Source organism: Pelophylax lessonae, assembly GCF_965119305.1.
Source record: "Pelophylax lessonae genome assembly, chromosome: 7".
Classification (NCBI taxonomy): Eukaryota; Metazoa; Chordata; class Amphibia; order Anura; family Ranidae; genus Pelophylax; species Pelophylax lessonae.
Genome location: NC_138774.1, coordinates 37,006,793 through 37,150,971, shown reverse-complemented (window position 1 = coordinate 37,150,971; position 144,179 = coordinate 37,006,793). Strand labels below are relative to the sequence as shown.

Genomic DNA, 144,179 nt, shown 5'->3' with positions numbered 1-144,179 from the left:
TCATAGGATCACCAGATAAAAGCAGCCTTAGCCTATGATCCTCCAATTGACTTTCCACACCTCTCCTAAATTGACATTCCACATGGTAGTGTAAAAGTTGAGGCCTCCTCCTCTTTCGTTCGCTTGCTACTTACTAGTCTGACTACCATCTATTCACATTTCTTAAAGCGGTGCCCCCTCCAAAAAAATTTAAGTCAGCAGCTACACATACTGTAGCTGCTGACTTTTAATATTAGGACACTTACCTGTCCTGGTGTCCAGCGATGTCGGCAACGCAGCTGATGTTTCCATTGGCTGTCGGGTGCTGCCGCCACCATTGCTGGTGAGGGAACCCGGCATTGTGGCTTCACGGGCGGGTCCCTAATGCGCATGCAGAGGCTCGGCGGCAGAGGAAGGAGGAGGGGGCCAAACGTCTGAGGAATAGCGCTGCGGCGCCGTCTCACTGAAGTGGGGAAGAGTACCTGTCAAAGAGAGGTACCCGTTCCCCCCCTCCCCCCTGAAAGGTGCCAAATGTGGCACCGGAGGGGGGGAGGAAGCACATGAGCGGAAGTTCCACTTTTGGATGGAATTCCGCTTTAATGTACACCAATAGACCCAGCACTGCTAGGTCTCTCTCAGCTTATACTAACATACTGTATATTGTTTTTCTTGATTTAACTTGTCGGCCAAATGTTGCAGCCATTGTTATTAATTACATTCTCATAATGAAATGTAATAAAAGAAAAAAAGTAGCCTCAGCTTGCTCCATCCAAGCCACGCCCCCAATGTGTTTCATCCCATGAAACGCGTTGGGGGGGGCTTGGATGGAGTGAGCTGTGGCTGCTTTTATCTGGTGATCCCATAATTGGAAATGGTGTATGGCTGCCGGAATATCCTTTTATCTTTGCATGGTTTCTGCTAGCAACAGACTCTCTTCATACATCAAGCCCCCCTTTTTTTTAATCCCTGTGTGAAATATCTTGGGCAGCTTCAGACACCCCAACTACTGAAGTTTACATTACTTTACTGAACTACTAAGACTATTCAAAATATGTTTGAGATCAGTTATCTTTTGAATGAACTCTGTGCAGTTGTGCATTACTGCCTCCCAATACTAGAGTGACTCTGCTGTTTACGACTTGATTTTTTTGGGGGTTCCCGAATACTCGGCAGTTAAAGTGCTTTTCTTCTGATAATATCCAAAAGCAGCTGTACCCCTGATCCCTCTGTGTCCTTGTTGGTTTCATATTTATGAAGAAACTTTTAATTCTTTGATTCTGATACCATTTGAGAGGTTTTGGCACTTTTTAAAACTCTTTTTAGGGCTTAAAACAACCCTTATCAACATTTCAAAGTAATGAACTGTTCAGGTCTTTTAGCAGGGAACCCTGCTAGAAATTAGAATGCCAATGTCATATACACCCCCCCCCCCACACACACAGGTCACCTCCTCCTGTGTGTCATAGCCCTTCCCCCAACATGACACCCCGCTATCCCCCTCCTCCACCCTGACACCCCCCTCCCCCAACATGACACCCCACTATCCCCCTCCCCCAACCTGACACCCCACTACCTCCCTCCCCCCACTCTGACACCCCACTATCCCAACGTGACACCCCGCTACCCCCCTTCACCAACCTGACACCCCCCCTCCCCCAACCTGATATCCAAAAGCAGCTGTACCCCCGATCCCTCTGTGTCTTCTTTGGTTTAATATTTATGAAGAAACTTTAATTTATTGATTCACTATCCCAACATGACAGTTTGGCTGCTTTGAATTCTGTCATTTTTTTTAAATTTGGCGCCGAGTACACGGAAGTGATGTTATGACATCACTTCCGGGTTTTTTAGACATGGAGAGCCGAATGCGGTTTTGATTGGGTCTTCAGCGGCCGTGCAGGTAGGATGCCCGGGTCTGCCAGTGGGACGGGAGACCCCGGCAAGCCGCGGAAGGCTCCTTGTAATGACAGCCGAGTGGCTTCTCAGCCGCTTTGATTGTCATTACAAGACAGCTGACTGTGGACGCCGGTACCGGGGTGATGCCTCTAGCTGCAGTTCTCACTCCGGTACAAGCACTTTCCCGAAATATCGGTAACCTCCGGGGCCGATTCCGATATATCGGGGAAAGTGCATATCAGCCCCCAATATATCGGTGTTGCCGATAATTGATCGATCCCTAATTTGAAGTGATTCCTGTGCATTTCCCGCATCACAATCACACTCTGTTCATGAAAACCGCTGTGGGTGTCAATGTTAAAGGAGAAGTACAGCAAAATGAGCTTTGGCTGTACTTCTCCTGTGGATCACAGGAGTGCAGTTCATTCGGCACTCCTTTGACCCGTTTTCAGCAGACAGCTGAAACCACAGAGCTGATTCAGGCTCAGGCAAGATCAAAACAACGACGTCAGGATCTGCCCACATGCCTAGACCGGCACCCGGCTCAGTGAGCCACTGAGAGCCTGAGCCAGCCGCTCCTGCCCTCTCCACAGCCCAGCGCTCCAGTAAACGAGGAGGGGGCAGAGCAGAGAGCCAGTGACTGACAGTCACCGACGCTCTGCTCTAGGAGCACTGAAAACCGAGCGATCAGCGGTGTTTGGTTGCTCAGTTCTCAGTGTTAGAGCCGGTGGGAGACAGATGCAGCATCGGTCTGATGCTGCATCTAGCTAATTAAGTATGAGAGCCGGTGTTCCGTGAGAATTACCTACCCGTGAGAAAAACCTACCCTCGTCACTTCCGGTGCACCCTCATTGTCTGTAACGCGGCGGTGACATTAAAACAGCTGCCCGACAATATGAATCATCTCCGCTCCTTCCCCTGACACTTCACTGATGTCGGCTAGTAAATATAAAAGCGCCGCCGGGTGTATGAGAAGATACATAACGGACCCGCCAGCCGCTTTTATATTTACTCGCCGACATCAGTGAAGTGACAGGGGAAGGAGCGGAGTAGATTCATATTGTCGGGCAGCTGTTTTAATGTCACCGCCGCGTGGGTAGCTTTTTTTCACGGACACCCTAATACTGTCATACTACTGCGCATGCCCAGTAGTCAGCTCCTTATCTTTTTCATTCGGTTTCCGGGGCTCTGAGCATGCGCAGTGCTGCGCTGCTCAGCTGTTCCTGCCCGGAAGTGACGAAGGTAGGTTTTTCTCACGGGGTAGGTAAATCTCACGTTACACCGGTCCACACTAGCGCGACTTGTCAGCCTGACAAGTCGCGCTCCCCTCGCGGTCCATTGACCGCTACAGGACCCGTTCTAATAGGAGCGACACAAGTCGCTCCGACTTAGAAAAAGGGTCCTGTACTACTTCGGGGCGACCTCGGAGCGACTTGCATAGACTTTCATTATGTGAAGTCCCTGCAAGTCGCTCCGAAGTAGTACAGAGTCTTATCGCCCCAGTGTGAACCGACTCTTATTCTTATTTTTTATTTATTTATTTTTTTTAAGTAAACAACACCCCAAAATCGGTTCACAAAACGCAGTGTGATTGGCCAAATTGGATCACATGGGTGTGAACAGAGTAAAACATTTAGAAACCCAAACCTGAGTCGTACTGCAGCAGTGTGGAGATGCAACCTCAGCCATGGCATGAGCTTTTGAACTGCGCGGAAATATTACCCAATCCTGTTCATCACAGCCCCGACCCAGTACTGCCATTTACGGTAATTATCTCTCATTGCTATGAGACTCTCCCGTACCGCACTGAAAAAAGGTCTCCCTTTTTGTACATTCCTAGCAGGCATTGTTTCTTTGTTTTGATAATGCTGCATGGCTTCCTATAAAGGACTGAATGATAAAACAGACTGTTATATGAATATAGAACTTACACTGACAATACAGACCAGCTGCAGTAGAGGTCTGCGTCCAACAGGGCCTCCTGGAACTTGTAGTTCCACCGCAGCTGCAGTGTCAGATGGTTTTGCTCCTGCGTATCCTTTATGATTTTGCAGTAGTAATGATTTGGTCTTCCTGTATTTCTATAAAATTTTGTAAAACTTTTGTAACTGTGATGTTTGCACGTGTAACTGTGATTCTGTGACCATGTGTACAAATCTCTCATTATGTGAAAATGTTACAACAGATTATAAATGTTAAGATTTTGGATTGGGAGTGTAATCATGTAAATCCAGAGATCTCTTTGCTTGTCGGATGTTGGCCCCCCTGCAGAATACTATGTGGATGTCAATCATAACTTGGCACTGGATGGGAATATGAAGCATGGAGGAAAGTTTGTGGGTGTCTTGAGGTTTCTACAGAGGCGCCTTGGTAAAATGCCCAAAAAATGCCCCAAAATTGTATACAAGCTGTTGGGTGGATCAAACCTGCCTTTTAGGTACACAAAACCATTACAACCTTCTAGCGATCAAGAATATCATCAGTTGATAAGGAGGATGTCAGTTGCCTTCATAGCTCCCTTGTTTGACCCTTTTTGCCTCTCCATCAGCTTTGGGGTCTCATTAGCTAAGTGATGGAGAAGAGAAACATTGGAAAACTGGTCAGTACCAGTTTGCTTTGGAAGAATAAATCACCTCTAACATTGGGTGTCCCACATGTATTGTCGTTGCTGCAACTATTAGAATAGTTTTTACATTTTTAGAATGGGGTGCCTCGAGATTGTTTATAATTTTAACCACATAACGACCACCCACCGCGGTTTTACTGCGGCAGGCAGCCGCTCCTGGGCAAAGCAGGCGGCTCTTCCGTCAGTCTCTGTGACGATTGCGGGAGGCTGGCTGCAATCTACGTGATTATGCGCAGTCGAGCCGCCCTGCCGCAGTAAATCTGCATGGGGCGGTAAGCAAGTGGTTAAAGGACAAGGCATTTGTAAAAAAAACGGAATTTCCACGAATAATTTCTTACAGTGCAGCCTAACTGGTTAGCTACAGCTATTTGTTCTCTTATCCCTTGCTCTGGTAATGGCACGGCAGCTCTAAAATCTGGCTGCACACCAACACAGAGGTGGTCTTGTCTCACGCTCAAGACTAGATAATAGACCTACGATGCTGATCATACATGCATGACTGCCTTCAGGTCCTAACATGGAAAAGGTGAAAAAATATGAAATTCATATTCTTAACCACTTGCCTACTGGGCACTTAATCCCCCCTCCTGCCCAGGCCAATCCTCAGCTTTCAGCGCTGTCGCACTTTGAATGACAATTGCGCGGTCATGCAACACTGTACCCAAATGACATTTTTATAATTTTTTTCGAACAAATAGAGATTTCTTTTGGTGGTATTTAATCACTACTGGGGTTTTTATTTTTTGCTGAACAAAAAAAGACCAAAAATTTTGAAAAAAAAAAACTGTTTTTATATTATGTTATAAAATTTTGCAAACAGGTAATTTTTCTCCTTCATTCATGTGCGCTGATGAGGCTGCGCTGATGGGCCCTGGTAGGCTGCACTGGTAGTCTGCACTGATGGGCACTGATAAGGTGACACCGATGGGCGAAACTGAAGGGCACTAATAGGCGACACTCGTGGGCACTGATGGGCACTAATAGGTGGCACTGATGGGCAATGATAGGCACTGGTAGGTGACACTTATGATGGGGCAAGGATAGTTGGCACTGGTGGGGGGCACTTGTGGGCACGGGTATGTGGCACTGGGGGCATAAATAATCCCTCTCCTCTATGGGACCGATGTCCCTCTGACAGCAGCTGGCAATCGTTTTTTTTTTTTCTCCACACACTGATAGTTTGAGGAGAAAAAAAACAGCTGATTGCCGGCTGCTGTTTACTTCACATGATCAGCTGTCATTGACTGACAGCTGATCACGTGGTAAGGGGGGCGGGATCGCCCCCTTACTCTGATCTGTGATCAGGCGAGTCTCATGGACTCGCCGATCACAGAGCAATTTGGGCAAACTCTGCAGGAAGCGCACATGCCACTCGTTGCCGGGAGGACGTCAATGTACGCCCTCCCGGCAATTTAGGTCTGCGCTGTAGCCGCCATTTTTTTTTTTTTGTAAATTCTTTATTTATGTAAGGAAACATGAAGGCATACAATAAAGTAACAGAAGGTGTAGCTGCCATTTTTGATGATATAGCACTTTTCACTATATTCAATACCTTTGTAGTTTATTATGGTATTGGGCACTGTTGGCATTTTTTTGATTTTTCACATTTTTATGCCGTGTTAGCATAATTAGTGCTCGCTGCCTTTGGACCAGTCAGACCTTTACATTGATTCATGTGTTGGTTGCGCTGATCTTTTTAGTTTATATATTTTTGCCTAACATAGAACAGGACTATCAGAAAAAGACCAAGTAATCCATAGAGGCTGGAGAGGAAAAAATGCCAGAGCCAATCCTGTCAACACCATGTGCCAAGGGATAAGTCAATAAACACAAAAATAAAATCATAAAAATAGAACACAAAAAAAAAAAATTAAAGTTCAACACCTTAAAGTCCCGGTTCTCTTTTTTTATTTTTGTGTTTATTGACTAATCCATAGAGGCTGCCTTTTATTTACTTACCTTTCTGCTGACTCCCTATGAGCCCATTCACATTAGCACGACTTGTGAGGCGACTTGTGTAGACCCAGGTCGCCCCAAGCAATGTTAATCAATCAGTGCTGTCTTAATTGGCACTACTGAAGTCGCTCCGACTTCAGAAAAGGGTCCTGTACTACTTTGAGGTGACTTGTGATCCGACTGTCCCATATACTTCAATGGGAGTCGCCTCCTTATCTTAATTGAAGCGACTTGTTATCAGACTTTCCAGGAAAGAAGAAAGAGATTAGCCAGGCATTCCCCACATTGCAGCCATGCCTATATGGTATGTATATATATATATATATATGTAATGGTATATATATTCCATTATCTCTGCTTGGTCTGTGTGAGTGGCACTGGTGGACACAGATAAGTGGCACTGATACGTGGCACTGGTGGACACTGATTCGTGGCACTGATTCGTGACACTTATAAGTGGCACTGGTGGACACTGATTCGTGGCACTGATTTGTGGCACTGGTGGACACTGATTTGTGGCACTGGTGGACACTGATTTGTGGCACTGGTGGACACTGATCTGTGGCACTGGTGGACACTGATCTGTGGCACTGGTGGACACTGATTTGTGGCACTGATACGTGGCACTGGTGGACACTGATTCGTGGCACTGATATGTGGCACTGATGGACAGTGGCATTGGTGGACACATACGTGGCACTGGTGGGCAGTGCCACTGGTGGACAGTGATACGTGGCAGTGGCACTGGTGGACACATATGTGGCACTGGTGGGCAGTGGCACTGGTGGACACTGATACGTGGCACTGGTGGGCAATGAGGAAATGAGTAAAAAAAAAAAACAGAAAAGGGGAATTAGGTCACAACACATCATATTCTGATTGGCCAAACACAAAGTCGTCTGTCATATAAGTCGCGCAAAATAATTCACAAGTCGCAGTAAAAAGTCGCTCTGACATGGTCGCGGCAGTGTGAACCGGTTCTACCTCTGCTGGAAATCTGTTCCAAGATTCTACTATTGTTTTCCCCAAAATGTATTCTGCTGCATCTCTGGTAATAAAAAAAAAAAATCCCAATAAGTCTATACAGTGCCTAGAAAAACTATTCATACCCCTTAAAATTTTCCACATTTTGTCATGCTACAACCAAAAATGTAAATGTATTTTGTTGGGATTTTTTGTGATAGACCAACACAAAGTGCCTCAAACCCAAGGGTGGGGACTTTATGGGCAAGAGTAAATCAAGAAGTGATGTTGAAAATAAAACAATTTATTCAATAATAGCAAAGTACATATTTATAATGGGATAAGCCCATAACCATAGATAGTGGTGTACGGGTAAAGGCCCATAGTGTGAAGTCAGAGAAAGTATGGAAAAAATTGTGACTTGAGTACAGTGATGTAGATCAACCTTTTTGCTAGAGCTTCAATCTATTGATTGGGTAGATTTTTGTGCATCTCTCCACTACCAACAGAGGGAGCGGACAGGTCCCGGAGGTGTATGCTGCTACTGAGATTGAAAGGACGGAACTTTCCTTTCCATGACGAGCAATAACGCCTGGAACAACCAGGAAATAAACCGCTGGATGCACAAAAATCTACCCAATCAATAGATTGAAGCTCTTTGAAGACAACTAATACAAACTGTGATGAAATCCATTAGGATCACACAGTCTAATCCAAAAGAGGTTGACACCACCTGTGAGCAGCATACGGTTCCCGCTGCAGTCTGAATATCTGAGAACAGTGCAGTTACATGCAATATCTGGGCTAGAAAACATAATTGGTGATCTATCGTTGATATAAAACGTAAAAGTGAAAACGTAAAACGTAAAAGAAAAATTGATAATCATAAAAATGAAAAATGAGTGTCCAAATGAATAAATCACTAATAATCACAATAATGTGTTTAAAAATGTCCAATTGAATGAGTCCCCAACAAAAAAACTAATATGGAGAAAAAACATAAATCCGCAAGTGCAATAATCCAAGGGGGGGAGGGATTCTTCCCAGGACACCAGGGGTATGTGAAGGAAGGGAACACCTCTGTGATGGAATATGATAAGCAGCTTACCAGATTTCTATGGCTGCTCAGATTAGTGAGTCATCCTCTCCCAGCTGTTAATCCAGACCACTGAAGGTCAGAAGTTATATAGGTACTTTATCAGCTCCAAGGAACCACCACTCAAGATGCAGGAGGATCAGTATAGGATTGGCACTCATCAATACATGTCATCAATCATAAGTGAATATGTGAAGAAAAGAGAGGCAAAGCCCATAGCGTAATCCCGTTTAAAAATTGAAATCTTGTTTATTAAAGGTTATACTCACAGTGTTTCATCAAATAACAGGCATATCAATGACTATGTCAGGGATGGAGATGCGGCGTCCCGCAAGTAGTCCCAGATAGTAGATGATGAAGGCCGGCTAGTTTCAGGGGGCGTGTGGACGTTGCGTCTGGAGTCGCCAACGTTTCGTCTCAATAGACTTCGTCTGGGCGTGAGACGAAACGTTGGCGACTCCAGACGCAACGTCCACACGCCCCCTGAAACTAGCCGGCCTTCATCATCTACTATCTGGGACTACTTGTGGGACGCCGCATCTCCATCCCTGACATAGTCATTGATATGCCTGTTATTTGATGAAACACTGTGAGTATAACCTTTAATAAACAAGATTTCAATTTTTAAACGGGATTACGCTATGGGCTTTGCCTCTCTTTTCTTCACATATTCACTTATGATTGATGACATGTATTGATGAGTGCCAATCCTATACTGATCCTCCTGCATCTTGAGTGGTGGTTCCTTGGAGCTGATAAAGTACCTATATAACTTCTGACCTTCAGTGGTCTGGATTAACAGCTGGGAGAGGCTGACTCACTAATCTGAGCAGCCATAGAAATCTGGTAAGCTGCTTATCATATTCCATCACAGAGGTGTTCCCTTCCTTCACATACCCCTGGTGTCCTGGGAAGAATCCCTCCCCCCCTTGGATTATTGCACTTGCGGATTTATGTTTTTTCTCCATATTAGTTTTTTTGTTGGGGACTCATTCAATTGGACATTTTTAAACACATTATTGTGATTATTAGTGATTTATTCATTTGGACACTAATTTTTCATTTTTATGATTATCAATTTTTCTTAGCGCTACACTTTTACGTTTTATTGCATTTTGAGTCACTGTTGGTTGATTTTGTGTTGGCTGCTGTTATTTATCATTCCTTTTTAATTCATTATATTAGCGCGGAAATTCTCTATTTTTATTCTTGCATTTTGATCTATCGTTGAGAAAGGCCCTCTTTGGGCCGAAACGCGCAGGACTTACTAGGATCATATCCAGGATCCCTTCCTTTTTGCTCTGGATTTCATTCTGTTTATCCACACTCGGAAAATAGAAATAGCAAAAAGGTTGATCTACATCACCGTACTCAAGTCACAATTTTTTCCATACTTTCTCTGACTTCACACTATGGGCCTTTACCCATACACCACTATCTATGGTTATGGGCTTATCCCATTATAAATATGTACTTTGCTATTATTGACTAAATTGTTTTATTTTCAACATCACTTCTTGATTTACTCTTGCCCATAAAGTCCCCACCCTTGGGTTTGAGGCACCCATATCCATATAATTTTAGAATCTTTCTGGGACGGCGGCAAAAACCTACTGCAGGGCTCCACCCGAGACAAAAAACTCCCCCCCTTCAAGACCAACACAAAGTGGCACATAATTGTGAAGTGGGAGGAAAATGATAAATGGTTTTCAAAATGTTTTACAAATAAATATGTGAAAAGTGTGGCTGCATTTGTATTCACCCCCTTGAGTCAATACTTTGTAGAACTGCCTTTCCCTGCAATTACAGCTGCAAGTCTTTTTGGGGATGTCTCTACCAACTTTGCACATCTAGAGAGGGACGTTTTTGCCCATTCTTTGAAAAATATCTCAAGCTCTGTCAGATTGGATGGAGATCGTCTGTGAACAGCAATTTTCAAGTCTTGCCACAGAGTTTTAATTGAATTTAGGTCTGGACTTTGACTGGGCCATTCGAACACAAGAATATCCTTTGATCTAAACCATTCCATTGTAGCTCTGGCTGTATGTTTAGGGACGTTGTCCTGCTGGAAGGTGAACCTCTGCCCCAGTCAAGTCTTTTACAGACTCTAACAGGTTTTCTTCTAAGATTGCCCTGTATTTGGCTCCATCCATCTTCCCATCAACTCTGACCAGCTTCCCTGTCCCTGCTGAGGAAAAGCATCCCTAGAACATAATGCTGCCACCACCATGTTTCACAGTGGGGATGGTGTGTTCAGTGTGATGTGCAGTGTTAGTTTTCCGCCACACATAGCTCGATGGCGGGCTGGGATTCCATAAGGCCCTCTGTCCTGGAACACCAGGACGACCAGTGCGACTCCCAGCTCCGCAACGCCGTCGTCATCCGAAGAATCGACTAACTAAATGCTGAAAAAAAAGCAGTAGTAAAAAAAAAAAGAGTAGTGTAAAAAAAACACACTTGAGAAAATAAAATCATAAAATAGAAGAAAGGCTGAGACTGTAGCCCCAGCACAGGGAAGCCTATCTTACTCCTTAACTAGGCATAAGACAAACTGAGTTGGGATGGCTGATAGCAGGGGGGTATTGGACCAGTGGGACAGCCCCCATAGGTGTGTCTATGTAAATTACTTTGTTTTTAACAAGTCTTATGCCTAGCTTGCTGCTATGGATAAGAGGTCAATACCCATTGGTGAAGACTGTCAGAGGACACCTTCTTCCACATGTTTGTTGTGTCCCCCACATGGCTTCTCACAAACTGCAAACTGGACTTTTTATGGCTTTCTTTCAGCAATGGCTTTCTTCTTGCCACTCTTTCATAAAGGGCAGATTTGTGGAGCGCACAACTAATAGTTGTGCTGTGGACAGATTCTCCCACCTGAGCTGTGGATCTCTCCTCTCCTCCAGAGTTACCATGGGCCTCTTGGCTGCTTCTCTGATGAATGCTCTCCTTGCCCAGCCTGTCAGTTTAGGTGGACGGCCATGTCTTGGTAGCTTTGCAGTTGTGCCATACTCTTTCCATTTTCGGATGTTGGATTGAACAGTGCTCTGTGAGATGTTCAAAGCTTGGGATATTTTTATTTATAACCTAACCCTGCTTTAAACTTCTCCACATCTTTATCCCTGACCTGTCGGGGGTCTTCCTTGGCTTTCATGATGCTTGTTTGTTCACTAAAGCCCCGTACACACGCACAGATCGTCGTCATACAAACGTCGGCGGACGAAAGATCTGCCGATTGTACGCGTGTTAGTATGGTGCCTCCGACAGCTGTCTGCACACAATCCGCGGACAAGAGTCTTTCTTGCAAACATGAAAATTTTTGTCTGCGGACACCAGAACGGACAATTGTTCGCCTGTCAGTACAGAAATCAGCCGACAGACCGCAGATTTGCAAGACTGGGCATGCTCAGAAAATAAAAAACACAGGGAAAGTTAACCATCACATGACATCACTTCTGCAGTCAGCGGACAAAATTCTTGTGCTGTCCTTGTGCTGTCTTTGCACTTTTCAACAGACACCGACATCCCGGGGAGAAAAGACGAACATTTGTATGACGACGATCCGTACGTGTGTACGGGGCTTGAGGTTCTTAAACAAACCTCTGAGGGCTTCACAGAACAGCAGTATTTATACTGAGATTAAATTACACACAGGTGTACTCTATTTACTAATTAGGTGACTTCTGAAGGCAATTAGTTCAACTAGATTTTAGTTAGAGGTATCAGAGTAAAGGGGGTGAATACAAATGCACGCCACACTTTCCAGATATTTATTTGTAAACCATTTTGAAAACCATTTATCATTTTCCTTCCACTTCACAATTATGTGCCACTTTGTGTTGGCCTATCACATAAAATCCCAATAAAATAAATTTATGTTTTTGGTTGTAACAAGACAAAATGTGGAAAATGTTAAGGGGTATGAATACTTTTTCCAGGCACTGTATAGACTTATTGGGATTTTTTTTTTATTACCAGAGATGCAGCAGAATACATTTTGGTGAAAACAATAGTAGATTCTTGGAACAGATTTCCAGCAGAGGTAGTGAGCCAGCAGAAAGGTAAGTAAATAAAAGGCAGCCTCTCTATGGATTAGTCCAGTGGTTCTCAACTCCGGTCCTCAGGACCCACTAACAGGCCAGGTTTGCAAGATAACCGAAATACATCACAGGTGATATAATTTGCTGCTAAGTGATTGCAATACTCCAGTCTGCATCTCCCCAAGGTAATACTTAAAATCTGGCCTGTTAGTGGGTCCTGAGGACTGGATTTGAGAACCACTGGATTAGTCAATAAACACAAAAATAAAAAAGGCAACCAGGACTTTTAAGGTGTTGAACTTTAATTTTATGATTTTATTTTTGTGTTTATTGACTTATCCCTAGTAATGGGGGTGATCAGCGACTTTTACAGGGACTGCGATAGTGATGTTAGTGGCAGTCAGTTCCCCCCTCAGTGTCAGATTGCCCCCGCACTCACAGTCCCTTTAAAAGTCTCTGATAACCATTACTAGGGATAAGTCAATAAACACAAAAATAAAAAAGGGAACCGGGACATTTAAGGTGTTGAATTTTTAATTACATTTTTGTATTTATTGACCTTTCCCTAGTGATGGTGGTGATCAGCGACTTTTAAAGGGACTGTGATAGTGTTACTAAGTGGGAACTAACTGCCATTGACATCACCAGTAACACTATCACAGTCCCTTTAAAAGTCGCTGATCACCACCATTACCATCAGCGACTTTTAAAGGGACTGTGAGTGCGGTGGGCAATCTGACACTAAGTGGGAACTGACTGCCACTGACATCACCAGTGTCAGATTGCCCACCACACTATCACAGTCCCTTTAAAAGTCGCTGATCACCACCATTACTAGGGATAAGTCAATAAATACAAAAATAAAATCATAAAAATAAAATTAAAAGTTCAATACCTTAAAAGTCCCGTTTGCCTTTTTTATTTTTGTGTTTATTGACTTATCCCTAGTAATGGTGGTGATCAGCGACTTTTAAAGGGACTGTGATAGTGTTACTGGTGATGTCAGTTGCAGTCAGTTCCCACTCAGTGTCAGATTGCCCACCGCACTCACAGTCCCTTTAAAAGTCGCTGATGGTAATGGTGGTGATCAGTGACTTTTAAAGGGACTGCAAAAGTGTTACTGGTGATGTTAGTGGCGGTCAGTTTCCCCTCAGTGTCAGATTGCCCACCGCACTCACAGTCCCCTTTAAAAGTCGCTGATCACCACCATTACTAGGGAAAGGTTAATAAATACAAAAATACAATTAAAGTTCAACACCTTAAGTGCCGGTTCACACTAATACGACTTGTCAGGTGACTTGGTCAGCCTGGCAAGTCGTGCACCGTCGCGGTCATTGAGTAGTACAGGACCGGTTCTAATAGGAGCGACACAAGTCGCTCCGACTTAGAAAAAGGATCCTTCGGGGCCACCTCAGAGCGACTTGCATAGACATTCATTTTATGAAGTCCGTGCAAGTCACGCTGCACGCGACTTAACAGGTCGCCCCTTAAGTCCGAGCTACCTAGTGTGAACCGGCACTAAAAGTCCCAGTTCCCTTTTTTATTTTTGTGTTTATTGACCTTTTCCTAGTTGTGGTGGTGATCAGCAACTTTTGAAGGGACTGTAATAGTGCAGTGGGCAATCTGACACGAAGGGGGAACTGACTGCCACCAACATCACCAGTGACACTAATACAGTGATCAGTGCTAATACTATACACCAGGGATCCTCAAACTACGGCCCTCCAGCTGTTGCAGAACTACACATCCCATGAGGCATTGTAAAACTCTGACATTCACAGACATGACTAGGTATGATGGGAATTGTAGTTCCTGAACAGCTGGAGGGCCGTAGTTTGAAGACCCCTGCTATACACGGTCACTCTGCTAATGACACTGGCTGGGAAGGGGTTAACATCTCGGGTAATCAAGGGGGTTAAATGTGTGATGTGTGCTGACTTTTACTAAAGATCTCTTTGTTTTTCATGCTCCCTCCAGACCATTGGGACTGTGACAGGCATGGACTTTTTCTTCTTGTTTAGCCAATGATGCAGATGAGTTGCACATGTAATGCAAAGATAACGAGGGGCCCGATCCTGTCCTGATCCCCTATTTTGCATCCAAAATATAGGTAGTATGCCTTTTCTACCACTGCTGTCAGACTGCACTTTTGAGATGAAAATGTAACATCGCCACAAAAGTAGCAGAAGTTATCTGCGTTGCTTACACAGTTTGGAGGCTTCTGATGGAAAATATCACGCAACTCTTGCTTGGAAATATTTGGCAATGACACTTTCACAAGCCACCAGATGTAACTGTATGATGCATAGATCTGACCAAGACAAATCTCCTTTCATAATAAAAGATTCATAAATTACAGTTCGGTAATCTTTAGTCTCAAAGTGAAGATGAATTTATACACTTCCATGTGGTACCATTTTCATTGTTCTGCCGTACTTTGCCTAGAAGTTACGAGCCATCAATGATCATCAGACACCTCCTTCCTTTGCAGGCAAATATACTTGCCTGTGTATAAATCTTTACTGTGCAATATCTTAAAAACTTTAAGCAACCAGCACCTTTATCGCCTGTTTTCTAATTCAACTAATCAAAATATGTAAGAATTAGCACATTTTATCTCGGAGGTCGATAATTTCCCAAAATTTGTAGACCAGTGAAATGGACAGGACATGGATCCGTTGGAAAATGATCAGATACAGTCGTAGCTACCTGAATATAATAGCCAGCTGTGGAGATTCCTCCATTCATACTGTTAACCACTTGCCGACCAGCCGCAGCATACATACTGCGGCATAGTGACGCTATCGTGCGAAATGACGTACCTGTACATCGTTTCATTCAATAGCCACTAGATGGCACCATCACGTCGCCAGAGGTGTGATCGTGCCGTGATTAGCTAGCGGGACTGTCAATCAACGGGTCCGTTGGCCACCCGCGATCACCCCTGGGAGAGGCAGAAAGCTGATGTAAACAAGACGGATCGCCGTTCTGTAAGAGCCGGTTCACACTACTCCGACTTGGGACGTGACTTTTGTGTCCTCAAGTCGCTCCAAGTCTCTTGTCATTACAAATTCAATGTAAATGAATGAGAGCCGTCTTAATATGCACTACTGAAGTCGCTCCGACTTCAGAAAAGGTTCCTGTACTACTTCAAGGCGACCTGTGATCCGACTTGTGCTCATAGACTTCAATGGGAGTCGCCTCTAAGTCGGATCCTTATTTATTTTCAAGCGACTGTGATCAGACTTTCCAGGAAGAAGAAAAAGATTAGCCAGGCATTCCCCACAGACAAAGTCGCCTATCATTTAAGTCTCTGTACAAGTCTCTGCTAAAAAGTTGTTTCTTCATGGGGCGACTTTCTGGTCGTGGTAGTGTGAACCGGCTCTAAGGGGACAAGATAGAGATCTTGTGTTACTGCTAAGCACAGAACCAGGGTCTCCGTCTTCCCCCAATCAGTGTAACTCCCCCCACAGTTAGTAAGCATCCCCTAGGGACACACTTAACACTTTGATCATCCCTGGTGTTAACACCTTCCCTGCCAGTGTCATTAGTGCAGTGACAGTGCATTCTTTTTTGAGCACTGATCACTGTATAAGCATCACTGGTCCCTAAAAAGTGTCAGATGTCCAACTTGTCTGCTGCAATGTCACAGTCCCGCAAAAAAAAAAAAAAAAAATCACTGATAGCTGCCATTACTAGTAAAAAAAAAAATTGGATTTTTGTAATATCTTACCGTAAAATCCTTTTCTCTTAGCTCATTGACAGACGTAGTCCTCTTTGATTCACATCAATTGGGTTATGTTGCCTCCGCAGGAGTAGGACTAGGCAGAAAGAAAAAACGTTCTGGCTCCACCCTAGGGGCAGTCCCAGAGGGTATATCCTCCCTCTCTCTGCTACAGGGAATCAGTTCTGTTATAAAGCAGTAACAGAGAATTTAACCCAACCCAACTCAATGATAGAGGGGCGGGTACTACGTCTGTCAATGAGCTAAGAGAAAAGGATTTTACGGTAAGATCTTACAAAAATCCAATTTTCTCTGTCGCTCATTGACAGACGTAGTCCTCTTTGATTCACATCAATTGGGACATCCAGAAGCAGTGCCACAAATGAGGGGTGGGATTGACAGAAATCAAAATCCAATCTAGAAGGCCCAACCGGTGCCAACTAGAAGTTTTAAAGGCTCATTATAAACAAAGAATGAGACTCAAATAAAAATTCCAACGGAAAAAAACCCTCGAGGTAGACCACTGGTCTCCTCAAATTGCGGCCTGCAAAACCTTGCGGCAAAACGAGGCATCAGACGATGCCATTACATCAACTTTATAATGTTTTGTAAAGGTATGCACCGACGACCAGGTAGCCGCCTTGCACACCTGGACCACTGACGCCTGATGGCGAAAGGCCCATGACGCACTCAGTGCCCGAGTGGAATGCGCCTTAACAGGGAACGGGGGCTCCCGACCCTTAATAGAATAAGCCTGTACCACCGTCTGTCTGATCCATTTGGAAATAGTCGCGGCAGATGCAGGCAACCCCTTTTTGGGTCCATCCGGGACCACAAAAAGTGAATCCGTCTTGCGAAAAGAGTCTGTCGTTTTCAAGTATACCCTGATCGCCCGGACCACATCCAAGGAGTGTAAAGCAAACTCCCGAGGATGACTGGGCTTAGGACACAGGGAAGGTAATACAATTTCTTCATTCAGATGAAATTCTGAAACCACTTTTGGTAGGAAGGATGGATTCGGACGAAGAACCACCTTATCTCTATGAACCACCAGATATGGGGAACGACAAGATAATGCAGCCAGTTCTGACACCCTGCGTGCAGAAGTGATAGCCACCAAGAAGGCCACCTTCTGGGACAACGTAGGTAAAGGAATCTCCCTAATATCTTCAAAGGGAGGTTTCTGAAGAACCGACAATACTAAATTAAGATCCCAGGGTGGTAACGGCGCGCGCACTGGCGGAGCCAGATGTCGCACCCCCTGGATGAAATTCCGCACCAAGGAATGAGTAGCCAAAGGTTTCTGAAAGAAGATGGCTAATGCTGAGACCTGACCCTTGATAGTGCTCAAGGCCAGTTTCTGCTCAACCCCTTGTTGCAGAAAAGCTAATATTCGACTAACCGAATAAGAACGTGGGTGGAACCCCAGAGGTTCACACCATGCAATGTAGGACTTCCATGTGCGATGATAAATCTTTCTGGAAGTCGCTTTCCTTGCTTTAACTAGAGTAGGAATAACTGAAGCTGACAATCCCTTGTCCTTCAGCACCTGGGTCTCAATAGCCAGGCCGTTAAAGCCAGCGATCGTAAAGCAGGATGGAAGATCGGTCCCTGAGACAGTAGGTCCTCCCTGAGAGGAAGTCGCCACGGGACGTCCACCACCAGTCTGACCAAATCGGCGTACCAAGCTCGGCGAGGCCAGTCCGGAGCTACCAGGATTACTGGAATTCCTTCCCCCTCTATCCTGCGAAGAAGTCTTGGCAGTAACCCGAGAGGAGGGAAGGCATACATTAGCTGGTATTGCCCCCACGGGGCGACCAGTGCGTCTGCGGTCTCTGCTAGAGGATCGCGGGAGCGAGCCACAAATCTCTGTACTTTTCTGTTGAATCGTGATGCCAACAGATCCACATCCGGGGTGCCCCAACGTAGGCACAACTGGTGGAAAACTTCTGGATGGAGGGACCATTCCCCCTGATCCAGAGTGACGGCTGAGATAATCTGCCTGCCAATTCTCCACCCCCGGAATGAACACCGCAGAGATAGCTGGAACAAACCGTTCCGCCCAGCGAAGAATGCAAGCCACTTCCTTGGCCGCCCGGACACTCTTGGTGCCCCCTTGGTGATTGACATAAGCCACAGCCGTGGCGTTGTCCGACTGGATCCGAACCGGGCTGCCCTGGAGCTGCTCGGTCCAGTGAATCAGACAAAGTCTGATCGCTCTCAGTTCCAATACATTTATCGGTAACCTGGATTCTTCCGGGGACCAAAGTCCCTGGACGGATAACTGACCGAGAATTCCTCCCCATCCGGATAGACTGGCGTCCGTGGTCACTATCGTCCAATATATTGGCAGAAATGACTTTCCCTGGCTGAGCATCGGAGACCGAAGCCACCAGACCAGAGACTCTCTGGTCTGTTTGCTCAATCGGATCCGATTGTCCAGGGATTCCGATTCCATTTGAGAAGAATCTCTTCCTGAAGAATTCGGGTATGGGACTGGGCAAATGGGACTGCTTCGAAGGAAGCCACCATCAACCCCAGAACCCTCATGCAAGTCCGAAGAGAAGACCAGCTGTTGGATAGTAACAACTGGATTGCTGACTGAATCTTCCGGAGTTTCCCTACCGGAAGGAAAACTCTTGCCCTGAATGTGTCTAGAATTAGACCCAGATATTCAAGCCTCCGGGTGGGAACCAGAAATGACTTTTGCTGGTTCACCAGCCACCCGAATTCCTGTAAAGAAATCATAGTAATCTCTAGGTTTTGTAGCAGGGTCTGTGGAGACTCTGCATCAAGCAGGAGATCGTCTAGGTAACCTAGAATCGATATGCCTCTTTGGCGCAGTAGTGCCAACATTGGGGCCAACACCTTCGTGAAGACCCGAGGAGCCGTGGCGAGACCGAAAGGTAACGCCGCAAACTGATAGTGGTTCTCTTCTACGGAAAAACGTAGAAACCGCTGATGTCCTGTGTAAATGGGAATGTGAAGATAGGCGTCCTTGATGTCTATGGACGCTAGGACATCCCCTGAATGCAGGGAGGCCGCTACTGTGCGAATGGATTCCATTTTGAATTTTCTTATGTTGACAAAGGAATTGAGTGCCCTTAAGTCCAGAATTGGACGCACTTTGCCCTCTTTCCTGGGTATTGTAAATAGGTTTGAATAAAACCCCTGAAAGCGTTCTGTCCAAGGAACGTGGACTACCACTCCTTGTTGTAGTAAATCCGTGACTGCTCTCCGCAGATCTTCTAAACGATCCGGGGATAGTCGGATATTGGAAGGGAAGAATCGCGCCAGTGGGAGAGATCGAAACTCGATCTTGTACCCTGACCTTATGACTTCGCAAACCCACTTGTCCGGGATTCTGGAGAGCCATGGATCCGGGAACCGGCGAAGACGTCCCCCCACCCCAGTTATGGGTGGGGGCGCACCTTCAGGCTTTAGTAGACTTATCTTCAGGTCTGGAAGGGGCGGGCTTTTGCTTGCCCGACCAACGTCCCCTGAAGCCTCCTGAAGGAGCTTTGGAGGACTTAATTTTTTCACCCGCGGGACGAAAAAATTTTTTATGAGCGGAGAAAGAAGGCCCCCGTCCTTGACGAGGTCCTTTACCCTTAGCACTTTGCGGTAAAAAGGTGCTCTTTCCTCCCGTGAGATCCTTAATGATCTCATCTAAGTTGGCTCCAAATAAACGCTCTCCTAAAAAGGGGATATTAGCCAATGCTTTTTTGGAACCTTGGTCGGCTAACCAACCTTTTAGCCACAGTGTACGCCTGAGAACCACTGCTGAAACTGATGCTCGCGCCAATAATGGAGTGGCGTCTAACGCCGCATCACACACAAACTGTAACCCCTATATCATTTGTTCCAACAAATCTGATACCGCCTGAGGGACTTCTTCTAAGTCCCGGCGCAACCACTTGGTCCATTCAGTTACAGTCTGCGAAACCAGTCCAATAGCAATTATTGGTCTGAAAGCTGATCCAATCAAGGAAAACATGGTGCGAGACATAGCTTCTATCTTGCGATCCACCGGATCCTTAAAAGACGGAGCGTCTTCTAATGGAATAACCGTGGCTTTATTTAATCTAGAAATTGGTGAATCCACCACAGGTGGTTCTGTCCATTTCTTAATGAGGGCTTCCTCAAACGGATAACGCCTGTTAATGCGTTTGGAAATAACAGAAGTGCGTTTTGGCAGACTCCATTCTTCTTTGATCGGATTGCCAAAACATTTGGGCAATGGAAAAACCTTCGCCACTTTGATGCGTTTTTTAGTCCCAAAGGGAATTTCAGTCTCAGCTACTTCCGACGGAGTACCCTGTAATCTTAAGGTTTCTTGAACAGATACAATGAGTGCGTTTACCAACGCTTCCTCTCGGGCTATGGCTGATGCCGAAACATCCTCCTCGCTGTCTGAAGAGACAGTACCTGAGACACCAATCCCAGATGAGGTACCTGCAACTGCAGAAATAGGCTCAGATTCTGAATCCGAAGTTTCAGATAAAATGGGGTTAGGCGGGGGTCGCTTTCTTGCGCCCTGTCCGTGACAAGCCACTTCCACCCGGGACACAAAGGTCTCCATAATAGCTGACAATGATTCAATCGTAAGCGGGGTGCTGGAGGATCCTGCAGACACCTCGAGGGGATCAGGTGGAGATACATGAGTGGCAGGATCCATGTTAACCCAGGACACTTTGCCAGAAAAAAACTTTTTTTTTTTTTTTTTTTTTTATCTGTATCCCCCTAGCGCAATAGCGCCCCTCAGTGTACCTGCTTCTTGACCCCCACAGAGAGAGAGAGGGACCCCCAAGGCTCACCACCCGATGCAGAGAAGTTTCCTAACAACTGCAGTCAGCGTTTGTCTCTTACAGACTGGGAAGAACTGTGCTCGTTTTCCCGGGTAGAAGGAAGTGGCTCCGCCCCCTGTGTACGCCTTCCGGCGTTCCCAGCTCTCCTCGAGGTTAGCTGGGCTCTTCAAACATGGCCGCCCCCATACGGGAGACAATAGACTCCAAAAAAAATGGCGGCCGGCGTGACCTGCGGACGCTCGTGTACCTGGTCTACAGCAAAATGGCGGCGGATTGCCGGAATAGCGTTTTCCCAGCACATCCACCTGCATACCACGCTAATGAGCCAAAAAAAGAAAAGAGTGATACCAAGCACCCTGCTCCTGCGCTCCAAACCAGGTCCTCAAGCTGTTTCAATCTGGGAACCTACACTTGGCATCCCGTATGGCTACGCCTTGCTGCCCTTAACGACCGGGGTGGTCAAAAACACTGAAAAACAAACACAAAAAAGGCGCACCAGCCTAGCGCATTATCCTCAGCAAGCTTTTAATAATGATAGTATAAAATCAACTACTCACAAACATGCGTGGTAGGTCAGCATATAGATTCCAACAGAACGGCATCAAAATAGAAGAATCCAATATCCCATATGAACGGAAGGCTAACGCGTTTCGAGGCCCTGCCTCTTCCTCAGAGCCTGAGGGCCATGTCCAGGACCATGGCTTAAATAGTATGGCCAGGCCCCACATGGCCCTCCAAACCGTAGGAGGGGCAACGCCCTTGTGGGCGTGGTTGCATAGCTAGGCACCCAATTCAATAGTAGAAATCAATGCAGATATAAAACAGAGCAAAACCAAACAAAACCAGAAGCAATGACAGCATCTTCTGTTGATGTGTCGCTCAGCAGCTCTAAACATTGGAGCATAGTTATTAAAATGTCCATACACATATATACATAGAACATAGAAGTACATGGCACTACACAGAAAGATTAATTGGTCGAGACCCACCATCTCCATCGCACAGGAGTCACACAGCACCCGGGGGGTTAATTGAAAAGTAGCCACTAGGGATACCTGATCACCCACACCTCTGTGGGTAGATCCCATTCGTATGCTCAATCTGTAGACTGTATAGGGGGCAGGCACTTGTTCCTAGCAGGGATAGCAAATGGGGGTATACCAGCTACACCAACCCATGAGATGTATACCCTTTCATATTGGTAGGGGAACGTACCGCTGATGTGGTCGATCTTCCATAATGTGCCATTCGACCATCGCCGCTGCATACTGTAGCGGTACATTGAAGTGGTGGAACGCACGCCGACCATCCCGGAACGGCCGTGCGTGCCACCTGAAGGGCGTCACTTCCGCCAGCAAGCGCCATCAGGTGGTGAACCGCAGACGCCGGAACCGGAAGTGACGGCCTTTGGGGGGCGGGACCAGCCCTGAAGCTCCATCAAATGTCAACTCCTACCCCTGCCGTGCTGTGCGATGACCGTGCAGAAGAGGTCTGCCAAACCCCGTACCTAGAGCCACCAAATGTGCAGAATGTACACATTGTATTGGGTCCGATTTAAAAGCATACAATACAGAATTAGACTACACATATAGGTGCATATGCAGTTTGTAAAACATAATAAATAGATATAAAATTCATGTTAACCTCTTGTTAGTAGATACTAGATATTATATAAATATATATATATATATAATAATGTGTATAGAAATGATAACACATTATTAAAATCACTAAAAACACAGTAAAATACAATAAAACTACAATATAAAAAGAGGAACAATATAATACACATTCATCCCAGGACCCAATTGAAACCAAAGGAGAAGGGAGACTCGACCGATATTACACGCGGTTAAAGAATACTCTGGATCTCAAGATCTTCATTTAGCCCTCCAGGGGTCATTGACCCGAGGGTGAAGATCCAGTATGATTCTCTCCGACATACTTTTTGGAATCTGGCTCCTTCATCGGGGTCTTTGGCTATTTGTTCAATGCCAAAGACCCTCATACCCATCGGATCTCCATTGTGGTGCTGCTCAAAGTGGCGAGGTATGGAGTAGCTATTGCGATCTTTGTTTCCAGTCTTAGTTTTCCTATTAATGATACTGCATTTATGTTCTCCAAATCTGACCCTAAGGGGTCGTATAGTACGCCCTACATAAAGCAGGCCGCAAGGGCAGACTATCCCGTAGACCACATAGTTTGAACCACAATTTATAAATTGTTTGATCTTCCTACTGCGGCCATCTAAACCGGAAACTTCACTCTTCCTATGCCACATATATGAGCAAGTACCACAATTCTTCACTCCACACCTAAAACTTCCTTTTTGGTCAAAAATGGTGAACCAAGGGTTACTCAAAGGTTCACCATTGCGAGTTCTAGCCTTCCTCACCCTACTCGGGGCAATTTGACTTCTAAGGTCCCTAGGTTTCCTAAAGACAACCTCAGGAGCCGAAGGTAGAAGGGCACCCAAGACTGGATCCTGTTTCAAGATGTTCCAATTGCGTTTCAATGTGCGCTGTATATCGAAAGCCTTGTTGCTGTACATGGTACTGAATCTTGTAATTCTTGTAAAAATGGAAGGGCCGTAGACCTAGAAGAGGGTTCCCAAGTTCAGAGTATATCAGAGAGTATATCAGAGTATATCCTGTGGGGTTAAGCCTACGAAACAGCGCACTGGGTCAACTGAAAGAAGAATTACAAGATTCAGTACCATGTACAGCAACAAGGCTTTCGATATACAGCGCACATTGAAACGCAATTGGAACATCTTGAAACAGGATCCAGTCTTGGGTGCCCTTCTACCTTCGGCTCCTGAGGTTGTCTTTAGGAAACCCAGGGACCTTAGAAGTCAAATTGCCCCGAGTAGGGTGAGGAAGGCTAGAACTCGCAATGGTGAACCTTTGAGTAACCCTTGGTTCACCATTTTTGACCAAAAAGGAAGTTTTAGGTGTGGAGTGAAGAATTGTGGTACTTGCTCATATATGTGGCATAGGAAGAGTGAAGTTTCCGGTTTAGATGGCCGCAGTAGGAAGATCAAACAATTTATAAATTGTGGTTCAAACTATGTGGTCTACGGGATAGTCTGCCCTTGCGGCCTGCTTTATGTAGGGCGTACTATACGACCCCTTAGGGTCAGATTTGGAGAACATAAATGCAGTATCATTAATAGGAAAACTAAGACTGGAAACAAAGATCGCAATAGCTACTCCATACCTCGCCACTTTGAGCAGCACCACAATGGAGATCCGATGGGTATGAGGGTCTTTGGCATTGAACAAATAGCCAAAGACCCCGATGAAGGAGCCAGATTCCAAAAAGTATGTCGGAGAGAATCATACTGGATCTTCACCCTCGGGTCAATGACCCCTGGAGGGCTAAATGAAGATCTTGAGATCCAGAGTATTCTTTAACAGCGTGTAATATCGGTCGAGTCTCCCTTCGGGAAGACTCAGGTTCTGGTTCCGTCATTGGTATAATAGAATTGCTCTCCTTCAGGAGGCCTGACATTTCCTTTTAGTCCTCTGCCACTCCTTCCCTCCATCTTTTTCTCCTAGATCTGTGATATCTTTCCTTGGATATGTTTTGCATACTTTTGTAAGCTCCGTCTCTTCGCTTTGGGAGTGAACACCTCCAATGGTCCTTCCAAAGCGATTAGCTGTAGTTCCCTCTCATTAGTTTTTCTAATACGACCACCGAGTCTTTTTTATTAGACATCAGTTCTTATTAGACATTAGCTTTTAGCAGATTGTATTAGTTCTTAGCATTGGAGCAACATAGTATGCCCGACTGGGGCGCAGTAGCACTGCACTATTGGGTGTGGAACATTCCAACTAGGGGTAAAGGTTTGTACGTGTCTATGCTCTTTAGGTAGGTCCACATGTATAGGTGTAGTCCCACCCCTGCACTCCCCGACATAGAGCCATATGGAGAGTTTTATTTGTATTTTCCATTATTCTCCTTTGGTTTCAATTGGGTCCTGGGATGAATGTGTATTATATTGTTCCTCTTTTTATATTGTAGTTTTATTGTATTTTACTGTGTTTTTAGTGATTTTAATAATGTGTTATCATTTCTATACACATTATTATATATATATATATATATATATATATATATATATATATTTATATAATATCTAGTATCTACTAACAAGAGGTTAACATGAATTTTATATCTATTTTTTATATCTATTTATTATGTTTTACAAACTGCATATGCACCTATATGTGTAGTCTAATTCTGTATTGTATGCTTTTAAATCGGACCCAATACAATGTGTACATTCTGCACATTTGGTGGCTCTAGGTACGGGGTTTGGCAGACCTCTTCTGCACGGTCATCGCACAGCACGGCAGGGGTAGGAGTTGACATTTGATGGAGCTTCAGGGCTGGTCCCGCCCCCCAAAGGCCGTCACTTCCGGTTCCGGCGTCTGCGGTTCACCACCTGATGGCGCTTGCTGGCGGAAGTGACGCCCTTCAGGTGGCACGCACGGCCGTTCCGGGATGGTCGGCGTGCGTTCCACCACTTCAATGTACCGCTACAGTATGCAGCGGCGATGGTCGAATGGCACATTATGGAAGATCGACCACATCAGCGGTACGTTCCCCTACCAATATGAAAGGGTATACATCTCATGGGTTGGTGTAGCTGGTATACCCCCATTTGCTATCCCTGCTAGGAACAAGTGCCTGCCCCCTATACAGTCTACAGATTGAGCATACGAATGGGATCTACCCACGGAGGTGTGGGTGATCAGGTATCCCTAGTGGCTACTTTTCAATTAACCCCCCGGGTGCTGTGTGACTCCTGTGCGATGGAGATGGTGGGTCTCGACCAATTAATCTTTCTGTGTAGTGCCATGTACTTCTATGTTCTATGTATATATGTGTATGGACATTTTAATAACTATGCTCCAATGTTTAGAGCTGCTGAGCGACACATCAACAGAAGATGCTGTCATTGCTTCTGGTTTTGTTTGGTTTTGCTCTGTTTTATATCTGCATTGATTTCTACTATTGAATTGGGTGCCTAGCTATGCAACCACGCCCACAAGGGCGTTGCCCCTCCTACGGTTTGGAGGGCCATGTGGGGCCTGGCCATACCATTTAAGCCATGGTCCTGGACATGGCCCTCAGGCTCTGAGGAAGAGGCAGGGCCTCGAAACGCATTAGCCTTCCGTTCATATGGGATATTGGATTCTTCTATTTTGATGCCGTTCTGTTGGAATCTATATGCTGACCTACCACGCATGTTTGTGAGTAGTTGATTTTATACTATCATTATTAAAAGCTTGCTGAGGATAATGCGCTAGGCTGGTGCGCCTTTTTTGTGTTTGTTTTTATACCACGCTAATGGCGGTTTATCGACCTGCAGGAGGTCCACTACAATCAAGGTAGGATTATACCTCCTATGTCTGCTGTAATACTGCAGTCTGCTGGGTAGAGTGTTAGCTCCCAAACCAAGTCCGCTTGCCCACCGAACACATTCTGTATTACACGGGGGACTTTTAGTGTCAGAAAGACTCTGACCATGTATGGAGGGGCCCGTATTCCAAAATGCCTCATAACGAGGAAAGGGAAACATTTACTCACCATTCCGAACCGACAGGCACCCTCTCTTCACAATACCCTCTCCACCGGGGTGGGGGGTTGTTGACCACTCCGGACGCCTTGACTCTCTGGTTCCTGGCGTCCAAGTGAGACCTTTTAACTCGCAAGGTCAGTCCCTCCAATGGGATTCTGTCGCGGCCGACCCAGCGCGGAGCTCTGGTCTGCACGCGCTCGTAGGCTGAACCGGGGTGACCACTGGATCTCAACATCCAGCCCGTCGCCCGGCCCCGCATACTTACTTAAATGTGTCGCGGCCGACCAAGCGCAATGCAATGGTCTGCGCGCGCTCGTAGGCCGGCTGGGGTGACCACTGGATCTCAACATCCAGCCCGTCGCCCAGATCCGGCGTAATTTGCTTGAAGATCTCACAGGAAAAAAACTGGAGAAACTACCTAAAAAAATATTTTTTCTAAAAAAAAAATCTTGCCAGGACCAAAGATCCCAGCAAGGAACTTAGGTCCTTACTCCTGACTAGACAGAAAAAAACTGATTCCCTGTAGCAGAGAGAGAGAGGATATACCCTCTGGGACTGCCCCTAGGGTGGAGCCAGAACGTTTTTTCTTTCTGCCTAGTCCTACTCCTGCGGAGGCAACATAACCCAATTGATGTGAATCAAAGAGGACTACGTCTGTCAATGAGCGACAGAGAAATTAAAAATTCCATATAAATGTTGCATAGTTTGCGATAACGCAATAACGTTTGCACAAACCAATCAATATACACCAATTGGGATTTTTTTTTTACCAAAAATATGTAGCAGAATACATATTGGCCTAAATTGATGAAAAAATTTGATTTTTTAAATTTTTTTATTGGCTTTGTTTTATAGCAGAAAGTAAAAAAATATAGTTTTTTTTTTTAAATGGGCGCTCTTTTTTATAGCGCAAAAAATAAAACCGCAGAGATGATTAAACACCACCAATAGAAAGCTCTATTTGGGGGGGGGAGGACATCAATTTTATTTGGTTACAGCGTTGCAGGACTGTGCAATTGTCAGATAAAGTAAGTGCCGAATCGCAAAAAATGGCCTGGTTAAAAAGGGGGGTAAAACCTTCCGGTCCAGAAGTGGTTAATATACCAGACCACATAGTATGCCTGGGTGAAGAGAAAATCTAAACTGATGACAACGTGCACCATAATACCTCTGTGATAATGACTTTCAGTGATGTTTGTTGTGATTTTTCATTGATTGTTAATAAACAAACTCATTAAAGCAAATTTCGTTTTTTTTTTTTTTGTTTTTATCAATAAGGTTTCATCAGATTGCAGTTGTAAGATTAGAGAAAAAAAAACAACACACTATAAAAGGCATTTATTATGAAACATATATACAAAGAGGGGGTTGGGTGTATAGCCTAGAGCAGCTAACCTTGGCACCCCAGATGTTTTGGAACTACATTTCCCATGATGCTCATGTACTCTGCGGTGTAGTTTAGCATTATGGGAAATGTAATTCCAAAACATCTGGGGTGCCAAGGTTCCCCATCACTGGCCTAGAGGGCACTATGCTCCGCTCTGCTCAGCCACTATGCTCAGCCACATGTATTTCAGTGTTGGCACTGGTACCAGGCACCTCAGAAGCTGGTGTTCCACTCACAGACCGCTGTCCTCATCATACACTCAGCCGATCACTTTTTGAACCTGTCCAATATTGTTCGATGACTCTGATCAGCAGCTGCTGATTTGCTCTCTTTCTGCTCCTTCTCACGGGCTTTTAAGGATTTCTTGATTTCGACCTGCAGGAACAGAGTGACATAGAGCCATTATTACTGGAAAAAATGGAAGACTCACAGGACTTGTCAGGTGCGAAATAAGTAGAAAACTTCATTAAAAATTCAGTATTTATTCGAAAATTGAGTTTAAATAATGTATCCAAGATAAAACCATATACAATCATGACCCATTTCTTTTGGTCCTTAAATTCATGGCCGTATTAGGATGGTAAATCCTGACATGTTTCGCCTTCTGGGCTTCTTCAGGGGATGTATTGTCTGGTAAAAGGTCATGGAACCCACGGTTACTCCTATATACAGCAACTTGAATATATAATCTGAACTATTCAAGAGATGTTCCCAATGGTGTCAACCCAAAAAGGATTATATGTGGCCACATGGCATACAAGGACCACAAATATCTAAAAGATGACCACACAGGGACATAGGATCCTCACAGAGGGATATAATGCCAGCATGCAGAAAACCATTCAGTCTGCAGTACAATCCTGCCCATGTCGCTCCGGTAAAGAGAACAGTAAAGTGAAAAGCGCGTGCCATGTACCAGAAACTATACTTTATCATATAAAATACCGCTATAATGGAAGGGTCAAACATCAAACAAAAAATGCAATAATATTACAGCTCACCTCTCCGATTACCATTGCAGACATTCATTTGCCATCAAAGTATTCATTTCATGCACAAAATAAAAAATGGCCTCCCATTCTTGTGACCGCTTTATGGACATGAATTTGTTTCATGGGGGGGGCAATGAGGCTGCAGTGTCCATAATGGACACACGCTCCTCGGTGCCTGCTCAGCCCCAGAGCCACACAGCGTTACTGATTGTTATGGTGCCGTGCGGCCAACAGCGTGCTAGCAACCAGTGCTGGAAGGGGAAGACGGCAGAGCCCTGCTTACTCTAGAATGACATTGGTCCTATTTACCGATAGTTTCCATAGCTCACAACTGGCAGTATTTCCAAATTGTCACAGCTGTTGTGTCATATCAGAAAAGTATTGCACATAAGTACCTGAATTTGTCGCGTGCATTGGAACTCTTCACCGAATGTGTAGCAAGATTTTTATGAATTGGGTACAGTCCTTTCAAAAGCAATCATACTGCCAGAAAAGTGCTGCCGTATTAGGATGGTAAATCCTGACATGTTTCGCCTTCTGGGCTTCTTCAGGGGAAAAATCTTCTGCTAAAAATGTCATGGAACCCAAGGTAACTCTTATAACCGTGATTTGCAGCCAGCGGCTCTTTGTTGCACTGCCATACAGATCCGTTTCATCATTCTCATCCAGTATTCATCAATTGTTTTCCACTTCATCCTCTACTTACTAATTCACTCACTTCCCAGAGATTGACAAAAAAAATTGTCCAGATATCTCCCAACCTAACATGCAACATCTACCACCCCATTCAATGCTTCCTCTTTTAACCATGTTACGATGGAGGAGGTTGCTACACCATTTCCCAACACACACCTAACCGCCTTCTCCTTAGACCCCATTCATTCATGTTGTCCAGGTAGATCTACCCCTGCTTTAGGGGACCCTTGGAGAATCATCTCTTCAGGAAAGCCCATCCTGCCCTCCTCCCAAATATTGTACTATTCATTTTTTTTAAATTTGTAAAAGCACTGTGCAATCTGTTAGTGCTATAAAATCTTGTATAATCATAATAAAAAAAGCAGTCCCAATAACATTGTAATGTGTTTATATATACAGGCGCATCTCATAAAATTAGAATATCATTAAAAATTTAATTTATTTCAGTAATTCAATTAAAAAAGTGAAACTCCTATATTTTATATCTATGCGTTACACACAGAGTGATATATTTCAAGCATTTCTTTCTTTTACTTTTGATGATTATGGCTTACAGCTAATGATAACCCAAAATTCAGTATCTCCGAAAATGTGATTATTACAGAAGACCAAAAAAAAAAAAAGAAAAGGATTTTAATACAGAGATGTTGGCGCACTGAAAAGTCTGTCCATGTACAGTATAGTATGCACTCAATGATTGGTCGGGGCTCCTTTTGCATGAATTACTGCATCAATGCGGCGTGGCATGGAGGTGATCAGCCTGTGGCACTGCTGAGGTGTTATGGAAGCCCAGGTTGCTTTGATTGCGGCCTTCAGCTCTTCTGCATTGTTGGGTCTGGTGTCTCATCTTCCTCTTGACAATTCCCCACAGATTCTCTATGGGGTTTAGGTCAGGTGAGTTTGCTGGCCAATCAAGCACAGTGACCCCATGATCATGTGATCAGGTATTGGTAGTTTTGGCAGTGTGGGCGGTGCCAAGTCCTGCTGGAAAATGAAATCAGCATCTCCATAAAGCTGGTCAGCAGAGGGAAGCATGAAGTCCTCTAGAATTTCCTGCTAGAGGGCTGCACTGACTTTGGACTTGATAAAACACAGTGGACCAACACCAGCAGATGACATGGCTCCCCAAATCATCACTGTGAAAAAAATGTTGCATTTCATTTGGAAATGAAGGTCCCAGAGTCTGGAGGAAGAGTGGAGAGGCACAGAAGCCAAGTTTCATGAGGTCCAGTGTGAAGTTTCCACAGTCAGTGTTGATTTGGGGATCCCTGCCATCTGCTGGTGTTGGTCCACTGTGTTTTATCAAGTCCAAAGTCAGGGCAACCCTCTAATTTTAGCGAACTTCATGCTTCCCTCTGCTGACCGGCTTTATGGCGATGCTGATTATACTGTACATGGACATACTCTTCAGAAAGCCAACATTTCTTTTTAAAAAATCCTTTTCTTTAATCGGTCTTATGTAATATTCTAATTTTCTGGAGATACCGAATTTTGGGTTTTCTCTAGCTGGAAGCCATAATCATCAACATTAAAAGAAAGAAATTCTTGAACTATATCACTCTGTGTGTAACGCATCTATAGAAAATATATGACTTTCACTTTTTGAATTGAATTACTGAAATAAATTAATTTTTGATGATATTCTAATTATATGAGCTGCACCTGTAAATATAAATTAAGTCCCACAAGAAGAGTCTGTATGGGGCCTCTAGCAAATATTTTATCACCGCCACGCGCGTTTCAAGTTATAACAAGTTATTCCACACCCTGTGCAGACAGAGAATTCACCACAACAATGTGACCTTTTATTGCATAAAGGTCTGCAGCGATTTATATCTCTCCTTTGTCACAATCCTCATTAGTGTATAAGTATCAGTGGAGGGGCGAGGCAGACATTACATCCGATACAGAGCCGGAGGACAGTTGTTTACATATTTATGAATTTTTATACCGGTGACTATGTAGTTTCATAGTACATTAATTCAAAGCACATTTATAGAGCAACACACCAAACAAGCAGCACAACTATCTCTTCTCACATTAATCAATCCTCATTAGTAACCTTACACTCTTCCACCCCATCCCATGCCACAAATAAACTTTGACAGGGTGATACAATCTCATACACTTTAAGAACAATAGAAAAAAATGCACCAGCATGTAACTGTAATCATATTATAACCCCGCAGGGTATTATTATACTGGATTTATATAGCCCCAACAGTTTGCGCAGCGCTTAATAAAATTATATGCAAATGACCCGCTCTCAGAGTCCTAATGCTAAGAATTATTGTTTGGTTGTATTTATGCAATAGTGACACAGAGCGCGGGCGGGCCGCGGCAGATGGCCGCAGAGCGCAGATGTGTTATAGGAGTTGTTGGTGACAGCGAAATGTGCTGTAGGAAACAGTCATAGAGTGAGGACTCATTTCACTAATAGAGATTAGTTCTATTACAGACCAACAGGGAAACAGACTACTGTCTGCCGGGGTCCCTAGGGCTGCACAAAAAGTGTCACACGGCCACATGCAGCCCACCCAAACTGCAGAGTGGGCACCAAGGCATGCAAGAATTGCATAGAGATATGGTAAACAGTAGAGATATGGTCACCAGGACACAGTGAGAGGGTACAGTAAATCTAAAACTAAAAAAATGTTGCTTTAGATACACTTTCAGCAGGAACCAGAGCCTGCATATAGAACCATAACATGTAGTTGTCACCATGAAGTTCTTTAACCGCTTGCCGACCGCCGCACGACTATATACTGCGGCGGTCAGCCCCTCACAGGCAGAGTGACGTATCAGTACGTCACTAGCCTGGGAGGGTCTGGGGAGCGAGCGCGCGCCGCCGCGCTCCCGCGCGGTCACGGACCCCCCCGCGCGTGTGACCAGCGGACCCGATGTGTAAACAAGCTGCCTGTCATTCTCCTCGGTGTAAAGACACTGATCACACGGATCTACTATGTAGATCCGTTGATCAGTGTCCTTACAGCTCAAGCCACAGCCAATCACAATAGAAAGCACGCATCTAGGGACACACACAGCCCCTCCCTCCCAAATAAAGTTAACCCCTTCACTACCAGTGTATTTTTACAGTAACAGTGCATATGTATAGCACTGATTACTGTAGAAATGTCACTGGTAACCCCAAAAGTGTCAAAAATGTCAGTCAAGGGTCCGATCTGTCCGCCCCAATGTCGCAGTACCGCAAAAAAAAAAAAAAAAAAAAAAAAAAAAAATCGCAGATCGCCGCCATTACGCGTTAAAAAAAAAAAAATAACAAAAATGACAAAAATCTTTCCCTTTGTTAGTAAACGCGATAACTTTTGCGCAAACCAATCAAAATACGCTTTTTGCGATTTTTTTTACCAAACATATGTAGCATAAAACAAATTGGCCGAAAATGTTAAAACATTTTGATTTTTACATTTTTTTGGGGGGGGAATTTCATATAAAAAGATGTGAAAAATATTGCTATTTTTGCAAAATGGACGCTTTTTTTTGTTTATAGCGCATGATCAAAAAATCGCACAGGTGATCAAATACCACCAAAAGAAAGCTCTGTTTGTGGGAAAAAAAGGACGCCAAATTCGTTTAGGTACAGCGTCGCACGAACGCGCAATTGTCCGTTAAAGTCACGCAGTGCCAAATCGCAAAATACCCCCTGGTCGTTTAGCAGCCAAATCCTCCGGGGCTTAAGTGGTTAAATAACATACATTAAAACAAAAATATTACAGAATTACTTACGTTGGGATGTCCACAATGATATATACATAATAAAACTAAACTAAAAGCATACGTGGTCTATGGTGAGGCTGCCAAGGGGAATTAAATATTTCACCACTGCCAAGTATAGCGTTTCTTTCATAAAACAGAATGTATTTTCTTCAAAAAATGAAGTGGATATCTTCCAATATTTGATAATGTGTGGGGCCCACTATTCTGAAATAATTACTGAAAGTTCAGCATGTAAGGCCTTCAACAGACACCAAACACACAAAGTTCAGCTCTTCATGTTAGTGTTGGTTACAGAACGTTCCCGAGCACAAAGACACACCCTGTGACATTGTATTGTGCTGGACGTGTGTTGATTCACCCCCCCCCCCCCCCCATACCCCGGTTTCCCTTGCGGTGTTGCACTACATGCATGGAGAGAAAGTATACAAATGTCACCCCAGGGGTAAGGGCCGATGGGCAGTACATAGGTTACAGTTGTCATTCTCATTCTGGGACTCACCCTCTTCTCCTCGTGTGCGACCTTCTTCTTGCGTTTCAGGATATTCCCAGTGGAACTTCTTCCCTTCCGCTTATGTCGAGGAGCAAAGCGAGTCTTCTCGTAGGGATCAAAGCCCTGAGATGGGACAACAAATGTCAGGAACAGAAACATTTTGGCAAAAACAAGAAGCAACTCTTCCCAGATCGCCTCCTTCCTGAATCACAAGATCCAAGATTTTCCCTTTCCCCGAAACACTCAAAGGGCCCTCTGGCCTCCCCTCCCACCATTTTTTTTCAGTCCTCCCCCAGCCATTGCACTATTCCTCCCATTGACACCAACAGTGGGGAACAATTTCTCTCACTGATACCAGTGAAGGGGCACTATTCCTCCCACTGACACCAATGATGGGGCACTATTCCTCCCAATGACACCAATGATGGGGCACTATTCCTCCCAATGACACCAATGATGGGGCACCTTTCCCCGAAACACTCAAAGGGCCCTCTGGCCTCCCCTCCCACCATTTTTTTTCAGTCCTCCCCCAGCCATTGCACTATTCCTCCCATTGACACCAACAGTGGGGAACAATTTCTCTCACTGATACCAGTGAAGGGGCACTATTCCTCCCACTGACACCAATGATGGGGCACTATTCCTCCCAATGACACCAATGATGGGGCACTATTCCTCCCAATGACACCAATGATGGGGCACTATTCCTACCACTGACACCAATGATGGGACATTATTCCTCCCACTGACACCAATGATGGGTCACTATTCCTCCCACTGACACCAATGATGGGGCACTATTCCTCCCCCTGACACCAATGATAGAACACTATTCCTCCCACTGACACCAATGATGGGACATTATTCCTCCCACTGACACCAATGATAAAACACTATTCCTCTCACTGACACCAATGATGGGACACTATTCCTCCCACTTACCCCAATGATGGGGCACCATTTATCCCAATGACACCATGATGGGGCACTATTCCTCCCACTGAAATCAATGATGGGACACTATTCCTCCACTGACACCAATGATGGGGCACTATTCCTCCCACTGACACCTATAATGGGGCACTATTCCTCCCACTGACACCAATAATGGGGCACTATTCCTCCCACTGACACCAATAATGGGGCACTATTCCTCCCACTGACACCAATAATGGGGCACTATTCTTCCCACTGACACCAATAATGGGGCACGATTCCTCCCACTGACACCAATAATGGGGCACGATTCCTCCCACTGACACCAATGATGGGGCACTATTCCTTACACTGATACGGTACTATTCCACCTCCTACTGACCCCCAACCCTGAGACCATATTTATTCTCACCGAGACTGGGCCTGAAACATTTTCTACCCTCACTGGCCAAATATATATATATATTATATATAGTCGACTCTTCTGCAGGTTATTGCCATAATGTGCTAGTATGCACCGCAATCTGTCAATATGACAGACTCACCTTTTAAACAGAGCCATCTATCAGTGCTGTAACTGGTGCAGGTGCTTCCATCTTTTCCCAGTCTTCTTTCCTGGGTCCACGTGCTCTGACTATTTGAACGGCCAGGCCACTAGGACAGTACTCCCACACATGCGCACAGGAGTCACGTTCGTGGCATGGCGCTCTGCATTGACAGCACACTCCGTGTGCCCTGAATGCAGAGCGCACTGCGCATGTGCTGGTAACATTACCAGCTGCCCCCGCTGTGAATATCTCTTAAGCAGGTTAAGTTAAGAAGATATTCACTGTACATACAGGCAAGCCTTATTACAAGCTTACCTGTAGGTACAAGTGTCAATCAGATACTCAGACTTCAAGGATAATCAGACTTAAAGGATAAGTTCACCGTTAGAATATGTTACACCTGTATTCAGGGTGTATCATGTAACATATTCCAGCACCCCCCCCCCTCACCCCTTGAGAATGGCTTGTAGACCTCAATGGACTATGAGTGCACTGAACTCCAGCAGCCGGATGCCCTCTGATGTCATCCACACAGATACAGGGCCCATAGCCCTGCACTGGACACAAGGCTGCCATTGAAGATTCCACTGTTGGAGTGTAGGGGAGCACCAGCTGCCAGGGAAGCAGAAGACCCCTGCTACTTTTTCCATCCCCTAGACATACAGTAAATGAGCAGTAATCTCCTGCAGTGCAGACACTGCAATGAGGTCCACATCATATATTTTTGCAAATATCTGCAGGCCAAAAAAATCACAAGAGTCCTCCCGATTAGGAGGTGCAACAAACTGAAATATTGGTGCCAAAAATGAAAATTCAGGTGCCGAAAATGAAAATTACAGTTTTTAAAAAAATATATATAATTGTTAGATATATTGTATTAGATTTGACTTTTTAATATCATCAATTTAAATGGATATGAATTTATTGTCGGCTATTATCATCAGAAGAGAATCACAGATTATGGCAGGGAGATCTCACTATAATACATGGAACAATACAAGTGGAAACAGTAAAAGACAAAGAAAACAAAAATAATCAATAAAACAGGTTGCAATTACCAGTCTCTCCACTTGCTCCTTGCGTTTCTGATCCATGGTGATGGTGTCAACCTCTCCCAATTGAGTGGGGTCCAAAGTGATGAGCTCAGGCTGGATCTATGGGGTACAAGACAGGAAGAATTAAAATTGACACCAGTAACTGTACCAGATTTTATCCTTCTCTCAGCTTCAAGTGTGAAAGTGCCTTGTGACTTTACCTTTTATTGCACCTCCTTCAGCCCCCAGTGCCTGAAAACATGTTACACTGATAGCACTGCACAATGAAATGCAGCCCAGCAGGTTCATAGTACATGGTCCCCCAATTTAGTCTACTGTGCTGGGGATTATTGGAAAACAATATAAAGATACATTTCTGACAGTTTTACTAACAGTTTAAAGCGGAGTTCCAGTCATTTTTGTGTTTATTTTTTTTTTTCTTCCAATACATTTTTATTAAATCTTTCAAACATTTTTGTGTTTTTTAAAGAGGAAGAAAATTTCCCTGGTTTGTTTGTACTTATAATAAGGCTTACCTATAGGTACTGTAAATATCTTCTAAACTTACATCGTTTAGAACATATTTACTATATACGCCGCTGAGGACGTCATCGGCGCATGCGCTCTGAAGGAACGGTCGCCTGTGCCCTTTCTTCAGAGTTCTGTGCGGGCTGGCGGCTCCCACGAACCCGGAAGGAACACCGGGGAAGATGTCAGCCGTCTCAGTGGTGTGCGGGCCCCGCTGGAGGGCATATTTCTAAGGTGAGTATTTCATAATGAGCTAGGATGCGATGCATACTAGCTCATTATGCCTTTTAGTCTTTCAGGTTTTTATTTTTCCCCGGGGTTTATAACCCCTTTAAAAGTCAGCAGCTACAAAAAGGTGTAGCTGCTGCTTTTTAAATAAACAGCCACTCACACTCACCTGTCCCACGATCCAGCGGTGAACTCACCCCAGCCGTTTTCTCCCTCTGTCCTCCCTCGGCTTGCATATCACCCAGAATTTATATTGATATATCACCATATAATTATATATTGGATATTCAGCAATTTAATAGTTTAGCGCACCTGATACACATTTTGTTTCATTCATTCTATTTTTCTAAGGTAGCAGCTTTTCTATTTTCCAGCGCACTTTTTTCACACATCATAATATTTAACTACGTTACCTTTTCAAGCAAAGCTTTGACCTCCCATTCCTGCCTCTGCTTCTTGGATTCATATGGGTTGCATTCCAGACCATCAAAGTTGGCCTCGCCAGCCCCTGTTGGAGAAAAGGGAAGTGTGATTACAGGACATGATGGGGAGGTCTTTGAAGGGCACAGAAGGAATAAGAAGAATCAGATGGGAGAGGAGAAATAACACATTAAATATGAATTCCAGGTATGGATATTTTATACATGGTTACATTGGTTTAGATTGTGTAGGGATGCATCGGTTCATCCCTACACAGTCTACGAGGGTGCTACACATAGTTGCACTGGTCTAGGGTTGTGCCAATACCGTTTATTTTTTATCTGAGTATGAGTACCGATGCTTTCAGCCAAGCACTTGCCGATACCAAGTACCGATACTTCGCAGTGCAATTTGTGTCCATACAAAATGAATCACTGCGAATGATTGCATGTGATTTGAACAGGAATGTGGTGCCATTCGAACAGGAATGCGGTGCGATTCCTGTCCAAATGACATGAGATTTCCCCTACTGCTCCTGTATGTGTGAACACAGTAAAGAAAGGGCCATCTACCAACTCACATAAAAGTACATATCAAATCAAAATCTGCATAGCATCCTGGTCCTGCTGATGATAGAAAACCATGGCCGCTGGAGGTGCTCAAAGCTCTGGAGGAGACAGAGGCGGTCCCTCCCCAAGCTGACATCACTTCCACCCTATACCAACAGGGATCCTTCTCCTCCAGCCCTGTAAGCACTCCCAGCAGCCATGGTTTTCAATCATCGGAGGGACCGGGATACTATGCAGATTTGGATTTGACTATGTACTTTAATGTGATTTGTTAAAACATTTTTAATAAAAAATGCTCATTGCTGCACTAGATGGCCTTTCCCTTTCTTTACTAGGTTCACACACATAGGAGCTGTGGGAAAAATCGCATGCGATTTGGACAGGAATTGCAAGCGATTCTTTGCATTGCGATTTAAGCCAATTAATTTTGTATGGACACAAATCACTCTACAAAGTATCTGTACTCGGTATCGGCGAGTACTTGACTGAAAGTATGGGGGCTTGTACTCACCGATAACAAAGCCAGTATCAGTGCAACCCTAGACCAGTGTAACTATGTGTAGCACCCTCCTAGAGTACTGCAGGTTGTTAGGTAAATTTAGTTAGCTCCTCTGTAATCAATGGAGGAGGGGCTGATTGTTAATGCCTGTTCAGTGTCTCACAGAATGCTGCTCTGATTACTTATCCCTGTATTCTAGAGGATTCTACAATTATAGTGTGAGGAAGAACAGAGTGGGCAGCCTAAATATTTTTGGGACCCCAGCATATCCTTGTGGAGGCGTGCCCAGTAGGTGGTGGGGAGCCCATAAATAGCCCGACGCTTAAGGCAGGGATGGAGTGTTAATGGGTCCAGTCCTGCTGGAAGACACCCCCAGAATGAGGCAACCAATGGTCTTGTGGCTGCGTGAGTAGATGGTCTATGTCCTGGAGGGCTCTGTGTAGCTTTTGGTCTCTGGGAGAATTCATAGTCACCATTATAGATTCTGGGGGACATTTTTTTACAGTGCAGCAAAACAGGAGTCCTTCGAATGGTTATCGCTTCAGTTCTGGGGTATCCCATGCTTCCTCACCCCATGCAAGTTTTATGTTCCAATACGGAACTTGCTAAAAGGGCATGTCCAAAGTGGTAATAAATAGCGCATACTCAGACTGGTCTGAGGTAGTAAGTGGGCTTCCCCAAGGCTCAGTCCTGGGACCAACCTTGTTCAATTTATTTATAAACAGCTTTGAGGATGGGATCAGTAATTCTAGATCAGTTTTTGCAGATGACACAAAATTGGGCAGGGCAATAACTGCACAGCATGAAGCAGATATCCTACAGAATGACCTGGACAAAATAACAGAGTGGGCAATGACATGGCAAATGAGGTTTAATGTGGAGAAGTGTAAGGTTTTGCACTTGGGGACTAAAAACATAAAAGCACAATACACTTTAGGGGGGGAACCTTTGTAGGAATCAAAAATGGAGAAAGATCTGGGAGTCTTGGTTGATGATAGATTAGGCAGCAGCTTGCAATGTCAAGCAGCAGCTGCCAAAGCCGGCAGAATATTAGCATGCATAAAGAAAGGGATGTATTCCAGAGATAAGACTATAATCCTACCACTTTATAAAACTCTGGTCCGACCGCATCTGGAGTATTCTGTCCAGTTCTGGTCGCCAGTCATCAGGAGGGATGTGTTGGAGCTGGAGAGAGTTCAGAGAAGGGCAACTAAACTAATTAGGGGATTGGAGGACCTTAATTATGAAGAGCGGCTGCAATCGCTTGATTTATTCTCCCTGGAGACACCTGAGAGGGGACATGATAGCAATTTATAAATACCTCAATGGTGATCTCAGCATAGAAAAAAAGCTATTCAGTCGAAAGGATTGCATGAGGACTCGAGGGCATACAATGCGATTAGAGGAGAAGCGTTTTAACCTCGGGCAACGTGGGGGGTTCTTTACTGTTAGGGATACAAGATTGTGGAATTCTCTACCACGAGAGGTGATTTCTGCGGGAAGTATGGTGGCTTTCAAAAGACTCTTAGACATACATCTCAAGGAGAAAAACATTCAGGGGTATGAGAGATGATTACGGCCACACACACCTACACAGGTTGAACTGGATGGACCATTGTCTTTATTCAACCTCACCTACTATGTAACTATATAACCCTTAAAAGAACTACCTAGACTGTTCCTTTGAGCCAGTGAGAGAATGAAGAGAATGCTATGTGCCCGGCTGTGAGTGCCCTAACTGGGGGCATAAACCTAATGTTCACCAGAGACTTTTTTTTTGAAGTGTGCTTCATATGCATTTACCATAATTGGCCAATGCCCCTGGAAGCTGGAAATCACTGAGATAGACACCGCTACTTCAGTGATCTCCACTCGCTTCCGGGTCCAGCACTGAGTGACTGCCCTGCTGCATTCTGAACACAAAAGGTCGGTCACTCGGCACGGATGCCATTCAGAGAAATCTTTGCATTTTCACAATGAATTCAAAGCATTCTCTAATTGGACGAGATAGAGAGTGTGACATCACTACCCTGCCTCTCCACCCCATCCAATTAGAGAATGCTTTGCATTCCTTCTGAAGGGTGACCTCCTGTATTTAGAATGCAGCAGAATAGCCGCTTGGCTTGGAACCCAGAAGCAAATGGAGATCACTGGAGTAGTGGTGTCTTCTTCAGTGATTTCCAGCATCGATGGGCATTGGCCAGGTATGATATATGCATGGTAACATTGGCCCAGGCTGCAGCAATATAATTATGTATAAAATATCCATACCTGGAATTCTTATAGGAGATGTCACTGACCTGGTACAATCATACTGGTAAAGCCTCCACCATGACCGATTCCCAGGACATCTTCATAGGGACAGAACTGGAGCCCGTGGATTGGTGCTTTCACGGAAAGGCACATGTATGGAGCTTTGGGCTCAGTAATGTGGGTATCCTTATATACCTAAATAGATAGTGGGTTACATTTTTTTACTCTGGAGACACATAGTTTTTTTTCAGCAGATATTTTTCATAATTTCTTATTAAATAAGACATATTTCTTACCGCTTTCCTTTTTTAACAAAACAAAAAAAGACGGAAGAAAACACAGATAAAAAGAAGACCGCAAACAGTGCAGTCCATGCTTTACAAAGCAACACAATTAGGCTGACAGAGCCTAGAGATATCAACAAGAAATGGTCTTTAGTAATCTATACAAACACCTAGTATATGGAAATACGACATCCTATAGGAGCTTACTAGACAATGTTACCTAAATGTGTCAAATGTAAATAACTATGCATCCTGTTCACTACTATTGAGGTGGATGCAAATGTAGGATCGCAAAACTATCCATTCCATATCTTGTCAAATCTGTGGCACCACCCTCTAAGCGGAGAGGTTATTTTCTCTAGAGGTAGAATTGCATTAACCTTTTGAGGTTTTTAATTATTATTTAATTTTTTCTTCATACACTTTTTATTTTCCATCTCTGCAAGGACAGAGAATGATACAATTTATCTCTCTCATCCATTCACAGAGACAGAAAACACGGGAGTGGGCTTCACAGTGACTGATCACTGATCCTCCGATTGGCTATAACAGTGATTAGGTGACCCAGAGTGGTCTGGGTCCCGATCATGAGAACGGGGCCTGGGGGTTTTAGCGAGACCCTGGTCTCTGTGCTGGGACCACGCCATACGGCGCTCTCCCAGCACAAAAGTAGATACGCAAATATGTGGCCCCCCCCAAGGACAAAAGCCCAGTCTAATGCAGCTGCATATTTGTGTACAGTCGGCGAAAAGGGGATTAAATGCTTTTCTCTGGGTGAGTAAACTTGGAGACTGAGGGCCATGGTGGAAAAAACAAACCCATCTTTTCTAGTAAGACATAGATTTGCATTTAGTGCTCCCATGCAACCTGCAGGGACAATAGCAAAAGTACTTGTAGTGACAGTTCAGTAACGCCCTACAACCAACATCACTAAATTGCAGACCGTGGTCAGGATTTGGAAGGAGTGACAGACTGTCAGTCAGCCACGCAGATCGTCAGCCAGCCAGACTCGAGAGCAGTTTCTTCCCCAACCCCCGATCCACTGCAGTAACTGGTTGTTAGAACTGCTGGTGTCTTAACAACCAATGACGTCATGTCTGTGCCCCACCCCCAACGTGAAACGACTGAAGTGAAACTTCCTCCATTCACCCTGCTTCCCTTACTGACCCGACTTCTGCCAACTGCCTGCCGCTAAAAGGTACAGGGGCGCTTCAATTGATACACCCAATGTAAGGGGGAGCTCCGATGGGAACACCTAATCTAAGGGGGCAATCTAATAGGGACACTTGATTTAAGGGGGAGCTCTGATAGGGACACCCGATGTAAGGGGGCAATCCAAGGGCGCACACTGAAAAACTGACAATCAATTTTGCTAAAATGCTACAGAAATTGTACATGCTTCTTTTCCTATAGCCACTTACCGACCAGTCACTTTGAGTGTACTGCGACAAAGTGTCTCGTTCCCGTCCAGCGACGTAGACCTACGTCGCTGGACTCCTCCCCTTGTGGGCGGCGCGCGCGTGCCGCCGGAGGCTCGCTCCCGCTGTATTCAGTCACAGCGGGAGTCGGGCCAGGGGAGGAGCGGCGGTAATCACCGCCGCTCTTCCCCGATCGTCGGGGAATCGAGTCTGGAGATCTGCCCGCTTGTGTAAACAAAGCAGGCGGATCTCCTAAGTGACAGACAGGGTCAGATTGCAGGGTTCAGCATAGCTGAACATGCGATCTGTCCCTGTGTCACTCAGTCACCTCCCCCCACACACGTTAGTAAGCACCAGGCATACATTAACCCCTCCCTCTACAATAAAATTAATCCCTTCCCTGCCAGTGTCATTTTTACAGTAACAGTGCATATGTATAGCACTGATTACTGTAGTAATGTCACTGGTATCCCCAAAAGTGTCAAAAATGTCATTACTCGTTAAAAAAAAACAAAAAAAAAAACACCAAAAATGACAGAAATCTTTCCCGTAGTTAGTAAACGCAATAACTTTTGCACAAACCAATCAAAATACGCTTATTGTGATTTTTTATACCAAACATAGGTAGCAGAAAACAAATTGGCCAAAAATTTAAAAAAAATTTGATTTTTAAAATTTTTTGGGGGGAATTTCATATAAAAAAATGTGAAAAATATTGTTATTTTTTCAAAATTTACGCTCTTGTTTTGTTTATAGCGAAAAAAGTAAAAATCGCACAGGTGATCAAATACCACCAAAAGAAAGCTCTGTTTGTGGGAAAAAAAGGACGTAAATTTCGTTTGGGTACGGCGTTGCACGACTGCGCAATTGTCAGTTAAAGTTGCACATTGTCGAATCGCAAAAAGTGGCCTGGACGTAAGACAGCAAAATCCTCCGGTGGTAAAGTGGATAGACATAAAATAACTACAAATATACTAGGATTGAGTCATAGCACAAACATGAGATTAGTACCTATGCTGGAAGAAGACTTTACTGACCAGACCTCCCCCTTTGCTCTACAACCTCAATGACATTGCCCACGTTTCAATGCCTGTGCATATCTCTTACTTCTGTTGCATGTTTGTTTTATATGGTGTGTAGTTTTTTGCTCCACCCTTTATTTTGAACTATAACAAAGTGCAATATATTAAATAAATAGAAACCAATCTTGGTGCAGCACAATAGACAAATAGAAACCAATCATGATACAGCTCAAAAGTCCCTTGTTGAAAAAAGTCTCTCTTTAATAGATAAAGAACCAAGGGGTATCAGAAAACAGAATCCACTTCGGGTGGCAATCTCTTTACCAATAAGCACTCAAATGTGCTGACATCACTTAGAGATCCCTGTTTTACCAGTAGGTAAAACGGGCTTTAAATCATCAGAAGAGAAGACAGGGAGGCATGAGAAAATACTCCTGAGCAATCCACTTGACATCAGCCGTTGAAGGTAAACCTCTGCCGATCAAGATATAAAGCCTCCGTATCTCCGGTGAGGTTACAAAGCAGTTAGGCAAATATGTGCAAATAAGAAATAAAAAGGATCTAAGTGCATACCACTAGAAATAATAGAATTTTTGTAAGAACTTACCATAAAATTATTTTCACTGAGTCCTCTGACAGACACAGCCTCTTCCAAGTTTCATCACTATTGGGTAATGGCTCCCTCTGCAGGAGCAGGCTAGGTAGTGAAACTTCATTAAAAAAGCTTTAACTTGACACACCTTAGGGGCTGTCCCTCTCGATATTACCATCAGACACTTAGAGCTTACTAATCAGTTTCGTAGCATACTAATCAGTTTCGTAGCAAGCAACCCCAAAATAGAGGGGCAGGGGCTGCGTCTGTCAGAGGACTCAGAGAAAATAATTTTACGGTAAGTTCTTACAAAAATTCTATTTTCTCTTACGTCCTCTGACAGACGCAGCCTCTTCCAAGTTTCATCACTATTGGAATATCCCAAAGCAGTGCAGGTGTGAGGGGTGGGAAAAGACACAACCAACAGAACGGTAACGTGCCAACAAGGCCAGAACAAATTCACCCCAAGAAGAGAAGACATGTCTCTTCAACAAACCGCAGTGCTCAAAACTTTGCGGCCAAAGGAAGCATCCGAGGATGCCATCAATCTTGTAGAATTTTGTAAAAGTGTGCACAGACGACCAGGTCGCCGCTTTACACACCTGAGCCACAGAAGCCTGATGGCGAAGAGTCCAAGAGGCACTCACGGCTCAAGTAGAATGTGCCTTCACAGGGAAAGGAGGCACCTGACCCTTGAGTGAATAGGCCTGAACAATAGTCTGTCTGATCCATTTAGAAATGGTTGCAGCGGACGCAGCCGAACCCTTCCAAAGTCCCTCAGAAAGGACAAACAGGGAATCAGACTTCCTAAAGGATTCCGTGGTCGACAGGTAAACCCTGATCGCCCGAACCACATCCAACTAATGCAACCAAGACCGACAAGGCCAGTCTGGGGCCACCAGAATCACTTGTACCTGTTCCAACGCTAACCTGCGGAGGAACCTGGCCAACAGTTGAATCGGGGGAAAGGCATAAATCAGCTAATACTGGTGCCAAGGCACCACCAACGCGTCAGTGGCCTCTGCCAGAGGATCTCGAGCCCTGGCCGTGAACCTTTCTACCTTTTTCTTGAGACGAAAAGCTAACAGATCCACGTCCGGAGTCCTCCACCGGGCATACAGGAGCCGAAACACCTCCGGATGCTGGGACCATTTTCCCTGATCCAAGGACTGATGACTCAGATAGTCCACCTGCCGGTTCTCCACTCCAGGAATGTGAACAGCAGAGATAGTTGGAACGTGCGCCTCGGCCCAAGACAGAATCTCGGCTGCCCGGGCATTCCTGGTGCCCCCTTGGTGATTGATGTAAGCCACAGCCGTGGCATTGTCGGTTTGAACCCCGAACCGGGCGACCACGCAACCGAGTCGCCCAATGGAACAGGAAAAGTTTTATCGCCCTGAGCTCCAGGACATTTATCGGCAAGGAGGATTCCTCCGACGACCACGTCCCCTGGGCACAAAGGGTGTCCAGTACTCCACCCCAGCCCGTCAGGCTGGCATCCGTGATGATCACTGTCCAGAATGGGGGCAGAAAGGACTTGCCCTGGTTCAGAGTGGATGACAGAAGCCACCATGAAAGCTCCGTCCTCGTGAGACGGCTCAAACACACCATCCTGTCCAAGGACTGGCGATCCCTGTTCCATTTGGCAAGAATCTCTGCTTGCAGAGTCCTTGTGTGAAACTGGGCAAACGGGATCACCTCGAAAGCTGAAACCATCAGCCCCAGGGACCTCATGCAGGTCCGCAGGGAGGAGAGATCGTTGTCCCTGAGGGACCTGATCTCGCCCTGCAAAGTCTGAAGTTTTTACTCGGGGAGAAAAACCTTCGCTTGAGCGGAGTCCAGGACCATTCCTAGATATAGCAGACGTACTGACGGAGTCAGTGCCGGCTTCTGGAAGTTGATGGTCCACCCGAACTCCTGGAGCGTCTGAACCGTGACCGTCAGACCGCCCAACAGAGTGGCACACGAGCTCGCCCTCAACAAGAGATTGTCCAGATAATCGAGGACCGCAATCCCCTTCCTGTGCAGCAGAGTCAGCACCGGGGCCAAAACCTTGGTAAGCTAGACCGAAGCTAGACCAAAGGGTAATGCCACAAATTAAAAATGCTCCTCTGCCACTGCGAAGCGGAGATACCGCTGATGACCTTCGTAGATAGGGATGTGCAGATACGCATCCTTTAAAATCGATGGAGACCAGAAAATCCCCTCGACTTAAAGACGCCACCACCGACCAGATGGATTTCATCCGGAACTTATGCACCGCACAAAGCGGTTCAGTGACTTGAGGTCCAGAATTGGACAAACCTTGCCCTCCTTACCGGGCACCGTAAACAGGTTTGAATAAAACCCACAAAATCTCTCCCGCTGTGGAACCGGGACAATAACGACATAAGCAAGAAGATCTTGCACTGCCCCCTTGAGAGCCCACAGGCGATCGTGAGACAGAAGGAGATTTGATGGAAAGAACCTGTCTGAGGGGCGAGATCAAAATTTGATCTTGTACCCTGAACGAATCAGTTTGTGAACCCATTTGTCCTGAATTAGGGACAACCAGGGTTCCTGAAAGTAACGCAGACGTATCCCCACCCCTGAAACAGGTGAGGGCGTCCCTTCATGGAGGAAGAAGACTGGGCTGCAGCACCGGACTGACCGGCCTTGGGCTTATCAGACCAGGGCTTCTTGTTACTGCCGGAGGCCTTGAAGGATTGTCCTTTTTCCTGCGCCCCTGAGGCACGAAAGGGCCCCCGATGAGCCTTGAAGGAAGGACCCCGCCGTGTACGGGGCGATTTACCCTTCGCGGATTGGGGCAGGAGGGTACTCTTACCCCCTGTGAGACCGTTGACAATCTCATCCAAGGAGTCCCCAAAAAGGCGTTCCCCCAAATAGGGGATATTAGACAAGGTCTTTTTAGAGGCATGGTCTGCCGACCAGCTCTTCAGCCACACCATGCGGCGGAGCACAATCCCCACAGCAGACAATCTTGCGACTAGGGGAGCCTCGTCCAGGGCCGAGTCACACAGATACCTGGCCTGGGCCATTTGGTCCGTGAGCTCAATGAGATTCGGAGGAACCGACTCAGCCACCAAGTTGCGCCTAAGCACCTTAATCCATTCCGTAACCGTCTGAGAGACAAGCACGGAAGCGAACAACGGCTTGAGGAGCGAGCCCACCACCAAGTACATGTGGCGGGAAAGTGACTCCACGCGCATATCCATCGGATCTTTAAACACTGGGGAGTCCTCCACGGGAACCACCATGGATTTATTCAACCTGAAAACAGTGTGGTCCACCTTAGGTGACACCTTCCAGCAATTGGAAGCCAGGTCTGCAAAGGGGTACCGGCGTTGAAAACGCTTAGGCACCGCCAGCACATGCTTCACGCGACCCCACTGTTCATTCAAAAACCTGACCTGACTTCTAGGCTTTGCGGGACCCAAAGGAAACCTGCTTACCTGACCGGGTAGGCTCATCATCCATGTTCTCCCTAACGGAGCGAACAAGTGCTTCAACCAAAGCAAATTCCCGCGCTGCAGCGGAGGACGACTCCTTCTCCTCCCCGTCTGAGTGTGCGGACAGGGATCCCATAGGGAGGGCAGTGTCCGTGGCAGCCACATCAGGCTCTGAATCAGAAGACTGAGAGGGCATCGGCCGTTTTGGAACATTACCTTGTGACATCAATGGACGCCAAAGTTTCAATGGTTGCAGATAAGGAAGCTAGGGAAGGTGATCCGGATGTCCCGGATACACAAACAAGATCAGTGGGGAAATGTCACCCTGGGACTCCATTTTGGCAGAAAAATTTAGAAAAAGGGACACTGGCCCTTTAAAATCAGCGATTGCGGTCTGCACCGCAATTCCGAACTGCTGCTGGAGTTCCCGTTTATAGTGCCAGACCACTGAGAAAGCAATGTGTCTAAGGATAAATCCCCAAAAAGCAATAAAAAGCAATAAACACCCCTTATAGTGCCTGAGAGAGAGAAAACAAACCGCTCTCCACGCTTCCACTGCAGCAATTGAAAGATGGCTGAAGGCAGTGACCTAAATCACTAGGGGCCGAACAGCCCCCTGAGCTACACAAACATGGATGCCAATATAAAGGAAATGGGAAAAACACAGGGAAAATGGCCGCCGCCCTTACAATGTGGCTGCCCACATCCAAGATGGCGCCAAAAGCACATGTTATGCCAAAAAAATGGCTGCTGCCCTTACACTGATGCAGTAAGGCTTGCCCTCACCCAAAATGGCAGCCGAAAACGGCACTGACAGCCAGGAGCCCAGGCCACCGCGGGAATCCACTACAGGAAGCCCCCCAGGAAAAAGGTAGAAGCCTTACTACCCCCCCCCCCCACGCAGTGGACGCCGCTAGAGCGCCCCCATAAGGAGCAGGGAGGCAGGATCCGCCCAGAACGGCCAGGGGGGGGACCACACAGAGAGCACAGCTCTGACATCCCCAGGAGTGGGACCACATCACCCCCCCCCCCCCCCCCAGAATACTGTCCCAGGGACATGGGGGGTAGCATTACTCACCATACCATGGACCACGGGCACCACTCTGATACAGCGCGCCTCCCACCCTGAGTGGGGGTGCAGTTAGCCATGAAGGGACGCTGCAACTCAGGGCGTTCCAGGTTGATGTGTCCCGGCGAAGAGTTTCTCCGCTGGCTCGTCCCCATCCTTCGGGGCACCGTCGTGGCGAGGCCTGGGCGGACCACAACCTGCGCACGCTCATAGGCCAGGCTGGGGTACTATAAGGATCTAGATTATGCAGTGCGAAGCCCAGCCCGGCTGTCGCTTGTAGTTCACCAGGAGGATCCCCCTGACTAGCTAGCGTTAGCGAGTGAAGAAAATAAAATAAACATTTTTCAAAGAAAAATAAAAAACTGAGACCGGAGTCCCAGCAGGGTATCCTAGGTCCTACTCCCGAGCTAGGCAGCAAGAAACTGATTAGTAAGCTCTAAGTGTCTGAAGGTAATGTCGAGAGGGACAGCCCCTAAGGAGTGTCTAGTTAAAGCTTTTTAATGAAGTTTCACTACCTAGCCTGCTCCTACAGAGGGAGCCATTACCCAATAGTGATGAAACTTGGAAGAGGCTGCGTCTGTCAGAGGACGGAAGAGAAAAATAAATTTATTAGATCCAAATTGCACTTACAGACAGTCCGTTGAAAGCAGGCAAAACATCAATTTCATGAAGCCGATCCCGATCGGCTCTGTGAAATAGCAGCGGGGACTTTTGAGCTGTATCATGATTGGTTTCTATTTGTCTATTGCGCTGCACTAATATTGATATGTTTGCATTTGTCTAGGCTTTGGTAATGTTCCTGGATCAGTGTTGCAATTGTACTGATTAGGTTTATTGATTGTGCTGATTGTCTCTTTCTATTTTATTTATTTATAGCTTATATTACCTGTACAACATTGCCAGTTGATGCAGCCAGTAGACCCCTCTGGCTGTAGCATAGATTCCCTGCCCCCAAGGGTATTCCGCAGGATGTCAAAGGCTTGTAAGTTCGAAGGTCAAAGATGGTCAGTTTCCTGTCTAAACCAGAAGTGGCCATGTACCTGTAGAAGAATAATAAAACAGATCTTTCTATTCGTCCTGCTGACCATCGGCACCGGGACTTAAAGTGATACTAAAGTCTTGTTTTTTTTGTTTAAAAATGATAAAACAGATCACAGAGCAACCCAGATCCTCCTCTTGGCGGGTCCCCCGCCGGAGCTCCTGGCCCCTTCCTCCTGCCAACTGCCCCCACAGCAAGCAGCTTGCTATGGGGACACTCAGGCCGAGCCGCTGCTATGTGTGACCATTCTGACAAAGAGCCGCAGCCTGGCCCCGCCCCCTCTCCCCCTCATTGGATCACTGACTTTGATTGACATTAGCGGGAGTCAATGGCGCCCACTGCTCTCTCAGCCAATGAGGATGGAGAGTCTCAGACAGCCAAGGCTCTCGTGCATTATCGCTCAATTAAGATGGGGCACAGGTAAGTATTAAGAAGGACTGAGGGGGGCTGCTGCACACAGAAGGTTTTTAAGTTAATGCAAATAATACAATAAGATAAAAAAACCTTCTGCCTTTAGAACCAATTTAAACTAAGGACAGATGAGATCACTGGCACAGAAATAAACGCCAAGTCTTCCAATAAAGACACTTGTTGCTGTGACAACTAATGGGGGAATCCCTCACTTTGGAGAGATTTCCACTTACCTCTGTTGTGTCTACAGGAGAGGAAGTGAAGAGAAATGTCTCCAATGGGACAAAGAAAACTGACCCGAATTTTAGATACAGTTTAATGAGAAGGAAGCCTTTATACACCTACATTCCTGTCTTGTCCACACTCATCGATCGGATAGCTCCGCGGTGGGCCAACATCTTCACCAGGGGCTCCTTTACAGATGGGCTCCAGAGGGAGACGGTGCCTAGAAGTGGGAGACATCAACATGACATCCAAAAACAGGACAAACACAAGCAATAGATGAGCAATGCAAAACCTTAATAAGGAAACTTATTTTCATACCTATATAGTAAGCTAGAGATAAGGGGTAAAAGAAAAGCATAAGGAGTTGGAGAAAAAAAGTAAAGTAAAAAAAATAAAGATCAGCGATAACCGACTGAAACGCGTCAGTTTTGCAGCCCAGAAGGTGACATCACCAGAGTAGGGGAGTGTCTGTTTGTTGTAAGCTGCCATCTGTGTTGTATGCCAGAGCATCCACCGCCAGGATGCTCAAAGGCAACTAGAGCCCCTCCTCCCTCCATCCCGCCTAATCCACTTGTTGATATTATTATCCCACTGCCACTACTGAGAATACTTTGTGTAGAACCACTGAACCCAGCATGGAACAGCATGTTTAACACTAGGAGGTATTGCCAGTTATGATTCTTGTTATACTGTTACTGGCCTACAATCTTATTATAGTTTATTGTGCATGCTATAAAGCAGCGGTGGGTATTTTTACAGCTTATTTTGTTAATATTTAGTCTGCGGGGTAGAAATGAAAATGGAAATCGTGAAGAGGTCAAATCTGTCGTCTGTGTTTATAACTTTTTAACCACTTAAGCCCCGGAAGATTTTACCCCCTTCCTGACCAGGGGGTATTTTGTGATTCGGCACTGCGTGACTTTAACGGACAATTGCGCGGTCGTGCAACGCTGTACCTAAACTAATTTGACGTCCTTTTTTTCTCACAAACAGAGCTTTCTTTTGGTGGTATTTGATCACCTGTGCGATTTTTTGATCATGCGCTATAAACAAAAAAATAGCGTCAATTTTGCAAAAAATAACAACAACAACAATATTTTTCACATTTTTTTTATATGAAATTCCCCAAAAAAAAATGTAAAAATCTAAATTTTTTAACATTTCAGGCCAATTTGTTTTATGCTACATAATTTTGGTTAAAAAAAAAAAAAAAAAAAAAAAAAAAAAAAATCGCAAAAAGAATATTTTGATTGGTTTGCGCAAAAGTTATTTCGTTTACTAAGGGAAAGATTTTTGTCTTTTTTTTAACGCGTAATGGCGGCGATCTGCTATTTTCTTGCGGGACTGCGACATTGCGGCGGACAGATCGGACCCTTGACTGAAATTTTTAAAACTTTTGGGGTTACTAGTGACATTACTGCAGTAATCAGTGCTATACATATGCACTGTTACTGCAAAATGACACTGGCAGTGAAGGGGTTAACTTTATTTGAGAGGGAGGGGTTGTGTGTGTCCCTAGGGGCGTGATTCTAACTGGGATTGGCTGTGGCTTGAGGTGTAGGAACAGTGATCAACGGTCCTACATAGTAGAACCGTATGATCACTATTCTTACACAGGGGAGAATGACAGGTGGCTTGTTTACATCAGCCGCCTGCCTTTCTCCCGCTCTAACGGACGATCGTGAGTGCCCGGCGGCGTGCACTCGCTCCCCAGAGCCTCACAGGCTAGTGACGTACCGATACGTCACTTTGCCTGTGAGGGGCTGACCGCCGCAGTATATGTACTTGCGGCTGTCGGCAAGTGGTTAAAGGTGCAGGCATGTCTAAAAGGTAAGGAAGAGCATATTTGTGGATGGATAACTTCTTAGGGGTCATTTGGTGTCTCATGCGGGTGGTTTGTGAATTCTCTTTCTCCATTAGTGTGACGATACACAGACACAGTCACTGGGAGTGAAAGACAGATACTTAATGGTTTGGATTGCTTCAAGTGGGACAGTAATATTTGCCAGCAATATCTCTCAAGGAATATGAAGATTTAATCCCACTTTACACTGTGAGACCTATAGCCTGTTGCCATGAAGTCTGACTCCTAAATAACCATAGCAATACGTAGATGTGTATTCCAATATAGGAGATGGACAGACTGTCATCAGCAGTCTTGTCCTATTGTCAATCTATTGAGATGGAATGTGGATTGTGTTGAGTTGCCTGTCCCATTGTTAAATGTTAATGACCTCACACTGTTCTGTCCAGATGGCCAGATAATTAGTTCAGGTTAATTCTGTATACATTTTCATCTACATATGATAATGCAATCAGGCAACCCCTGACCTGTGTATGGTAATATGATCAGGAGGGGGAGGTCCATGCTGTGTATATAAATTCTGTGTGCCTGTTTAAAAAAGTGTGATTCTAGTACAAGCCAAGTGTCAGGCTACCTTTGTAATGAGGGCGGCTGGAATATCTATATATGTTCATGGCTGCAAGGAAGCTGTATACTGACCACAAGTACAGTGTGGGTCAGAGGTTCCGTTACAATTAGTGTATGAGGTTATTGTTGCATGGCATTGTATGGTTAGGTCCTAATGTCCTGCTTTGATTTGTCAATTATAAATGGCACTGTATTTTGTTTCTATGACTTTTTACTCTGTATTGCTTTGTTCTTCAAAAAAGCACTCCTGAATGTTAAAAAAAAGAAGGAACATAATTCCAAATAATAAGGGGGGCAGCCATTTATATATTGGCTGTTGGAGCCCCCACTGTATACCACGAATGGGAACTCATCGTTTTCCATACCATTGTGATGGCCCAGGTGGATGATAGCATTATGGGGGTTCTGACACATTACACCCAGTCTTCCGGACCTACAAAAAGTGGCTGCAACTTCCTTTCCAATAGAGACATCCAAGTATTGCAGGAAACTGGTGGAACTCTGGAGAGAAGAACAAGGGGGTCACAAGATACACAAAGAGCAGACGCAACATGACAAGACAAACTTTGCAATGATCGCACTTACACACGTCGCTAGCAGGAAGTGATATGGTAGGAATTCCATGCGTAAAACATCATTAAACTTCTTGATGCAGTGAAGCTCCACCCCTAGCGAGTCGTAGATGTATAACCACTTCCGCTGAGCCACTGCAAACATGGTATTTGTGTGTAGCCACCTGCAGGGGGAGGCAGACAGAAAGTGAGCTTCTAACTGGACCAAGACCAACAGTAAATGCCTAATAGCTTGTCAACCTTTAAAGCAGTCAATTATTGAATTATAGTGGGTCTCAACTGTACACGACATCACAAATGAGTTGAACATGTAGTGCTAAAGAAGAATTTTAGATGCCCTAAGCCCCGGTTCACACTACTGCGTGTGCGGGGTTCGCATGTCATGTCGGAGCGCACTGCTCCGACATGACATGCGATCAGCTGTGCGGTGCGAGTTTAGCCATACAGTTTGTATGGCTAAATTCGCATCGCACCCGCAGCAAACACGCACAGGAGGCATTTTTGCTGCCGCATCAGGATCGGATCGCACAGCGGTTCACACTTGTGCGATCCGATCCTGTGCGAACTGCACGATCGCACTGCGATATGCGATCAAACTGGGGGTGTCGTTAAGATTACATTGACACCCCCAGCGGATCGCATATGGCAGTGTGAACTGCCGGGGGTGCGTGTGCGATGCGGGAACAGGCTGCGAGTTCGCAGCCTTCCCGCATCGCATCAGTGTGAACCGAGCCTAAATGTCCTGCACCACTAGCTTTTTTGTTTCACCAGATATGAATTGTCACCTTGTAAATTGAGCCTAAATCCTAAAAGTCATATACAACCCGATAGGCTGCTTGGTTGCCCTTGCCCCCTCAGAACACTGGGTGAACTGGGAGATATAAAAAAAAAAAAAAAAAAAAAAATAGCTTGGAGGGATCCCAAAAAGAAAGTACCAGTGATCCAAATAGTATGACAAAATACAAAAATACCTTTATTGATGGACATTAGCCAAAATTACAAACAAATTATAATACCTCCACCTGACTTTAACGGACAATTGCGTGGTCCTGCGATGCTGTACCCAAACTAAATTTACGTAATTTTTTCCCAACGAATAGAGCTTTCTTTTGGTGGTATTTGATCACCTCTGTGATTTTTATTTTTAGCGCTATACACAAAAAAAAGAGCGACTATTCTGAAAAAAAAAAAAAAAACTATATTTTTTACATTCTGCTATATAACATTACCAAAAAAACAAAAAATGTAAAAATCAAAATTTTTTAACATCTTAGGGCAATTTGTTTTCTGCTACATATTTTTGGTAAAAAAAAAAAAAAAATCACAATAAGCGTATTTTGATTGGTTTGCGCAAAAGTTATTGTGTCTACTAACTACAGGAAAGATTTGTCATTTTAATTGTTGCTTTTTTTTTTTTTTACTAGTAATGGCGGCGATCTGCGATTTTTTTGCGGGACTGCGACATTGCGGCGGACAGATCGGACGCCTAACTGACATTTTTGACACTTTTGGGGGACCAGTGACATTACTACAGTAATCAGCGCTAAAAATATGCCCTGTTACTGTAATAATGCCACTGGCAGGGAAGGGATCAACAGTGTGGGTGATCAAGGGGTTGAAGGTGAGCCTAGGGGAGTGATTCTAACTGTGGGGGGCGTGGCTTCTGAAATGACCATAGAGACATGTGATCCTATATAGAAGGATCACATGAGCTCAGTGACCATTCCAGGGAGAACGGTCAGCTGTGTTTACAAAAGCTGACCGTTCTTCTCTCTCAGCGGGGAGCGATCGCGGGTGTCAGGCAGCAATCGGAGCCGCCTGCCCACTACATCGGCTTCCCCGCTGACGAGCGGCTCGCTCCCTAGCCTCCTGCTCGCAACCGACGTATTGTTACGGCGATTCGCACAGGAGCGGCTGCCTTCTGCAGTACTACTGCGACGGGCCAGTCGTAAAGAGGTTAATAAAAATGACAACTTCGCCTTCAATTAAAAGAATCAGAGTTCAGACTCAGATTAACAGCAATGCTTTAGGCAATTTTTCGGTCAAGTTTTTTCCAACTAACCGGAACCTCCCCTATCCTAAATTAGCATAACAATTACAAAAGCAACATCAATTATATCAAAAATGTGGAATAAATCCAGGTGTGGGAAAAAAATCAATGCCAATTAAACATGCTGCAGTGTGTAGGATCCTATAATGACGACCTCAATTGATAGAAATCAACAATACTAGAATATATCTAAGTTACTGTATAATATTACATGGCCTGTGGGTACCGTGTCCACTTTCTTCTAATGCTCATGTGCCCATTGTAGGCGCTTTTGGCTGTGGACATGGGTCAGCATGGGCACCCTTACTGGTCTCTGACTATGTAGCCCCATACACAACAAACTACAACGCTCTGTGTGTTCTGACCCCTTGCTATAGGAACCAATATTAGCTTTTTTAGCAATCTGATCTCCAGTAGCTATTCTATTGCATCAGGCTACCCGGGACAGCCTTCGTTGTCTATGTTCAACAATGAGCCTTGGCTGCCCAAGACCCTGTCATCAGTTCATTGGTTCTCCTTCCCCGGACCAGTTGTGGTAAGCCCTGACCATTGCAGACCAGGATCATCACACAAGATCCAGTCAACCAGCCATTACAAGTTGGCCCTTGTGAAAATTGCTCACATCCTTACACTTGCCTATTGTTTCTGCTATCAAATCATAAACTTCAAGGACAACATCCTTGGGTTCCCCAGGGCTCAGTCCTGGGACCAATTTTGTTTAATGTATCATTAATAACATAGAGGAAAGAATCAGTAGCTCAATCTCAGTTTTTGGGGATGACACAAAAGGTATGTAAGGCAATAACTTCTCAACAAGATATAGAAATCTTACAGGAAGAACTGAACAAATGAACAGAGTGGGCAACTACGTGGCAAATGAGATTTAACGTAGAGAAGTGAAAGGTATTGCACTTGGGGGCAAAAAACATCAAAGTAAATTATGTTCTGGGGGGGGGGGGGGGGACATCTGGAGGAATACAGGATGGAGAAGGATTTGGGGTTTCTAATGGAGGATAGACTAAGCAGTAGCATGCAATATCAGGCTGCGGCTGCCAAAGCCAGCAGAATATTAGCATGCATAAGGAAGGGGATATACAGTATTCCAGAGATAAAACTATAATCCTGCCACTTTATAAAACACTGGTTCGGCCACACCTGGAGTATTATGTCCAGTTCTGGCACCAATCCTGAGAAAGGATGTGCTGGAACTGGAGAGAGTCCAAAGAAGGGCAACTAAACTAATTAGGGGATTGGAGGACCTTAGTTATGAGGAGCGATTACAAGCGCTTCATTTATTCTCCTTGGAGAAGTGACGCCTGAGAGGGGACATGATAGCGATCTACAAATACATCAATGGCGATCCCAGCATAAGTAGAAAACTATTTAGTCCCAAGGAGTGCAAGAAGACACATGGTAGGGCTCGACGATATTTCGAGGACCGATATGCACTTTGCCTGATATATCGGAATCGGCCTTTTAAATTAATGATATTGCCGATATTTCGGGAAAGTGCATGTACCGGGGTGATGCCTGCAGCTAGAGGCATCACTCCGGTACCGGTGTCCATAGCCGACGGTCAACTGTCTTGTAATGACAACTGATGCGGTTAGAGAAGCCGCTCGGCTGTCATTCCAAGTAGCGGGAGGGGACGTCCCTCCACCTACCGCCGCCTTCTGCGGCTTGCCCGGGTCTCCTGTCCCACCAGGAGACCCAGGCATCCTACCTTCACAGCCACCGTCTGACCGAGTCTCCATTTCTTTGAATTCGGCGCCGCCAAGTACCCAGAAGTGATGTCATGACATGAAGTAGCAGGAGGGGACGTCCCCTCCCGCTGCCTTCCGCAGCTCGCCCGGGTCTCCTGTCCCACCGGGAGAACCAGGCATCCTACCTTCACCGCCGCCATCAGACTGAGTCTCCATTTCTTTGAATTCGGCGCCGCCGAGTACCCAGAAGTGATGTCATGACATCACTTCCGGGTACTGGCGGCGCCAAATTCAAAAAATTACAGCATTCAAAACAGCCAAACTTGGCGTTTTGAATGCTTTAAGTGCAGAGGAGCGGTTTGAGGTCTTTTAGACCCCCAGATCCCTCCACCAAAGTACCTGTAGACATTTAAAAAAAAAAAATGTTTACATCCGAAAATATCGTTAGATATCGGCCGATACCAATATCCGAAGACCAAAATATCGGTATCGGCAGTAAAAAAAACGATATCGGTCGATCACTAACACATGGCCACACAATGAGATTAGAGGAGAGGCGGTTTAACCTTATGCTGTATAAGGGGTTCTTCACTGTAAGGGCGGTGAGAATGTGGAACTCTCTTACACAAATGGTGGTAGCTGCAGGGAGTATGACTACTTTTAAGAGACTTTTGGACGTGCATGTCACAGATCATAGCATTCAGGGTTATGGCAAATGAGCAGGCCAGTGACACACACACACCTATACAGGTTGAACTGGATGGACTGATGTCTTTATTCAACCTCATCTACTATGTAACATTTTCACTTACTGCCTAATATATCCCACCCACTTCCTGATGCCATTGTAATGAGATAATCAATGTTATTCACTTTACCTATCGGTGGTTATATTATTATGGCTGATCAATGTACAGGAAGTAACTAAATGATACAAGACTCCTTTCTCAAAGTTTTAAAAGACAAACCAACCTGACGTCATTGACTGTCTCCATCACATTCATCTCACAGCCCAGCTTCTTGGTGTGCCAGTCTAGAGAGGCAATGTGACCGCGCTGACCGGCCAGGAGGAGGTGCCTGATGGAGGACAAATAATGTGCAACAGTTAGATAAAAAACATAAAAACATGATGAGATGATCCAAAAGTTCTTGCATCACTCGCTGTACAACATATTCTGGGCCAACAGCTCAAACAGTACCTAAAGCGGCAGACAGCCAGGCAACAATGGAAGCAGCCCATTGTTTTCTCAGCGAATATTTTTTTTTTAGCGAATATTTTTTTTTTTTTTTTTTAAAGTATAGCAGACACGTAAATGTGACTCTGCTGCTCATCTGAAATAATCGAAATACAGTGCCTTGAAAAAGTATTAATACCCCTTGAAATTTTCCACATTTTGTCATGTTATAACCAAAAACGTAAATGTATTTTGTTGGAATTTTATGTGATAGACCAACACAAAGTGGCACATAATTGTGAAGTGGCAGGAAAATTATAAATGGTTTTCAAAATTGTTTACAAATAAATATGTGAAAAGTGTGGCTGCATTTGTATTCACCCCCTTGAGTCAATACTTTGTAGAACCGCCTTTCACTGAAATTACAGCTGCAAGTCTTTTTGGGGATGTCTTTACCAGCTTTGCACATCTAGAGAGGGACCTTTTTGCCCATTCTTCTTTGCAAAATAGCTCAAGCTCTGTCAGATTGGATGGAGAGCGTCTGTGAACAGCAATTTTCAAGTCTTGTCACAGATTCTCAATTGGATTTAGGTCGGGACTTTGACTGGGCCATTCTAACACATGATTATGCTTTGATCTAAACCATTCCATTGTAGCTCTGGCTGTATGTTTCGGGTCGTTGTCCTGCTGGAAGGTGAACCTCCACCCCAGTCTCAAGTCTTTTGCAGACTCTTAACAGGTTTTCTTCTAAGATTGCCCTGTATTTGGCTCCATCCATCTTCCCATCAACTCTGACCAGCTTCCCTGTCCCTGCTGAAGAAAAGCATCCCCACACCATGATGCTGCCACCACGTTATACGATGGGGATGGTGTGTTCAGGGTGATGTGCAGTGTTAGTTTTCCACCACACATAGCGTTTTGCTTTTAGCCAAAAAGTTAAATTTCAGTCTCATCTGACCAGAGCACCTTCTTCCACATATTTGCTGTGTCCCCCACACAGCTTCTCGCAAACTGCAAACAGGACTTCTTATGGCTTTCCATTTTCGGATGATGGATTGAACAACGCTCCATGAGATGTTCAAAGCTTGGGATATTTTTTTATAACCTAACCCTGCTTTAAACTTCACAACTTTGTCCCTGACCTGTCTGGTGTGTTCCTTGGCCTTCATGATAATGTTTGTTCACTAAGATTCTCTAACAAACCTCTGAGGGATTTACAGTACAGCTGTATTTATACTGAGATTATATTACACACAGGTGGACTCTATTTAATAATTAGGTGACTTCTGAAGGCAACTGGTTCCACTAGATTTTAGTTAGGGGTATCAGAGTAAAGGGGGCCAAACACAAATGCACACCACACTTTCCAGATATTTGTAAAAAAATTTGAAAACCATTTATCATTTTCCTTCCACTTCACAATTATGTACCAATTTGTGTTGGCCTATCACATAATCCCCAAAAAACACATTTACGTTTTTGGTTGGGACATGACAAAATGTGGAAAGTTTCAAAGGGTATGAATACTTTTTCAAGGCCCTGTAACTTCTCCTGCAATAGAAAATTCAGAATATTTACAGTGCCTTGCAAAAGTATTCGGCCCCCTTGAACTTTTCGACCTTTTGCCACATTTAAGGCTTCAAACATAAAGATATAAAACTGTATTTTTTTGTGAAGAATCAACAAGTGGGACACAATCATGAAGTGGAATGAAATTTATTGGATATTTCAAACTTTTTTAACAAATAAAAAACTGAAAAATTGGGCGTGCAAAATTATTCAGCCCCCTTAAGTTAATACTTTGTAGCGCCACCTTTTGCTGCGATTACAGCTGTAAGTCGCTTGGGGTATGTCTCTATCAGTTTTGCACATCGAGAGACTGACATTTTTGCCCATTCCTCCTTGCAAAACAGCTCGAGCTCAGTGAGGATGGATGGAGAGCGTTTGTGAACAGCAGTTTTCAGTTCTTTCCACAGATTCTCGATTGGATTCAGGTCTGGACTTTGACTTGGCCATTCTAACACCTGGATAGGTTTATTTGTGAACCATTCCATTGTAGATTTTGTTTTATGTTTTGGATCATTGTCTTGTTGGAAGACAAATCTCCGTCCCAGTCTCAGGTCTTTTGCAGACTCCATCAGGTTTTCTTCCAGAATGGTCCTGTATTTGGCTCCATCCATCTTCCCATTAATTTTAACCATCTTCCCTGTCCCTGCTGAAGAAAAGCAGGCCCAAACCATGATGCTGCCACCACCATGTTTGACAGTGGGGATGGTGTGTTCAGGGTGATGAGCTGTGTTGCTTTTACGCCAAACATAACGTTTTGCATTGTTGCCAAAAAGTTCGATTTTGGTTTAATCTGACCAGAGCACCTTCTTCCACATGTTTGGTGTGTCTCCCAGGTGCTTGTGGCAAACTTTAAAGCGGAGTTCCACCCAAAAGTGGAAGTTCCGCTTTAGGGAGTCCTGACCCCCCGACATGCCACATTTGGCATGTCATTTTTTGGGGGGGGGGGGGGGGGGGGGGGAGCGGGTACCTAGTTTTGACAGGTACCCGCTCCCACTTCCGCTCGGAGCGCCGCGGCGCCCTGAGCGGAAGTTCTCCTCTCCCCCTCCCTCCCTGCAATCTTCTGGGACACGTCAGAGGTCCCAGAAGATTGCCGGCCAATCACGGCGCGCAGCGCGACTCGCGCATGCGCAGTGGGTACCCGGCTGTGAAGCCGCAAACTGTAACAGCCGGGTGCCCACAGCAGTGATGCCGGCGCCGAGGGAGAGGATCGAGGCTTCCGCCGGGCCGCATCGCTGGAACTCCGCTTTAAACGAGACTTTTTATGGATATCTTTAAGAAATGGCTTTCTTCTTGCCACTCTTCCATAAAGGCCAGATTTGTGCAGTATACGACTGATTGTTGTCCTATGGACAGAGTCTCCCACCTCAGCTGTAGATCTCTGCAGTTCATCCAGAGTGATCATGGGCCTCTTGGCTGCATCTCTGATCAGTCTTCTCCTTGTATGAGCTGAAAGTTTAGAGGGACGGCCAGGTCTTCGTAGATTTGCAGTGGTCTGATACTCCTCCTTCTATTTCAATATTATCGCTTGCACAGTGCTCCTTGGGATGTTTAAAGCTTGGGAAATCTTTTTGTATCCAAATCCGGCTTTAAACTTCTCCACAACAGTATCTCGGACCTGCCTGGTGTGTTCCTTGTTCTTCATGATGCTCTCTGCGCTTTAAACGGACCACTGAGACTATCACAGTGCAGGTGAATTTATACGGAGACTTGATTACACACAGGTGGATTCTATTTATCATCATTAGTCATTTAGGTCAACATTGGATCATTCAGAGATCCTCACTGAACCTCTGGAGAGAGTTTGCTGCACTGAAAGTAAAGGGGCTGAATAATTTTGCACGCCCAATTTTTCAGTTTTTTATTTGTTAAAGTTTGAAATATCCAATATATTTTGTTCCACTTTATGATTGTGTCCCACTTGTTGTTGATTCTTCACAGAAAAATTACAGTTTTATATCTTTATGTTTGAAGCCTGAAATGTGGCAAAAGGTCGCAAAGTTCAAGGGGGCCGAATACTTTCGCAAGGCACTGTATCTCTTCTGTTGGTGGCAAGTTGGTGTGCTATCTTCAAGAGCTAAAGTCTTTGGCATAACCTTAAGCATTTTTGGGAGTGCCTGTGTCCCCTGCTGAAAACTGTGGTTCCATCTGCTGGTCCCTATATCCTTACAGAATGCAGTAATGACAGGGGCTGACGGGACAAACCACTGAGAGCAGCGGGGGACCAGGTATTAGACATACCTAGAAGTGTACAGGATTGGGTCAGAGGATTTAGTGCTTGAAGACTCACCATCCACCAGAGAGGTCAGAGGCATCTACTGTATGGATGCAAAAATGCTTAAATTTGTTTTTTTTTGGAGGCACAACAGTCAATTTAGGTCCCATTCAAAATTTTGCAGTGCGCTATGATAAAGCATTACATGCGTTGGTGAACTGAAGCACTGAGGTGATGCAGCTCCAAAAACAAATGCGTCGTAGCACACAAAACATATTGTAATGCACAACACATAATGTGCGTTGTAGAGAGCTTTGTTGCAAATAAGAATGCATGTTTGTTTTTTAGGACATTACGGTGTGTTGTCGGACATTTTCGCTGCCTTAAAGTGATTTTAAAGATAAAAAAAAAAAAGAAGAGAAATGGTATGTATAGCGATTTCTTCTTTACAGAGCTAGATAGGTTAGTCTTAGATCGTAGATGTCTGTAGATGTAGAGATCTTAGTTTTAGGGTGGACTTACCCTTTAAGGTAAAATATATTCAGAAGAGTTTAGAACCACTTAAACGCAACGCTCCTTAATGGCAAAAAAAAAAAAAAAAAAGCAAATAAACATGTTATACTTACCTGCGCTATGCAGTTGGTTTTGCATAGAGCAGGGGTGTCCAAACTACGGCCCTCCAGCTGCTGCGGAACTACACGTCCAATGAGGCATTGTAAATCTCTGACATTCACAGACCTAACTAGGGATGATGGGAATTGTAGTTCCTGAACAACTGGAGGGCCATAGTTTGGACACCCCTGGCATAGAGCAACCCAGATCTTCCTCTTCTCTGGTCCCTCCCTCCTATCGAGTGCCCCCACAGCAAGCAGCTTGCTATGGGCGCAACCGAGCCGAGCTGCAGCTCCGGGTGTCCATTCAGAAACGGAGCTGCTGTTTAGCACCGCCCTCTCTCTCCTGATTGGCTAACTGACTTTGATGGACAGCAACGGGAGCCAATGGCGCTGCTGCGGTGTCACAGCTAATCAGGAGGAAGAATCCCAAAAGCCGAGAGACTTGTGGACATCGCTGGATAGAGACTGGGCTCAGATAAGTGTTAGGGGGGCTGAGGGCGGCTGCCACATACAGAAGGCTTTTTATCTTAATGCATAGAGTGCATTAAGATAAAAAAGAACCTTCTGCCTTTTACAACTCCTTTAACATTCCTATCTTGTGAGTAATTGTCAGTCTGCCAGTTCACTAGGAAGAAGGGACTGCAAAACAGCTGGAGGCGCTCCTAGTGTCATTCTCTGACATATTCATCCAGGCCATAAAACAGAAAATACATGATATCACACCTACCTTCCATTTCTGGAGTAGTTGATTCTGTACGGTCCAAACTGATTGAGGAAGAGGTTGAAATGCTGCAAAAAAATAATAAATTTAACCAGCACTTATGACCAACCCATCTCATGCGCTAAAAAGGCAATGCAAGTGCTGTCTCAAAGCCATCTTTTGTATAGGAAGATTACAAAAGAAGTGGGAAAAAGTGAGCAGTCATTATCCAGTTATTGTTTTATTATGTTACATTTTATTGCCTTTTCTTTTGTGATGCTATTGCATTTTCATTTGTACACACACCTGTACTCAGTGTCCACCATCTAGTGGATATAGTAGGAGTCCCCTGTAGTGCATTTGCACATCTTCCCCAGCAAGGAGTAATATCTCCAAGGGTTAGAAAGGCTGGATTCATCTCTTTTTCATGGATAGTGTAGGACCCACTGATAATGGGGTACTTTGACGCAGTAGTGGGCTTGAGCACGATATGGCCATATGGTGGGACCAAACCCCCATTTTTATTTATGGATTGTCTTCAGATTTGGTAGTTATTTCTTTTGCATTTGCGCGCTATTCTTTTTTAATAATTATTATATTATTACTGTATTTTTTTCAATTATATTTCCAACAAATTTTTTTTTAAGTACACACAAATACAGATCAGTTTGATGCAATCAATGTTACCAATATGTGCTAATGTTTCATTAGATACACAGGCCCTCCCTTGCAGGGAAACTCAGTGGCTGTGTTCTACTGCTCCTTCTTACAATGCAAGTCAATGCACCAAGAGCAATGCATTCTCTGTATGGCTGATGTCTTATCTCAGGGTCGTTAAAGTAGTATTAAATCCCCATTGTTGAATGTTAACATTATTAGCGTTAGGGCCCTTTCACACGGGCGCTCCATATGTCCGCAAATCATCCTATTTTTTTGCGGATGATTTACGGACATAATGTAAGTCTATGGCATTGCGGATGTCAGTGGAATACCATCCGCTGACATCCGATTTTCTTCCTTTCAGTTCTGTTCCGTTTTTTGGAACGGAACAGAACCTATTTTTGTTCCGTTCAAAAAACGGAAAGGAAGGAAAATCGGATGTCAGCGGTGTCATCCTCTGACATCCGCAATGCCCATAGACATTATGTCCGCATATCATCCGCAAACGGATGGGATGATATACGGGCATGACACAAATGTCATCCGCTCCGTGGAAAAAAAAGTCCCGCAGCGGAAAAGAACAGTGGAGCGGCCGTCTGAAAGAGCCCTTAATCAAAAATGTTTTAAAAATTCCTTTTGCAAAACCTTATTTTTACTGATTCTGAATTGCACATGCTCTCTCCTAGTCCTGTGCTCCCAGTCAGTTAGCGCTCCGATCTGTCTGCCGCAATGTCACAGTTCCGCAAAATTTTATTTGGGTACAGCGTCGCACGACTGCGCAATTGTCCGTTAAAGTAACGCAGGCCGAATCGCAAAATAGGGCCTGGTCATTAAGGGGGAAAATCCTTCCGGTATTAAATTGGTTAAAAAAATACATATATTTTTATATATAACTGCATTATATTTGACATTTTAATTATTATCATGAATTTAAATGAATATTAAATTTATTGTCGGCCATTAGAGGCACCCTTGGCGCAAGAAAAACATCATCTGTTTCGGCTGCCGAAATTTCAGTGCATTTCGAATTATAAAGTTTTTTTTATTTAAAGAAACTTGCTCTTGGATTAAGATATGGATTAGGTTGTGAGACTGGAAGAGCAAGCGTCTGAAAATGTGAAAGTTACATAAAAAAAATGACAACTGGCAACGATATCTATATAATATACTGTATGTATCTGACAAATATTCAAAGTGTTCTCTTACAAAAAAAAAAAAAGGCATGCAGACACCATAAGGGCTCTTTCACACGGGCGTTCCGATCCGATGCGCTTGTCAGTTTTTTAGGCGGATTAGATCGGATGCCCCATTCAGCCCTATGGAGCAGCAGATGTTAGCGGTGACATGTCCGCTGACACCCGCTGCCATCTGCATCCGATCCTGTCTGTGAAATCCGGACGGATGGAAACCCTATTTTCCATCCGTCCTGGGGCTCGAATCGGATGGGATCGGATGAGAGTGGACAGGCGGTCCACTCTCATCTGATTCCCCATAGAGAGCAGCGGGGGCTCTGACACCTCCCTCTCTTCGCACATAGTGCGGAGACGGAGCTGTCATCCGCCGGCTCAGCGGGGATCGGAGGATCGTGTGAAAGGGGCCTAAAGCAACTTTTATGCAACATATACATATAACAATGCATGTTTTATAATGATTGCCCCATTAAATGAGGGTAAAAGGAAATAAGGCCAACAGAGCTCCGCATGTAGAAGCAGGATTGTTTTCTGTACCTTGGAGGCGCTTGTAATATCCACTACATCCACTATGTCCTGCTGGGTTATGGTACTGGTATCCTCACCCTCGTCTCCTTCCAGGTACCTGTACAATGTAATAAATAAGACTCAGGTCTAGAGATGAGAGAACCTGACATTCTTCATTATCTGAAATTGTTCTGAATACTTGGAGATGACATTTTAACCACTTCTGGACCGGAAGGATTCGCCCCCTTAATGACCAGGCCATATTTTGCAGTTTAGGACTGCGTTACTTTAATGGGCAATTGCGTGGTCATGCGACGCTCTACCTAAATAAAATGGATATCCTTTTTTTCCTCACAAGCAGAGCTTTCTTTTGGTGGTTTTTGATCACCTGTGCGATTTTTTTTTTTTTGTGCTTTAAACTAAAAATGAGCGACAATTTAAAAAAAAAAAAAAAAAACATTTTTCACATTCTGCTATATGACATTCCCAAAAAAAAATTTTAAAATCTTAATTTTTTTTACATTTTAGGCAATTTTTTTTCTGCTACATATATTTGGTAAAAAAAAAAAAATAGCAATAAGCGTATTTTGATTGGTTAGCACAAAAGTTATTGCGTCTACAAACTACGGGAAAGATTTATGTCATTTTTATTTTTTTTACTAGTAATTTGCGGCGATCTGCGATTTTTTGCGGGACTGCGACATTGCGGCGCACAGATCGGACCGCTAACTGACATTTTTGACACTTTTGAGAGGACCAATGACATTACTACAGCAATCAGTGCTAAAAATATGCACTGTTACTGTAATAATGACACTGGCAGGGAAGGGGTTAAAACTGGGTGATCAAGGGGTTAAATGTGTACCTAGGGGAGTATTTCTAACTGTGGGGGGGCGTGACTTGTGGAATGACCATAGAGACCTGTGATCCTATATAGAAGGATCGCATGGGCTCTATGATCATTCCAGGGAGAAGAACGGTCAGCTGTGTTTACAACAGCCGACCGTTCTTCTCTGTCATCGGGGAACGATCGCGGGTGTCAGGCGCCAATCGGAGCTGCCTTCCCACTGCATTGGCTTTCCCCTAGCCTCCTGCGCACATATAGCTACGTCGGTTTGCCCAGGAGCGGCTGCCTGCCGCAGCGGTCGTAAAGTGGTTAACATAGAACTAAACTCTTTCCATCAACATTAACTATTTTAATCCTCATGCTACTAGCATTAGTAAATAGAAGGTATTTTATATTTAGTTTTCTTAAAACTTTTTTTTTTACATTTCTTTAGTTGCTTCCTGGTTTCTGACCTAGGCCAAAATGATGTCATACATCCCATGAGTCTTCATGGACCTCAATTTTTTTTTTTCTCTTTCATCTGGGAGTAGGCACTTTCTCAGCTAAGCACATCCTCATGCCTGAACCAAGGGAAGATGGAAGTAAATGCTGCATGAATCTTCAAGCTCTTATTCATGACAGCCATGGCTAGAAATGCTGGGGGGTGTTTTTAAAAATGATTTCTCAATAAAATAAAGCATGGAGACATGGATGGATGGGTGAGCTTGCTTTGAATATATAAAATTAATTAACCACTTATGGAGCGCCTGCCGCAGTTTTACTGCGGCAGGCAGCCCCTCCTGAGTGATCCGACGTAACTGTACGTCAGTCACGCGCCTGCAGGTAGGGGGCGAGCAGGGACTCCGATGCACGGGGCTGGCGGCTCCAATTGCCGCCAGCCATCCACAATCGTTCCCCACTGAGAGAGGACGACGGTCTGCTGTTGTAAACACAGCTGACCGTTCTTCTCCCTGGAATGATCACAGAGCCCCTGTGATCCTTCTATATAGGATCACAGGTCTCGATGATCATTTCAAAAGCCACACCCCCATACAGTTAGAAACACTCCCCTAGGCTCACATTTAACCCCTGATCACCCACTTTGTTAACCCCTTCCCTGACAATGGCATTATTACAGTAACAGTGCATATTTTTAGCACCGATTACTGTAGTAATGTCACTGGTACCCCCCAAAAGTGTCATAAATTTCAGTTAGGGGTCTGATCTGTCCGCCGCAATGTCGCAGTCCATGCTAAAAATCGCAGATCGCCGCCATTACTAGTAAAAAAAAAAACAATAAAAAATGACATAAATCTTTCCCTTAGTTTGTAGACACTATAAATTTTGCGCAAACCAATCAAAATACGCTTATTGCGATTTTTTTTACCATAAATATGTAGCAGAAAACAAATTGGCCTAAAATGCTAAAAAATTTAGATTTTTACATTTTTTTTTGAGAATGTCATATAGCAGAATGTGAAAAATATGGTTTTATTTTTCATAATTGTTGGTTTAATTTTTTGTTTATAGTGCAAAAAATAAAAAATCGCACAGGTGATCAAATACCACCAAAAGAAAGCTCTATTTGTGGGGAAAAAAGGACATCAATTTTATTTGTGTACAGCATCGCGCGACTGCGCAATTGTCCGTCGAAGTAATGCAGTGCCGAATCACAGAAAATGGCCTGGTCATTAAGGGGGCAAATCCTTTCCGGTCCAGAACTGGTTAAATAGCGTTTTCAGTTTGTGGTGCTCAGTTTAGATCAGTTTTAGTTGGTTTAGTTGTGGTTCTGTTTAGTTTCGCTTTATTTGATCACCTCTACCATTTTTATTTTTTGCACTACAAACAAAAAAAAGAGCGACAATTCTGAAAAAAAAAAAAAAAAAAACAATATTTTCACTTTCTGCTATAAAACATTCTCAAAAAAATAAAAAATGTAAAAATCTAAATTTTTTAACATTTTAGGCCAATTTGTTTTCTACTACAAAAAAAAAAAAAAAAAAAAAAAAAAATCGCAATAAAGCGTATTTTGATTGGTTTGCACAAAAGTTATCATGTCTACTAGCTAAGGGAAAGATTTATGTCATTTGTATAGTTTTTTTTTTTTTTTTACTAGTAATGGTGGCGATCTGCGATTTTTTAGCGGGACTGCGACATTGCGGCGGACAGATCGGACCCCTGACATTTGTGACACTTTTGGGGGGACCAGTGACATTACTACAGTAAGCAATGCTAAAAATATGCACTGTTACTGTACTGACACTGGCAAAGAAAGGGTTAATAATATAGGTGATCAAGGGGTTAAATGTGAGCCTAGGGGAGTGATTCTAACTGCGGGAGGGCGTGGCTTCTGAAATGATCACAGAGACATGTGATCCTATATAGAAGGATCACAGGCGCTCTGTGATCATTCCAGAGAGAAGAACGGTCAGCGGGCAGTCGGGAATCGGTTAAACTTCATTTGCCACGTAGTTGCCCACCCCATTATTTTCTTTGTAAGGTTTGTGGTATACAAGCCAGCTTGTGGCTACAGCTGCCTTTTAATTACACAAAGCCTCATGTTTTCATTGGACACCATTACAAACTTCTTGAGGGCACCTTACCCGAGTAATGGAGAAAAATTAAGGGAGAAGAGAAACAATGGAATACTAGTCAGAACCAGTTTTCAAAAGTGTACTTCCTATGGAAGAATTAAACACTGGGTGTCCTACTTGTGTGGATGTTGCTGTGCTATGCAAAATGAATAGAATAGTTTCTACATTTTAGAATGGGGTGGCGTCCCATCATTTCTAACCACTAACTGACGCCCGCCACCTTTTTACTGCGGCAGTGCTACCCTCCTGCGCGAACTGATGTAGACCTATGTTGGTCGCGCGCCTGCAGCTAGGGGGCAATCGCGCGCCGCCGGCGACACGCTCCCGCTCCCACTCGTCAGGGGGAAACCAATACATGGGGCAGGCGGCTCCGATTGCCGCCTGACACCCGCGATCGCTCCCCGCTGAGAGAGAAGGACGGTCAGCTGTTGTAAACACAGCTGACCGTTCTTTTCCCTGGAATGATCACAGAGCGCCTGTGATCCCTCTAAATAGGAACACAGGTCTCTTTGATCATTTCACAAGCCACGCCCCCCCCCACAGTTAGAATCACTCCCCTAGGGTCACATTTAACCCCTTGATCACCCACAATGTTAACCCCTTCCCTGCCAGTGTCATTATTACAGTAACAGTGCATATTTTTAGCACTGATTACTGTAGTAATGTCACTGGTCCCCCCAAAAGTGTCAAAAATGTCAGTCAGGGGTTCGATCTGTCCGCCGCAATGTTGCAGTCCCGCTAAAAATCGCAGATCGCCACCATTACTAGTAAAAAAAAAAAAAACAAAAAACAAAAATGAAATAAATCTTTCCTGTAGTTAGTAAACGCGATAACTTTTGCGCAAACCAATCAAAGTACGCTTATTGCGATTTTTTTTTTTTTTTTTAACCAAAAATATGTAGCAGAAAACAAATTGGCCTAAAATGTTAAACATTTTTGATTTTTACTTTTTTTTTTTTGTGGGGGAATGTTATATATAGCAGAATGTGAAAACATTTTTTTTTTCAAAATTGTCGCTCTTTTTTTGTTTATAGCGCAAAAAATAAAAATCGCAGAGGTGATCAAATACCACCAAAAGAAAGCTCTGTTTGTGGGGAAAAAAGGACATCAATTTTATTTATACGACCGTGCAATTGTCTGTTAAAAAAACGCAGTGCCGAATCGCAAAATATGGCCTGGTCATTAACCACTTAAGCCCCGGAAAATGTTACCCCCTTCCTGACCAGGGCCTATTTTGCGATTCGGCACTGCCTGACTTTAACGGACAATTGCGCGGTCGTGCGACGCTGTACCCAAATGAAAATGACATCCTTTTTTTCCCCACAAACAGAGCTTTCTTTTGGTGGTATTTGATCACCGGTGCGATTTTTTGATCATGCGCTATAAACAAAAAAAGGAGCGACAATTTTGCAAAAATAACAATATTTTTCACATTTTTTCACATGAACTTCCCCAAAAAAAAAAATTTAAAAATCAAAATTTTTTAACATTTTAGGCCAATTTTTTTTCTGCTACATATGTTTGGTAAAAAAAAAAAAAAAAAAAAATCACAATAAGCGTATTTTGATTGGTTTGCGCAAAAGTTATTGCGTTTACTAACAAAAGGGAAGGATTTTTGTCATTTTTATTTATTTTTTCAACGAGAAATGGCGGCGATCTACAATTTTTTTTGCGGGACTGCGACATTGCGGCGGACAGATCCGACCCTTGACTGACATTTTTGACACTTTTGGGGGTACCAGTGACATTACTACAGTAATCAGTGCTATACATATGCACTGTTACTGTAAAAATGACACTGGCAGTGAAGGGGTTAACTTTATTGGAGAAGGAGGGGTTAAGTGTGTCCCTAGGGGCGTGCTTCTAACTGTAAAGGGGCGTGGCTTTTCATGTAACAGCAGAGATCTACGGTCCTACATAGCAGGACCGTATGATCTCTTACACAAGGGAGAATAACAGGCGGCTTTGTTTACATTAGCCGCCTGCCTTTCTCCCTCTGTAACCGACGATCGCAAGTGACCGGCGGACATCGGGTCCGCTGCTCACACTCGCGGGGATCCCAGTAAACGAGCGGGGGCGGGAGCGCGCCTCCGGCGGCGCGCGCTCGCCCCCTATTGGCTCGCAGGCGAGTGACGTACCTGTACGTCACTTTGCCTGCACAGGGCTGACTGACGCAGTATATGTACTTGCGGTGGTCGGCAAGTGGTTAAGGGGGGAAATCTTCCAGTCCAGAAGTGGTTAAAGGGTGCCTTGACTGAAAAAAGTTTAGGAAACACTGTGAATAAATTAAACAGAATTGGTCCTAGGACAGATCCCTGGGGGACCCACTTACCACATTGGCCCATTCGCTATTACCACTCTTTTTTTCTATTTATCACCTCTTTATTAGCAGTTAAATGGTCTATTATTAGAAGTGTTGGTGAATTTCTTTCAGAATTTTTTCCGAAGCAAATTTTGCCTCAATTAGCAAAACTGAGACTTCTAAGGTTGGTGAAATGTTGCAGAGATCTCCCTGCTCTCTCCTCCTCCGGACATTATGTGAGATACCTGCAATCCCTGGCACATCGTTCTTACCCAGCCTCCTCCGGCAGTAATAGGTCATGTCTGGCGGCCTGGGACATCGCCATCTCCACCTTATTCTCTTCAAACCGCAGATGTTCCTTTAAGCGTTGTATGCTGCCCATTCTCTAATATAAAGATAGCAGACAGTCAGTGTCAAGGCTTTCACATGTATACCTTTGATGCGATAAAGTTTTAGTCTTGGTCTTTTCTTTTTAACTCCTTAAAGCGGAGTTCCTGCCACAAAATCGACATAACCGATTTTGTGGCCATCCGCTTGCTTTTCCTCACCTGCAACAGAAATGGATAGTTAGGATTTTTTTTATTTTTTACTTACCTTGTAATTGTAGAAAAAATATACTCACCTGTCTTCCACTTCCTCCCTCGGCGGAGCTGAACGTCATCGCTCCCAGGAATCAATGCGACGGCACCGGCCCCGCTCGTCACTTCCGGTGCGACGCCGCATTCCTTGCTAAACAGCTTCTGGGCATGCCCAGAAGCTGTGGAGGAATGCGGTGCCGCACCGGAAGTGACGAGCGGGGCCGGTGCCGTCGCATTGATTCCTGGGAGCGATGACGTTCAGCTCCACCGAGGGAGGAAGTGGAAGACAGGTAAGTGTATCTTCTTGCAGATAAGTGCGAACCGGGACAGATCAGGGGCTATCTATCCATTGTGGAATGTACTAGCCCTGACTGTCCCGGGGGTATGTTTATTGAAATTATTTTTTTTTGTGGCCGGAACTCCGCTTTAAGTTCCAGTTCACACTATTGCGATGCGGGAACACTGCAAATATACAGTGTGTTCCCGCATTGCATCCGCAGCACAGGCAGTTCACACTGCCATATGCGATACGCTGGGGGTGTCAATTCAAGGTTAACGACACCCCCAGCTCAGATCGCATATCGCAGTGCGATCTGACAGTTCGCACAGAATCGGATCGCACTAGTGTGAACCACCATGCAATCTGATTCTGCTGCGGACCAAAAAAAGGGTCCTGTACGAGTTCACTGCGATTGCGGTGTGAATTCAGCCATACAAACTATGATGTGAACTGTGCACCACAAACTGTGAACCACCATGCGATCTGATTCTGCTGCAGACCAAAAAAAGGGTCCTGTGTGTGTTCACTGCGATTGCGGTGCGAATTCAGCCATACAAACATGTGATTTTAGGAACAGTGCGCTCCGAATCTTATGCGATGTCTGTGATCGCATCGTTGTGAACCGGCACTAAGCCTTTTTCTGACACTTGTTACTTACAAGTAAAACCAGTATTTTTTGCTAGAAAAAAGAAAAAACTTAGAACCCCCAAATATTATTATATGGTTTTTGCAGACCCTAGAGAATAAAAAGGTGGTTGTTGCAATATTTGTTGTCGCACTGTATTTGCGCAGCACTATTTCAAATGCAATTTTTTTGGAAGAAATACACTGTCATGAATTTAAAAAAAAAAAAAAAAAAAAAAAGTTAAGTTAGCCAAATTTTTTGTATACAGGCGGTCCCCGGGTTACAAACATCCGACTTACAAACAGAGAGAGACAACAGGAAGTGAGGATCTATCCCTAGGAAGGGAAACTCACTCCTGGAAGAGTTCTCATGGGAAAAAGGTGTATCCACTGAAGCTTTATCACCAATCCTTGTTTCCACAACAACCCAAAATTTTCAAAATCCAGTTGTCATAGGGACAGAAAGTGAGGTGAAATCTTCTGAACCGGGGTACAGACAGCAAAACAAATGGTACAGGGGTGTTAACCCTTCCCTATGCTATCCAAAAAAACCTAAAATGTATTCTTTTGACTGGAGCTAAACTTAAAAAATTTACCTGTTCCGACTTACAAACAAATTCAACTTAAAGCGGAGTTCCGCCTTCCCCTCCAAAAATTAAAAGTCAGCACATACTGTAGCTGCTGACTTTTAATATTTTTTATTAGGACACTTACCCGTCCTGGAGTCCATCGGCTGTCAGGTGCTGTCGCCGCCATTACCGCTTCATGGGCGGGTCCCTACTGCACGTTTTTGACAGGTACCCTGTTTCCCACTTCCGTCGGACCTCGCCACGGTGAGGTATGTCAGCAGTCTGGCCCCCCTCCTCCTTCCTCTGCTTTCTGGCCAGTAACCCAGCACAGCGTGCTTCGCGCATGCGCAGTAAGGACCCAGCCCTAAAGTTGCAAGGCTTCACTGCCAGGTTCCCTCACCGGCAATGGCAGTGGCAGCATCCAACAGCTAATGGAAACATCAGTTGGGGTGTGGACATCGCTGGACTCCAGTACAGGTAAGTGTCCTAATATTAAAAGTCAGCAGCTACAGTATGTGTACAGTATGTGTAGCTGGAGGGGGGGCTTTGGAGGGGGGGCTGAAACACCGCTTTAAGTGGTTAAACAAGCTCTAACAGGTGTAGAGAATGTGCTAGATAGGGATAGGCTCAGGCGTGTTTGGATCGTAGTCCCAACCCTGCTGAGCGATCCCGCCAGAAAGCCGTCATTGCACACCGCCAATTATAGGCAACGTATGTATGTGCAGCTGCGGGCCCGGAAATGCCTCACTGACTATGATTGGCGGTGTGCAGTGACGGCTTTCTGGCGGGATTGCTTAGATTACACCTGAGCTCATCCCTAGCACTAGACAGATGAGTTATCTGGGAGGGAAACAGGCAGGTGGGTGGTCTGCCATAATAATGAAAAAGCTTTGAACTGAGAGATTAACCACTTAAGCCCTGGACAATTTTACCCCCTTCCTGACCTACGCCTATTTTGCGATTCGGCACTGCGTGACTTTAACGGCAATTGCACGGTCGTGCGACGCTGTACCTAAACTAATTTAACGTCCTTTTTTTCCCCCCACAAACAGAGCTTTCTTTTGGTGGTATTTGATCACCTGTGCGATTTTTTTGATCATGCGCTATAAACAAAAAAAGAGTCAATTTTGCAAAAATAACAATATTTTACACATTTTTTATATGAAATTCCCCAAAAAAAATGTAAAAATCAAAATTTTTTAACATTTTAGGGCAATTTGTTTTATGCTACATATTTTTGGTAAAAAAAAAAAATAAAAAAAAATCACAAAAAGCGTATTTTGATTGGTTTGCGCAAAAGTTATTGCGTTTACCAACTAAGGGAAAGATTTGTCATTTTTGTTGTTTTTTTTTTTTTAACGAGTAATGGCGGCGATCTGCGTTTTTTTTTGCGGGACTGCGACATTGCGGCGGACAGATCGGACCCTTGACTGACATTTTTGACACTTTTGGGGTTACCAGTGACATTTCTACAGTAATCAGTCCTATAAATATGCACTGTTACTGTAAAAATGACACTGGCAGGGAAGGGGTTAACTTTTGAGAGGGAGGGGTTGTGTGTGTCCCTAGGGGCGTGATTCTAACTGTGATTGGCTGTGGCTTGAGGTGTAGGAACAGTGATCAACGGTCCTACATAGTAGAACCGTATGATCACCATTTTTACACAGGGGAGAATGACAGGCGGCTTGTTTACATTAGCCGCCTGCCTTTCTCCCGCTCTAACGGACGATCTGGAGTGCCCGGCGGACATCGGGTCCGCCGGGCACACGCGCGGGGGGGGTCGGGGGACCGTGACCGAGCGGGAGTGCGCCTCCGGCGGCGCGTGCTCGCTCCCCAGAGCCTCACAGAGTACCCATACGTCACTTTGCCTGTGAGGGGCTGCCTGCGGCAGTATATGTACTTGCGGCGGTCGGCAAGTGGTTAAAAACAAAAAAAAAACACCAAAAGATAGCCAAAAGAAAATCCAGGCTGAGTGAATGCTTTCTCATTTACAGTCTACCAAAAAGTAACTAAAGAATACTGACCAGGAGCTTATTTTATGGCAGACTCTACTCCAGCCGGAAATTCTTTTTCCCGAACCCTCTGCATTTTTGTCCAACTGTACACTGAGCCGTTTATGTGCAGCTCACAGTAAAGTCTCAGCATACCCACGTCATCCTGGCCAATCAAAGTGGCTGTAGACTGGAGGACGGCGGAAGCACTGGGGGGTTTGCCACCAAAACAGCCCTGACCCATCGAGGCATGGACTCCACTAGACAAAACAGCACACTGCCTCCGCTGGCTTGCCTTCTTCCCATAATGCATTTGGGTGCCATCTCTTCCCCAGGTAAGTGACGCACACACACTTCCGACGGTACACATGATGTTAAAAGAAAATGTGATTCATCAGACCAGGTCACCTTCTTCCATGGCTCCATGGTCCAGTACTGACGCTCACGTACCCATTGTTGGCACTTTTGGCTGTGGACACGGGCACCCTAACCTGTATGCGGCTACCCAACCCCAAATACAACAAACTGCGATGCTCTGTGTGTTCCGACACCTTTCTATCAGAGCCAGCATTCACTTTTTCAGCAATCTGAGCTGCAGTAGCTCTTCTATTGAATCGGACTATATGGGCCAGCCTTGGCCTCCCCCGTTCATCAATGAGCCATGGCCACCCATGACCCTGTCGCTGGTTTCCCTTTCTTGGTCCATTTTTTGTAGATCTTGAACAATGCAGACCGGGAACATCCCACAAGAGTTGCAGTTTTGGAGTTGCTCTGACCTTGTCATCTAGTCATTACAATTTGGCCTTTGTCACAGTCTCCTAAATCCTTACACTTGCCCATTTTTTTCTGCTTTTAACCACTTGCCGACCTCCCACAGTATATTTACTGCAGCAGTCAGCACCTCCTGGGCAAAGCGACGTAGTACTACGTCGCTCGCCCAGGAGCCTGCAGGGGGGCGAGCGCTCCCACCTCCGCTCGTTCAGGGACATCCCAGCGCGAGTGACTGGCTGCTCCGATGTCGCGATCTCCCACAGGAGAGGGAGAAAGGCAGGCGGCTGATGTAAACAAAGCCGTCTGTCATTCTCCCTGATGTAACTGCAGAGATCATACGATCCTGCTATGTAAAAAAAATGTGAAAAATAGTTATTTTTTCAAAATTGTCGCTCTTTTTTGTTTATAGCGCAAAAAATCTAAATTGCAGAGGTGATCAAATACCACCAAAAGAAAGCTCTGTTTGTGGGAAAAAAAGGACATCAATTTAATTTGGGTACAGCGTTGCACGACCGCACAATTGTCCGTTAAAGTCACACAGTGCCGAATCGCAAAATACCCCCTGGTCATTGAGCAGGAAAATCCTCCGGGGCTTAAGTGGTTAACACAATACTTCAGGGACAACATGCTCACTTGTTGCCTAATACATCCCACCCACTTTCAGGTGCTAGTGTCACAAAATAATCAATGTTATTCACTTAACCTGTCAGTGGTCATAATCTTATGCCTCATCGGTTTAAATTTAAAAAAATAAAAAAAACACAGGGAAAGGGTGAGGACTGATTCCGGTCCATCATACTCACATGGGTCTCTTTCCTCGCCCGCTCATATTTCGCCAGCTGATCTTTAGGTACGGAGGGTAAGCCAGGAAAAGGGTCCTCTGCCTGCAAAAGGTGTTAAACGGAAAAAATAAAAAGCCTCACATTATTGCAGTTTGGCTAAAAATTTTGCTTTGCTGCCTAACTCCCAATAGAGGAAGTGTCTGCATGGAGTGTGTATATTCTCTCTGGGATTCTAATTGGATTGATTCAATAACCTCTGCTAGGTAGTATTAAGAGAGGGAGGGGGATTAATATAACCAATCAAGATCTACTGCAGAGCACATGTGCCAACAGGCTACATATTGCAATGAGTAGAGAGGGGACATCATCAGTATTCTGCTACTCCTTCACCATCCTATTAGCATTCTTGAGATTTGTTTTTCACCAAGCTGTACTGCTGCTGCATGGAGGTCTAGGACCTGACTGTGCTGCCTGGATCACAACATTGGCTGCACTGAATTACAAATCCAAAGGCAGACAAAGCAATTTCTATATCTGTATTTTAAATGTGTATAAAAAAAAAAAAAAAAAAAAAAAAATGGGGGGGGGGGAATTTTTTGGGACTTTATATGAGACTCATAGCAATAGGAGACTCCATCCCTGTATGCAACATAGCAAAAGGACGAACAAAAACTGGGACTTTATATGAGACTCATAACAATAGGAGCCTCCCTCCCTGTATGCAACAAAGCAAAAGGACGAACAAAAACTGGGACTTTAAATGAGGTGTGACCAGCTAAAATATAGTATTATGGACACGTTAATAAAAGGAAAAACAAATATTTATATATATATATATATATATATAATCATCTGTTTATTGAAACATCTAAAAACCAATACTAATAAAGCCAGTACTTCTGGTTAAAGGCATGTAACCCATGAATTTGGGATGGACATGAATGAAACACATGTAAATATGAATGGTATAATAAAACCATGACAATGGTACAAAGTAATACAGTATTATCCTGGCAATAAATATTGGTATAGTACATAATTGGAAAATCGATGAGATCATAAACAATTGAGTACACAATAAAACTTGGAATTGCCTCCTATTAGGCTCAACGCATTTCGTGAAAGATCACTTCATCAGGAGTAGGCACAATTCAAGAATAATTGGGTATCGACTGTTTCTAAGGTTGCGAGAGTATGTCCAGCCTGGGAACTGAGGGAGCGAGGCCTGCGCGCATCAAGCAGGCATGTGGAACCTACAGTGGGTACGGAAAGTATTCAGACCCCCTTAAATTTTTCACTCTTTGTTATATTGCAGCCATTTGCTAAAATCATTTAAGTTCATTCTTCTTCCTCATGAATGTACACATAGCACCCCATACTGACAGAAAAACACAGAATTGTTGACATTGTTGCAGATTTATTAAAAAAGAAAAACTGAAATATCACATGGTCCTAAGTATTCAGACCCTTTGCTCAGTATTTAGTAGAAGCCCCCTTTTGATCTAATACAGCCAGGAGTCTTTTTGGGAAAGATGCAACAAGTCTTTCACACCTGGATTTGGGGATCCTCTGCCATTCCTCCTTGCAGATCCTCTCCAGTTCTGTCAGGTTGGATGGTAAACGTTGGTGGACAGCCATTTTTAGGTCTCTCCAGAGATGCTCAATTGGGTTTAAGTCAGGGCTCTGGCTGGGCCATTCAAGAACAGTCACGGAGTTGTTGTGAAGCCACTCCTTCATTATTTTAGCTGTGTGCTTAGGGTCATTGTCTTGTTGGAAGGTAAACCTTCGGCCCAGTCTGAGGTCCAGAGCACTCTGGAGAAGGTTTTTGTCCAGGATATCCCTGTACTTGGCCACATTCATCTTTCCCTCGATTGCATCCAGTCGTCCTGTCCCTGCAGCTGAAAAACACCCCCACAGCATGATGCTGCCACCACCATGCTTCACTGTTGGGACTGTATTGGACAGGTGATGAGCAGTGCCTGGTTTTCTCCACACATACCGCTTAGAATTAAGGCCAAAAAGTTCTATTTTGGTCTCATCAGACCAGAGAATCTTACTTCTCACCATCTTGGAGTCCTTCAGGTGTTTTTTTAGCAAACTCCATGCGGGCTTTCAGGTGTCTTACACTGAGGAGAGGCTTCCGTCGGGCCACTCTGCCATAAAGCCCCGACTGGTGGAGGACTGCAGTGATGGTTGACTTTCTACAACTTTCTCCCATCTCCTGACTGCATCTCTGGAGCTCAGCCACAGTGATCTTTGGGTTCTTCTTTACCTCTCTCACCAAGGCTCTTCTCCCCCGATAGCTCAGTTTGGCTGGACGGCCAGCTCTAGGAAGGGTTCTGGTCGTCCCAAACGTCTTCCATTTGAGGATTATGGAGGCCACTGTGCTCTTAGGAACCTTAAGTGCAGCAGAAATCTTTTTGTAACCTTGGCCAGATCTGTGCCTTGCCACAATTCTGTCTCTGAGCTCTTCAGGCAGTTCCTTTGACCTCATGATTCTCATTTGCTCTGACATGCATTGTGATCTGGAAGGTCTTATACAGACAGGTGTGTGGCTTTCCTTATCAAGTCCAATCAGTATAATCAAACACAGCTGGACTCAAATGAAGGTGTAGAACCATCTCAAGGATGATCAGAAGAAATGGAAAGCACCTGAGTTAAATATATGAGTGTCACAGCAAAGGGTCTGAATACTTAGGACCATGTGATATTTCAGTTTTTCTTTTTTAATAAATCTACAACAATGTCAACAATTCTGTGTTTTTCTGTCAGTATGGGGTGCTATGTGTACATTCATGAGGAAGAAGAATGAACTTAAATGATTTTAGCAAATGGCTGCAATATAACAAAGAGTGAAAAATTTAAGGGGGTCTGAATACTTTCCGTACCCACTGTATGTGTAGAGTAAAGCCCAGTACACACGTACCGAATGTCGGCCGAACAATCGGCCGTCTTTTGTCTGGTGCTGTTTTGTAGGTTGAAAAGTGCTAAAGTCCGCACACGAATTTTGTCGGCCAACAACAACCGACTTCAGAAGTGATGTCATGTGATGGTTGACTTTCCGTGTGTTTTTTCTTTTCTGAGCATGCCCAGTCTTGCTCATCTGCTTTTTGTCGGCCGAAATCTGTACTGACTGACGAACAATCGGGCGTTCTTTGTTGGCCTACAAAAATTTTAAAGCCTGCACAGCAGATTCTGTTCGGCCGAAAAGTCGCAGTCGGAAGCATCATACTAACAAGCCGACAATCGGCCGATCGGACGTTGGCCGAATATTTACGCCCGACAATCGGTACGTGTGTACGGGGCTTAAAGGTCTCCATAGAGGGATCTCAAAAGCCTCAACTCCCCATACAAATGTAAATCTGCAGATACCAAAGCAGGGATCGCACCCAGCGTCACGCTGCTGTTCAAGCACTTGGAAAGCCGCCAGGCTGACATGAGCCGCCAAAAAACAGCCTCCCCATTTTGAATGCTAATGGACTATTTAGTTGCTTCTGTTTTAACACAAGACTCAATGGAGTTGATTTACTATAAATGGAGAGTGCAAAATCTGATGCAGCTCTGCATGGTAGCCAATCAGCTTCTAACTTCATCTTGTTTAATTAATCTTTTATAAAAAAAATAAAAACCTGGAAGCCGATTTGTCTCCCATGCATAGTTGCATCATTTTTTACACTCTCCAGTTTTAGTAAATCAACCCTACTGTGTGACTATTGGCTTTACAATGTAACAATGGCCTAGAGCAGGGATTCCCAAACTACGGCCCTCCAGTTGTTTAGAAACTACAATTCCCATCATGCCTTGTCATGTCTGTGAATGTCAGAGTTTTACAATGCCTCATGGGATGTGTAGTTCTGCAACAGCTGGAGGACCGCAGTTTGGGAATCCCTGGCCTAGAGACAACTGGAGAGATAATAGAGAACACGGCCTTGTTATTCCCTTTTTTTTATAACGAGTAGAGAGTGTTGCAATTCCAGAGCTGATTTTTAGGCCCCTTTCACACTAGCTGACCGTTCAGATCCGCCTGTCACTTTTTCAGGCGGATCTAAATGAATGCCCCATGCATATCTATGGGGCATCGGATGTCAGCGGAGACATCTCCGCTGACATCCGATCCGTCAAATCTGGACGGATGGAAACCCTATTTTCCATCTGTCCAGCGGATCAGATCGGATGAGAACGGACAGATGGTCGGTTCTCATCCGATTCCCCCATAGAGAACAGCGGGGACCTGACAGCTCCGTCTCCGCACACAGCGCAGAGACACAGCTGCCCCACTCCCCTGTGTGAAAGGGGTCTAAAAGGTCCTAACTTTCTGAAACCTAGACAAGCCCACAGACCCCCCCCCCCCCCAACCCTCCCATGTACCACAGAAGTAGTGTTGCCTTACCCCGGATATCACATCTTTCTTGCCCATCTTCCCCCGATTCCATGTTTTTCCACGTTCTTGCTTCTTCTTCCCTCCTTCCTCCTCCTGGTCATTTCTCTGTGGCAAGGGACGCTTCTCCTCCTCCTCTTCCGCCTCGTAGTACCTTTTAGCTTTCTACAGGAGAAAAGGTCATCTAGAATTAGTAATTCATCAATCTGAGAAACAAAGACCCACAGTTACCTACCACCAATAATACAGATCGGTACTGATCTCCTGAACATGTGTGGTGATAAAGAGGATTTTGCACAGGTAAGGTCCGCCTATTCATTGTAGCCCCCTTTTCCTAAATGCTGCATAAAGTACCCTTGGGGGAGGGGAACAGATAATATACTCACCTTCCCCCCCCCCCCCCCCCCCGACTTCTGCAGTACACAGTTGATGTCATCCAAAGAGCCGACAAGATCCTGGGGAACGCCAAGTAGCCAAAATCTTGTGGCATCAAAGTGCCGGATCATCTTCTCTGAGATCTAGCTATGAGGAAGATGATGTCACCATTGCCTAGGTGCCAGGGAAAGGCAAGTATAGTATCCAGCTTTAATCCCTGAACAGATTTTAATCTGTTTACGACCGCCCACCGCAGATGTCCTGCGCAAACCACCGTAACTGTACGTTGGTCGCGAGCGCGCTCCCGCCCCCACTCATCAGCGGGGAAGACGATGCACGGGGCCGGTGGCTCAGATTGGCGCCTGACACCCGCGATCTTTCCCCGCTGAGAGAGAAGGACGGTCAGCTGTTGTAAACACAGCCAACCGTTCTTCTCCCTGGAATGATCATAGAGCTCATGTGATCCTTCTATATAGGATCACAGGTCTCTATGGTCATGTCACAAGCCACGCCCCCCCACAGTTAGAATCACTCCCCTAGGCTCACATTTAATCCCTTGATCACCCACAATGTTAACCCCTTCCCTGCCAGTGTCATTATTACAGTAACAGCGCATATTTTTAGCACATAAGTGTCAAAAATGTCAGTCAGGGGTCCAATTTGTCCGCCGCAATGTCGCAGTCCCCCCAAAAAAAAAAAAAAAAAAAAAAATCGCAGATCGCTGCCATTACTAGTAAAAAAAAAACAAAAATGACAAATCTTTCCCGTAGTTTGTAGACGCGATAACTTTTGCGCAAACCAATCAAAATACGCTTATTGCGGTTTTTGTTTTACCGAAAATATGTAGGCAGAAAAGAAATTGGCCTAAAATGTTAAAAAAACTTGATTTTTACATTTTTTTTTGGGGAATGTTATATAGCAGAATGCTCTTTTTTTTTGTTTATAGCGCAAAAAATAAAAATAGCACAGGTGATCAAATGCCACCAAAATAAAGTTCTATGTATGGGGAAAAAAGGACGTCAATTTTACTTGGGTACAGCGTCGTACGACCGCCCAATTGTCAGTTAAAGTCACGCAGTGCCAAGTTGAAAAAAGCAGAGGTCCCTGAAGATTGCCGGCCAATCAACACGCGCAGCGCAAATCGCGCATGCGCAGTGCGTACCCGGCTGTGAAGCCGCAAACTGTCACAGCCGGGTGCCCACACCAGTGATGCCGGCGCCGCCGAGACCAGAGGGAGAGGATCGAGGCTTCGGGCGGGGGGAGGGGCAGCTTGAATCAGAAGACCTTGCCACTAAGGTGGAAGATCTGCTTTAACCACTTGCCGACCGCCGCAAGTACATATACTGCGGCGGTCAGCCCCGGCCAGGCAAAGTGACGTACCGGTACGTCACTAGCCTGGCACCGGCTTGTGAGCCAATAGCGGGCGAGCGAGCGCCCGCTGAGGTGCGCGCCCGCTGAGGTGCGCGCCCGCCCCGGCTCCTTCCCTAACAAGTCAGTGCGTGTGACCGGCGGACCCGATGTCCGCCGGTCACTCGCGATCGTTCGCCGGGAAGGGAGAAAGGCTGCAGCTCCTTACCAAATGATGCAGCTCCTTACCCATGTGATCAGCTCTGTCCTATAATAAGGTTTACCTGTAGGTAAAATTAATATCTCCTAAACCTGCACGGTTTAGGAGATATTCGCCCTGCATGCAGCCGCTGACACCAGTGGCGCATGCGCTCTGAAGGTCCAGCGGACCTGCAGAGCTCCTTGCAGGATCCTTCCTGAAAAGTGAATTCCCACGTGCATGCGTGGGAGTGATGTCATCGCAGCTCCGGCCACTCACAGCACCGGAGCTGCCAAACCTGGAAGAGACACTGAGCGAAGATGTCGGCTGCCTCAGCGGTGTCCGGGCGACCGTGTCAAGGCTTAGTTCTAAGGTAAGTATTTCATAATGAGCTAGTATGTGATGCACACTAGCTCATTATGCTATTGTCCTGCAGGGTTAGTTTTTTTTTTGTTTTTTTTGTTTTTGTATTTTTTCTTTTTGCATTGGCCAGGAAACGAACCCGGAGCGCCCCCAGAGGTAGCCGAATTAGCTACCACAGCACTAGCGCACCAATGCTTGTTTTTGTTTTTTTGAGGATACAACCGCTTTAATAAAAAACAAAAAAAAATTATTATTAAATACCACCAAACCCAAAGGAGCTGTATTTTAAGGTCTACATCTTACCACGGTCTGTACCAGTGAACTACGCCCAGTGTACATTTCTGGTGGACTCTTTGTTCTATTTTATGCCTGTATCAATTTTTGTGAGTATGATGTACATACGATTTTAAATAATAAAATTGTTTTCAAGGTAATGCGCCAGGCTGGTGTGCCCTCTTCATTCCTTTTTTTTTTTTTTCATTTAATCACCACTGGGTCTTTTATTGTTTGCTAAATGAAAAAAGACCGAAAATTTTGAAAAAAAAAAAAACAATTAGTTATTAAGTTTTGCAAACAAGTAATTCTCCTCCTTCACTGATGTGCGCTGATGAGGCTGCACTGGTGGGCACTGCACTGATAATCAGTAGCGATGGGCTCGGGTGTGTTCGGATCGAGTCCACCAGGAAGCCGTCACTGCACACCGCCAATCATAGGCAGCGAGGCATTTCCTGACCAGCAGCTGCACATACATACATACGCTGCCTATGACTGGCGGTGTGCAGTTCTGGCTTCTGGCGGTCTTGATCCAAACACGCCCAAGCCCATCACTAACAATCAGTGGCCTGATTATCAGTAAACATGTCCCTTTTAGGCCCAATTCACACTAGCAGCGGCGACTCGCAGCAGGGGGTCCGGTGTGTCCCTGTTTTCCATTTCAGATGGGAATCAGGTGTGAATTTGTGCCTGAATTCAGACCTGAAATATAGCCAAAGATGCAGAGGACTCTTTTCCAGTGTGGACTGCGCCCGCCCCAGAGATGTGTGAATCAGCTTAACCACTTAAGCCCCAGAAGATTTTACCCCCTTCCTGACCAGGGTTTTTTTTGCGATTTTTTACTGCGTGACTTTAACGGACAATTGCGCGGTCGTGCGACGCTGTACCTAAACGAATTTGACGTCCTTTTTTTCCCACAAACAGAGCTTTCTTTTGGTGGTATTTGATCACCTGTGCGATTTTTACTTTTTCCGCTATAAACAAAAAAAGAGCGTCAATTTTGCAAAAACAACAATATTTTTCACATTTTTTTTATATGAAATTCCCCCCCAAAAAAAATGTAAAAATCAAAATTTTTTAACATTTTGGGCCAATTTGTTTTCTGCATAAGTTTGGTTAAAAAAAAAAAAAAAAATTGCAAAAAGCGTATTTTGATTGGTTTGTGCAAAAGTTATTGCGTTTACTAATTAAGGGAAAGATTTTTGTCATTTTTGGTGTTTTTTTTAACGCGTAATGGCGGCGATCTGCGATTTTTTTGCGGTACTGCGACATTGCGGCGGACAGATCGGACCCTTGACTGACATTTTTGGGGTTACCAGTGACATTGCTGCAGTAATCAGTGCTATACATATGCACTGTTACTGCAAAATGACACTGGCAGGGAAGGGGTTAACTTTATTGGGGAAGGAGGGGTTAAGTGTGTCCCTAGTGGCGTGCTTTTTACTGTGATTGGACATGTCTACTAGTGTAGGAACAGTGATCAACGGTCCTACATAGTAGAACCGTATGATCACCATTCCTACACAGGGGAGAACTGACAGGTGGCTTGTTTACATCAGCCGCCTGCCTTTCTCCCTCTGTACCGACGATCGCCGAGTGACCGGTGGACATCGGGTCCGCCGGTCACACGCACGGACTTGCTGGGGAACGGGGCGGGGGCGCGTGCTCACCCGCTATTGGCTCCCAAGCAAGTGACGTATATATACGTCACTTTGCCTGGCCAGGGCTGACTGCCGACGTATATACTCGTGCGGCAGTCGGCAAGCAGTTAATAGATGGCTGGGCACAGTCTCTTGTCATGCGAATTGGAAACGGGGAAACCCACATCCAATTGGCATACGTGTGAACCCAGTTATCGACTCTCCTCACACTGTAAGAGTGACAATAACTGGCTTCTGTTTACATCGTGATCAGCTGTGATTGAACACAGCTGATCACGTGGTAAAGATCCGCTGATCACAGATCAAAGTAAAGAGCCAATTTCTGGACAACACTTATCACAGAGAGCGCTGCTGCGGGGGCGATCGTGGGAGGATGTCATAGGACGGCTGGCTGTGCTGTCATTCGGCAAGTGGTTAATGGGTACACTGCACTGACCACCAACATTTATTGGGGTAATTACTGTGTGCACTACATAGTAGTGATCAACCAATATCGTTTTTTTATTGCCGATATGGATATTTTGGTCATCGCACATCGGTATCAGCCGATATTTTCGTACATTTTTTTTTTACATGAACTCTTGTGGAGGGATCTGGGGGTCTAAAAGACCCCAAACCCCTCCTCTGCACTTAAAAGCATTCAAAACGGCAAGTTTGGCTGTTTTGAATGCTGTCATTTTTTTGAATTTGGTACAGAGTACCCGGAAGTGGTGTCATGACATCACTTCCGGGTTTTTTACATGAAGACCCCATCAGAGCCGAATGCAGCTTTGATCGGGTCTTCCGTTCGGCGGCCGTGCAGGCTGGTTGCCTGGGCCTCCAGGTGGGGGCGGGAGACCCAGGCAAGCCGCAGAAGGCGGCGGTGGTGGCGGGGGGGGGGGGCTTTTGGAGACATCCCCTCCCGCTCCTTGTAATAACAGCCGAGCGGCTACTCAGCCGCATCGGTTATCATTATAAGACAGCCGACCGTCGGCTATAACCACCGGTACTGGGGTGATGTCTCTAGCTGCAGGCATCACTCTGGTACTGCACTTTCCCGAAATATCGGTAACCTCAGGGGCCAGTTCTGATATATCGGGGAAAGTGCATATCGGCCCCCGATAATCGGTTGATCTCTACTATATAGTCCTGACCCCCGCACACTGACTGCTGAACTACAGACGCTATAGGCCACACTAAATTTGCAGGGCATTTTTTTAAGGGCCTCAATAAATGTCACAGCCAGTCAGAACATGAGTTTTTTTTTTTTTTTTGTCCCTATATAGTAAAAAGTAGCATTTAAATACTATCAGGAAATTGCTTAGTCTCAAAAATTGAAATAAAATGAATTAAAGAAGTTGTAACCTCCCCCAAGAAACCCTGTAGGACAAAGGCATAATGAGCTAGGATGCATCGCATACCACACACACATTATGAAATACTTACCTTAGAACGAAGCCCCCGCAGTGTCGCACGCTCAGCGGTGACACGGCCGACATGTTCGACCGTCCTGCTTCCTGGTTGGCATCCTCCGGCCATCTGATTGGCCGGAGGCGCAATGACATCACTCCCACGCATGTGCATGGGAGCCGCCGTTCACGGCACAGGTCTCTGAAGGAACTGCACAGGTGGGCGTTACTTCAGAGCGCATGCGCGATGACATCACTCCCGCACATGCGCACAGGAGCCGCCGTTCACGGCACAGGGCTCTGAAGGAACTGCACAGGTGGGCGTTACTTCAGAGCGCATGCGCGATGACATCACTCCCGCGCATGCGCACAGGAGCCGCCGTTCACGGCACAGGGCTCTGAAGGAACGGCACAGGCGGCCGTTTCTTCAGAGCGCATGCGTGATGATGTCATCAGCTGCATGCACTGTAAATATCTCCTATAAACAGTGCAAGTTTAGGAGATATTTACAGTACCTATAGGTAAAAGTTATAAGAGTGGGTTTACAACCTCTTTAATATGACAGGGTAATAGACATTCAAACGATCACAGCGCTAAAGTATTGACGAAACAGGGAGGGGACAGTACAGGCTGGGAATGAAGGGGTTACACTCTGTTACAATGTATCTGTGAGATCTATATACATCACAGGACTGGGCTCAGGGATCTCCATGAGGGATAAACAAGCAGGAAAAGGACTACAAATCCCAGCATGCCTTGTAAGCAGGAATCCTGGGACATGCTGGGCCTTGTAGTCCCTGAACAGCTGTAGAGCCCCCATTAGAACACACTGATCCCAGCATGGACACTCTGCACTCCAGCAGCTGAATGTCCTAGCATGGATCTACTGAGGGAAGGCATTCCACAATCGCTGGGACTTGTAGTCCTCCCCCAGCTGGGTCCCCCCTCGAGGCCAGGATGGGACTGTAAACCCCGGAAACCCTCTACACACGTGTGTCTTACCCGCTTCTGCGGCTTTAACGACGCCATGCTGGACTCCGCTGAGGAAACCGGAAACGAGCAATAAAGTTTCAACAAGAGCCAGCTTGGAACGCATGGAGGACTGACCGCTGGAAGTGACGAGGGTAGGCATTTCTCACGGAACATGACGCGGCCTAACCGGAAGTGACGGGTCGAGGATTTTCATGGGTCGAGGAAAACATTGGGCACACGGAGAGTGACGTCAGCGCAGGCAGAGAGCGCGGCTTGGTTTAAAGTGCTGAAGGTGGAGGAGAGGAGGATGACGGATCAGAGCAATGCTGGGAGGGGGATGAGGATAGGGATGAAGGGAGGATGGGGGGAGTATTTTCTCCTCTCCCATAGTCCCTGGTGTCAGTCCCATCCATAGATGTGTAGAGGTGAGTGTGACACATACAATGTATACAGTGAGCTGTCCCCTCCCCCATACTGCCCATACACCATGGCTGACATAAAAGAAGAATGGAGGCCAGCTTCTGGCTGCTGTGTGTCAGCGATGTGCGCAAAAGAAACACGCTTTCCCAACACGCATAGAAACGCGCTGCCCTGTAACCGACATTCCTGTTTAAACACTTCAGCCCCTGAACATTTACCCCCCCCCCCCCTTAATGACCAGGCCATTTTTTTTGCGAAATAGGGCACCGCGTTACTTTAACCACTTCAGATCGGAAGGATTTGCCCCCTTAATGCCATTTTTTACGGTTCAGTACTGCGTTACTTTAACGGAAAATTGCGCGGTTGTGCGACGCTGTACCCAAATACAATTGACGTACTTTTTCCCCCCCCACAAATAGAGCTTTTTTTTGGTGGTATTTGATCACCTCTGCGATTTGTATTTTTTGCGCTATAAATAAATGAAAAAAAAAAAAAAAAACAATATTTTTCACTTTCTGCTATATAACATCCCCCCCCCCCCCCAAAAAAAAATTAAAAATCAACATTTCTCTTACGTCCTCCGACAGTCGCCGCCCTCTTCATATTCGTCACAATGGGGTATTAGACTTTGCTCCGAAGGAGTAGCTAGGCAACAGAATATGTCAATATAAAAGTTTTAACATATCCCACCCCCAGGGGGTGGTCCCCTCAGTCAATACCCTCCTACTTCCTGTATCCATACTCCAGTTTCAATGTCTAGCTTGTCAGGAGTAGCTGGATGTTTCTATGCTGGGGCATTTGTCTCAGCCTTTTCTTTATTCTTTTTTGATTTTGTTTGAGTTTTTTCTCTCTGTTTGCTTAGCTGTTCTTTTTGTCAGCATTAGTTAGTTCTTCGGATGAAGAGGATCATGCGGGCTGGGTCTCGGGCTGATCCCCCTGGTCGCAGGTCGTGGGTCAGTGGCTTCCCAGCCTGCCATCGAGCGTTCAGCCAGGTAACGCTCCTGGCACAGTGAACGACCCATCCCTGTTCGGTGCAGGGATGCTTGGTGAGGTGGCTACCTCACTGGACGCTGTGCAGTTTCTTAACCCCGGTTTCGTGCGTCCTGGTTGCGACTCTCCCTGCCTCCTGTGCTGCGGTTTGTTCGCCTGTGCGGGTCCCCCACACCATTAGGAGGTAAGTGAACTTATGTGGGGACCTGTCTGTCGGGGGGGGGGGGGGGGGTGTCAGTCTGGGACTGTGTAACCTGCCTCTATTCACACTATTGGGCTCCCTGTCATTCTGCCTGCACGCTGTGGGCTGCAGGAGGGGGGGCTGTGTGGCACTGTGTGTCTGCCTGTTACTGTGTGAAGCACTGTGTGCTGTGGGACATGCCTGTGGTCATGTTGGGGGCACTGTACAGCGGTCGCTGCGGCGACCTGCTATGTTGATTTTTACATGGGCGATGTGTTACATCGCAGAGCGGGGGAGCGGCGCTTTCGGCGCCAAGTGCCGCCATTTTGCCTGCATCGCCCCGGCCGCATGTTTTCAATGCGGGCGGCCATTTTCTTGTAGCCTCTCATAGGCTTTACAAGAGCGCCCTGATTGCATCACTTCCTCTTTCCTGATGTGCACCGATCGCAGCAGCAGCTACTACAGGGGTCCCCTCAGGTTTTTTAACTTTCCTATCTGCCTGTATCCATTGCCAGTTTTTCTGTGCTCTCCCTGTGGGGGTCTCATTAGGCTTGTGTGTGTGGCGGTGGGCTGCGCTCGCCGCGCTTGTTAAGGGGGCAGTAACCCTTTCTTGTCAGCATAAGTTTTGTGGGGCAATGGATTCTCAGGAGGGCAAATTTCCTGCCACATTGGTGGGTAGCCAGGGGACCGCTGTTTCTCCCCCAGGGGGGGATTTGGCTGTGATTGTGGCTAATCTTGCTGCCCAGGTGCAAATGTTGGTGGCTGCTCAATCCACAAAAAGGTCCAGAGTTTCAATTTCCTCTGGTTCAGAGGGTGATGGTGCGGGGGCTGATATGGCCGGGGTCTCCTTGTCGGGGTCCCGTTCCTCCCTGGATCTAGTGGGGTCCGAGGTGGAGGCTGAGGTTGAAGGGGTGGATAATTCTCCCCCTGGCTCGTCTGAAGAGCTTGCACTCATGGATGACTTGGTTGCTTCCATCAAACAAACGCTGCGCTTGCCAGATGAACCGTGTCCGCCAGCTGCTTTGGCAGCTTATGGGACAAAGAGAAGGCGCAAAACATCGCAGGTTTTTCCCTGCACTGATGATTTTCAGAGTGCCGTTAGGGAACAATGGCGTAATATTCGCAAACCTTTTGCGGTACCCAGTAGGTTTAAACTGCGTTATCCCTTCACGCCCGCTACTGACGAGCGTTGGTGTGTACCACCTCCTGTGGATCGCGGTTCTGAATAAGTCCACTGCGATTCCTGCTGAGGGTACCCCGGTATTCCGGGATGCCACAGACAAGAGGCTGGAGTCTCTTGCCCGTCATACCTATTCTATTATGGGTTCTGTACTAAAAGCTCTGTTTGCTTCCCTTATGGCGGCCCAGGCGGTCGCGAGTTGGACGCAGGTGCTTAGACGCGTTTTGGTGGCTGACTCAGCCCCGCAGGCGACATTGGACATGGTGGATCAAATCCATCAGGGTGTCATGTATTTGTGCGATGCGGACTTGGATATGGTCCCGTTGGCCGCACGTGTACACGGTGTGGCGGTGCTGTCTCGCCGTTTGGTTTGGTTGAAGTGTTGGTCGGTGGACCAATCTTCTCGCAAGACTTTAGCCAATCTCCCTTATGACGGTTCTCGTCTGTTTGGCGAATCCTTGGATACTCTGATTAAGGGGATCACTGGGGGTAAGAGCACGCTCTTACCTCAATCCCAGAAGGCTAAGTCGGCTCCTGGTAAGAAGCATGCTTCCTTTCGGTCCTCTCAGGGGTCCTTTCGTGCCTTTCGGCCGCATTTTAAGGGCAAACCGTTCAAAGGTCAGGGCTCTCAAAAGAAGCCGTGGACCGGTAAGCAGAAGTCCGGCCAATCCGGATCCGCTGCCCACAACAGTGCGGCCTGAAGGGGCGCCCTCACCCGGTTCTGGGGTGGGGGGACGCTTGCTCGGTTTTCTACAACCTTGGCTGGCCCGTGTTCGGGACAGGTGGGTTCAGGAAATCGTTCGATCTGGTTACAAGATCGAGTTTCTCTCTCGGCCGGAGAGCAGATTTTTTCCCTCAAATCTTCAACTGTCTCTGGAGCATTTGCGGGATCTGCACCTGGCGGTGCGGGACCTGAGAGCTCAGGGAGTGGTGGTCCAGGTGCCTCATCGGGACAGATTTCGGGGGTTCTATTCAAATCTGTTCACTGTACCCAGGAAGGAGGGCAAGGTTCGTCCTATTCTGGACTTGAAGGCTCTAAACCGCTTTGTGCGGGTTCGCAAGTTCCGCATGGAATCTCTGCGGTCGGTGGTGGCTGCCCTGGTTTCGGGGGAATTCATGGCCTCCATCGATCTGAAGGATGCGTACCTACACATCCCCATTTTCGAGGGTCACCAGAGGTACCTTCGATTCGCCATTGCGGAGGATCACTACCAATTCGTGGCGTTGCCTTTTGGCCTCGCTTCGGCTCCGCGGGTTTTCACCAAGGTGCTTGCACCACTGCTGGCCTTGTTAAGGGCCCAGGGCATCTCTGTCCTGGGGTATCTGGACGACATTCTGGTTCGATCTGCGACCAGCCAGGGTCTGGAGAAGGATCTGTCCGTCACGGTGCAGACTCTGCAGGAGTTTGGTTGGACGATAAATTATCCAAAATCGACACTGTGCCCGGCGGTTCGTCTTCCCTATTTGGGAATGATTCTGGACTCGGTCCAAGCGAAGGTCTTCCTACTGGAGGACAAACTCAAGGTTCTTCAGGGAGAAGTCCAGTCCCTCAGGGACGTTCCGTGCTCATCCCTGCGGAAGTGCATGCGGTGTCTGGGTCTGATGGTCTCGGCTTTCGAGGCGATTCCCTTTGCCCAGTTTCACACGAGGGGTCTCCAAGCGGAGATTCTGTCCAAGTGGGACAGGCGACCGCTGTCTCTGGATGTCCAGATTTCGTTGAGCCGTCGCACCAGAAGGGATCTTCTGTGGTGGCTCCAGTCCCCGGCGGTGTCGGGGGGGAAAGTCTTTTCGTCCTCTTTCATGGACGGTGATCACCACGGATGCCAGCCTGTCGGGCTGGGGTGGTGTTCTGGGCGTTCTGTCCGCCCTGGGGACTTGGTCGAAGGAGAAATCCTCCCTTCCGATCAACATTCTGGAGTTGCGTGCGATAACTCTCTGCCTTCACCGTTGGACGGACAGGCTGCACGGCTGTCCGGTTCGGGTGCAGACGGACAATGCCACGGCGGTGGCTTACGTCAATCACCAAGGGGGCACCAGGAGTGCCCGAGCGGCTCGGGAAGTGGCCGACATTCTTTCTTGGGCCGAGACTCATGTCCCGGCGATATCGGCTGTACACATTCCGGGGGTGGAGAACTGGCAGGCGGATTATCTGAGTCGCCAGACCCTGGATCAGGGGGAATGGTCTCTCCACCCGGCTGTCTTCCAGATGTTGTGCGCGAAGTGGGGTCTTCCGGAAGTGGACCTGTTCGCGTCTCGTCTGAACAACAAGGTAAAAAGGTTCGTGGCAAGGACGCGCGATCCTCGGGCAGACGCGTCCGCGTTGGTGGCCCCGTGGCACCAGTATCGGTTGCTGTATGCGTTCCCGCCGATTCAACTGCTGCCCAGTTTCCTTCGCAGGTTGAACTCGGAACCACACGCAGTGATTCTTGTGGCACCGGACTGGCCTCGCCGGTCCTGGTACGCGGATCTCGTGAACCTGGCGGTCGACGCTCCTTGGCGTCTGCCTCTTCGAGAAGATCTCTTGTCTCAAGGGCCGATATTCCATCCTGCTTTACAGTCGCTGGCTTTGACGGCCTGGCTGTTGAAACCGAGGTCCTGAAGGATAGGGGTCTCTCTCCGGAGGTCATTCACACTTTGATTAACGCGAGGAAGTCTTCCTCGGGGAAGGTCTATCGCCGTACTTGGAAGGCCTATTTTGCCTGGTGTGAGTCCAGGGGGTTTTCACCTCGCACATACTCTGTGTCTAGGGTGTTGTCCTTCCTTCAGACGGGTGTCGACCAGCGTATGGCGTTGGCTACGGTCAAGGGTCAGGTGTCTGCGCTGGCCGTTCTTTTTCAACGTCCTATAGCATCTAACTCTTTGGTTAGTACCTTTTATTCAAGGGGTGCGACATCTGGTCCCTCCTAGGAGGGCGCCATTGCCTCCTTGGGACTTGAACCTTGTGCTGTCCGTGTTGCAACACGCTCCTTTTGAACAGATCAGGAAGATCTCGTTGTCCATGTTGTCCAAAAAAGTCGCTTTTTTGGTGGCGATAACTTCGGCTTGTAGGGTTTCGGAGCTGGCGGCTTTGTCCTGCAAGCCTCCGTACTTGGTCCTTCATTTGGATAAGGTGGTCTTGCGACCCAACCCTTCTTTTCTTCCGAAGAGAGTTTCGGATTTTCACATCAATGTGGACATTGTCCTGCCTTCGCTCTGCGCGAAGCCCAAACATCCGAAGGAGGTGGAGCTGCATTCCTTGGATGTTGTTCGGGCGATTAGGGTTTACCTGAAATCGACTGAATCTTTCCGCAAGTCGGTTTCCTTGTTTGTCCTTCCTGAGGGGCCTCGGAAGGGCTTGGCTGCGTCGGCCTCTACCATTGCCAAATGGATCAGACAGACTGTGGAACAGACCTATACTTTGAAGGGGAAAGTTCCCCCTGTGCCTGTGAAGGCGCACTCTACTAGATCTCTGAGTACGTCTTGGGCCTGTCGTCATGGGGCTTCTGTAGCCCAGGTGTGTAAGGCGGCGACTTGGTCGTCCGTTCACACCTTCACGAAATTCTACAGAGTGGATGTTCAGGCATTGGCTGATGCTTCCTTTGGCCTCAAGGTTCTTAGTGCGGCAGTTCCTTAGAGCCTCTTGTATGGGCTTCTTGGCTGTTTGGGATACATGTCGTTATCCCTAGGTTATTTGTTTTCCTGGGAATTTTTGCTTCTGTTGAGCAAGTTTTTTCTTCTGTTGCCCAGGTGGTTTCCTTCCTTTGGTAAGGTTCCTTTCTCTGCTGTGGAGACGGCGTTGCCTTGGGCGCGGATGCGTTTCCCACCCCTCATGTTTGCACTGCTTTGGGACGTCCCCATTGTGACGAATATGAAGAGGGCGGCGACTGTCGGAGGACGTAAGAGAAAACGGAATTTTTGTAAAATCTTACCTGTAAAATTCCTTTCTCTGAGTCCTCCGACAGTCGCCGCCCCCGCCCCTCTTTTGGGGTTGTTTGTACTCTCTACTGCTATTCCACTGAAACTGGAGTATGGATACAGGAAGTGGGAGGGTATTGACTGAGGGGACCACCCCCTGGGGGTGGGATGTGTTAAAACTTTTATATTGACATATTCTGTTGCCTAGCTACTCCTTCGGAGCAAAGTCTAATACCCCGTTGTGACGAATATGAAGAGGGCAGCGACTGTCGGAGGACTCAGAGAAAGGAATTTTACAGGTAAGATTTTACAAAATTCCGTTTTTTTTCCATCATTTTGGGCCGGTTTGTATTCTGCTACATATTTTTGGTAAAAAGATTAGCAATAAGCGTATATTGATTGGTTTACGTAAAAGGTTATCGGGCTTACAAACTAGGGGAAAGATTTATGTTGTTTTTTTTATTTTTTACTTGTAATGATTTTTAGGGGGACTGCGGCGGACAGATCGGACCCCTAACTGACATTTATAACACTTTTGGGGGGACCAGTGACGTTACTACAGTAATCAGTAGGGATGCACCAAAATGAAAATTTTGGGCCGAAACCGAAAATGCAGGATGCCCTTGGCCGAAAACCGAAAATGACTTTTTCCCCCAAAAAAATGTATAATGGATAGAACAGGGGCATACACCAAAAACAGGCAGCAACGTACACCTGTCACTGCCACCCTGTCACAGTATATGTACTGTGATGGGTTGGCAAGAGGTTAATTTAATTACCAATGGTATTTGTATTATGCAGCATGAGGGGTTAATGTATTGTCACTGCTGGTCACTCATCTATTAGTGACCGACCAGTGGCAGGTAATTAACCCCTTTGTGCTGCGTTTATGAAACCAGTGTTAATTAACACTGATACTGGTTGCACTAATGCAGCACAAAGGGGTTAATTAACTGCCACTGGTCGGTCACTAATAGATGAGTGACCAGCAGTGACAATACATTAACCCCCTCATGCTTCATAATACAATTACCATTGGTAAGCTGCCCCATCTCCCCCCCCCCCCCCCCCACTGCCTCAGCGTCCCCCTCCTCGGGTGTCCTTCATTCAAAAGTCCCGCCTCTGGCCGGAGGCCCGCCTCCCGGTGATGTCACTACTACTACGATCTGTGTTGAATGAAGTGACATACTGGGCGGGAGGGGTGGGCGAGCGGCCGCTATAGATAGAACTATGTGATCCATCCCTGTCAGCTCAGCGGGACTGTGTGTGAATGAGTAGTGACCTGACACCGGGCGGGGGGGGGGGGCGGGGGGAGCAGCCGCTAATAACTATAACTATGTGAGCGTCACTTCACTGTCAGCGGAGATACATGCCTGACAGTAAAGTGAAGCTCACATAGTTACAGCTATTAGCGTCCGCTCCCCCCGCCCCCCCCCCGCCCGGTGTCAGGTCACTACTCATTCACACACAGTCCCGCTGAGCTGACAGGGATGGATCACATAGTTCTATCTATAGCGGCCGCTCGCCCCGCCCCCCCCCCCCCCCCGCCTGGTATGTCCATCCATGCACACATCTAGTAGTAGGGACGTCATTGAGAGGCGGGACTTTTAAAACCTGCCCTGCGCCCTCCTCCTTCCTCACAGCGGCCATTATTTTCGGCAATGTTAACCCATTATCGGCCGAAATGGGATAGGCCCATTTTCGGCCGATAATTTCGGTGCATCCCTAGTAATCAGTGCTAAAAATATGCACTGTTACTGTAATATTGACACTGGCAGGGAAGGGGATAACCTAGTGGGTGAGAAAACGGTTAAGTGTGAGCCTAGGGGAGTTTTACTAACTGTGGGGGGCGTGGCTTGTGAACTGATCATAGAGACCTGTGATCCTATATAGAAGGGTCACATGGGCTCTGTGATCATTCCAGGGAGAAGAACAGTTAGATGTGTTTACAACAGCAGACCGTCTTCTCTCAGCGGGGAACAATCGCAGGTGGCCGGCGGTAATCGCGGCCACCGACCCCCCCCCCCCCCGGTGCATCGGCTTCCCCGCTGCCTAGTGGGGGCGGGAGAGCGCACTGTTGGCAGCGCACACTCGCCCCCCCCCCCCAGCACCACACGCGCGACTGATGTTGAGCTACGTCGCTTCGTGCAGGAGGGGCTGCCTGCCGCTGTAAATCTGCAGCGGGCGGTCTTAATGAGGTTAACTGACAATTGCACGGTCGTGCAACGCTGTATCCAAAAAAAAAAAAATGAATGTCCTTTTCTTTCCCACAAATAGAGATTTCTTTTGGTGGTATTTGATCCCCTCTGCGGATTTAAGATTTTGTGCTATAAACAAAAAAAGAGCGACAATTTAAAAAAAAAAAAACATAGTTTTTGCGTCTGCTGTAACAGATTCCCAATAAAAAATAAAATCTAGATTATTCTCGGGCGGTGGTGTCCAGATGGAGATTTGCCAACATCCCTAATATGAATATAAAATGAAAAGGAAAGTTCCCCTGGGTTCCGGAATTTTTAGGCAAAAGGGTAGTAAAAGTAAATGCACAAATGTAAAAAAGTAAATGTATAAATTTATTCAAGACATAGAAATTTGTTATTCCAAATAACATAGAGTGTGAGATAAAAACAATGCAATATACATGCGGTACGGATACATCATGGCAGAAAACTGAGGAACGAGAAACGTGAGTGATCTCCCAAGGTAAGAACTGACGCGTTTCGGGTAACAACCCTTTGTCCAAAAGGTTGGTTGGGGTACACTTCTAATTATAGATGGAAACAGTACAAATTAGTTTGAGTTCATAGTATAGTAGTTCTATACAATACAAAAACAAAATATATGTGTATGTATAAAAAAAAAAAAATGTAAAAAAAACAATTTTATTTTTCATTATTTTAGGCCAATATGTATTCTGCTACGTTTTTGTGAAAAAAAAAAAAATTCCAGATAAGTGTTGTGACAGGTCAAGGCTGTCACGGTGAAATCGGTAACTTAACCAATTAATCCCCGGAAGATTTTACCCCCTTCCTGACCAGGGGGTATTTTGCGATTCGGCACTGTGTGACTGTAACGGACAATTGCGCGGTCGTACGACGCTGTACCTAAACGAATTTGACGTCCTTTTTTTCCCACAAACCGAGCTTTCTTTTGGTGGTATTTGATCACCTGTGCGATTTTATTTATTTATTTTTTTGATCATGCGCTATAAACAAAAAAGAGCGACAATTTTGCAAAAGTAGCAATATTTTTCACATTTTTTTTATATGAAATTCCCCCCAAAAAAATGTAAAAATCTAAATTTTTTTAACATTTTCGGCCAATTTGTTTTATGCTACCTATGTTTGGTAAAAAAAAACGGCGCAAAAAGCGTATTTTGATTGGTTTGCGCAAAAGTTATTGCGTTTACTAACAAAGGGAAAGATTTTTGTCATTTTTGTTGTTTTTTTAACGCGTAATAACGGCGATCTTTTTTTTTATTTTGTTTTTGCGGTACTGTGACATTGCGGCAGACACATCGGACCCCTAACTGACATTTTTGACACTTTTGGGGTTACCAGTGACATTACTACAGTAATCAGTGCTATACATATGCACTGTTACTGTAAAATTACACTGGTAGTGAAGGGGTTAACTTTATTTGAGAGGGAGGGGTTATGTGTGTGTCCCTAGGGGCGTGATTCTAACTGTGATTGGCCGTGGCTTGAGCTGTAGGAACAATGATCAACGGTCCTACATAGTAGAACCGTATGATCATTGTTCCTACACAGGGGAGAATGACAGGCGGCTTGTTTACACTAGCCGCCTGACTTTCTCCCTCTCCCCCGACGATCGCTGAGTGACCGGCGGACATCGGGTCCGCCGGTCACACGTGCGGGGGGGGGGTCCGTGCCTCTGGCAGTGCGCGCGCTCGCTCCCCAGAGCCTCACAGGCTAGCGGGGGGGGGGGGGGGGTCCGTGCCTCTGGCAGTGCGCGCGCTCGCTCCCCAGAGCCTCACAGGCTAGCGACGTAGCCCTACGTCGCTCTGCCTGTGAGGGGCTGACCGCCATAGTGAATCTACTGTGAGCAGTCGGCAAGTGGTTAAAGGACACAGAGTGTGCACATTGGCTCTGTGCAGGACTACAGCGCATAGATGTGCAGTGGAGAAAACTGCTTTTACAGCTTTCTCCAGGTTTTGGTTCACCTGGATGGGGCTCTGTAGTTTGGAGATTTCATATTGTCTTGGGAGGGATGGAATCTCCAACTCTGTGTCCATGTTTTGTTGATTACAAGCAGGGTGTGTGCTCAGAGTCAGGTGCACACAGCCCTTATAATGAAGGTTTAGGAAAACCTCAGGGCTCCCAGCCAGCAGACAGGAGGATTGTTCGTGGGGAGTCAGGAGGACTCTGAGGGCTCTTTCACACGGGCGATCTGATCAGATCCGCCTGTCAGTTTTTTAGGCGGATCTGATCGGATCCTCCATGCAGCTCTATGGGGCAGCTGGTGTCAGCGGAGACACCTCCGCTGACACCCGCTGCCATCCGCATCCGATCCTGTACTGAAATCTGGACGGATGGAAACCCTATTTTTCCATCCGTTCAGTAATCGGATCGGATCGGGTGAGAGCGGACAGGCGGTCCGCTCTCATCCGATCCCCCATAGAGGGCAGCGGGGGCTGAGACACCTCCCTCTCCGCTCTGCAAGCGGAGACAGAGCTGTCATCTGCCACTGAGCAACACGGATCAGCCTACGGAGGCGGACCGTGTGAAAGAGCCCTGATACTCTCCGGGAGTCAGTGGCTGCAGGTGGCAGCCGGAGCACATGTGTGTGTCTGAAGAGACAGGAGACGGCCTGAGGACCAAGGCCACAGTGAAGCTGTCAGCTTTAGACAGTCCATGGTGTGGGGACCAGCATAAAGTGCAGAGGTACTGCTATTGGAAAACTGCACGAGAGTGTGAGAGCCAGGTAGGCTGGTATTTTCAGTTTTTGTATCGACTGGAAAAGAACCCCTGCGTGGGAAAACCTATGTTGCAGACTGTTTATGTTTGCCTTTTAACCACTTTACCATCGGAGGATTTTGCTGTCTTACGTCTGGGCCACTTTTTGCGACTCGGCGCTGTGCGACTTTAACTGACAATTGCGCGGTCGTGCGACGCTGTACCCAAACAAAATTTACGTCCTTTTTTCCCCACAAACAGAGCTTTCTTTTGGTGGTATTTGATCACCTGTGCGATTTTTACTTTTTGCGCTATAAACAAAAAAAGGGCAATAATTTTGGAAAAATAACAATATTTTTCACATTTTTTTTTTTATATATAATTCCCCCCCCCCCCCCCCCCCAAAAAAATGTAAAAATCTAAATTTTTTTTACATTTTTGGCCAATTTGTTTTCTGCTACATATTTTTGGTAAAAAAAAAAATCACAATAAGCGTATTTTGATTGGTTTGCGCAAAAGTTATTGCGTTTACTAACAAAGGGAAAGATTTCTGTCATTTTTGGTTTTTTTTTTTTATTTATTTATTTTTTTTTTTAACGCGTAATGGCGGCGATCTGCGATTTTTTTTTTTTTTTTTTTTTTTTTTTTGCGGGACTGCGACATTGCGGCGGACAGATCGGACCCTTGACTGACATTTTTGACACTTTTGGGGGTACCAGTGAAATTACTACAGTAATCAGTGCTATATATATGCACTGTTACTGTAAAAATGACACAGGCAGGGAAGGGGTTAATTTTATTGGAGAGGGAGGGGTTAATGTATGCCTGGTGCTTACTGACGTGTGGGGGGAGGGGACTGAGTGACACAAGGACAGATCGCATGTTCAGCTATGCTGAACCCTGCAATCTGACCCTGCCTGTCACTTAGGAGATCCGCCCGCTTTGTTTACACAAGCGGGCGGATCTCCACACTAGATCCCCGATGATCAGGGAAGAGCAGCGGCAATCGCTGCCGCTCCTTCCCTGGCCCGACTCCCGCTGTGACTGAATACAGCGGGAGCGAGCCTCCCGCGCCGCCGAAAAGGGGAAATGTCTGCCCACGTAGTACTACGTCGTCAGGCATTATCGAGCCACACTGCCGCAGTAGTGTCCATGTAAGCAGACGTAAAGTGGTTAATAAAAGTGGGCTGCCATGCCCTTAGAATAATGTATACCTGACTGCAGTGAATCCCTGGAGAAATGCATCGATCACTGAGCTGATTGTCCCCCATATTACAATGTATATTGATTGGTTTGCGCAAAAGTTATCGCGTCTACAAACTATTAGATACATTTATGGACTTTTTCTATTGTTTTTACTAATAATGGCGGCGATCAACGATTTTTAGTGGGACTGCGACATTGCGGGGGGACAAATCTGACACTTAAGTGACACTTTTTGGAGTCCAGTGACACCAATACAATGATCAGTGCTAAAAATAATATGCACTGTTACTGTATAAATGACACTGGCAGGAAAGGGGTTAACACTAAGGAGCGATCAAACGGTTAAGTGTGCACTTATGCCTCGTTTCCACTGAGTGGTTTGGTACGGTTCGGTACGGTACACATTGCGTTTCCACTGCCAATAGTACCCTTTTCATGATAGGCGTGGTGTAGCTGGTCACAGCAGGAAAGCTGTGATAGACGATTCTCTGTCAACCAATCAAAGTTCTGCAGAGTGTAGCTCCACCCAGTTGGTACGAGTCTAATGTGCTTGGTACCCCAACGAAAGGGTACCAAAAAGTGGTACGGTTCGGAATTAGGGTACCATTCATAATGGAAACGGCATAAATAGCGTACCGTACCGAACCTTACTAGAAAGCTCAGTGGAAATGCGCCAATAGGGAGTGCTTTCTAACTGTGGGGGGGAGTGGATGCACTAGACGCAGGGGTGTCAAACTCAATTTCATCACGGGCCGCATCAGCAATATGGTTGCCCTTAAAGGGCCGGTTAGATCTGTAGGAATAGATGTCCAGAGCACCCCACGCCCCATTACACCCTTACATGAGATGTCAAGAGCCCCCCACCTTCATAAGCCAAGAGTCACCCACCCTTCCTTTACATCACAATGCACCCCCTTACCTTGTGCTACTGCCAGGAAGAGGAAGTGGGTGGATCTGGGAAGAAGAAAGTGCAAGGTCTGGAGGAGGACCAAAGGAGGGCTGGAATCAGCTTACAGAGTCTGCTAAATTCTGAGACCAGGAGAGGCAGAGACAAGGTGGTGTTGTGGCTGCACAGAGAGCTGCAGGATCTGTAGGAGGATTTCTGTCCTTCTCTCTGCTGCAGACTCCTAAGGGGGGGGGGGGTGGGCAAAGACAAACCTTTCTGCAGCAGCACTGAGAAGCACAGGATCTGGCAAAGGAGTTCTGTTCTCTCTGCTGCCGACGACTGAGACAAGCTGGGGGCAGAGAAAAGGGGGGTGCCGCAGCTGCAGGAGAGGTGCGAGGGCCACATGAAATGGCCTGGGGGGCCGCATTCGGCCCCCGGGCCTTGTGTTTGACACCTGTGCATTAGAGAAAAACAAAGATCTGTGTTTCTGCTTAGCTGAAAGATAAGAGGTCTCTCTTCCTCCCTGACAGAACAGCGGCCTGCCTTGTTTACATAGGATGACTGCCGTTCTGTCATTCCACCGAACGATTAGGGGGGTCCCAGAGGCCGTCACGGCTGCCGGGCTCACTGATTGGCTGGCGTCGGGGCCCCTTACTTCTCCTACACAAAATCACATACATGTACGTTATTTTGCGCAGCAGGGCCACCTGCGGCAGGCGGTCCGGAAGTGGTTAATGGCACCCCAGAGCATCTGCGACCGCGCGTGCGTCATTTTTAGACTTCTCTGCGTTTCTTATACATAGGGCAGCCCATTGAGATGAACAGGCTGCCCTACAGGCAACGCTTTGGAACACGCATGTGCGGTTGCTCCTGTAGGTGTGATCTAGGAATGCGGCGATATCGGTGCCGATACCGAGCAATTTCACAAGTATCCGCACTCCTGAAAATGCTCCTCATACTAAAACCTATACTTTGCGGTGCGATTTGCGGTAATACAAATTGAGTGCAAATCGCACTGCAAAGAACAGCATGCAATTTGAACAAGAATGTGGTGCGATTCCTGTCCAAGTCGCATGCGATTTCCCCCACCGTTCCTGTGTGTGTGTGTAGAAAAGGGAAAAGTGCCATCTAGTGGGCAGTTTATTAACCCCTTGGCGCCGAGAGGTTGCGTATTTGCGGGAATTCTGGTAAACAGCTGTGCCGAGAGCGCGGCCGTTACCAGCGCCTAACCGAACGCTTCTGAACGCTGCTTGTGATTGGGCAGTTTCGGATCACGTGACAGCCAATCGCGGCAGTCACATGATCTTAAGTCCCGGCAACCAGGGTGGATTTGATTTAAAGCGGAGTTCGGCCCCCCCCCTCCAAAAATGAAAAGTCAGCAGCTACCCATACTGTACACATACTGTAGCTGCTGACTTTTATTATTAGGACACTTACCTGTCCTGGAGTCCAGTGATGCCGGCACCGCAGCCGATGCTTCCATTGGCTGTCGGGTGCTGCCGCCGCCATTGCTGGTAAGGGAACCCGGCAGTGGAGCCTTTCGGCTTCATGGGCCTGTCCCTACTGCGCATGCGCGAAGCACGCTGCGCATTTGGATTGGCTTGGTGGCGGAGGTTAGGAGGAGGGGAATTAACTTTGCCGCACCGCCGTTCCCGGAAGTGAGGAAGTGTACCTGTCAAAAACAGGTACCCACTCCCCTCTGAAAGGTGCCAAATGTGGCACCAGAGGGGGGGAGAAAGCAAATGAGCGGAAGTTCCAAATTTGGGTGGAACTCCGCTTTTAAATCAAGTCAATTTAAATCATAATTTTTAAAGAGCAACTGTCATCTCTGTCCTGCAACGGCTCCTCCTCTGTCCCCGCTTTTCACTCAACCGACAGTCCTATTCACTTTAACCACTTCTGGACCGGAAGGATTTGCCCCCCTTAATGACCAGGCCATTTTTTGCGATTCGACACTGCGTTATTTTAACTGATAACTGCGCGGTTGTGCAACGCTGTACCCAGTGGTGTATTTAGGTTTTGTGCTGCCCTAGGCCTGACTAAACTTGGGCTTCCCCTTATTTAAATATGACCCACCCCATCCTGTAAAGGCCACACCCTTTCCTGTTTATGACCCGCCCTGCCACCTGTAAAACACAGACAACAACCACAGTCTATTAGGGCCCATCAGTGCAGCCTCCTCAGTTTCCATAGGTTCAGCTTCATTAGTGCCCATCAGTGCAGCCTTATCAATGCTCATCAGTGCAGCCTCCTCAATGCGCCCCATTAGGGGCCATCAGTACCGCCCTGTCAGTGGCCACCAGTGCAGCCTATCAGTGCCCTCTAGTGCACCCTATCAGTGCATCATATCAGTGCCCATCAGGGTGGCCTTATCAGTGCAGCTTATCAGTACCGCCTCATCAGTGGCCATCAGTGCAGCCTATTAGTGCCCCTCAGTGCTCAATTCACACCATAAGACTGGCACTATACTAAAAGTGTAGCGCAAGCCAGTAGGGACTTTTTGTGCAGGAGGAGGCTGTTTATTTTTCATACGGGGTGCAGCTTTTTTGCCGCCCTAGGCCTGAGCCTTGTTGGCCTAGGCCAAGATGCAGCACTGGCTGTACCCAAATAAAATTGACGTCCCCCCCCACAAACAGGGCTTTCTTTTGGTGGTATTTGATCACCCCTGCATTTTTTTGATTATGGGCTATAAACAAAAAAAGAGCGAAAATTTAGAGAAAAGAGCAGTATTTCTCACTTTCTGCTAAATCACATTACCAATTAAAAAAAATTCAAAATTTTTTTTCATCATGTTAGGCCTATTTGTATTCTGCTACATATTTTTTCTACAAAAAAAAAATCCCAATAAGCGTATTTTGATTGGTTTGCGCAAAAGTTATCGCGTCTACAAACTAGGGGAAAGATTTGGCATTTTTATTTAATTTTTTTTACTAGCAGTGGCGGCGATCAGCGATTTTTACCAGGACTGCGACATTGCGGCGGACAGATTGGATCCCTAACTGACACTTTTGGGGGGACCAGTGACATTACTATAGTAATCAGTGCTAAAAATATGCACTGTTACTGTAATAATGACACTGGCAGGGAAGGGGTTAACACCAGGGACTATCAAAGGATTAAATGTGTACCTAGGGGGTGATTCTAACTGTGTGAAGGCCAGACTTGGTGGATGGAAACAGAGCTCCGGTGGTCCGAGATGACAAACACAGGCGCCCTGTTTCAATCAGTGACAGATGAGCGGTGTGCTGTGTTTCTTACGATCACAACTGAAAAACTGATCGAGGAAGAATTAGAACATCTGTCTGGTTTGCATTGCTGCTTGTGTCCCTGCTGACTAGATAAAAGGAGATCTCTGCATTCACTTTCATGGTATAACATCTGCATTTTAAAGTGCCCTGTGAGACGCACATCCGGCCGGTGAAACGCACGGCGTCCCGGAAACACCGCTACACGAGGGGTTTGCGGTCCCTACACGCTTACGGATGCTGCACTTTGATTTTAAATGTGAGTACTACCTGTAATTTTTACAATAAATGGAATCTTTAAACGGTACATCACTATATTAGTGTTTTTTATCTATACATCCTGGATACCGTCTTCAACATTTTGGAGAACTGCCTTATCGATACCCTATATAGCAACCGCTTGCTTTAACCATTGAGGGAGGAAGTGAGATTTACCCAGGAGGATTGGAGGGACCTTATCGAGAGCCACCAAGGGTTTTACCCCATACACTCAACGCTGGTTACCCCTGTAGGGGTGCCGCTCTCTGGTGAGTGCGGGCTATATAGAGAGGGAGCACGGATTGTCCTCACCTGGCACCCACATCCCGAATCCATCACTGGGACTCACTCCTTCCATATGAAAATGTATTTTGGCACCTTAATATTCACTATTATTGCACCTTCTGGAAGATCAACCTATTGATCATATTTTGTGGACTTTCTATCACCAGATGTTTACTACGGACTATATTAACCCTCTGGCATAATTCTAATACTATATTTATTTATATATTTATTTCACTAATTATTTACACCTTGGAATTTTATGAGATTTTTTACTCATGTGGCACTATTCACCATAGTTATCTATATTTTCATATTTTCTCCAGATTATATATCTTTGTCACCTGGATATCCACATTTGCAGTATATTGGGGTCATTTTCTAAAATATTACCTCTAGTGATTAATATATACCACTCAGCACAAATCTTTTTCACCTACACACTTGTATATTGAGAAGCATCACTTGGATATCCTTTTATTATTTAATTTCAACACTGGCACTGCCACCTTGTGGCTATATTATTTATTGCACGAGTCACTTTATTTGATTTTTTATCTCTGCAATATTCACTTGTTAGTATACGTATTGTTTGCACTGTTTTTTAAGTTATTATATTTATCTATATTTATTAGTGTCAAGTGTTTACCAATAATTATCTGTGACACATTTGAAACTTAAGGTTGGACACATTTGGTGTTTATAAGGACCAACATTTTTTCGTATTTATACCATTTATTGGCCCATTATATATTTTAATTATACTTAGATCTTTCTCCCACATATTTATTACCATAAACGGCAGCGCCTATATACCCTATCCTATCTCTACAATGGCACTCCGCCTTCTGTCAGTCCCTGCAGCGATCGCTGGGTTCCCGGTGGTCATCGCAGCCGCCGGACCCGTTTCTTAGCTGCAGCGCTAGAGAGCGGGCGCTGCGATCGGTACCCCTACTTTGGTTTGCGCAGGAGAGCCAGCCTGACGCAGTGTATCTCTGGCGGTTGGTCTTAAAGGGGTTAATGGGATGGCTGGTGATGTGGCAGCAGGTGAGCGGATGCCCGCTAATAGGCGCTGCCATGATGGATCTGAAATGATAGGTGCTTTAAATGTAAGGACTTATTCTTGTTGGTAGTAATCTTTACCCACTTCAATACCGGGCACTTTCACCCCCTTCCTGCCCAGGCCAATTTTCAGCTTTTAGCGCTGTTGCATTTTGAATGACAACTGCGCGGTCATGCAACACTGTACCTAAACCAAATTTATGTCATTTTCCCCCCACAAATAGAGCTTTCTTTTGGTGGTATTTGATTACCACAAGGTTTTTTCTTTTTTGCTAAACAAATAAAAAAAAGACCAGAAAGTTTGAAAACATTTTTTTTTTGTTTATGCTATACAATTTTGTAAATAAGTTTTTTCCTGCACTGATGAGGAGGCACTGATGGGGTGGCACTGATATGTGGCACTGATAGGTAGCACTGATATGCAGCATTGGTGGGCACTGATAGACGCCACTGCTGGGCATGGATAGGCGGCACTGACGGGCTTCACTGACGGGCGGCACTGGTGGGCAATAATGGGCACTGGTGGGCGGCACTGATAGATGGCAATGATTGGCACTGACGGGCAGCACTGATGGGGAGGGCACTGGCGGGCTCCCTGAGCCCTGATTGCCATCTCTGGTGGCCATAGTGGGCATCCCTGGGGTCATGAGTGGGCATCCCTGGTGGTTCTAGGGGCACCCCCCCCCAAGGGTCTGCACTGGTAATCAATGATCTGATTACCAGTGCAGCCCCCCCCTGTTAGGAGAGCCGCAGATTGGCTCTCCTTTACTCATGCCTGTCTGAGGAAGCCGATCAACGGCTCTTCCTGTGTACTATGTGACCAGCCGTGATTGGACACCGCTGGACACATGGTAAAGAGCCTACGTCAGTAGGTTCTTTACCCGAGATCGGAGATGCATTGTGTCAGAGTGACACGCCGCACCACCGATCGCCGCTCTGCCCCCCCCCCCCCCGGGGGCGCGCAGAGCGCATTATCCTGCCGCCGTCATATGACGTCCTGTCAGGATAATGCAACCACAATCCCGCCGTCAATTGCCTATAGGGTGGGCGGGAAGTGGTTAATATTTGCAAACAAAATGAAGGTTTCCTATTTAGAATAATAATCTGTCAGGTTAGTAATACAGAGATAGAACCGTGTCAAACCTACAGTGTGAGATTGTGTGAATGCAGCAATGCTGTGCAGTGAATGTTATCTCAGCTTGCAGAGCTCGGATTCATTGAATGAGTTCACCAAAACCTCGTGCTACATAACTAAGCTCCATTTCATGCTGAAACAACTAAATCTGTTATGTATCCTAAATAGAAATCTATCTTTAGATTTTTACTCCAAAAGCATTTTATTAAAATTAATTTGATAAAAATGTAAAAAATCAGATTTAAAAAAAATATATATAATATCATTGATTTTTATCCACCCTACCGGCAACAGTGGCGGCCCGTGCATAGGGGGCGTCAGGGCGCCGCCCCCCTTTAAAAGAAGGAGAAAAAAAAAAGAACAATAAAGTTCTAAAAAAAAAAAAAAAAATCGGTTTGCCGGTGTTCCGTGAGAATTACCTACCCGTGAGAAAAACCTACCCCCGTCACTTCCGGTTCACGGCAGTGTGTGTAACGCGAGCAGTTACATTAAAACAGATGTGCTGCACTAGGAGTCATCTCCGCTCCTGTCCCGGTCACTTCCCTGATCTCGGCTACTAAATATAAAAGCGGCGGCGGCTGTATGAAACGATAAATCACGGAGCCGCCAGCCGCTTTTATATTTACTAGCCAAGATCAGGGAAGTGACCGGGACAGGAGCGGAGATGACTCATAGTGCAGCACAGCTATTTTATGTCACTGCCGCGTCGGTAGGTTTTTTTAACGGACACCGAGATCGTTTCAGACTAGTGCGCATGCGCACTAGTCTGATCCTCAGCTCTTCCATTAGGTATCCGGGGCTGTGAGCATGCGCACTGCTGCGCTGCTCAGCTGTTCCTGGCCGGAAGTGACGAGGGGTAGGTTTTTCCCACGGGGTAGGTAATTCTCACGTTACACCGGCCTATGTGGTGGCTAAAGGGGGGGTGGGGTTTACGACCCAGAAAGGCTCCGATTGGCTGCCTTCTGGGGGCGTAACCTGGGCGCAGGAAAGAGCGCTTGGCCACCCCCACCTTCGTGATATCCTGGCTGTGATTGGTCCAGTCTCCAGCCTGGACCAATCATCATCCAGGACATTCAATCGTGACGTCACAATGGGGGCGGTGCCGGTGCGTGCGTCCGTCACTCACCGTCACCACCGCTCGGAGGACCACCGCCGCAGAAGAGGACGAACTGGATCGAGGAGGGGAGAACCCGCCGCCGCCAGGTAAGTGTAAATCGAAGGGAGCACCCACGCTGGTCTCTGCATTGATTGGGGGGACAATGCTGTGGGCACTCTGCAATCATTGGGGTACGATGCTGTGGCACTTTGCAATCATTGGGGTACAATGCTGTGGCACTGCAATCATTGGGGTACAATGCTGTGGGCACTCTGCAATCATTGGGGTACAATTCTGTGGGCACTCTGCAATCATTGGGGTACAATTCTGTGGCACTCTGCAATCATTGGGGTACAATTCTGTGGCACTCTGCAATCATTGGGGTACAATGCTGTGGGCACTCTGCAATCATTGGGGACAATGCTGTGGGCACTCTGCAATCATTGGGGACAATGCTGTGGCGCTCTGCATTGAAGGGGGCATGCACGCTGAACTCTGCATTGATGGGGGCACAGCACATTGTTCATTGCATTGAAGGGGGCACAGCACAGTTGCATTGAAGGGGGCACAGCACATTGTTCATTGCATTGAAGGGGGCACAGCACAGTTACATTGAAGGGGGCACGCACGCTGAACTCTGCATTGTGGGGGCACAGCACAGTGTTCATTGCATTGAAGGGGTCACAGCACATTGTTCATTGCATTGAAGGGGTCACAGCACAGTGTTTATTGCATTGAAGGGGGCACAGCACAGTGTTTATTGCATTGAAGGGGGCACAGCACAGTGTTTATTGCATTGAAGGGGGCACAGCACATTGTTTATTGCATTGAAGGGGTCACAGCACATTGTTCATTGCATTGAAGGGGTCACAGCACAGTGTTTATTGCATTGAAGGGGGGCACAGCACAGTGTTTATTGCATTGAAGGGGGCACAGCACATTGTTCATTGCATTGAAGGGGGCACAGCACAGTGTTTATTGCATTGAAGGGGGGCACAGCACAGTGTTTATTGCATTGAAGGGGGGCACAGCACAGTGTTTATTGCATTGAAGGGGGCACGCACGCTGATCTCTGCATTGAAAGGGGGCATATACCATCTCCTGTACCATGACCTGTGCCATGCCTATACCATATCTGTGCCATGCCTATACCATCTCCTGTACCATCACCTATGCCATGCCTATACCATCACCTGTGCCATGCCTGTACCATGACTTTAAAGTCACGCAATTTTTTACTGCGTTTTTTGGCGCGAAGCAATACCTATTACATTTTTCTTTTTGCGCCCCCCCAAAAATTTTGAGCACCAGCCGCCACTGACCGGCAACCCAAACCACTTAGAGGGTTGGGAGACGCCGGCATGAAGAGGTTAAAACTGCTAGAACAGTACAGTTCAAATGCGAATTCTGCATAGTGTCCCGGTCCCGCCGATGATAGAAAATCACAGCTGCTGAAGGAGAAGTTCTGGGACCCCGTGGGTAAAGGGAGAAAGTGATGTCAGCTTAGGGGCAGACCGACCGCCTCTACATCACTTCCTCTCTTTACCCACGGGGTCCCTGAACTTCTCCAGCGGCCCCGATTTTCTATCATTGGCAGGACGGGGACACTATGCAGATTATTTGAGCCGTACTCTGAGTTTTAATATTTGTAATAAGATGGCGCACACACACACCTCCTCCACACTCCTGTACAAATCACGTGATTCTTTCGCGATTTGTGTCCATTTATTTTGTATTGATGCAAATCGCACCACAAAGTATTGGTACTCAGTATCAGCGAGTACTGGACAAAGTATTGGTACTCCGTACTCGCCAATAAAAATAAAACGGTATCGGTGCAACCTCGGTGTGAACCCGGGCTTGTTTGTACCATGTTTTTGTGGTAAATGTGTGTTACAATCATGCATGTTAAGGAGGGCCTCCACCCTTCACTTTCTTGTATTCTGCTCCTACCCCCATCCTCCCCACCGCTTCCCAAAATTGGAATTTTTATTTTTTATTTTTTTTTATTTCCTTTTGATCAGGAACACATCCTTACTCTGGATTCTTGCCAGGGAGGGGGGGGGCATACTGTATTAGCCTCCCATATGCACTGCAGAGTACTTTGAGGTCTCCTGGGATGCATGGTCTAAATATCTCTGGAGGTCCGGGGGTTCTCCACATTAGTGATGAGTTTTGTTCGGTCTGAACTTTAAATAATCTGTTGGTGAGGGCCAATCTGATTCTGGTAGAAGATTCCACCATCTTGCTGCTGCATGTACCCAAAGGCGTGGGGATGTACATGACATCATTGACCTAATATGGCCATCATTGATGAGCTTAGGTAGGTCCAAACCCACCAGAGCTATCCTACCAGTAAGCTGTCAAAGCAGATAGCCAGTCAAGGAGCGGTGGAGGTATTCCTCGCCCCACAGCTGCACAAATTCATGCTCCTTGTTTATGGGTGGAGTATGTCACCGGCGCACCATGTATCTTTGGTGTGCTGGTGACATACTTTCACTCTGAGGTCTTTGAATTCCAGCTGGTGGTCACCACATCTCCCATCTACACATACAGCCATTTTGCAGGAACGTGTGCATTAGGAATAACGTATTTGTGTATGGGTGGGGTACACCTCCACCACCTATGATTGGCTGTTTATTTTGACAACTTCCTGGTTGAATAGCTCAGGTGGGTGTGGACTCCATGCCTGAGCTCATTCCTAGGGACCATATTAAAGATCTACCATTGCATTTGTTTACGTCGTTCTGCTCCCGAAGCCCAGTACATGTAGTACTTTTACCCCATCTTGCTAGGGGCTTCCCAAGTGTAGTTATGAGTTTGTACTTGTCCCCATTCCCTCCCTCCAATAACAGCTAGGAAGGAGACGGACCAATCACAACGGCAGATTCTCGGCTCTGAGCACTTTACTGGGACAAGCTGTGGCAGGAGGAAAGCAAAGAGGCATGGTATTTTGCAACACTCGTCTAGATGAGTATAATGTCTTTGCATCACCGCCTCACCCTCCTGCAGCCTTGGACACCCCACATGTACCAGGAAACTGCAGGACCACTCATAAAACGCTGTGAGAGCTTCCGCATGCACAGTGGGGGTCAGTTCCTGAAGAAACCACAGCCAGCCCATGTTGCTAGGGGCTTCCCAAGTGTAGTTATGAATTCCAACCTGTTTCCATCCTCTCCCTCTGCGGCCAGTCCAACAACAGCTAGGAAGGAGACGGATCCATCACAATGGGTTTTTTTCAAGGGGTCCTCTGTGTTGAGAGAGGCTGCCCTAAAGTAAAACCATTCCTTTTTGTTTGTTTTTTTTTTGTTTTTTTTACCCTAATTTGGGTGTAACCTAAACCTTGGTATGGTGGAATTGGTCTTTAAAGACATGTCCTGTCTGATGCTTCTTAGACATTCAATGGCTTATCTGCTATGATAGGATTTGGATATCCTAAGTATGTTGCATTGATTGGTGGAGTAGATATGTCATATAGCTTTATCTCATGCAGGTTACTCTGGAAGATTCCTACACAACTAATTGGTCTTGATTCAGCGCTCCTCCAGTCGTTTTTCTGCCATCATTGGGTATTCAGGGTCTTCTACAGTTCCTCAAAGAGGCATCAGAACCCATCCATGTGAATCAGTACAAGGGACAGACTGTGGCGGTGGACACCTACTGCTGGCTTCATAAAGGAGCTTTCGCCTGTGCGGAGAAGCTGGCTAAAGGAGAGCCGACTGACCAGTAAGTTCATGCTGTGCTTTTGGTTAAAAGTTAAAACTGCACTCCAGACGGATATAAAAGACACCAAAATAATGCAACTCTTTATTAATACTTTGTTAAATGTATTTTCAATGCAAATACCTGAATTTAACCAGGCCATTTTTTGCGATTCGGCACTGCGTTACTTTAACGGAAAATTGCGCAGTCGTGTGACGCTGTACCAAAATAACATTGATTTCCTTCTTTTTCCCCACAAATAGAGCTTTCTTTTGGTGCAATTTTTTTTTTTTTTCTTGCGCTATAAGCAAAAAGAGCGACATTTTTAAAAAACAAGGAATATTTTTCACATTCTGCTATATAACATTCCCCAAAAAATTTAAAAAATTAAGGATTTTAATCCTTTTAGGCCGATTTGTATTCTGCTACATATGTTTGGTAAAAAAAAACGCAAAAGCGTATTTTGATTGGTTTGCGCAAAAGTTATCGCTTGTAAAAACTAGGGGAAAGATATTTGTCATTTTTATTTATTTTTTTACTAGTAATGGCAGTGATTGTCGATTTATTTTTAGCGGGACTGCGACATTGCCGCGGACAGATCGGACCCCTAACTGACGTTTTTGACACTTGTGGGGGGGACCAGTGACATTACTACAGTAATCAGTGCTAAAAATATGCACTGTTACTGTAATAAGGACACTGGCAGGAAAGGGGTTAACCCTATGGGTGATCAAAGGGTTAAGTGTGAGCCTAGGGGTGTGTTTACTAACTGTATGGGGGTGTGGCTTGTGAAATAACCACAGAGACCTGTGCTCCTATATAGAAGGATCACAGGAGCTCTGTGATCATTCCAGAGAGAAGAACGGTCAGCCGTGTTTACTTTCTCTCAGCGAGGAGCGATCGCGGGTGCCCGGTCCAGAACCATGTGCACCACAGACGTAGGGCTATGTCGGTTTGCGCAGCCTGCTGCAGTAAATGTGCGGCTGGCGGTCTTAAAGGTGTTAGGAGGGTGGAGGAGACATTTTTTTTTTTTAAGACTACTCAGGTTGAGGCTTGAATTCTACCTAACACTTATGCTAAGTAATGTAAAAAGATATTCTGTATCTAATGAACTAATCTCAGCCCGCTCTGGTCATGTAATCCCCTGTATCAGTCAAAGGCTGCTGCAGGGGAGAGTAGAGAGTGCTTGATGACTGGGGATGCCTGTAAACAGTGACGTCACCCCTAGGCTCCCATGCCCGTCATTCACTTGAATAGGTTCTGCTTGGTGTACGCTGCAAAACGCCACAAGGGATATAATTCCTGCCACAAAGTACAGTGCCACGGCATGCGTACACTCCCAGCTGCTACCTAAGCAGGGCATTAAAAACGTGGCTTAACTGCAGCCTTTACCCCCCCCCATTTGCAAGTGTAAACAAGCCCTTATGTGTTAAATTGCTATCTCTGTTTTGGCATCCAAATATCCTATTCTTGCAATACGATGCGGAAACTGCAATTTCAATGTGTGCAAAACAGTTTAAAAAAAAAGAAAAAAACACATTTTTTCCTGGGGTTGGCTTGAATTTGTCGGGGTACTCAGGCAGCACCTGGAGTGTCTGCAGTTGAGAGTTTTGATTGGCACACACCCCAAATCTGCTGCTGTTGCAATTCATTTGCAATCATTGGAAACTGCTTGCTGTTGATTTTCCTTTCCTAGGTTGTTTTTTTTTTTGCCTGCAGTGTTTTTGATCTATTCTGCATCCAATCTTCCAATCAGTGATGCCGCTTTCATTCCAGGTATGTGACCTATTGCATCAAGTGCACATGCTTTTGTCTAGTGATCGACCGATATCTATTTTTGTTGCTGATACCGATATTTTGGCCATTGAATATCTGTATCGGTCGATATTGGCCGATATTTTTGTACATTTAAATGTTTTTTTTTTTTATTACTTGACAGTAGGGCTGAATGATAAAAATGAAAAAATAGTAGCGCAAGAGTCAATGTAAATTGGCTCACCAAGACCACATGAACCACATAGGAAATGTGCACTCAGCAACAATAACACTCAATTTCCACTATAGGTATCACAGAGTCCCTTTAAAATATGTATAAAATGTCCATTAAAACATCCGTCAACTCGTGAAGTTTTAGCAGGTTCACCTCTTTACCACCACCAAGTGCCAAATGAGGGGTCAGGAGAAGTGGAAACTCACCAGATGTTGTTGCTCAAATGTTCTCACAGATGAGTAAAAATACAGGGTTAAAAACTGGGTCAGCAGGAAACATATTATGGTCCACACAGCTGTCAAATCGCTATCCTCTCCTTCCAAAGCAATCCTCATAAGCCAAGTGACAGGTAGGAAGAAATGGCTCCAATAGTGTAATATGTATATAACACACTTTTTATTGGTATATAAAATTGCACTAACATTTGGTAGTGTAAAAGCAGGCACTTCATAAATTCATTGATAACAGGCAAGGCAGGGAAACAGCAACCGCTACACACGCTGAGCCAGCTCCACGCTAGCCCAGTTAGTTCCGGGTCGTTCCTCCGCCGTACCACGTGATGCCGGATATGTCGTCTGGTCACGCCCCGACGCGTTTTGTCATTTCCGACTTCAACTGGGGGCGTGACCTAGACGACGCACCGCGGAATCTAAATACCCCGCTGGAGCGCAACTCCAGCCAATCAGCATCCCTGCAAGCTGACCGGAAGAGAACCAGCGACAAACTCAGCGGAAGTAAAGGCCCGTACACACGTACCGATCGTCGGCATACAAACGTCGGCGGATGAAAGATCTGCCGATTGTACGCTTGTTAGTATGGTGCCTCCGACAGCCGTCAGCGCACATTCTGCCGACAAGAATCTGTCATGCAAGCATTAAAATTTCTGTATGCCGACACCAGAGCGTCCGATTGTTCGCCAGTCAGTACAGAATTCGGCCGACAGACCGCAGATTTGCAAGACTGGGCATGCTCAAAAAAGAAAAAACACAGGGAAAGTTAACCATTACATGACATCACTTCTGCAGTCTGCTGTAGTCGGCGGACAAAATTCTTGTGCTGTCTTTGCACTTTTCAACAGACACCGACAGCCCGGGGACAAAAGACGGCCGATCGTTCGCCGACGATCGGTACGTGTGTACGGGGCTTAAAGCTTCATATCCTTAAAGGCTCAGTCCGTTCTCATGTATCTAATACCGTGACCCCTTTATTACTTATGTGGATAACGGAAGTGCGGCCCAATGGGCAAAATGGCCACAAGGAAAGAGAAACAAACTTTAAACTATAAAAAATATATTTCTCTTACGTCCTCCGACAGTCGCCGCCACTTGATAATCTTCACTAATGGGGTAATTGACCTTTGCTCCGCAGGAGTAGCTAGGCAACAAGATTTGTTAATATCAAAGCTTTTAGCATATCCCACCCCTAGGGGGTGGTCCCCTCAGTCAATACCTTCCAGCATTCTCAACTCAGTTTTCAATTGCCTAGCTTAGGAGTAGCTGGCTGATCCTGTGCTGGGGCTTTCATTCTCAGCCTTCTATTCTCTTTTTGATTTTATTTTGATTATTCATCTCTTTCTTTCTTTTACTTAGCTGTTCTTTTCTCAGCATTAGTTTAGTTTCTTCGGATGAAGATGATCATGCAGAGCTGGGTCTCGGACTGGCCACCCTGGATCCCAGGGCTCAGGGCCAGGGGTTCCCAGCCTGCCGTTGAGCGTTTAGCTCAGGTTTCCCTGGCATATTGAACGACCCATCCCTGTTCGCTGCAGGGATGCTGCCTGTGAGGTGGCTACCTCACCGGACGCCATTTGCGGTTTCGCACCGCAGTTCCACTGCGTCCTGGCTGCGACACTCCCTGTCCTCCGTACAGCGGTTTGGTCGCTGGAGAAGGCTCCCCACGCCATCTGGAATGGTAAGTGCACTTCTATGTGGGGACCTGTCTGTTTTGGGTGTCAGTCTGTGACTGTGTGACCCGCATGTCTGTGTAAGTGTTGAGCTCCCTGTCAGATTCCTGTGTGGAATAGCTGCCTTTCTGTGGGCTGCGGGGGGGGGGGGGGGGGGGGCTCTCCCGCTCTGCTATGTGTACTGTATGGGCTGACTGGGCTCAGACATGCTGTGCGGCGACCGCTAATGCGGCCCGCCATTTTTTTCGGCAAACTGTGGTGACCGGCCCTGTGTGGCACAGCGCGGTGTTTTGGCGCCAAACGCTGCCATTTTGGCGGCGATCGCTCATGCAGCCACATGTCGGCGCCATTTTCTCATTGCCTATAAATGCCTCACCCGAGCGGCCATGTTTGTGAAGCCTGCATAGGCTTTATAGGGCGGTCAGTCATTGCATCACTTCCTTTTGCTCTGGAACAGCGATCGGTGGAAGCAGCCTGTGTGGTCTCTCCAGGTTTTTTTATCTTCCTTATCCTGTATTTCCTTGCTCAGTGTCCCTTATCCCTGTGGGGGTCGGTACATAAAGTAGTGTGCGGTGGGCTGCGCTCACCGCGGTCTTAAAGGGGCAGTCCTTTTCAATATTACTGGGGCATGGATTCTCAGGATTGCAAATTTCCCCCCACCTTGGTGGGGGGCCAAGGAGCTGCTGCATCCCCAGAGGGGGCTGATCTGGCTGCTATTGTGGCGAATTTGGCTTCTCAGGTGCAGATGCTTATGGCTGATCGATCCGCAAAGCGGCCCAGATTGTCTATTTCCTCCGATTCAGAGGGCGATGGGGCTGCTATGGCTGGAGTGCCCTTCTCAGGGTCTCGTTCATCTCTGGACCTTGTGGGGTCTGAGGGGGAGGCTGAAGTAGGAGTTGATACTTTTCCCCCTGGCTCGCCTGAAGAGCTTGCACCCATGGATGAGTTGATTACTTCTATTAAGGAAACTCTGCATATGCAGGATGAACCATGTCCTCCTGCTTTGATGTCCTCTTATGGGACAAAAAGGAAACGCAAATCAGGGCAGGTTTTTCCCTGCCCTGTGGAATTTCAGCGCGCTGTTGATGAGCAATGGCGCAATTTAAAAAAGCCCTTTACTGTGCCAAGTAGGTTCAAGCTGCGTTATCCATTTACACCCACCACTGATGAGCGTTGGTGTGTGCCGCCTCAGGTGGATCACGCGGTGGCAGTTTTGAATAAATCTACTGCGATTCCTGCTGAGGATACCCCGGTGTTCCGGGACCCTACGGACAGGAGATTGGAGTCTCTGGCCCGTCATACTTATACGGTTGCTGGTTCTATGCTGAAGCCTATTTTTGCTTCGATTATGGCAGCCCAAGCTATTGCGGATTGGACGCAGGTGCTCAGGCGCACCCTGGCAGCTGACTCTGCTCCGCTGACAACGTTGGCTATGGTAGATCAAATTCATCAGGGTGTCATGTATTTGGGCGATGCGGACTTGGATTTAGTCCCTTTGGCTGCACGTCTCTCCAGTGTAGCGGTGTTGAACCGTCGCCTGATATGGCTGAAATGTTGGTCGGTTGACCAATCCTCTCGCAAGACTCTAGCTAATCTTCCCTACGCGGGATCTCGCCTTTTTGGCGAGTCTTTGGATACTCTGATAAAGGGAATTTCCGGGGGTATGAGCCCCCTCCACCCCAAACTCAGAGGAATAAGTTCCTTCGCGGTAAGAAGACTACTTCGTTTAGGTCCTCTCAGGGGTCCTTTCGTGCCTTTCGGTCACAATACAAGGGCAAGCCCTTCAAGGGTCAAGGCTCCCAGAAGAAGCCGTGGGCAGGTAAGCAGAAGTCCGGCCCGTCTGGGTCCGCTGCCCATGCCAATTCGGCCTGAAGGGGCGCCCTCACCCGGTTCTGGGGTGGGGGGACGTTTGCTCGGTTTTCTTCAACCCTGGCTGGCCCGCATTCGGGACAGGTGGGTTCAGGAAATCGTTCGATCTGGATACAAGATCGAGTTTCTCTCTCGGCCGGCGAGCAGGTTTTTTCCCTCAAATCTTCGGCTGTCTCCGGAGCGTTTGCAGGATCTGCACCTGGCGGTGCGTGACCTGCGGGCCCAGGGAGTGGTGGTTCCGGTGCCTCATCGGGACAGATTTCGGGGGTTCTACTCCAATCTGTTCACTGTGCCCAGAAAGGAGGGCAAGGTACGTCCGATTCTGGATTTGAAAGCTCTGAACCGCTTTGTGCGGGTTCGCAAGTTCCGCATGGAATCCCTGCGCTCAGTGGTGGCTGCCCTGAGTCAGGGGGAATTCATGGCCTCCATCGATCTGAAGGATGCGTACCTTCACATCCCCATTTTCGAGGGTCACCAGCGGTACCTTCGATTCGCCATTGCGGAGGATCATTACCAATTCCTGGCGTTACCCTTCGGTCTCGCTTCGGCTCCACGGGTTTTCACCAAGGTGCTTGCGCCGGTCCTGGCCTTATTGAGAGCCCAGGGCGTCTCTGTCTTGGGATATCTGGACAATATCTTGCTTCGATCTGCGACCAGTCAGGGTCTGGTGAACGACCTGTCCACCACGATGCAGACTCTGCAGGAGTTTGGTTGGACGATAAATTTTCCAAAATCAACGTTGTGTCCGTCGGTTCGTCTTTCCTACCTGGGGACGATCCTGGACTCTGCTCAAGTGAAGGTCTTCCTACCGGAAGACAAGCTCCGGACACTTCAGGGCGAGGTCAAGTCACTCAGTGCTCGTCCCTCCGGACATGTATGAGATGTCTAGGTCTGATGGTCTCGGTTTTCGAGGCGATTCCCTTCGCCCAGTTTCACACGCGGGGTCTTCAGGCGGAGATCCTGGCCAAGTGGGACGGGCGTCCGCAATCTCTGAATCTGCGAATTTCGTTGAGCCGCCACACCCGAAGGGGTCTTTTGTGGTGGCTCCAGTCCCCGGCGGTGTCGGGGGGCAAGTCTTTTCGTCCCTTGTCGTGGACGGTGATCACCACGGATGCCAGCCTATCGGGCTGGGGTGGTGTTCTGGGCGTTCTGTCCGCCCAGGGAACTTGGTCGGAGGAGGAATCCTCCCTTCCGATCAACATTCTGGAATTGCGAGCGACTAAAACTTTGCCTTCTGCATTGGTCGGAACGGCTTCAGGGCCGTCCGGTTCGGGTTCAGAAGGACAATGCCACAGCGGTGGCCTACATCAACCATCAAGGGGGCACCAGGAGTGCCCGTGCTGCTCGGGAAGTAAACGGCATTTTGTCGTGGGCCGAGACGCACGTCCCAGCGATAACGGCTGTGCACATTCCGGGGGTGGAGAACTGGCAGGCGGACTATCTGAGTCGCCAGACCTTGGACCAGGGAGAATGGTCCCTTCACCCGGATGTCTTCCAGATGTTGTGCGCAAGTGGGGTCTTCCGGATGTGGACCTGTTCGCGTCTCGTCTGAACAACAAGGTGGAAAGGTTCGTGGCAAGGACGCGCGATCCTCAGGCAGACGCCTCAGACGCGTTAGTGGCGCCCTGGCATCAGTATCGTCTGATGTATGCCTTTCCACCGCTTCAGCTGCTGTCCAGGCTGCTTCGCAGATTGGCCTCGGAACCGCACGCGGTGATTCTGGTGGCACCGGACTGGCCTCGCCGGTCTTGGTACGCAGACCTCGTAAATCTGGCAGTCGACGCTCCGTGGCGCCTGCCACTTCGGGAAGACCTTCTGTCTCGAGGGCCGATCTTCCATCCTGCTTTACAGTCGCTGGCTTTAACGGCCTGGCTGTTGAAAGCCAGGTCCTGAAGGATAGGGGTCTCTCCCCTGAGGTCATTCCCACTTTGATCAAGGCTAGAAAAGCCTCTTCAGGAAAAATTTACTACCGTACTTGGAAAGCGTACTTTGCCTGGTGTGAGTCCAGGGGGTATTCCCCTCCCTCATACTCGGTGTCGAGGGTGTTGGCTTTCCTCCAAACTGGAGTGGACCAGCGTTTTGCGCTGGCCACAATTAAGGGTCAGATTTCTGCGCTGGCCTTTCTTTTTCAACGCCCTGTGGCGTCTAATTCATTGGTTAGCACCTTTGTTCAGGGGGTGCGACATCTGGCCCCTCCTAGGAGGGATCCTTTGCCTCCATGGGACTTGAACTTGGTTCTGTCCGTGTTACAACAGGCTCCCTTTGAAAAGATCAGGGAGATCTCGCTGTCTCTGTTGTCCAAGAAGGTTGCCTTTTTGGTGGCGATCACTTCGGCTCGCAGGGTGTTGGAGCTGGCAGCTTTGTCCTGCCGCTCTCCCTACTTGGTGATTTACTTGGATAAGGTTGTCTTGCGACCTAACCCTTCCTTTCTTCCGAAGAGGATTTTCGGAATTTCACCTGAATGAGGACATTGTCTTGCCTTCGCTTTGCGCGGAGCCTAAGCATCCGAAGGAGGTGGCTTTGCATGCCTTGGATGTTGTTCGGGCGATCAGGGTTTACCTGTCATTGACGAAGTCTTTTCGCAAGTCGGATTCCCTATTCGTCCTTCCAGAGGGACCTCGGAAGGGCATGGCGGCGTCGGCTGCTACCATCGCCAAATGGATCAGACAGACAATTGTGCAAGCCTATGCTTTGAGGGGGAAGGTTCCTCCTTTCCCTGTGAAGGCGCACTCTACCAGATCTCTGAGTACGTCTTGGGCCTATCGTCATCAGGCTTCTGGGGCCCAGGTGTGTAAGGCGGCGACTTGGTCGTCCGTTCACACCTTCTCCAAATTTTACAAAGTGGATGTTCAGGCATCGGCAGATGCTTCCTTTGGCCGTAAAGTTCTTAGTGCGGCAGTGCCTTAGGGTCCCTTGTTTGGGCCCTTGGCTGTTGGGGTGTTTTTACCCCTGGGTTACTTGTTCTTCCTGGATTGTTGCTTCTGTTGAGCACGTTTTCCTGTTGCCCGGTTGGTTCTCTTACCTTGGTAAGGTTCCTTTCTCTGATGTGGGTACTGCGTTGCTTTAGGCGCGGCTGCGTTTTTTTCCCACCCCTCATCTCTACACTGCTCTGGGATGTCCCCATTAGTGAAGATTATGAAGTGGCGGCGACTGTCGGAGGACGTAAGAGAAAACTGAATTTTTGTAAAATCTTACCGTAAAATTCCTTTCTCTGAGTCCTCCGACAGTCGCCGCCCCCGCCCCTCTTTTGGGGTTGGTTTTTATGTACTCTACTGCTATGCTACTGAAACTGAGTTGAGAATGCTGGAAGCAGGGAGGTATTGACTGAGGGGACCACCCCCTAGGGGTGGGATATGCTAAAAGCTTTGATATTAACAAATCTTGTTGCCTAGCTACTCCTGCGGAGCAAAGGTCAATTACCCCATTAGTGAAGATTATGAAGTGGCGGCGACTGTCGGAGGACTCAGAGAAAGGAATTTTACGGTAAGATTTTACAAAAATTCCGTTATATATATATATGTCCGTTATATATATATATATGTCCTCTAGACTTAAAACATTAAGCATCAAACGGGCAGCTTACAGTATGCTAGTGTAAAATATGTACATAATAGAACTCATAGACCTACAGTATAGCACCGCATTCAACATATAGCACAAAAATCAGTATAAAACGAACAATAAACAAAATTTATATGTTAGCAGTCATAAGCAAATCTAAATGATTAAAACATTTTTTCTTTAAAATCATTCCAACAAACATTAGTTTAAAACATTAATAAAATATAAAAGGACCTAGAATCTCATGTTATAAAATTCAAAATATACAGAAATACCTGTGTAAAGTCCTTACGAGGTACTAGGGGGAATGGTGTCTTAGTACCCATCTTAGTAAAAACAGCAGCACATAACTAATAATTCGCAACCAGAACTAAAACCACACCAGTGGGACAACGGGAACAATTAATTCACGAATCACTAATGAAACAATTCAAATCCAGTTCTATGTTTAACCCCATCGGGGCGAGGGATTGGGCGAGGAAAATCCACTTGGTCTCACACTTGGAGAGTTCCCTCACCCAATTAGCCCCACGCCACGATGGGGTGACCCATTCAACCCCCCAAAAAGGGAGACTTCTCGGGTCTCGCTGGTGGAACTGGCGAAAGTGAGCTGACACATTGTGTTCACGCTTCCCTTTTATTATGTTTGTGATATGTTCCCCTACCCTAATTTTGAGGGTACGCTTCGTGCGACCTATATAGATCAAGTTGCACGGGCACATAAGTGCATAAACCACATGGGTGGTGTCACACGTGATTAGACTCTTAATTTTGAAGGTTTTGTTAATCGCCGGGACTAAAAAGGAATCTCTTCTTCTAAAATTGGTAGGTGTAAATGAGCAAGCCCTGCACCTCCCACAAGTGAAGGAGCCCTTCATGTCCGGAAAGAAGGAAATGTTTGGGGGATCCAATACCTTTTTTACAATCTGGTGCCCGAAATTCAGAGCCCGTCTGTAAATGAACAGAGGTCTCTCAGGCAGCACTGGACCTAATATTCTGTCCATCTGAAGAATTGGCCAGTGTTGTCTGAAAATCTCCTCTACCTTCCTGTAGTCATTCGAAAAATCCGACAGGAAGTTCCATTGTTTTGGATCGCCATCATTCATAGGAGATTTAGTCGGAGGCCTCAAAGGTCTTGGAGCATCTTTAATCTTAATTATTTCTCTATCCAGGCAAGATTCCTCATATCCCTTGGCAACAAATCTCTCTCTCAGGATATCAGCCTGTTCCATATAGTCCTCAACCGACGTACAATTGCGTCTTACACGCACAAATTGACCTCTAGGTATATTCCTAAGCCAATTAGGATGGTGACCACTCTGGATCGCCAGATAGCTGTTACGGTCTGTCGTCTTAAAGAACACCTTAGTGGTCAATCCATTTCCATCCCTTTTAATTGTAACGTCCAAAAAATTTATTTCACTCGGACTATAATGGAAGTCCAATTTAATGTTATTTTGATTGGAATTAAGATGTTGCATAAAGGCTGATAGACGATTCTCCGAGCCTTCCCAAATGAAGACTATGTCGTCTATGAAACGCCTGTAGAATTTTAATTCTGGCCTCTCCTGGTTGAAAACAAACTTGTCCTCCCACTCTGACATGAATAAATTTGCCAGACTGGGGGCAAATTTGGCGCCCATTGCCACACCCGTCTTATGGCTGAAAAAACTACTTTGATACCAAAAGTAGTTGTGGCTAAGGCAAAAATCAAGGGCCCTTCCTATGAAAACCTTCTGTTCACGTGGTAGATCATCCCTCTTGCTTAATGCCCAATTTAAGGCTAGAAGGGCATCATCATGTTGAATGATGGTGTAAAGGGACGACACGTTGGCAGTAACCAAGAAGGCCGACAAGTCGTCCCTCAACACCACATCATCCAGCGACAAGAGATCAGCAGTGTCCTTTAAGAAGGCTCTCGTGCATGTGACGCTCGACTGTAGATATTGGCCCAGTCGAGCATTCACAGACCCAATCCCATTGACTATCGGGCGCGGGGGTGGATTGCTTGAATGCCTGTGGATTTTAGGGAGCGTATATAGAATTGGAATACGACATGAACTCGGAGTTAAATAGTTCTGTTCTTTTTTTGTCAGAACTCCATCTCTAAATCCAGATTCAACCAATCGTTTTAGATCATTCACAAAACCTTCGGTTGGATCTCTGGTCAGCTTGGTATATGTTGAATCATCATTCAACATTTCCCTAATCTGATCATGATAGAACGACTTATCCATCACAACCACTCCGCCACCCTTGTCAGCGGGGCGAATAATGATCTCCTTTCGGGATTCCAGAGATTCCAGTCCTTCATGTATGTGTCTGTACTTTCTGTTGACCTCATATCCTGGTTCCAATGACCTGGAGATCCCGTAGTACCAAACTCTTGAAAACTTCAACACACTGGTTATTACTAACCGGTGGGTTGAAGATAGATTTGTTTCGCAGCCCGCTATTCACCATCCCCCCTCTGCTTCTATTACTTATAGACGAGATGGGGTTATTTATGAAATGTTTTTTGAGGTTCAGTTTCCTGATATATTTATGTATATCGATATATACATTGAATTTATTGATGGGTCTTTTGGGTGCACACTTGAGCCCCTAATCTAGAATGTGAAGTTCACTCTTAGTTAAATTCACATTACTTATATTAAAAATTCCTTCGTTCACCAATCTCTCCTTCTTTTTCTTGTACTGTACCCTTCTTCCGGCCCTTACTCCTCTTCGGGGCGCATGTTCTCTCTGTACAGTTGCCTGTCTGGTTGCGAATTCTTGTTGTTGTAGGGCTGGTGCCGGCCCCTGCCCCTGCCTCGTCCTAAAAAAGGCTGCCTTGGGGGATTAAGGGGGGTTTTTGGTCCAGTGTCATCCATCTCACCATTAGACCTGCTAGCAAGGACCTGATATTGATTGTGAGTAGGAATACCTGTTCCTTGGAGGTTCCCTCTCGAGGTACCTCTTTTGGGTTTATTGCCCCTATTCACACCTTTAATAGGTGGTCCCGTCCATTCTAAGGCGGGTCTCACAGGTATATGTGAAGCACCTATTTTTGGGCGTACAACCGGAGTCTGGATTTGGGGTCCAGATGTTGTACCTCCTATGGCTCCACTCATAGTGGCCTCCATAGGCACCTCTATTTCCGGGGTATCTGCATGGGATGTTACTGGTAAATTTGCTTGCCAGCAAAATACCTGACCGTTTTTAAAATCCTGTAAATCCCTATTACATTTTTTTACTTTTTGAGGTGAGTCTCTTTGTCCACCTTTATCCAGTTTGATCTTAGTACTGGTGTTAAATTCTCTAACCTCAGGGGAATCATTTTTGGTCTCTATCTTGGTCTGTAGATCATGGATCTTTTTATTAAGAATATCCATTTTCCGTTTTTTCCTTTTTAAGTACCAAAGATTGTAGGTCCAGCCCCACCTGGTGGAAGAATTTATACCACTCTGATGTAGAGAGGTCATCATTCAATCCATCCTGTGGAGCCACATCCCACCGGAGACCCCTACTAATGATCCCCTCGGATATATAAGCCTCCAGGGTGGTGATATCCCACCACGCCCTTACTTGTTTCTCCAAGGTGAGGGAAAGGGTTTTAAGTGTAATACTGATATCCTCATCAACTGGAGGTGCACTATTAACTGAAAAGATACTTTTAATATCCAGTGATCTAGTGCTTGGGAATTTAATTGCCTCCATAGCAGCAGAGAGCATTTTTAATCATTTAGATTTGCTTATGACTGCTAACATATACATTTTGTTTATTGTTGGTTTTATACCGATTTTTGTGCTATATGTTGAATGCGGTGCTATACTGTAGGTCTATGAGTACTATTATGTACATATTTTACACTAGCATACTGTAAACTGCCCGTTTGATGCTTAATGTTTTAAGTCTAGAGGACGTGTGTGTGTGTGTGTGTGTGTGTGTGTGTGTGTGTGTATATATATATATATATATATATATATATATATATATATATATATATATATATATATATATATATATACACAGGCATACCCCGCTTTAAGTACACTCACTTTAAGTACACTCACTTTAAGTACACTCACTTTAAGTACACTCGCAAGTAAGGACACAGCTTGTTCAGCTTGGCATGACACTACTCCTGGTTTTTAACATTGCCGTCTATAGGAAATCTTGGTCAGCTTGACATGGCAATGCTCCCAAACGATAAGTGACAGGGATACCAAACTTAGGGAGCACCAAGAGGGGACCCAGGACTACAACATATCCGGTTTGTGGCTGGCCGGCTTGCCTAGGTAATCTATTATGTCATAGTCCTGGATCCTCTTAACATGCTCCCCAAGCTTAGTGTCCTTGTCACATGGTTTGGGAGCAATGCCATGTCAAGCTGACCAAGATTTCCCATAGAGTTAGTGTATTTACATGCATTGAGAAGTGAAAAAGGTATTGCTTCACTTTAAGTACATTTTCGTTTTACATACATGCTCTGGTCCCATTGTGTACTTAAAAGTGGGGTATGCCTGTGTGTATATATATATATATATATATATATATATATATATATATATATATATATATATATATATATATATATATATATATATATTTTATAGTTTAAGTTTGTTTCTCTTTCCTTGTGGCCATTTTACCCATTGGGCGGCACTTCCGTTATCCACATAAGTAATAAAGGGGTCACGGTATTAGATACATGAGAACGGACTGAGCCTTTAAGGATATGAAGCTTTACTTCCGCTGAGTTTGTCGCTGGTTCTCTTCCGGTCAGCTTGCAGGGATGCTGATTGGCTGGAGTTGCGCTCCAGCGGGGTATTTAGATTCCGCGGTGCGTCGTCTAGGTCACGTCCCCAGTTGAAGTCGGAAATGACGAAACGCGTTGGGGCGTGACCAAACGACGTATCCGGCATCATGTGGTACAGCGGAGGAACGACCCGGAACTAACTGGGTTAGCGTGGAGCTGGCTCAGCGTGTGTAGCGGTTGCTGTTTCCCTGCCTTGCCTGTTATCAATGAATTTATGAAGTGCCTGCTTTTACACTACCAAATGTAAGTTCAATTTTATATACCAATAAAGTGTTTTATATACATATTACACTATTGGAGCCATTTCTTCCTACATGTCACTTGGCTTATGAGGATTGCTTTGGAAGGAGAGGATAGCGATTTCACAGCTGTGTGGACCATAATATGTTTCCTGCTGACCCAGTTTTTAACCCTGTATTTTTGCTCATCTGTGAGAACATTTGAGCAACAACATCTGGTGAGTTTCCACTTCTCCTGACCCCTCATTTGGCACTTGGTGGTGGTAAAGAGGTGAACCTGCTAAAACTTCACGAGTTGACGGATGTTTTAATGGACATTTTATACATATTTTAAAGGGACTCTGTGATACCTATAGTGGAAATTGAGTGTTATTGTTGCTGAGTGCACGTTTCCTATGTGGTTCATGTGGTCTTGGTGAGCCAATTTACATTGACTCTTGCGCTACTATTTTTTCATTTTTATTATATACAAATATTTTCGTTATTTGGTTAAGTAGCAGCAATCTGTATTATCAATTTCGCAGTTATTAACTGACTCCTCCTGAAGCGCAGAGATATCTTTTGAGTCAGTAGGTGACCAGGTATTCTTTTATAGGGCTGAATGATAGTCGATTTGATATCGACTATCGTTCTGCGGGCGTGGGCGATATTCATATCGCTGAAGACACGATATTGTGCAGGCAGCCGACACAAACGAGTTTCCCCTTGCTTTCGGCTGTAATCGGAACTCCGCCCCTCCACCCCGATGCAATCCAGCCCTCCCAGCTCTGCCTCTAGTCTCCAGACGACCATTACTCCGCCCTGCTCCGCCCATTGTCTCTCCTGGCTGCATCGGGGGCGCGCACGGGGGCGGGATCAGGCTGTAATGTGTTGTAAATAGTCAATGGGCGGAGCAGGGCGGAGTAATGGTCGGCTGGAGACTAGAGGCAGAGCTGGGATCACAGCCGAAAGCAAGGGGAAACTCGTCTCCGGTGAGGGAGGGGGGAGCGCTGTGTCAGGTGTAGTACCGGTGATGAGAGGACGGTGACGGGGATCCTCCGGTATCCGCTATGGGGTTCACAGAGCTGATCAAAACCCCCCCGGGTGGACAAGGTGGTCCTGTACCGACCCTTCCACCCGCCAGTGGGCGGGACCCTGTGCCTGATGGGTCACCATCTGATCCTGAGCTCCAGACAGGACAACAGTGAGGAACTGTGGCTGCTCCACTCATGTCGGGCTGTGTTCTAACTTCTTCTTCTACCTCCTATCACCACTGTGAGTCCCGACTCTGCCTAATCCACACTGTCAGTGTCTTCTGCATTCTACCCAGAGAAATATTTCGATATATATCGTTAAAAACCAAATATTGCAATGTACTTTTTTCCCCAATATCGTGCAGCCCTACATGACAGGTACTGTTGTGGAGGGATCTGGGGGTCTAAAAGACCACAAACCCCTCCTCTGCACTTAAAAGCATTCAAAACGCCAAGTTTGTCTGTTTTGAATCTGGCGCCGAGTACCTGGAAGTGATTTCATGACATCACTTCCGAGTTTTTAAATGGAGACCCAATCCGAGCCGAATGCGGCCGTGCAGGCTAGTTGCCCGGGTCTCCCGGTGGGACGGGAGACCCGGGCGAGCCGCGGAAGGTGGTGGTGGGGGGGGAGACGTCCCCTCCCGCTCCTTCTAATGACAGCCGAGTGGCTTCTCAGCCACATCGGTTGTCATTACAAGACAGCCGACTGCCGGCTATGAACGCCGGTACTGGGGTGATGCTTCTAACTGCAGGCATCACTCCGGTACAGCACTTTCCTGAAATATCAGCAATATCGGTAATCTTGGTGGCCGATTCCGATATATCAGGCAAAGTGCAGATCGGCCCCCACTATATCGGCTTTGCAGATCCCTACTTTTCACACAGTTTCAAGCCAATACTGGTGTTTGATGGATGCACTTTACCTTCAAAGAAAGATGTTGAAAAAGCAAGACGAGAGTGAGTCACCTAAGGGATGGAATTGTCAGCACACAATATTCACATTTGTTACTATTCCTTATAAAGCGCTCCTCTTATTTAGTTATTTACCATGTGACTATTGTATGATAGTACTTCTGCATTGTGATTAAAGTGGTTGTAAAAGCTGAAGGTGCATTCTATGCATGAAGGTAAAAAAACTTTCTGTATGCTGCTCCCCCCCACAGCCTCCTAATACTTAGTACCTGAGCCCCCCTCGATCCAGCAATGTACATGGGAGCCTTGCATGTCCCGAGTCCTTCTCTCCTCATTGGCTGAGACACAGTAGCGGCGCCATTGGCTCCCACTGCTGTCAATCACTGCCAATGAGCAGAGAGCACCAATCACAGAGTTTGATTGGCGGCATCAGGAGCCAATGGCTCCCGCTGCTATCAATCTGTGCAGTGAGGTGGCGCAGAGTTGGGAGAGCCGCTGCTTTCATGCACATCGCTGGATCGGGTTCAGGTAAGTATAAGGATGGTGGGGGGGGGGGGGGGCACACAGGCAGCTCAGGTTTTTTTTTCACCTTAAACTCTTCAGCTACGGAAGGTTTTACCCCCTTCCTGACCAGGCCATGTTTTGCGATACGACACTGCGTTATTTTAACTGACAATTGCACAGTCGTGCGAAGCTGTACCCAAATAAAATGTATGTCCTTCTTTTTTTTCCCCACAAATGGAGCTTTCTTTTGGTGGTATTTGATCACTTCTGTATTTTTTTTTTGCGCTTTAAACCAAAAAAGATTGACAATTAAAAAAAAAAAATTAAAAAATCCCAGTACATAGTTACATAGTTAGTGAGGTTGAAAAAAGACATCAGTCCATCCAGTTCAACCTATGATGTGTGTGTGTGTTTGCTGTTAACCATACATTGTATACCCCTGTATGTTGTGGTCTTTAAGGTGCCCATCTAATAGTTTTTTGAAACTATCGATGCTCCCTGCTGATACGACTGCTTGTGGAAGAGAATTCCACATCCTTACCGCTCTTACAGTGAAGAACCCCCTACGTACTTTAAGGTTAAACCGCCTTTCCTCTAGTTTTAGTGAGTGGCCACGTGTCTTATTGTATTCCCTTTCTCTGAATAGATTGTTCCTTATGCTAGGGTCGCCAGTACCATTGGAACCAGGGTATCCCTGTAAATCCAGGTCTTATGTTAGATTTTATATTAACCAGAGATTTACCTGTTAACATTATAACCCTTATAAGAAATAATCCTTAACGGCCACACAACTGCAACAATCTTGACCCCCCCCAATAACTGTACTCTGACATTCTCCCTTTTTCTTTTTGTATTCATGCACAACTGTCCGGAGGCCTTCTCTACCACCACCTGAAGAAGCAACAAAGACCACCATGCCATAGCTTGAGACAAAGGTGCAAGACTGGACTTTCCTTAACCATGTTGAAAAGTGCCATCTCGCGGTCCGATCCAATCTTTGCAAACATCACACAGCATTCCCTTGTTATGGGGCTAAAAGATGCCAGGATCCCACCATCGGTGTTGGAGTTCCACTCTTCCAAGGCAGAGGAGTGAGTAAACATCGTTGCACATGCACTCATGGTCCAGATGGTGCCCATCTAATACATTTTTGAAACTATCGATGCTCCCTGCTGATACCACTGCTTGTGGAAGAGAATTCCACATCCTTACTGCTCTAACAGTGAAGAACCCCCTACATATTTTAAAGTTAAACCGTTTTTCCTCTAGTTTTAGTGAGTGGCCACGTGTCTTTTTGTATTCCCTTTCTCTAAAAAGTTTGTTCCTTATGCTAGGGTCACCAGTACAGTATTTGTACATTGATATCATATCCCCCCTCAATCGTCTCTTCTACGGAGAGAATAAGTTCAGTGCTTGTAGTCTTTCCTCATAGCCGATGCCCTCCATTCCCCTAATTATTTTTGTTGCCCTTCTCTGGACTCTTTCCAGTTCCAGCACAACCTTCCTGAGGACCGGTGCCCAGAACTGGACAGCATACTCCAGATGTGGCCGGACCAGAGTCTTGTAGAGCGGGAGAATAATCTCTTTATTTCTGGAGTGAATCCCCTTTTTTATACATCCCAGTATTCTGTTGGCTTTGCTTGCAGCGGCTTGGCATTGCAGGTCCTTTTCCATCTTAGACTCACCCAGAGGATTCCCCCCCAGTGAGTAGCTTGCTTTCGTGTTTCTGGCGCCCAAGTGCAATACTTTACATTTCTCAACATTTAACCTCATCTGCCATGTAGTTGCCCACCCCATTATTTTGTTCAGGTCTGCTTGTAAGGTTTCCACATCCTGCATAGAAGATATTGGCATGCTTAGTTTAGTATCATCCGCAAATACTGAGATTGTACTAGATATCCCCTCCTCTAGATCATTTATGAATAAATTAAACAGGATTGGTCCCAGGACAGAGCCTATGGGGCTGTCCCTGCAGGCTTAACCCCACACACTCTGCTATAGCCTTCAGTTTGTTTCTGCCTAGTTTAGGAGTAGGACCTAGTCCTGATGGGACTTCGGTCTTGGCTGTTTTTTTTTTGGGATCCTTTTTGTACGACTTTACTTTTTAGTTAGTTTTGTTCCTGAGAGAACTACAAGCAACAGCCGGCTGGGTTTCTGACTGGATATGCTAGATCCTTAAGGTCTCTCAGCCTGGCCAGCGAGCGTGCGCAGGTTATAGTCCAGCACTAGGCCTCGCCACGACAGAGCCCTGATGGATGGGGGCTGGCCTGCGAGTGAAGCACCTCGTTGGGATGCATACGACCTGGGTCACCCTGAGTCGCAGCATACCCCCTGGCTGTCAGCAAACCCACTCCAGGTGGAGAGGTAGTCTGTTCGGAGTGGTGCCCGTCTGATGCCGTAGGTATGGTGAGTAAGTGTCCCTCCATTTCTCTGGCGGTCTCAGGGTGGACATGGGCCCCTCCTTGGGAATATCGGACCCTTGGCTATCCCTCCTTCCCCTGGCCTCTCTGTGATACCAGGCCCCCCTTAGGCTTCCCCCCCCCCCCACAATCACAAGGGGGGGCGGATGTATTGCAGCGGTTCTGTAGGGGGTGGTTTTCCTGGTGGGGGCCCCTCCTGTGGACCCCCCAATACCACTGTCTGATGACCCCCCTAGGGGGTCCTGGAGACCGCATGGTGCGCCGTGGGTGGCCGCCATTTTGCTGTAGATTTCATTCTACAAACAATTCCCATTGAAATGCATGAGCGGCCATCTTTTGGTAGTTCCCCCATAGGAATGCATGGGGCGGCCATTTTCCTGGAGTCCTTGATCACTGGACAGCAGGGAGAAGCTAGGATGACTCTAGCACATGACCCAGGTTTTTCCTGTTTCTGTGTCAGATCGTTTTTTCTCTCTGCACAGAACGTTCCTACATCCCTCCTTATTGTTTGGTGGTATGTTACTGGGGTCTCATTCACCCTGCTGCAGGCTGTGCTAGGCTGGGACTTGTGGTACCGGTGCGGATCGCATTTTGTTTTTTATTTTTTTGCAGTTTTTTCTTAAAGTGACACTGCCTTTTTTTTTTATATGAAGTAAATATGGAGAACCAGGACCAAATTTTCACCCACAAACCCCCTCAGTGCGGTTGCAGGACCCTCCGGGTCGCAGCCTCCGGCTGCATTTTACAGCAGTTTTGGAAAACTCTGTGTCAAAGGTGGATTTTCGTTTTTAACCACTTCAATACCTAAACCAAATTTATGTCCTTTTTTTTTTTTTTTTTTTTTTTCCCCACAGTTATTTTTCACTGCTAAGATCAGTCATTACATTCATTTGTATTTAACCACTTCAGTACCGATCACTTTTACCCCCTTCTTTTCCAGGCCAATTTTCAGCTTTCAGCGCTGTCATGCAGCACTGTACCCCTACAACATTTTTATCGTTTTGTTTACACTTGTAGAGCTTTCTTTTGGTGGTATGTTTTCCACCGCTGGGTTTTTTATTTTTTTGGTAAATAAATAAAAAAAAAAAAACAAATTTTGAAAATAAAACACGTTTTTTCTTTTTCTGTTTATAAAATTTAGCAAATAATCTTTCATAAATTTAGGCCAAAAATATTCTGCTACATATGTTTGGTAAAAATAACCCAAATCAGTGTATATTATTTAGTCTGTAGGAAAGTTGTAGAGTCCACAAACTAAGGTATATTTGTTGATATTTTCTTGAGGCCCAAAAATGTCAGGACAGTACAAATACCCCCCAAATTACACCTTTTTGGAAAGTTGACAGTCCAAAATATTTATTGAGAGGTATGGCGAGTTTTTTTTGAAGTTTGTTGTTGTTTTTTTTTTTTTTTTCAAGTTTTTGAAAAATAAAATAAATATGTATTTATATTTAATTTTTGTTTTTTTTGTACATATTGTCACCGGTGCAGTACAGCTTCGTCATGTAACGGGTGGTGGTGATCAGGGACACTGGTGATCGTAACAAAAAAAAAAAAAAAAAATCACTGTAAATACCTTATTTTGCCCTTTTTTATAATGTGTTTTTTTTATATACTGTATATACAGTGCCTTGCAAAAGTATTCGGCCCCCTTGAACTTTTCGACCTTTTGCCACATTTCAGGCTTCAAACATAAAGATATAAAACTGTAATTTTTTGTGAAGAATCAACAAGTGGGACACAATCATGAAGTGGAACGAAATTTATTGGATATTTCAAACTTTGTTAACAAATAAAAAAACGGAAAAATTGGGCGTGCAAAATTATTCAGCCCCCTTAAGTTAATACTTTGTAGCGCCAACCTTTTGCTGCGATTACAGCTGTAAGTCGCTTGGGGTATGTCTCTATCAGTTTTGCACATCGAGAGACTGAAATTTTTGCCCATTCCTCCTTGCAAAACAGCTGGAGCTCAGTGAGGTTGGATGGAGAGCGTTTGTGAACAGCAGTTTTCAGTTCTTTCCACAGATTCTCAATTGGATTCAGATCTGGACTTTGACTTGGCCATTCTAACACCAGGATATGTTTATTTGTGAACCATTCCATTGTAGATTTTGCTTTATGTTTTGGATCATTGTCTTGTTGGAAGACAAATCTCCGTCCCAGTGTCAGGTCTTTTGCAGACTCCATCAGGTTTTCTTCCAGAATGGTCCTGTATTTGGCTCCATCCATCTTCCCATCAATTTTAACCATCTTCCCTGTCCCTGCTGAAGAAAAGCAGGCCCAAACCATGATGCTGCCACCACCATGTTTGACAGTGGGGATGGTGTGTTCAGGGTGATGAGCTGTGTTGCTTTTAGGCCAAACATAACGTTTTGCATTGTTGCCAAAAAGTTCGATTTTGGTTTCATCTGACCAGAGCACCTTCTTCCACATTTTTGGTGTGTCACCAAGGTGGCTTGTGGCAAACTTTAAACGACACTTTTTATGGATATCTTTAAGAAATGGCTTTCTTCTTGCCACTCTTCCATAAAGGCCAGATTTGTGCAGTATACGACTGATTGTTGTCCTATGGACAGAGTCTCCCACCTCAGCTGTAGATCTCTGCAGTTCATCCAGAGTGATCATGGGGCTCTTGGCTGCATCTCTGATCAGTCTTCTCCTTGTATGAGCTGAAAGTTTAGAGGGACGGCCAGGTCTTCGTAGATTTGCAGTGGTCTGATACTCCTTCCATTTCAATATTATCGCTTGCACAGTGCTCCTTGGGATGTTTAAAGCTTGGGAAATCTTTTTGTATCCAAATCCGGCTTTAAACTTCTCCACAACAGTATCTCGGACCTGCCTGGTGTGTTCCTTATTCTTCATGATGCTCTCTGCACTTTAAACTGACCTCTGAGACTATCACAGTGCAGGTGCATTTATATGGAGACTTGATTACACACAGGTGGATTCTATTTATCATCATTAGTCATTTAGGTCAACATTGGATCATTCAGAGATCCTCACTGAACTTCTGGAGAGAGTTTGCTGCACTGAAAGTAAAGGGGCTGAATAATTTTGCACGCCCAATTTTTCAGTTTTTTTATTTGTTAACAAAGTTTGAAATATCCAATAAATTTCGTTCCACTTCATGATTGTGTCCCACTTGTTGTTGATTCTTCACAAAAAAATTAAAGTTTTATATCTTTATGTTTGAAGCCTGAAATGTGGCAAAAGGTCGCAAAGTTCAAGGGGGCCGAATACTTTCGCAAGGCACTGTATCTAAACAAAAATGTTTTGATTTTCTATTTTAAATTGAATGGGTTGTTTTACAAGTTGATCATTTACAATCACTTTCATTTTCTGTGTGTATTTCAACTGTGCAGTAAGTAATGTACCTGGAAATTTTTTTTCTAAGTTGACTTGTTATCATTTTAACCCTCTTTGCTATAGGAAAGCCTTTGTAATTTGCAGCTTGATTTGATCTTCCATTGTATTGCTTTCATCCTTATATCTGCTCCATTACAGGCTGCACGTTCTGAAGGCTTTGACTGTATAGTTGCCCCATATGAGGCGGATTCTCACCTGGCGTACCTGAACAAATATGGTTTTGCCCAAGCAATTCATACAGAAGACTCTGACCTTCTTGCTTTTGGTTGTAAGAAGGTAAGAAGCTGTTTAGTTGATTTAAAGTAATTGTAAAAGAGCTATTGACACACAACTCGCTCCCCTTACCCCCACCCACACACACCCCCCCCCTTGTCACTGGATTTGATTGACAGCATCAGGAGCCAATTGCTCGCCCTAAGTCCAGTGAGGAAGGGGGAGAGAGCGGCATGGCTGCTATCGAACTCTGGTAAGTATTTAAGGGGGGGGGGGGGTTGCCTCTAACTTGTTTTTTTATTTTCCATTAACTACTTTCCGTTTTTTTTTTAATTAAAAAAAAAAAATGTGTTCTGTGTTTTTTACTTTTTTTTACACTATACCCGATACCCATTCATGTAGGGGGGGTGGGATCTGGGATTCCAGATTCCGATAAACGCCCCCCACAGTCCAGGGTTGTCGGGAAGAGGCCCTTGTCCCCATCAACATGGGGACAAGGTGCTTGGGGGGGCACCCTCCCCATGTTGAGGGCAAGTGGCCTGGTATGGTTTAGGAGAGGGGGGCATCGCTCATCCATCCCCCCCATCCTGCATGCTCGGATAAGGGTCTGGTATGGTTTTTGGGGGGACCCCACACCGTTTTGTTTTGGAATTTTGGCGTGGGATTCCCTTTAAAATCCATACCAGACCTGAAGGGCCTGTTATAGACTGGGGGGGCGACCCTACACCTTTTTTTTTTATCTGCATTGCCGGGAGCCAACAATACATTACAACTTTGTGTCAGTTTTACACTGATCATGCATTTGAGCACTATATATATTTTTGAGATTTATGTAATTTAATTATTGAAGCATGGAACTACTTAATATTCCAAGTGTAGTTGCGCTCAGCTCAGTGGTTTAGTGGTTAGAACTCCTATCTATAAACACTGCAGCCATGGGTTCATATCCCAATTATGCCATCACCTCCATATTTTAGCCAGCTGTGAATACGGAAACTGGGCGAACACCTAATTGTAACTGGCACAAATGCATGTCTGTTTCTTGAATGTACATGGCCATTTTATGTGCAATTTTTATGTGATGTAGACAAGATATTACTATGTGGCAAAATATTAATCACACACAGGGTGTTAGCATGGTTGGGACTAGAACTCATGACCTAGCAGTCTTTGTCCATCAGCATAGACCACTACCCCAATGTGCTGAGAACAATTAGATATGCCTGAAAGTTTAGCATTGAATGAATGTTGATAAATGGAGAGCTCTGTAATCTGCTAATAATAAACCTAAAGGTTAAAACCCATAACTATACATAAAAAAATAAATGTAACCATAATAGCTGACATTGCTCTGTAATATTGATTCAGAATACCTGTATAGGAATTTCCGTTTATGAAAAACGCGTCTGCTAATTGGTATACTCTTATCGGAATTCACTATTGCATCCAATTTTACATTTGCAGGCTCACCTAGTTGAGGCGCTAATTACTCTACTCTAGTTGGGAGTAGTTAAATGGGAATTGAGCATTTCTACTTCTTCCTTTTAGTGAATTAGGCTCAATATCTGCAAAGGAAATAGTAGCAGTGTTTCAATCAAGCGGATCGAGCATAACAGAAAGCTACCATCCATTATTCCAGCTAAAGGGCAGATACTTATCAAAACGATAATTCAATATCACAAAAATATCTCCGCCAGCGAATAATGGGTCCCCGGCTGCCTGATATACATTTGTGCGGCGGACCTCGCATCGCACTTCCATAGATCCAGACCGGCTTTCGCTCCAGCGGTCGCCACTCAGAGCGCCCACCGGCCGGGATGACCAGGCGAGCGGTATGCAGTCTCCATTTAATGGAAGGTTTCCACAACTAACGGTCTTTCCTCAATGCCGGTTAAAGTCATATTGGCTGTACCTAGCGAATACCGGTAAACCGACACTGGGAGACATAATGGCAATTTAACTAACACACATCCTATCAGATCGTGTCCCCATCAATCCACATAAATCTTTCCACAACAAATCCCAAACACCGTAAGGCTCATTTCACATCTATGCATGTAGCTTTTGAGTGTTTCTGCAGTTCTTTTTGCTGTGCTTTCTGCATGTTTTTTTTACAACGATTTTGCTGTGATTTGAGTTTTTTATGCTTTTTTTGGTGGAAAATGTGTTGTTGAGCAGATTTAAAAATGCAAATCGTGGCAAAACCGATGCAAAAATTGTGGTAAAAATACGGTATAAACGCACTACATGCTTTTCTGCAGCTTCTCCATTAAAATCTGTTTAACCAAAAAAAGCAAAATAGCAGCATTTTGCATTTAGAAAAGTCCCTGACCCTTTCCAAAAACAGAGGCACAAAAATGGATTGATGCAAACATGTTCCATATGAACCTATGTTAAAAAAAAATGAACTGCATTTCTGCAAAAAGCATGAAAGAACGTATTGGTGTGAATAGGGCCTAAAAGCCCCCAAAACAATATTTTAATCCCCCCATCACCCACTTTTATTCTCTTCTTGCTGGTTGCAGTCTGGTTTACCCTACGTTCACACCTATGCGTTTTTTAGCGCAGTTTGCAGAAAAACACTACAGTCCATATAACATGGTTTCCTATGGTACACGTTCACATCTATGCGTTTTGCAGCCGGTGCATTTTTGGAAAACGTCGAAGACCCCTACCCATTTACCCCCCAACAAAAAAAAAAGCAGTGTAATGATACAAAAAACAAGAGATTTATTTTTTTTTTTTTGACAAGTTCTTTAGTAAAAATAAATAATGTCTCTAGTCATAGTTCCAACATGTCTTCCTTCTCCGGTCTTCTCCCTCCGGTTGTTTCTTCTCCCTCCGCTGTCTTCTACCGCCTCCACTGCTCACTCTCTATAAATTTAAAATCCGGTCTTCCTCCGGCGCTTGCTGCCTCTGTTGTATCGGCTTCGCTGGCTGCCTCCGTTGTGTCGGCTTCGCTGGCTGCCTCCGTTGTGTCGGCTTCGCTGGCTGCCTCCGTTGTGTCGGCTTCGCTGGCTGCCTCCGTTGTGTCGGCTTCGCTGGCTGCCTCCGTTGTGTCGGCTTCGCTGGCTGTTGATCCAGAGGAAGGCGAAAAACCCCAGCAAAGCATGATTTAATTTGCTATAGAAGGGGAAAAAAATTCCTTCCTGATCCCCCGAGAGGCAATCGGATATTCCCTGGATCAACTTTACCTATAAATATTCGTACCCATTTATATTGTGTACACCCAGGAAAGCCGAATGGAGGAGTCAACGGTGTTTGTCCTTTGTGAATGACTTGTAATTTGTGACCCTCCAGTTGCTCTTTGTTAACAATGGGTTTTCTTTATATGGAATTGGCTTTGTAATGCTCCAGTTCCTCCACATTTACTTCTCTGCTTATCATGAAAGAATCTTCAGAACACTCCAAGTCCTCTGGGTTTACAGAGGCTTCTTCGCTTATTATGGAAGAATCTTTGGAATACTCCAGGTTAGGGCTGAACGATAGTGGATGTGATATTGACTGTCGCGCTGTGGGCGTGGACGATTGTCACATCGTGGAAGATAACGATGTAAGGCATAGGCATTAGGCAGGGAGAAGTCGGGATGACTCACAGTCTTTGTAGCAGAACAGAGCCAACATCCGTCCCACACGTTCAGTCTGCCTGCCAGCAGCTTGCCTAGTTCTCCAGCTGATGGTAATATGATCCTAGAGCAGTGATGGCGAACCTTGGCACCCCAGATGTTTTGGAACTACATTTCCCATGATGCTCGTGCACTCTGCATTGTAGTTGAGCATCATGGGAAATGTAGTTCCAAAACATCTGGGGTGCCAAGGTTCACCATCGCTGTCCTAGAGTGAGGAGCTCAGCTCCTCCCTGTAACCAATCAGTGGCTCCCCCCAGCACACTGACACTGAAGAACTGGAAACAAGCTTGTATTGTAACAGTTCAGAGTGAAGAATCGAGTCAGTGTGGGACTGGACAGATGTCATGTGTTCTTCTACCTCCTGCCACCACTGAGTCCAAACTGTGCCTAATCCACACTGACTGTCACTGTCAATCCCTACAATAACATTAACCCTGGCCTGCCCTGGCTGTATGGTGCAATCTGCAATTACAATCAGAAGAAGGCTGCCCTGCTGCAATACTTCCATGATTTCCTCTCAATATCGCAATATATATCGTTGGAAAAAAAAAATATTGCAATTTTTTTCAATTTTCCAATATCGTGCAGCCCTACTCCAGGTCCTCTGAGTTTACCCCTGGAATCCCTTGGTTTTCATGTGCCATAAATTCCTCTATCTTCATTCTAAAATATTCCGGTTCTGTGAGAGTCTGGAAAGAGAAAAAGACATTCGTCAGTATTTTTGATTGATACAGAAAATGGTAACAAAGCTTGGTGATCCCAACCCCCAATGTGCAGCAGATTACTCCAAGATGGATCCTCAAACCCCAGCTCCCTCTAATGGTCAGAAGAAGCACTGCATTACCACACTCTTTGTGAATATCTAAACTCAAGAACAACAAGGTCAACTATTCCAGCAAGGTCCTTACATGTGGAGGTTGCATTCATTTTGGTTCTTTCAGGCTAAGTAAATTTTCTGCAGGTACAGAAAAATCCCTATTAATCCTGTCAGAAATCCAGTGACCTTGTAAGTTCCTGTGGCCCGAGCTGAGATCTCAGTTTTATCCGCTTTCTCAGCTTTTGTTTGTGTACTACAAAGCAACACCCCTCTGTGTAATGGAGATAAGGAGAGCTGAAGGTGTTTGTAGTTCTAATCAGGCTAAGGTGACAACACTTCTTCTCCATAGATACAGTGTGTCTGTGTTGTCACCTCATAACAAGAAGTGTGTTTCTGGTTACATTTCCAGAATTAAGCAGGTCTAAGCACCTGACACACAATAATTATCACCAATAATAAATTGAATTCCTTCAGAAAAGTCCCCAGACCATGTGATTGTGCAGTGACTACAATATCACAAATGGAAGAATTCTGTACAAAAATACTTATTGGATGCTGCTGAAAATCTCCCCTACCCCATATATACATGGACCTCCCATTATTGAAATACATACCTATTTTACTGTAAATGCTGGGGTGACTGTCCTTCCTCCACCTTGGCCCAGTCAATCAACTCAAAAAATGGGTGCTGTCTGATGTTGCGTACCAGGTATGTCCGTGTTTCCTGGTGTCCCCATAAGAGCTGTAAAGAAGAAAGAAATATAATGAGAAACACTGAGAGAACAATAACAATATGTGAACAATAGAACTCCCCATTGTAATGATTCTGACACTGACATATATCAGCTTCCTTGATTTTGCTTATAATCCCGCCACTATGTCATGATTGGATGGGTTCGTAGCATGTTACCCTTTTTGTGTCATGTTCGCTCATGAGAGGCTTTAAAGGAAAACTCAAAACACAATGAAGGAAGTTTTGAAATAAATTGTTATGATGAATATATAAAATAATCTTTCTATCAAATCTGCCACTGGCACAGTTTTTTTCTTCCACCGATGATCGCACCAGGGGAGTTCTATATGCTGTCTGTGTAAGGAAAGTTCTCAGAAATATAATGCTCTGTATATGCGATTGACTTTTTAAATGAAACACAGAGAACGTGACCTCAAGTCATACACAATCTCTGCATTGGGGTATTAGGGGACACAAGAGCTGCTGCTTTCCCTACCTCTCCTCTCTAATAGGAGTTTTTATTTTTGTTGGTGTAAATGTCTAAGACCCTTCTACTGATAAAGGGACAGGAGGGCTGCTGCTTTCCTTATGATAACACTGAGACTGCTCAGGGGGACTATAAGTAAAGAGCCTTCCACTAAGCAGTCAGCGTGCTAAAAGTATTGCTCTGACCCACGTGAATGTGTTTCGGGAAGAATGTTCTGAACTCCTAACAAGGTCTGTATAACCTGGAAAGGGTTTTGTCTGTAAAGAGAAGGTAAAGCTCTGTGTATACTCACTATAGCTACGAGTTCATGGAGGTAAAAGTCCTCGGGTTCTTTAAAATCCGGGTCCTCGGTAAGGAGATTCATGAACAAACTTCCACTCTGGTTTTCCTTGATCTTTCTGAAGTAATCCGCGCTAACGGACATCTCATACACTATCACTCCCAAGGAGTAATAGTCCGCTATGGTGTGGTATCGGTAATCTTTTATGACCTGTAGAAACATAAGGAGAGAAAAAAGGATGAGAACATTGCTAGGCCAGGCAGAGGACAGAGATGACTCCATGCTGACATACTTGATGTATGAAGTCTCCCAGGAGTCCTAAAATTGAGTTCAAAATACATCAAACGAAAGGCAAAGCATGTGAATGGTGGAGACGGTGCAAATCGACAACTTAAAGCGGAGTTCCACCCAAAAGTGGGGTGTCCTGACCCCCCGACATGCCACATTTGGCATGTCATTTTTTGGGGGGGGGGAGCGGGTACCTAGTTTTGACAGGTACCCGCTCCCACTTCCGCTCGGAGCGCCGCGGCGCCCTGAGCGGAAGTTCTCCTCTCCCCCTCCCTCCCTGCAATCTTCTGGGACACGTCAGAGGTCCCAGAAGATTGCTCGCGCATGCGCAGTGGGTACCCGGCTGTGAAGCCGCAAACTGTAACAGCCGGGTGCCCACAGCAGTGATGCCGGCGCCGAGGGAGAGGATCGAGGCTTCCGGCGGCCGCATCGCTGGACCGTTGGACAGGTGAGTAAATGGCTGGAACTCCGCTTTAAGGTGCTTAGGACAAATAATGAAGTGACTGTGTGCCAAAGCGAAACACATGAAGCATTATGGAAACATCCCTAATGCTTCATGTGATTTGCACACAGTCACTTCATTATTTTGTCCTAAGCACCTTAAAGCCCCGTACACACGTACCGATCGTCGGCCGAACGATCGGCCGTCTTTTGTCCCCGGGCTGTCGTGTCTGTTGAAAAGTGCAAAAGACTGCACAAGAATTTTGTCCGCCGAATACAGCCGACTGCAGAAGTGATGTCATGTGATGGTTAACTTTCCCTGTGTTTTTTCTTTTCTGAGCATGCCCAGTCTGGCAAATCTGCTGTCTGTCGGCCGAATTCTGTACTGACTGGCGAACAATCGGCCGCTCTGGTGTCGGCATACTAAAATTTTAATGCTTGCAAGACAGATTCTTTTCGGCCGAAAGTGCGCTGTCGGCTGTCAGAAGCATCATACTAACAAGCCGAAAATCGGCCGATCGTTCGGCCGACAATCGGTACGTGTGTACGGGCCTTAAGTTGTCGATTTGCAACAGCTTTTGCACTTTTGTATACTGAGTCACTTTGTTTATAGCACTTTAGCGAGTTAGTATATACTGGCTATTGATATTGGCTATAGCGCTGTACCTCACTTTATAATATAATTCTTTGACTTTGCAGTGGTAAGCACAGTTGGTATAGCTGCTGTATTGCACACAAGTTTACTTTATAGTTTGCACTGATTTACAGATTTTTTTCACAATGGTGGAAACAGGGCTTAACATTTATATCTAGTGAAAACTTTGTTTTCTAAGTGTTGGATAGAGTACACAAGGGTTGATACCCATGCTAGCTTATTTTTGCTGTCTGTGTGCCATTGGGGGAATTTCCCTTCACTTCCTGTCTCAGAGATTCAAGAGGAAGTTGGAGTTCTCCCAAAGTGGGGAAAACGCTACTCTTAGGATCTTGTCCCCAAACAAGTGTCACCGTTGGAAGACTTTCCCTCTATTCTTTTTCTGGAGACAACTGTAACATTTTTCATCCTGCTGCGTTTTCTTTCTCGCTAACAATGATCACCAATACACATAAAGAGTGTGACTTCCCTAATGTATGTGTGTATACAGTATATATGGGAACACATGCATATAATTGTATATGTATGTATGTGTGTGTGTATATGTATGTATATATATATATATATATATATATATATATGTGTATAATTCATGGATGATCATTAGCACATGTTATAGTCAGCAGTTTTTTTGTTGTTATGTTTTAACATTGTACAATATACTAGGGCTGCAACTAACGATTATTTTAATAATCGATTAGTTGCCGATTATTTTTTCGATTAATCGGATAAAATCATAAAAAACCTCAATATTCCTTTTTTTTCATTTATTTAAAATAATAATGAACAAACAGAGCGTTAGTGCCAGTTCACACTTGTGCGGTTTGCGAGATCGCATGTAATTCGGAGCGCACTGCTCCTAAATTACATGCCATCTCATGTGCGGATGCGAGTTCAGCCATACACTTTGTATGGCTGAATTCGCAGCACATCCGCCGCAAACTCGCACATGAGGCTTTTTTTGAGCCGCCTCAGAATCGGATCGCACAGTGGTTCACACTTGTGTGATCCGATTCTGTGCGAACTTGCAGATCGCAATGCAATATGCAATCGCAACTGGGGGTGTCATTAACTTTTAATTGACACCCCCTGCGTATCGCATATGGAAGTGTGAACTGCCAGATGTGCGTATGCGATGCGGGAACACGCTGCATATTTGCAGCGTTCCCGCATCGCACAAATGTGAACCGAGCCTAAGGCCATCGCATCTGCACATCTGGCAGTTCACACTGCCATATGCGATACGCAGGGGGTGTCAATTAAAGTTAACGACACCCCCAGTTGCGATCGCATATTGCAGTGCGATCTGACAGTTCGCACAGAATCGGATTGCACAAATGTGAACCACTGTGCGATCCGATTCTGAGGCGGCTCAAAAAAAGCCTCCTGTGCGAGTTTGCTGCGGATGCGCTGCGAATTCAGCCATACAAAGTCCGCACATGAGATCGCATG

The 144,179-nt window shown here is 45.8% G+C and overlaps 2 protein-coding genes across 2 annotated transcripts; one reads left to right on the top strand and one right to left on the bottom strand.

The window, feature by feature from the left end:
• Positions 1–28,306: 28,306 nt before the first annotated feature.
• Positions 28,307–88,228, bottom strand: WDR46 (WD repeat domain 46). Its single transcript, XM_082262567.1, has 16 exons — positions 88,189–88,228; positions 81,593–81,745; positions 77,224–77,304; positions 71,880–71,992; positions 65,916–66,003; positions 63,556–63,617; positions 58,231–58,335; positions 53,519–53,669; positions 53,299–53,434; positions 50,623–50,722; positions 49,714–49,867; positions 41,041–41,188; positions 37,666–37,760; positions 36,521–36,616; positions 33,988–34,101; positions 28,307–28,437 (listed from the first exon to the last, which is right to left on the bottom strand). The coding sequence occupies exons 1-16, from the start codon at positions 88,213–88,215 to the stop codon at positions 28,330–28,332; spliced, it is 1,731 nt and encodes a 576-aa protein (XP_082118693.1). The 5' UTR covers positions 88,216–88,228; the 3' UTR covers positions 28,307–28,329.
• A 22,981-nt stretch (positions 88,229–111,209) lies between these two features.
• Positions 111,210–136,900, top strand: LOC309560435 (exonuclease 1-like; the record flags this gene model as incomplete). The annotated part of the gene is made up of 6 exons (XM_082264069.1): positions 111,210–111,232; positions 112,447–112,635; positions 128,871–128,942; positions 130,065–130,089; positions 135,326–135,463; positions 136,865–136,900. The coding sequence occupies 6 exons, from the start codon at positions 111,210–111,212 to the stop codon at positions 136,898–136,900; spliced, it is 483 nt and encodes a 160-aa protein (XP_082120195.1).
• Positions 136,901–144,179: the final 7,279 nt, after the last annotated feature.

Bases quoted from the DNA above. Each gene is read 5' to 3' on its own strand.
- WDR46 (XM_082262567.1), bottom strand. From the start codon at position 88,215: ATGGCGTCGTTAAAGCCGCAGAAGCGG. The intron at 81,746-88,188 runs GTAAGACACACG...TTTCTCCTGTAG, and splicing joins CGTTAAAGCCGCAGAAGCGG to AAAGCTAAAAGGTACTACGA. The intron at 37,761-41,040 runs GTCAGTGACATC...TTTCTCCAACAG, and splicing joins TACCAGTATGATTGTACCAG to GGGCTGGCGAGGCCAACTTT.